The 144,179-nt window shown below is 38.9% G+C and overlaps 2 protein-coding genes and 1 long non-coding RNA gene across 14 annotated transcripts; 1 reads left to right on the forward strand and 2 right to left on the reverse strand.

The window, feature by feature from the left end:
* Nucleotides 1–18,476: 18,476 nt before the first annotated feature.
* On the reverse strand, nt 18,477–57,064 carry LOC120762413 (uncharacterized). Of its 7 annotated transcripts, none has more exons than XR_009208511.1 (9): nt 56,116–56,227; nt 54,254–55,450; nt 52,950–53,084; nt 46,482–46,600; nt 44,629–45,160; nt 36,975–40,439; nt 36,247–36,297; nt 19,455–19,552; nt 18,477–19,246 (listed from the first exon to the last, which is right to left on the reverse strand). It is a non-coding gene; the product is annotated as an uncharacterized LOC120762413 (long non-coding RNA). The 7 variants fall into 7 exon arrangements; XR_009208512.1 differs by having other exon boundaries at nt 18,477–19,277; XR_009208510.1 differs by lacking the exons at nt 18,477–19,246; nt 19,455–19,552 and having other exon boundaries at nt 34,884–36,297.
* Nucleotides 56,239–78,921, forward strand: PRPF4B (pre-mRNA processing factor 4B). Of its 5 annotated transcripts, none has more exons than XR_009208509.1 (17): nt 56,239–56,368; nt 60,161–61,354; nt 64,238–64,411; nt 64,695–64,850; nt 65,585–65,666; nt 67,150–67,360; nt 69,792–69,865; nt 71,230–71,320; nt 71,681–71,828; nt 73,071–73,208; nt 74,366–74,519; nt 75,400–75,514; nt 75,991–76,142; nt 76,601–76,687; nt 77,368–77,645; nt 78,020–78,154; nt 78,668–78,713. XR_009208509.1 is itself a non-coding variant. In XM_058423605.1 (16 exons), the coding sequence occupies exons 2-16, from the start codon at nt 57,198–57,200 to the stop codon at nt 77,569–77,571; spliced, it is 3,078 nt and encodes a 1,025-aa protein (XP_058279588.1). In that variant the 5' UTR covers nt 56,297–56,368; nt 57,177–57,197; the 3' UTR covers nt 77,572–78,921. The 5 variants fall into 5 exon arrangements, 2 of the variants coding, with proteins under 2 accessions (XP_058279590.1, XP_058279588.1); XR_009208507.1 differs by adding an exon at nt 57,177–57,295 and having other exon boundaries at nt 56,297–56,368; nt 77,368–78,154; XR_009208508.1 differs by adding an exon at nt 57,177–57,295 and having other exon boundaries at nt 56,350–56,368; nt 78,020–78,921.
* An 8,961-nt stretch (nt 78,922–87,882) lies between these two features.
* ECI2 (enoyl-CoA delta isomerase 2) lies at nt 87,883–113,092 on the reverse strand. 2 transcript variants are annotated; one of them, XM_040080674.1, is made up of 11 exons: nt 112,951–113,084; nt 103,050–103,236; nt 99,124–99,286; nt 97,653–97,751; nt 95,786–95,977; nt 94,938–95,007; nt 93,473–93,575; nt 92,392–92,512; nt 90,191–90,280; nt 89,229–89,372; nt 87,883–88,416 (listed from the first exon to the last, which is right to left on the reverse strand). In XM_040080674.1, the coding sequence occupies exons 3-11, from the start codon at nt 99,229–99,231 to the stop codon at nt 88,261–88,263; spliced, it is 1,083 nt and encodes a 360-aa protein (XP_039936608.1). In that variant the 5' UTR covers nt 99,232–99,286; nt 103,050–103,236; nt 112,951–113,084; the 3' UTR covers nt 87,883–88,260. The 2 variants fall into 2 exon arrangements, with proteins under 2 accessions (XP_039936608.1, XP_039936599.1); XM_040080665.1 differs by lacking the exon at nt 103,050–103,236 and having other exon boundaries at nt 112,951–113,092.
* Nucleotides 113,093–144,179: the final 31,087 nt, after the last annotated feature.

Here is a 144,179-nt window from a genome sequence, read left to right on the forward strand (position 1 = left end):
CTGTGAGCTCCCCAGGACACCACGCTTGCTCAGGAAGTTAGAAAAGTGAGTAGAATGGTCTCAGCTCTGCCAGAGTAGAACAAAATATCAGAACTTACATCTCTGGGCTGGCTATTTCTGCTCTGAACTTTGCAAACAAAGCATCGCTCATGTTAAAGACAGAACTGTGGAGACAGGCTGAGAGTTGGGGTTTTTCAGCCTGGAGAAGAAAAGGCTCTGGGGAAACAACAGAGCAGCCTTCTGGTGTCAAAGGGGGCCTGCAAGAGAGCTGGAGAGAGACTTTTTGCCAGGGCATGGAGTGATAGGACAAGGGGTGATGGCTTTACATTGACAGGGTGGATTTAGACTAGGCATTACGAAGAAATTCTTTACTTTAAGGGCGGTGATACACTGGAACAGGTTGCCCAGAGATGCCACCATTCCTGAAAATGTTCGAAGCCTGGCTGGATGGAGCTTTGAGTAATGTGGCCTGATGGAAGGTGGTCCTCTGTGGGAACTGACAGTGTTCAGAAGTTAAATTGTAGGCTCCAGGCAGTAGATTGAAGCCTGTGGGAAAAGCCAAGTACATAATTCTGGGAAATCATAAGGAAGAACCCAAAACAATCCCTGAAGATATCTTCTTCCTGACACCTGTTGTTTTTCCAAGTTGTTTACTGGTAAAGATGTTTACTGAGAGGCATTGGTCTGAAACCCCAATAATATTCATTGTACTGAAATACTGTATAAAAGACCTTGTCTTTCAATAAACCTTTGCTATAAGCTCCCCAAAGAAACCAGAGTTCTATGTATCATTATTTGAGCTGTCACGAATGGTAATAGTAATCCTCCAGATGATCTCTAAGGTCTCTTTCAACCCAAACCATTCCATGATTTTATGATTCTATGCTTTCCTTCTTCAGAAGACTTCTACAACATTCATACAGCTCTCACTGATGGAGGCAAGGATAGAGACCTTTAATTCTGCTTCCCCACAGAGTACTGCTTCTTTACTATCATTCAGAAAGAAACTCTCTGTCCACAACTTTTGAAAAATCCCTATCCAACATCCAGTGTGAAATCAGTCAGTGTCTAACTGACCTTAAGAATATTGCAGGTTGCTGAATCACCCATATTTTCTGTCTTTGCAGACTGTTTCCCTGCCTTTTAATTTCTGCCAGCAATAAGTAGTATAGCACTACAAAATCTGCCACTTCAAGATTAAAATTAATTTTTTACTTCTTGTCAAACTCATTTTCAGCCAGATCAATTCCTTCAACCACTCCACTACCTAACTGCAGAACCAGCTGCAGTGAGAACAAGCGTCGACTGATAACCAGCTGGATTTGGATTTGCTTCAGCCATGATGAAACAGCCTTCTTCTTCAAGAAGGGAGGCCTCGACTAAGGCATGACACATGCGATGACCTGTAAGCTTTAAAGAAGTTGTAGTGAGTGATAACATTCAAGCCTGAGGTAGAAAAAAATGGTGCATAAAATAAGGTGGTGTACTTCCCGAGTGACTGGTGTCTTGGAGGAGTGTGTAATGTCTCTCCTTTTCATACACACCATTTTTTTTTTTTTTGGTTGAGGATTAAGCTATCTAATTTCTAATAACTGCCTGGTGTGCTGAGTACTTGCTACACACACTTTCTGGATGGTGAAGCTAAGAAGCTCACATCTGTGAAGCTCAAATAGAGAAATATCTTAAGACACTTGGAGGAAGAAAAGCTCCCTGTGAAATCTAAGCCAGCTACAATGCTCATGGAACTGGAGGGGAGAAGATCTGAGTCTGCTTTGAAAGGGTGGGCAGAAAATGTCACTATTTTCATAGAGCGACTATCTTAATGTATTTTCAGTCATTGCAGGAATACCTCTGAAATTGTAAACTGTGAAGTGATTTAAAACTGTTGGGAAAAAAATAATCAAAGAGATGTCCCCTGACGTCTCATGTTCTCTTCCTGAGGCATACATATATATATATCATAGTCATGGCTTTTGATGTTTACTTTCATGCCTTTAATTTATAGGGAAGTTTTCTGTAAGCTATGGCATGTAAGAACAAGCAAAGACAATGTTCTCTGGCCCCTGGGGCATCTGAAATAACTTTTGTCTTAGAAAAAAATAATCATTAGGCTGAAGTGCACAGGCCTACTCAGAGACCTCACTTTACAGGGCAAACTTACCTGAAACAGTGAAAGCAAGAGTTTGAAAAATAGTATCCCACCAATTTAACTTTTTTTTTTTTCAATAAATTCAGAAGTAATTACAACCCCAATGCAGTCACTGCACAAAACTTCTTTTTTCTTCCGGCAGTTGAAGAGGAACATCTATTGCATCATCAGCCTGGAGATCAGGGGCAGTAGATGAATGTGAGGCTTAGTCGCCAGTGAAACATTAAGCATCTCTCTCTTCCTCAGGCACTGACAGAGGCTTCATATCCCTCCCTCAAGACCAGCCATTGCTCAAAGATTATATTCAATATACAACATCTTTCGAGCAGACTAATCTTCCCCATTGTCTCGACTGCACAGTACAGCCTTCAGACGAGAAGCGCAAATGGGGACACTTGTACGTTCTCTCCTCATCCCTCTTACGTGAACAGCCAAGAGACCAACAGGGAACTGAGTCTTAGGTCTTGGATTTAGTTTGTACACTGCAATAAAACTGCAGTCCAAATTAATAATATGACAGGAGAAAGATTCCATGGGTATATTCACAGACTCCACAGGCATTTCCTCAGAGATACTCTTTGACACCCAGGGCAAAGAGCTTCCTCACCAGACAGAGGCTTTTCTCACTTTTCTAGATGACTTGTTGTAGAGGCCTTTCCTTGGCTTGCCAGTTGGACTCCAGTTTTCACATTCAATTTCTTTCTTTGAGAAACCCTCAGAAAACGTTTGGTGCTGCTGGTGTTTCCCACCGTGGGAAAACCTGTCAGTGCCAGGCAAGAGGAGGCAATGTTTACAGTGCGCAACAATTGGGTGGCTCTCAGCCAACATGAAGTGAGGTTCAAGGGTCATGTATGCCATGCTCTGCTGACTTCAGTATTCTGACTGAATACTAAAGATTCCCAAAAGACAGTCATTGCTACATATTTGTGTTGCAGGTTCTTTGCTGGTGTTTCAAGGACTTTATTTTAAAATTATTTTTCTGGCCACAGTTTCCATCTTTTTTCCTAGAGTAATTAATGGCCAATTAACTAGAGTTTGGAGAAATCAGCAGTTTTTTGTTTGCAATCATTCATGCAGATCTTTCTCTGCCTTCAGTCTGGGCTGATTTGCAAAGACAAACAACTAAAATAAACATAGCTCTAATGCTGCCTGGTTCAGAGTCAACTGAACATTCAGCCTGGAAGCATTGCATGATTTTTAGGTAAAGCATAAATGCATCCAAATTTTTTTCATGTTTGAAAGAGATCCACCATCAGATGAGCCTGCCTTGGAGCCGAGGGCTGATGGAGTTAGACAGTGCTCACACTTCCTTCCTGGGAGCAGCAGCAGCAATTTCAGTGGAAATACTCACAGAGTAAACGTTGAACCCTGAGCCTCATAATTTAGTTTTTTGGCTTAACTCCATTTCCTTGGCTTCTGCATTCACTGGTTGGGAGAAAACACCCTGAAAATAGTTCCCCTGTCTGCCCTGCTCCTCACCTCATGCTGTTTGTCTTCAGCTCTGCCAATTACCTCCCTTTGCATGGACAAACTGTAAAATAATTTCAGGGAGGAGTTCAGCTTAAAAAAGGAGCATGGAAATTTGGGGAGGAGGAAGAAAATAAGAAGTATTGGCTTATGGGCTCCCCAAGCCCATTTAGGGTGGGATTCCACCAATCACTGTGTTAGCACTACCGAGTGGGGAGCCTGGAAAGGAGAAGGGGAAAGCGGGCAGAGATGGAGCAAGTCTGGCTGCTGAGCACAACAGCACATAGAACCCTGACCTGGCCCAACAAGGACTGAGCTCCATAAGCCAGCTCTGATGCTACTGAAATACACATCTGATCCTGTCACATCAGAGGACAGCCTGAGAAGCAGATTTAAATCCCTGTGGGCCTTGAAAAGACAAAAAGTCCATAGCTTTGTGGGCGTAAAAGCAGAGACAACAAATCAAGACAACAAATCAAATATTTTAAAGACTTCATCAATTCTTCCGCTGACTACAAAGCACTAAAAAGATGACTGGGAAAAGATAGAAAGAGGCAAAAGAAACACAGAAACAGCTGTACAACATTGAAACAGAATGTTACTGTGAGATGTAGTTTATAATAATTAGTTGATCAACATGCTAGGCAAGGGATTTTTCTTTCTGTTTTGAACCAGTAGATGCACAGATGGGGTCTATAATAGAACTGGCATGTGTGTGGATTTTTTTTTTAAGGCTGCATAATTTTACAGCCACTACTAATGTTTGTGTGTGTTGATATAACGGAAAGAGTACTCAAACTTCTGAGAATTAACATTGTCAAACTGGCTTCCTGCCCATGAGGTGACATTGAAATTGCAATAGCCTTTGTCTGGAGCAGCAGTAGTGGCTACAGTCAGACTGTGCAGGCCCACAAGCTGCTCCAATCATAGTAATAGCAGTAGCATCAATATGATAATAAGTAATTTAAGAAAGATTTTCAGGCAAAGGTACAGGGAAACTACCTTGATTAGGATCAAGCAATAGATCTGCTTTTGAGGCAGACTTAGAATTCAGCTTTTCCGACTTCTCTTGCCCTGCATGATGTGGTTGCCATGTAGAAGAGAGCATCAGCATGCACTAACCAATTAGGCCTCATTGACCAACCATGTCCAAAAGCATTTCCACATAATGCTCTCCTCACCACTGAACTGCCTGAACATCCTCCTTGTCACAAATTTACCAATTTCAGCTGCACTCTGCCTAAACCATCACCAGACAGGATCCTGCAGTTAGAATGATCCAATGGACCCTTCCCAAGAGGGGAAGAGGGTTTGCCTGTGACAAGCCGGTTCTGGAGGTGAGCTGTCCTGCACAGGTGGCCACCTGCTTGGGTAGTTTATGTCCACAGCCATAGAGGCCACTCCACAAATGTGCCTTCTGATTGTCAGTTCATGGGTTTATTAAGTGCCCAGATATTCTAAGGCAACTTTGAGGAGGGGTCATTACTCTTTTCTCACTCACCTGTATCAATGAGCAATGAAGAAAATTAACAGAATGACATAATCAGTAATAAAGAAAGAGAAAAAGAAAGGTACTTCAAGAAATGTGCATTCTGCTTTTCTCCAGGGATAATGTAGGGAGTAGATTTTGTTCTGAGGTTTTCACAAGGAAGCAATTAACTCTTGGAAAAAAATAACCTGAGTCAAGATTTTAAAACCTGTATGTGTTAGAAAAGATCAGCACTAGGGAAACTCACACAAACATGCTTTCAAAATTCTTCTAATGCTGTCAGTTCAGCTGAATGCCACCAGTTCACATGAAGTGCAGTAGGTCCCCGAAGCAACTCAGCACCTTCAAAATGTTTATTTAGAAGCACAGCCAGTGCAGGAAAAGCCTAGCTTTAAGCTATGTATCTGTCAGAGACTCATACATAAACCATTACACTAAAAAAAGCCATTCCAGCATTTGATCACCCCTAAGAATGGTCCAAACTATGCTGCAAAAATATTGGAGAATGTGTCCTGATCTCTGGGATACAACCCAGTTGTGATATATGCCACTGCAGTCATACCTGCCAGGGTTTTAAAAGAAAGGTCCATATGATGCTAATCTGATCAAACTGCAAACTCAGCGCTTCAGCAATAAAACTGGAGTTTTATTGGACCTTATTACTTCCCAAGTCTTAAAATCTCTGACATCTAATATGACATCTAAAATACTGCTTTTAAAAAGGAGCTGTCATAGACAAGGAACTAATGGAGTAAAAACATAGCAATAATTGAAGCAACCATAATCCAACTAACCAGTAATCAAAAGCCTCTCTGAAGGGCTTCCTATTTCAGATGGCTTCTGCTGATCCCTTTTATTTGTTTGATTTTATCAGCAACACCAGTGAACCGACAGCCCTAAGAGCTGGTGCCATCACACGCAGGCACTGACTGGCACTGCACCAACGTGAACCTTACTACTCCAAAAGTAGTTGCAAATTCTGGCACATCAGGTGAACAAAGCCCACTACCACTGAAAAATAACACTACAAAATTCAGTCTCTCAAACGTGCAGCACAAAGAAAGCAATTCTGTGCTAGTAGAGACACAGATTTTTTGCAGTATGTTTGTCATTCAGATTATTGCCTCCTCAATTGCTGGTAGCTGAATTCCCATCTCATAAAAGCTTTTTGGAGGAAAATCCCTCAGAGGGAGCTGACTTTCCCATTTTTTTTCTTAATTTCTTTAGCTCTGTGGAAGGCATACCCACAGTTTTGGCTGCCTATTTCAGCTCTCTATTCTGCTTAAGTTCTTTTCTTGCTCAGTTATTTGCAGCTGTCAATTAGAGCAAAATGTCTACAAGGCTTTTATTAATTAAAAAAAAAAAAAAAAAAACAAAACCAAACAACCCTTTAAAAAACCCAGAAAATAAAGAAAAATCTTGATTTAAATTCTAACCCCAAATTTGGAAAGCTACAAACACTTAAAAACACATCTTATTTTTTTGTTTGGTTGTCTTTTTGTTCTCTGTCTTAACTCTTATCTCCCTCCAAAATCATTAGCTAGAATGGATAAACACAAGAAATACATATTCACCTATAGCAGCAATTGTCATTTTTAGGTTTGTGAACAACCATACATCATGATGTTTGTCCTCAAGAGATGGCAGAGTGGTACTCAGAGGGAAAGGGTTGCAGACATGCTGAAGTTATTACAACATAAACCAAAAAGGCTGCAGGACCACCTTTTTGGCATTATAAAATACTTTTTTACAGAGTGGGAGTTTTCACCTGAGTAACAAAGTGCTGTGATAACTCATGAAACCACCTCCGTATCTCCATGAAAGGATATAACCAGAAATATCATCTGTCATCTAAGCTAACTTCTTCAGGTTCTGCTTGAAACTTAGACTCTGTAAGCCTTTAACTGGCTTTTGTAAAACATGTTTTCTGCCTCCAATCCCCTCTCTGGGTAGTGACACATGCATTAATTGATGTCTCATTATAATACTGTTACTTCAGCTCTTATGGCACAGTTCTCTTTCAGCCCTGAAAAACACTGTTTCCACTGAACTGCCATTTTATCTCACTTTATGCAATTATAAAATAGCATATACATCTGTTAAATATTATTATTAGTGAAGTAAAAAATTCCCTGTAGCACAAACAATAAATTTTTTATAGAGAACATATTTATCTTTTGACACATTATTATATTGACTCATGAAAAATAGAAGTAATGTCCTCATTATTTATCCAGTCTAACTTGAAGGACGCCCTCGTCAGTTCCTTCCAGGAAGAAAGGATGTTGAATATTTGATATATGTGATTAGTGGAGTCTGCAGTGACCTCTTCCAGTATTCTGTATTGTTAATAATCATTGAACCTTACAGAGGAAAAGGAATAGGGGCTTTAAGAGTTGTCATGCATTTGGTAATTTCACAAAGCCATTAAGTTTCTTAAAAGTCAACAGGTACCTTAAACTAAAAAGGAAGTTTAACCAACACACGATTAAAAATCACCATCCAAAACAAAAGGTCATGAGAAACCACTTGGGGGGGTTAGATTCTGTGCCCAAGTAGGATTCCCTGAATACTATTTAATGCTTGTTAGATGACAAGAGGAAGATCTCTGGATTTACCTCCCATTCTCAGCATTAAAATTTCAAATTACTACTATAATCTAGGTTCTTCTATAGCTCAGCCCCTCAGCAATTATGCTGGCTGCTAAAACCAGTGTAGAAACAGAGCCAAACCACAATGAGCTCCAGAGGCATCACTTCCACAATGTCTGAGACACAGGCTCTCTCCATCCAGACCCTAGGAGACTGAGTGCACAGTGCTTGCAAGTGGGATTTTAGCCTGGGCTCTCCTCCAGCCCAAAAGGGTCAGTCAGTCAGTCAGTCAGTCAGTCAAAAAAAAAAAAAAAAAAAAAAAAAAAAAAAAAAAAAAAAAAAAAAAAAAAAAAAAATCAGGGCTCACATGAACACAAGTGAAAAAGCTGAGATCCCAGCTCCGCTGCTGCTGCAGCAGATGTCAAAATTCAGCCTCAGAGCAACCTCGGGGACGGTACTGCACCCAGGACTTGCCTCTGCAAGGAACCGTGCCGGCTCTAGAGAGCTTTGCAGCTTGGCTTCAAGGCACAGAGAGGGAGGCAGCAGTGTGCAGAAGGGAAAATTCCAGCTGTGGTTGTTTCCCCTTCCCTCCCTTCCTGCCTCACAACAGCTTCACTGTCAGAAACAACAACAAACTGCGGGACTGCATTCATGCTGATCCCCAAGTGCAATTCCTGCCCATTTCAACCCCTCAATGGAGGCATTGTTTTCTTAAGCACATTTAACTAGCTCCAAGCCCTTTTGCCTGTCTAAAAAAGCAGTATCAATTATTAATAAATGATAGTACATAATTAATAGCAGTATTTAGAAGCAGTTCTGCCTTGCAGGGCTCTGGCTACTAGCCAATTGAGCTTTACACCAAGCACACCAGGAAAATGTTAGTATTATCCTATATTTAAAGAATATTTCACCATATCATTCTTGAATAACCATTTGGCCACTCTCCCTTTCTTTTCACAGCGCTTTCCAAAGGCGTGTCATGATAGCTGGGAGCACTGTCCCTGTTCTTCAGAGGAGGACAAGGCATGGACAGGTAGAGCAGCTGACCAGCAGCTCACTGGAGGAGCCAAGAACAGCAGCCAGGTGCATGAAGCTTTGTGTTTTGTCAAGTCAGCCACAAGCAAGGGAGCACCTTGCTAAAATAAGGGGAATCTCTACCCTGGTAGAGTTTCATACAGAAGTATGTCAGGAAGAGATTTTGGGTCCTGGTTCTGTTTGCTCTCAACTTCTCTAAAGCACGGAGCTCTTTTCAGAAGAATTCACTGAGAAGATTTGAAATTAATTATCAGCCTTCACAGCTTTCAGCATTAACTACTGCAGTTCTCAAAACCAAAAAATAAATTGAATGCAGATGAGCAAGACCAGAGCCACAGGTAATGAGAGAGCCCAGCAGAAGAAAAATGGAGAATGAAATAGAAAAATATATTAAAAGACATTCAAATCATGTCACTGCCCACTAAAGAATGTCAGCAGTGGTCTTTGTGGAATAGGAGCTGTGCTTGGCATGACATCAAGAAAGAGAAGCTTTATTTATGAACTTGATTTTGCTTGGAGAGTTTTAGCTTGACTTTTAAAGTAGGGAAATCCAGGGCACAGGGGAGAACATAATATTATTTTCTGGAAGAAAGTCCCTTTTCAAGGGTTATAGGTATCAAAGCAGCACATTATTACTACAGTTTGTTTCATATACATCTATTCCCCAATACCTAAGGGCAAGTAAGGCTCTGTTTCTACACATAGCAGAAAAAGGCAGCAAATGAGAGCAGAAAGGGAGGTGAGAGCACTATGCTGTAGGGAGCAGCAGTACTCCAGGACTTGGCTGATAGGCTGGCATGGATTTTAGCTCTCTTTTGCCCTTTTATGAAAGGGCAGAAGAGGGAACAATTTTGTCATCCCTGCATGGCCTGTCTGTATTGTTCCGCTTGCGTTCACTACTAGATTTTCCTTGGAAAGAAAGAAATTTTTAGAGCATCTCAGCAAATTCATCTGGGGCTTTTTACAGAGCATGTGGCAGACAAATTCTGACTTCTGCATAGCAATGGATGTACAAGATGTTTTGAAGTCAACTCTTGGATTTTTCAAAGCATAAAATGCATTTCCCCTTCCTGCAGGGAGAAAGGCTACATACTGCTTATCACTGCGACTCCTCACGGTGATCACTTCCAGAGGCAATAAAATAAGCTGCACTTCAGCATTTGTTGACAGTAAGGCTTTAACAGTCTCAGCTATAAGCAAGCAACACATTTTCTTTTCTGTCACAGGAGTGTGAATTTAAGTGGTAATATCTTAATAAACACTTAATCATGTGCCTTTTTCTGTTACATTTCTCAACTGTTTTGAGCAGAAGACTTACTTCTGTCCTCCTACCGCTGATCCAACTGGCTTTGAAGCTCAAAACACACTTGGCACCTTTGAAGCTTCATTTAACTACCCAGGCTCTTCCTATATGTCAAACAGATTTGAGCCCTGAGACAGACACTATAAACTTTTGTAGATAACTTCCAGTACAGCCAGATATAGCAAAACCCACTGTGTACTAGGACCAAGCTTAGGAAGCTTCTTTCACATCAGCCTGAGCAGCTTGCAAGGGCTCAGAGACATCGAAACAGTGCTGGGTTTTAGATTTCAGGCTCTAATGCAAAAGATGCTTCAGAAGCCCCAGATGCACTGCCCAGTCCCTGGAGTATATCTGGGATTGGAGACTCTCTGGGGTTACAGTGGGTGCAATGTCACATTTTCTCCCTTTGCCATGTTGTAGAGTCTTTGTCTACTCTGAAATGTATGGTACTCGCAACTGCTTTTGCCAGAGGTTAAATACTTTTTATTCAGAGTACACAAAGGCTTCTCTGTTCAACAGTGCCAGAAATGTCAAGGAATTCTGCTTGGCTTCATTTATATCTCTGTGAATGTTGTGTGTGCTATATTTTCATATATTGAGGATTTCTACAGAATTTATCAATAGCCATAATGTTTTCCAGGAGAATCCCTGGCTTGTCTTTAAGAGTAAACAGCTCCATCCTTAGCTTACCACTTCTGTCAGGCTAGGATCAAATTCAGACACTCTTTCCATTTCTCTTTTAGTGGATCATCCACACTTAATCTTTGCCTACGACAAACAGGATTAAGAAAACCCTCTGTTTTTGTTTAAGGTCCCAAACCCATGTATAAACCTTGTAATTTACTACATAATGGCAGCTCATTCAAGGCATAAATATAAGTAGCAATAACAATCGTGACTTTTTGGAGAAGTTCTTCTTTCTGGAGGTAAAAAATGCAGCTGAGGTGGGGTGTGTGTGACCTTCACATGCCTGAACTCCACAATGCACTGAAAATATTGCTGCAGAACAGGGGATAAACAGTCCCATCTCAACTGGAAAACTGAATGACATTAAACAAAACAGCAACCATTTCTCATCTGATCCCTTCTGCAAATAAGATTTTCTAAATTGCCTTGGAGATTTCAGAGGGCAAATTCACCCGCTGAGCTGCAGGAGTTACAGCGGGGTTCAAACTGGTTTCGGTACAGTGAATGGCTCTTGAGCACTGCTGAGGTTACTGTGTGCAGAGGTAATGAGATGAAATCACAGATCAGGGAAGGATTCATTTGCTAAGACACTTTAACAACAATAGAATATTCCTAAGAGTCTACTGCATTTTATTAGTTTAGCTGTTGAAAATAAACCCAACCAAAAAAATCCCAAATTATTTCCATGGAGATTTTAAACAAGTCAAGAATGGGGTTTCTGAAGTAAAATAACTTGTTTTTTTAATTTAAGAAACAAAAAGATTTTCTGCTGTAAGGACTTTTAAATAAATTACTTTCTTTTTTATTGAAAAAATCCTTTTTGGTGAAAACAAAAAAACCCTCCAACTGAGAAAGGGAGGAAAAAGGGTTTTGAAAAACTTCTTCAAATAACCTGGGGAAGCTTTGCCTTCTGGCACAGCCATAGCAGACTTTAAGACAGTATACACTGAATGTTTTTGAAAACATACCTTTAAATTTCCCTCTTCTGACTCCCTTTACTGCTGAGCTTGCAGAAACAACAGACTGAGGGGAGGAAAATGCGTGCAAAGTGTGTCTGTGCTCCTCATGGGCTGGCTTGGTCCTCATCTTAGTCCCTGACACAGACTGAGCAATCCCAGAAAGATTCTCAGGCACAGCGCTGTGGTGTTCTTTCCCCCTTGATGAAGTAATGACAACTTGAATAAATATTTTTTTCTCTATTCCCCTGCTGTTCCAGCAAAGAGCTGCAAACAGAACCTATTTATCTGAGCACTGTGTTGGAAGGGTAAACACGGACCTAAAGACAAAGGGGCAGGGAAAAGGGCAATATTCTTTTGTTAGTTTGAAAGTTTGGGTGAACTCTGACATTTAGAAAGTGTTTGTTACAATGATTTCTTTAGCAGATGAGGTTTTAACCTAAGAAACTTTAAACAGATGAAGAGCCTTCTACAGAATAAGTCCCCTCTGAATAATATTCCAGCAGGGAATATTTCAATGAGTCTCACAGAAATGAGTATAGTAAGAGTTAAATTGCTCCTGCTCCAACAGCAGATTCTTCTTAAAATAAATGCAAGGAAAACACCATCCCCTGAGTATAATTTTGTACTCTAGAGCCAAAATCCTCTTATTTACACATAAATCTAGGGCTTTATTCACGGAGTACCAGTTGCTTTGACTCTTTTCCCAAGGCATGCTCTCTCCACCACTCCAGGTACAACACGACATCTGCAGTCAGGCTGTGGCTCTCAATGGACATATTCCAGAGATATATCAGGATAACCACATTCAGAGCTAAATTCTCATGCTTATGGCTAATGAAAGCCTGATGTTTATGTACCAGCAGAGGCCAGCAATATCTGAACACGGGTAGCTTAAATTACCACATTCTGTAGTGTTCAGACTTCTTTTACAGCAATAGGGAGGGAAAAAAGCATCATTTGAATCTGACTCAAGAAAGGCAAGGTTATAACTCATATTGCAAAGAGATAGAGTGTGTGTGATGAACTGAAAATATTATTAGAGAAGAACAGATTCCTGTTATGATAGGCCAAGTAAGTGCTGGTTTCACTGGTACACTGTTAATTATACATTCACTCTTTCACATAATGAAAAAAAGTCTTGTGTAGTGTTTGTGAAAGGGGCTTGCATATTTACATATAATGAAACCTGCAACGACAAATGTCAGCGGTACCATACACCGATGCCATGAATAATTCATAGCACAGAATAGTTGAGCTAACAGCAGAGAAATAATCAAACCCGTTGATCTCCCCCCACCCGCTCCCAGCTCCCTAAAGGAAGATAAAACCTTATTTTCTGAGCACTTCAAACCCAAATAGTTTCAAGAATTCCATTTCAGATAGAGGAAACTGCTGTATGGTCATGGCAACTTTGACTTTTAGAGCATCAGTTCTGGTCTGGTCAGTCAAGCACTACCTGTCAGCTCATTTATCTCTCCATGCCATGCCTGGGACTCTATTTGGCAGAGGCCAGGATTCACCTGGTCACTTCCCTCCAAGAGCAGTGTCTTCATAACAAACAATGGAGCCCCTGAGAGGAATTGTGGAGAGTCACCACTTCCCACTGTATTTACTTTGGGCTCTAAGATTTTTCCATGTCAGCTGGAAACCTCCTGAAAGCCTGCTTTAGAGTAATAACTGAGAATGGAGAAGTAACCATCACGTTCTGCTTGTATTTATCCATGACATATTCTCAAACAATTCCAGCTGGGTTACTGAGCTGTACTTTTTGACAGCCTGGCAGGGCAGATGGTACCCAAAACCTGCCAGATCAGAAGTTAATGTTTCCCCACTGGCTATAAGAAGAACTGTAATTGCCTGAGATGAGGGTTTGCTTTGATAATCATTTGATTAAATAAGCAGATGCCTACTGACTTCAGAAAGTATCACCACATGATCTTGCAGAGGAGTCAGCATGACCAGCTTCCCCAGGAGAAAAACAGAAATACCCCACAGCAAAGTGAGATACTGAGCAAAGTTGGGGGAGAGTAGCATTGCTGGTCTGCAAGGACGTCTAGGAGAAACTTCAGGTTGAACAGTTCAATAAAATGTTTTTCTCTATTGTTACAGGCATTTAAACTAGAATTCAAAAAAAGTATGACTTGAAGAAGGCAGTACTGATCTAATTTTCCACTGATAATACCTCACTCTGTGACACAAACAAGGAAGGTCACCATTGCTCCGCAGCTGTCTCTAAACTAGAACAGGAGGGATGCATCATTTAGCTCACAGCCAAAGCACATTCATAGAAAGTTGTACGCTTTTTATTTGGCTTTATCTTACCCTGCTGGCTATCTCCATCTCCATCTACACCACACAGGTTTTTAATATATGTACAAGCATGTATATATTGTGTAGCTTTTAATGACTGGTTCACATTCCTAAATACCACTGGTGTCTTTTCCTACACAAAAATTCACATTAGGAGTCCCAGCAGGGTTTTTAATCATGTTTCTTCCACACTGTACACTCCAACAGACTTCATAATGATTTGATCATGCGCTGTTTAATACACAAGGACCTGGCCTTGTTGCCTCTGCAGAAAAGATGTCTGTAAATGCAGTAATATTTTAAAATAATGTAATTCTTTGTTTGGGTGTCGCACTGATACCTATCTGCAAACCCCACTTGCTGCACAGATCTGTGTAATTTTGTCCCACCTGAGCACTTTTTTCGATAGAATTAAAATGATGAAAGTGAAAAAGACTGAACCATAATACACATCACAAGGATAGAAAAATTAACTAATTTTGAACAATCTTGGCAGATGATTTTCAGGATAGAAATCCCACCATGAGAAACACGAGTTTTAGATCAGGGAAGTCAAACCCCTTTGCCCAATGCAGACAAACGGTGAGACAGGGCTGTTGGCAGCAGGGGATGGGATGAGCCAGGAAGCCTTGCTTGCTTACACAAACATCATCACAGACCACATAACAGCAGCCTTTCTATATTAAAAAGCACCATTCTTATGCGTGCATGTGCAAACACAATGGAGCACTGAGAGACTGTCTGCTCAATGGGCATTGCCATACTCTTTATATACGCATGCATGGGCAAAGCTAATGAAATGCAGAGAGGACTTGGCTTATTGTATGACCAGTAACAGTATATGCAAAAGAAACAGATTTTTAAGAGACTGTTAATTCAGTCCTCTGAGGACTTGTTCCTTCCCGGCACCAAAAAAATAACCAGTTCAGTAAAAAATTGAAGCTTATGCTTAATTTTGTGCTAATGCTAATGTGCTGCCAGTCCAGTTACAACCAGAACCAAATTTTCAGATGATACTTCAAGTTTTTCTTAATGAGGATCTTTGTTTCTGTCATATATGTTCCCATTGTCTCTTGCTGAGGCCAAATATCTCTGTAAAAATGCTACAGAAGATTGTTGGGGGATATTTTTTTTTTCTTTTTTTTTTTCTTTTTTTTTCCCTAGAGAAGAAAATCAAACACTTTTATTCTTGAAAAACTGCTGAACTTCCAGAGAGAAAGAGAAAAGATGTTGATGAACTAAGAATAAGTGTTAGAAGTATGATTCAAAGAAGAAAATGCTGGATTAGACTATCTGAAGACCATGAAATAATGCTTAGCAAGCGGCTGAGAACTTGCATCCTTCCAGATGTCAAAACAAACTGGCCCAGAACAGAAAATTCATTTCCCACATTTCAGCAAATAACACTTTTACCATTCCTGATTTTTAAACTCTACATTCCCTTTTAAAAGCTTTTAAAAAAGAAGTAACAGCGAAGAGCAAAAATATTACAAAAAATTGCTGTAAACTAAGAAAAAATATAATTGAATACACACTGTAACACGAAGGATATTGAATAATTGCATCTTTTAGCATAGTTCTACCATTCTGGTAAGCAGCAATTAACATTGGCCATATGTCTGCAAGGCAGAAAGAGCTCTGGAGAGTACTGATATAGTTTGAGGATAACTTCATTGCTTCAGGGCTTGGGATTTAATACTGTGAGCTTCAGTTCTGACCACTGCAATTTGCAAATCAAGTTTTTTTACAGAAAATGCTTTACTTGCAATGGGGCTCCCGAAATATGTTATGTGTAGTACCAAAGGGAGACATGCCCCTTCCAAGTGGCAAAGTCTGACAGTGGAGGCACCACCACCATTCTGCTGCCACCGATAATGTATTTACACACGTAGCTCTCTCGAAAGCTGCTTGCCTTTTACTCTGGAGTTGTTTCTTATCCAGACATGTTGTAACAAGTTCAGCACAAGAAAGAAAAAAGGGTTGACTGGAGGTAGAACCCAAAATGCTCAAAACCACCATGTTGCACCTCCTTGCAACTCAACAAATCAACATGGACAGGAAACTAATTTGAGAGAGAACAGGAATAGAGCTGCATCAGCTTTTAATCTCATTGGGTTTTGCTGTCTGTAAAAGCAGACGTGTATCACTCCAAGAGCTTTGGATCAGAAAGCCTGAGCTTGAAACTCAATTACTCTAAATCCCACTATTGCAGGGTTATAATTCATAATGCATTTCATGTCAGGAAGTAAGTTGCTGCATAGAAATTTTAAGATCAGAAGAAGATGCAGTGAAGGGTTATTCATACAACTGTTTACTTCAACAAATGTGAGGGCTGGGAAAAGCAGGGGCAGTTAAGACCGGGTTGGTGTTGCCTTATGCTGCAGAATCTTTTCTTACCCTGTTTTACCTTGGTAGAACATTACCTGCTCACACGAGGACAGATGCAGGTCAGCAATGTCTCTACCCTGGCTTTTTGTACATCCCCATTCTCACCCAGTGCAGCAGCACCAAAACGAATGCCTCACAAATATGTAGTGTGAAAATTAGTCTACTCTGCTGCAGCCTATCCTGCTGCCATGACCTGGTGGGGTTGAAGCTTGTCATCCCACCTCACTGACGTTCAGGGTAGGATTTGGAAGCAGGGCTGCTAGAGTGACTGTGAACAACTAGATGGTTTTGCCAATGTAAACTTAAAAAAGCTAACAAGAATCCCCAAGACAGGTCTTCCATTCAGCCTCTAGAGCCACTGTGAATGCTCTCAAAATACTGCAGCTGGTTGAGTTAGGATGCACCAGGAATAGCCCCCAAAGGAGAAACCCAGAACATTTTTAACAGGCTTACTGAACATTGTGAATGAACCATCACGGTCTTTCAGAGAGGTGGATGTATCATGTCTGCCTCTGGCCTGCATTATCTACTTTTCAAACATATGAGAACAACAGAGCTCCTCCAGGCAGAGTAATTCAGGACAACACTATACCTTTTAAGAAAATGCACATTCCCAAATGCTGCAAAAAATAGCTCAAACATCTGGACAGATCTTGTACCTTCAAAGTCAGTAAACTGCAGTGGCCTCCTGAACTTTATTTAAGGATGCTTTCCACTTGCAGGTGAACTGGTCAGGTTTTTTCATCATATTAGATCATCAGCACAAGCTTTGGTATTTATTTTTAAAAATCTTTTCCTGCTACTAGTCTTAAATCCTGTATTTTGTTTTGCTTGGTGCAGTAAAATGTCTCATCTTCTCATTCTCACATAAAACTCCACTGATACCAAAAAGTTTAATTCAATTTCTACTGTAATTATGAGCTTTTAGTAGAAAGACACTGTAACTGTGAACTTTTAGCAGAGAAGACACTGTGCCTGCAGACCTTTAGCACAGAAGCAAGGCATGCAGAAATTGCTTTCCAATAAGGGTTTTAGAGGAAAAAGAGAAGACATCTGGCTCAGGAATGCAGCTACAGCCAAGGACCAAGTTTAGGAACTTGGGGACCATGGGGAGGGTTTTTATGGTAATGAATAAATTATAATATGCATGTAATGACTGTACATTAGCAACACAATTGTAGAAATCGGGTGGCATGTTAGGAGGAGTGATTCCCCATGCCTTCCAGGCATCTAAATAAATGATGCCCTCTTTAATACAGAAAAATTTGTGTAAAGAGGTCTTATTCTGTTTTTTGGAGATTTGGCAACAGTGACAGGTAGCTGGTTACTAAGCTATGCTCTGTACTTTACATTTTCAGAGTGAACCTGTTTTGAAGTCTCTCCATCAATAACAAGGCAGGAAGTAAGTCTGGTAATAAGAGGACTTTCTAGGCTGACAGTAAATCGGATTTTAGAGACTTATTTTATTTCATAAAACTCACTTGGATATCAAAATGCCTCTCTCAGTTGGAGGCCTGAATTCCCAAGGTCTCTGCCACAAATCATAAAATGATTTGGGTTAGAAGAGACTTTATCTAGTTCCAACTTTCTTGACACAGGCAGGGGTGCCACTCACCAGGAACAGGTAGCTCAGGATCCTTTCAACCTGGCCTGGAGCACTTCCAGCAATGGGGCACCCACAACTTGTGCAGGCAACCTGTTCTAGTGTCTCACCACACTCTGAGTAAAGAGCATCTTCCTAATCATGGTATCTGGGAGCAAGGGGCTGACTGGTTGGTTTTTCATGCCAGGAAAGAAGCAAATTCAACCATGCACATTTAGGCATTTTTGGTTTTTTATGAGTAAGTTCTGAATTAAAAGCATATTTGTGATGCAGGCAGAATCACATAATAGCTGTCAAAACGAAATTATTTTCTGTACAGATTTCTTAATGTAGCATGACAGCATGGACCACTGGGTAAGATTCAGGCAAAAGTCTCAAGTTTTCAAATAAAAAAGCCCTTTTCTTAATAATTGTGCAGAGTTCTAACATTCTATACAAAGCCCATCCTGACATAATGAGAGCTTGTCTTTTTCAAATTTAAAGATCTCCCCTGCCCTTTGGCTGTTTATTTGTCTCCTGTGATAGGCATGCAAAACCCTTCAGCAGCGCTAATCTGATCAGAAACACATGAGATTTACACCCAAACCACAGTGGATGGTCCACATTAATAATTTCAAAATCACTTTCTGTTGGCTCTCACAAGAGACATTGTAACAACAAAAAGAAAACTTGAAGGCCAAAATCAGAATTTATGCCCACAAAAGGCTACTTCCTTCAGAGATGCATGGTAGGAATTCTAGAGAAGACGTATGTTTTTAAAACATAGCAGAGATTATTGTTTTGAATCAGTGAGAGGAGCTTATCATCTTGCTACTGCTTACCCTATATATCATTATATATAGCTGGTGTGCTTGCTTATGAAATATTTGGACATACAGTGGATGATCTGTGGGAGTCCACCCGGAAGAAGGTCACTGTTCTTGTCTGGATGATTTTGGAGAAGGCTCATCACATCGCTGGTTTGGACCCTTGGATAATTTAATGTGTTACACTAAAACAAACTGCTGAGCCTTATTTTCCATCATTTCGCATTCATGTAATTAAAAATGTGTTTAAGTGTTCCAGATGTGTTGCAGAGCAACAGAGCTTCAAGGACCAGATGTTCCATCACAGCTCTTCCCAGCAGTGTTGACGGCAGCAGTTTTCCTGGTGGTACCTCACTTGCTCTCAGCCTCATTTCAGATCACGCACACAGCAACTTCTTTCTCTTGCTCTTTGGCTGTAGAAATTTTTTCCTTCTCTTCCAATATTTTTCTCTGCAGTTTCTTAATTGGGCAACATAGTAAGGAAGATGTCCTAAGTCAGTGTGAAGGGGCAAAACTAATTAAATTAACTTATGCAATAAGAGATATTAAAAATTCAAAGGCTGCTTTATTGCTTGTTTCAGTAGAAGTTAGTTCCAAATTCTACTAGCAAAAGGCTAGAGCTATCAAATACATGCCCGGCTGAGCAGTAAGAATAATTATGACCTACCTAATAAGGATTTATGCTGCACTGACTGGAATGTAACAAATCCCAAACACATGGAGGCCATATACTTGGAGTGGAGACGTGAATCCTTCCAGGAGTGTCTAAGCCAGAGATGAATGCAAGTATTAGTGTACACATACGAACAAATTTGTCCCACTTTCCCCATTATGCCATTGGCAACAACACCTAGATTATCCCAAACCACAACAAATTACAAAGCAGAAGAACCATGACTCTCTAAGAACCTCTGTGCTGGAAGCATTACTGCAAGTCATGTTGCTAAAATAAAGAAAATAGCTAGAAAAGGTTAGATTTTCTTTCTTTATTTTTTTCATTAAGAGAGCAGCTTGCTTATTTAATATTATTATTAACCCCATTTATTTTTAACTAGGTAAAAGATCACCAGATCAGGAGAAAGACTCCATAAATAAGAAGAATGGGAGAGAAAAGAGCCCTTTTAGATGTGAAGCATCTGCTGTTCCCAGGGAGGTATGTGGGTTTGGGATCGGTTTCATGGATGGGCTCCAAAAGCCCTGGGAGTTAGGTTGCAGGATAAACATATATATATCCAAATCAGATGCAGTCTTGCTTCTCCCTCATCACTCAAACCCAAACATTGGGTTATGATTTAAAGTCCCTGCAAAACATTTCTACTTCCCTTGGTATTATACCAAGGGAATACCATGTCTTCTGGTACCTCTTCACAAAAATCACCACAAACAACAACAACAAAACAAACCCAAATAAAATAACAACAACAAAACCCAAACCCAAAACAACAAATCAAATAGCTTATGAATAAACCACAATTTTTTCTTACATGTTGTGCTTCAAGGGGGGGCTGTAATTACAGCTTCCCATGTGTCCTGTAATACAGGCTGGTTTGAGCAGCTTTAACCCCTCTTCCAGTTTGCCTAAAAACTCAGATCCCATATTTGCCTAAAGCTTCCTAATTATTAACTGCTAAAGAAGGGAGGTTTTAAGTGTATATGATCTATATTAACAGGACATTTTGCTGGAGTAACCATTCCAGCCAGAGCATCTGGCAGAGCATCCCTTGCGTGGATGTAATTCAGAAGCAACAGAACCACTGCATCAGGCAACCCTTCTGAAAGTCACCCTCAAACTGTGTATTAGTTACGTTGGCGTAATTGCATTTGTATTAGGAGATTTTCCTGGCCTGGCTCCACTAGCCAGAGATGACACCTTTTCATATCCCTGGCTCATACTGCAGTGCCAACAGAAGCCTGTAACATAGATCCCTTCCTAGGAAGGGAATTGTGATTCTCTAGGAGAAGCCCAGACACCACAGTGCAGACTATTCTCTTCCCCTACACCAGTGCAGAAACAGTGCAAGGCCACTAATGTCTTTGGATGTGATCCAAATTTACACCTGTGCAGAAGCAGAAGACACTTAGCTCTAAATCCAATGTTGCTGTAGTGTTTGGTGTTTGTGATAAAGAATTCTGAACTACTTTCCACTATGACTGAGTGGTTTGCAGCTGGATCTGTTACATCTTCATCTGAAGATGTTGTGGTTTTTCTGCCTAATTTATCACAGTGTTTAGGATTTTTGCTTTGGGCTAATGAAGACAAATTGTTTTGCAGTTGCCATATTATTTACAAAAAAAAAAAGGAGAATTAATTGCATCAACATTTGTTTTCACTGTCATGATTTACACCAGCTGCAGACCTGACCTTCAAAACCGACACTGTGCAAGTCAAACTGCACAACATATTTCCCACAGTCCTAAACCCCCTCCTAACAGCACTGTGTTTCTCTTACTGCCTTGGGAGACTCATCAGTGACAAAGCCTGGGGTAGATATTAGTTTCTTCTGGTTCTGTGGACTTCCTACTTCCTCTGCCTCATACACACAATGCTAGCAGGAAAAGTGGGCCCTTATATCCATTGGCAGCACTGATAAAACCACTCAGCCATATTACCCTCACACTTTGCAGACTTGCATTGTAGTTCCCAATTTTTTCAGTTGCCACTGCATGGAGAGGTGTTTAAATTGTTCTTTCCTTTCCTGGATGGCAGCCACCATAATACATCATTTCAGGCAGGGTCAATTTCAGGCAGAAACAATGCTCTTCTTAAGAGCATGAAAGGAAAATAAACTGAAGGAAACGCCTTATTGCTAGTGGCTCAATCCTTTCTGCTTTTTAGCAAATTACATCAATGGCTAAATCCAGGAGTTAGAAGTCAGAAAGCAAAGCCAAAGCAAACCTGTGAGATTTGCCTTGTGACAGGCACACACACTTCATTCCACTACCCAGTATGCAGAGCGCTGCGCCAGAACCAACAGCAACATGGCTTGAGAAGAGAAGAGAAGAGAAAGATCCAGAGGATGAAGGAGAGGGTGTAAGGATAGGGAGGTGAGAGTGCGTGTAGAGGATGTAGAGATACACTTCCCACAGCCTGAGCACTTTGCTTTAGCGTATGACTGCATTGCCATTGACTTACCCGTGCCCCTGCTCTGATTTAGTTAGAGCATTGCATAAAAGATAATGAGATTTTTCAGAAATCTCCTATGGAGATCGACTGATTCAGGTATGTACAGTCACTCAATTAAGGCCATGCAAATTACAAAGCTGGGAAAAAGCCTTTAGAAGTAGATTTTCTGGAAGGCTGGGGGCTTACTTCCCCTACTTGAGGATGATTTGGCTCACTCACCACTTGCATGCTGGAAAAATTATTGTTTCTACTATGCAGCTCTAAGTCACCAACAGCTAGGCCTTCAACCAGCATTTTTTACTCAAAACACACTTGTCAGCTCAAACTCTTCTCCCAAACACAAAACAATTGGGTATTTTTCTCAAAAATCTATGCTGTTAATGGCCTCACAAAGTCTAGAATTTGTGGTGAGAATTAGAAAAATAAGGTAGGAGAGTATCAGAGCTCTGGAACAATAGGGCAGGAAAATGACACACTCTCAAAATTGAATTTGATAAATTATTCAGAATCCATTTAATTATTGGGAGAAGAGGGGTAAGACAAAATCACCCAAGAGATCCTTTGCAGTCCTGTATTTCAGAATTTATAGTTTTGTGGTGATTTTAGCTGATTATTTCAGAACTTAGCTGCATATATAGTTGAAATATGTTAATGATGTCCACTTCTTTATTTATGTTTTCCTAGTACATCTTGCTCTAGCATGAGACAGGCAAGGATACTGGCTTCACTCCTGGATGACTTTTAAGGGATAGAGGAAGGGAACATCTCTTCTATGTAGGACTCCTGCCAGCAGTTCTGAAAGCTGGAGCTGTTGTCCTTATGCCTAGCAATACACGTATGCAACACCATTTCACTGTAAGGACCATATGGTCTGTCTAGCATGAGCTTGAACCACTGCCATTTCATTCTAGCCTGGCTGTTCTGTAACAACAGAAGAATCTGATTTTCAATCCATCCATTTTGTCAGCAGTGTTGTCTTAAACCTATACAATTCATTACCCAGCTAGAGGCACAGTTGCAGCCAGCAAAGTTTAACTTTGCTCTGCAGCAGCACAGAAAAAAAAAATGACCTGCCAACACTAATCACTGAATGCTGTAGGTTCAAATGTTTCCTTAAAAAGGATACTAGTATACCCTGCATAATTAATGTTTAGCCATGAGGTGAAATGGCTCATTTGACTCTTCTGATCACCCTCAGAGAGTGAGGATTAAGCCTTTTACTGTGTCTGCATGAAATTAGCTGTGAGCAAGGAGTTTTCAGCAATCAGTGGGATGATGCTCTCATGTGTCAGATAGAGGCAAGCAAACAAAACTGGTGCAAGTGTTTACCCAAGAAAATCATGAGAGGACCAAACTGAGACAGGCTGTAAACTTAAAACACATTTGTTTATTATTGTAATTAATAAATAAAAAAATTACTTCTTCAGAAGGGATTTATAAAAGAGCAAAATCTGTTCACAGAAACACTCTTTCTGCTTACGGTTTTAAGTCTTTTGTGATACTAGCTTGCCAGGCAATTTAATGCAACAGAGCAGCCTTGATGCTATCCCTGTGCAGGACAAGGAGTTGAATCAATCAGGATCACGAATCACATGAGGAAAAAAACACAGCACAACACCCTAGAAAGAAACAGCTGGCAATAATAAATTTAAATTGTTCTTCATAGAGAGGAAAATGGAAACCTAGTGATAGACCAATATCTTCCTGAATGCACAGTGCTTGGCTTTGAGCAGCACATTTGAGGATCTCAAAGGAACAGCATGGTTTGACAAATGCTTGCTAATGAATGCAAGAGTTGTAAAAGGAAAACTAAATATAAATGTAAAAACACAACTTCAAATTAGCTGGTTCTACAGCTTGTACTGAAGTAGCATCTTCCTAGCCACACTGGGGGGGAAAAAAAAAAAAAGGAAAAATCCCCCAACAAATTAGTTTATGCTGCCATCCTTACTTTATCATGCAAAGCAGATAGGAAAGTGGATATTGCTCTCTTTCTGCAGGATATGTGCCAGCTAGAAAGCATCCTATAGCCAGAATCTGAGATTTAATTTAGAAATTGTTTTTGACCACACTGATTGCAATTACAGAGTGAGGAGCCAGAATATGATGGCTAGAGAAAATGCCCTATCATAGGAGCACAAAAAATTAAATGTGCTTCATTTATCAAAAAATGAAATAATGAATGATCCAATTACAGTACACACCCCCCTCACTGCAAAAAGTGGCTGGTCTTAGAGGGTTGTCTAAGTTAAAGCAAAAAGTATCACCAATTGAAAAATAAAATAAGTGACTTTTAACTGTGACCCATTGCTAAGACTGATTATGACCTGAAGTAGTTTTTTTTAAGTTTAAATGATACACTATTTTCATTAAAAAAAAGGCACCTCTTGTCTAGCAGGAATTCTGTGGAATGGACTACAGAGAACAGGCCAGGTGGATCGGACACAGGCACCTTTCTGTGCTTTTTGGGGCCAACCACACTACGAAACCAGTCATTTCTCAATACTCTTACCACATCACCACACCCCTCACTCTAAATTTATTGCCAAGTCCCCTATGAAGAAAAAACTTGGCTTTGTGCTCTACATAGACATGGGTCTGTCCAGTAATTCTGGAACCCAGTAATTCTGGAACCCAGTGGCAAAGTTTAATGAAATTCAACAAAAAGGTAGGGGGTTGCAAAACATGAAATGCTTAAATAATTTTTGAAAAGAGACAAAAAGGAGAGGATCACAGAATCACACAGAGAATCAATCAGGTTGGAAAAGGCCTCTGAGATCATTGAGTCCAACCTATGAGTGAACACCGCCGTGTCAAAGAGACCATGGCACAAAGTCCCACATCCAGTCTTTCCTTAAATACCTCCAGGCACGGTGACTCCACCACCTTCCTGTGCATGGGAATGACAGTCCATTCTGGCATCTATTCACCCTTCTTTTTTTGTGAAGAATTTGTGAAGAAATTCTTCCTAATGTCCAACCTAAACCTCCCCTGGCATGGCTTAAGTCTATGTTAAGGTCGCCTCTGAGTCTCTTTTTCTCCAGGCTAAACAACCCCATCTCTCTCAGCCACTCCTCACCAGACTTGTGATTCAGCCCCTCCACCAGCCTTGTTGTCCACCGGACTTGCTTCAGCACTTCAATGTCTTTTTAGTAGTGAGTATTTCTAAACTGGACAGAGTACTCAAAGTGTGGCCTCCCCAGTGCCAGATGTTGCTCCACGTGGGATTGTTGTGGCCGAAGTGTTTGACCTGGGACTTGCCTTTGTTGAACCTTATACTGCTGGTCTCAGCCCTTGATCCAGCCTGTCCAGGTTCCTCTGCAGGGCATTCCTACCATCCAGCAGATCAACACTCTTGCCCAGCTTGGTGTTGTCTGTGCATTTACTACAGGTAGACTCAGTTCCCTCATCCAGATCATCAGTAAAGATAGTAAACAGCCCAGCCAGTCCTTAATACGGAAGATGTCCTCTTAACCCACGGATCTCTTATTCCCCACAGAGGAACAGACCACAAAATTAAACATCAGAGAACCCACATGGAAGGACATGAAACATGCATATACACACTTTGGGAACAAAGCTTCAGTAGCTTTGCTGTTCATGAAATTGCTTTAGTGCTGGAAATTACAAAAGCATTTTTGTGCTGTGGCTACAGATAACATATAGTCCATGTCTATTTCAGAAGATAAGTTATGTGGGAGATGTTGCTGTTATGATCTCTTTTTGCCTATACCACTGTGTTACCTTTTCTTCAAATCTGACATTAGTAGGACTCCTTCACCAATCTTAGAGTCGCTCTCTAAAACACAGTAGAGAAAAACATGATGGACAATACTGCTTTTACTTTCCCAAATTCCACATTAAGCACAAGACTGCAGGGACTGGTCTTTTTAAAATACCATTACAATTTTCAGATGACTGTAAAAGTGAATTTTAAGAAGCAATTTGACTATTAACAATTTTTCTGAAAATAGAACCGAAAAGGATCCCATAGCAGATTCTCTTGAAAGGCTGGGTTTGCAGAGAGCAGGGATGTTAGATCACTTGTTAGTACATTTCCTGCTGTGGCTACACCTAGGAAGCAAACAACTTGCTACCTCACCACCCCAGTGAGAATGAGATTGATTACTTCCAGGAAACAGATACTGTCTATATTACCACCAGAAAGTCTCCAAGTGACCAATTTTAGATGGAACACATTACTTCTTAGGCCACTAAAGTTTACAAGGCTCAGTCACACATCTGGCTCCAGGAAAGTTCAAAATTAGTAGAAGACCAGGTTGGGAAGAATCAGCTGCAGCCAGCATGACCCCTTGTAGCAGTGTGCAGAGTAAAGCCACTGCTTGCAGAAATGGTACCAGCGTTTAACCGTATCTGTCATCTACAGGAAAGAAAGTACAATACAAGGAAGGCCATGCTAAGTCCATCCTTAGGAAGCACGTTTTTGGTTGGGTTTTTTTTTGCTTGAAGAGATTTCCTCAAACCTTTAACAGGACATGTTTGCTTCAGTTTAATTAGAGACAGTTTATATCAAATTATCTGTTTCTGGCTGTTTCGCCAGCAGTGACTAAGGCAGGTTTAATTGCATGCTAGGAAAGGTGTGCTGCATTGCTCACTTTCTGTTAAGGAAACAGAAATCAAAGCTGCCACATGAAAATGGAACTGAGGCACGTCCTTGCAGCAGCTGGCAAGTGAAGAAAGGGCATTCCAATCACCAAGACATCATTTCCGAAATTCAGACGACAATCAAACGCCTTGAGCCAGTTGCACTGACTACTGCGGAGGAAGCAAAGCTTTCTTAGTATTAGGTTATAACACTATATTAGGTTGTTGTTTCCTTGTACTTGCGCACCAAGAAAGAACAACCACAATGAAACAGTAACGCAGCTATTTCCCAGTGCACGGCCTTTTCTAACACTGGACACACCCACTCCTATAAACGAGGAGCCAGAGAGAGACATTGTTTCACAGCAAGTGCGTCAGGAGCGAAAATCTGGAACAACTCCCTAAGCAATCTCGTTCTGGACAAGGGCCGCTAGCACGCGTAACCTCAGTGGCGGGGCCACTGGAGAGACAGAGAGGACAGGGAGCCACGCTTTCTTGCCAACCCGTACTGGCAAGAATACTAAAATTCTGGCCAAAATGGTCTTCATGACACAAAAGAGGAGTGCCACACATCCCTTTCCTCGGGGATAAGAATTACTAATAAGCACAGCAGCACACTCTGTTCTTCAGCAAGGCTTGAATTGACACCTATAAAGAAGAAAATTCTTCTGCTCCCGTGAACAGCTATTGCTCAGTGCAATTCAGACCAGAATAAATTAACACCAATTAGATGCAATGAACACTTTCAGCAACAGCTTATGGGCATACCTTCGCATATGCCTGTCTGGGAACAAAAAACAAGCTTCCTTCTCCCGGGGCTATGGTGGCTTGTCACTGCTGAATGACCATATTACTCAGAGGGTGTGGAGTTATCAGGGCAATGACCCAAAAGAATGCTGAATACATGTTTACAGCCTTGGACTTTCACCTACCCTACCTCTGTTGGTTCATCTTCACATGCCATCTCTTAGCACAGGTTTTCTGCCTCTAAGAGTCCACAGGGAGCTGCTTATTTTGAAAAGACAGTGTATATGAGGAAACATAATACATAAATGTTTTCAAGATATTTTCTGCCAACACTGCTGCTCTGTTTGTATCCAATTTATTTCTGTTGGCCTTTTAGATTTCCCATTATATGTAGAATTACCTTGGAACAGGAATGTGAAGTTAAAAGCACTGATTTAAGTGCACTGCAATCCAAGAGTGTATATCATGTATACCACTAAATCCTGTATATTTAAGACCCAGAAAAGAATAATGTACTTATACAATGCACTGCCTTGCAGAATTCAGTTAACTGCATATAATAGCATTAACTATCGGTTCTTCAAAAAAATCAGAATTGAGCAGTTCTAGCTGGTTCTCCTTCATACATTTCAAGTTTTTGTAGATATCCTAAATTTGTTTTCAAGTAGAATCTTCTAGGGAAAGAAGGGAAGGAAGTTATCTTTCTTCTCTATTTCTAGTACTGCCCTAAGGAGGACAGGTATATTTGAAAAGACTCGTGGATGAGACACGACTGTTTTTCCTTGCCTGACTTGTGCCCTAAACTTACTTTGAAGTCTCAGTGTAAAAATTTAAAAACCCTCTTCTGCCTTATGTTACCTCCACCACCCCTAAAGAAAAGGCTCTGATCATGAAGCTAGAAGAATGTCTGAAACTACTGCTAACAGACTAATTCAGTCACTATCAGCTATTAGAAAAATAAGAGAAAACTTATACAACATAACATTTGAGATATGTTACCCAGAATGATGTGACCTTAATCCTGTTCCATTTTATACAGAATAGTTGAATATTCTCTGAAACAGAAATTGGTCTCCTCATGCATAAATAACATTTCACAGGAGTACTTGATAAACCTCATTTCCAAAAGGTTTTAATCCTGCTGCACTCTCTAGGGAAACCCAGAATACAAAACACTCTCTTACTGAGCAAAGAAGTCTTCTGAACCATGACACAGTACGTTCGCAAAGACAAATGAATTAAAGTAGGGGCACCTGGACTTTCCCAGGTTGTATCTTGTCAAAGGAAACTCCAGCCATCAAACAAGAGGTAAGAGTTCATGAGTTAATCATGACCAGCTGGAGGTACTTCAGTCTGAAGACTGGGGGTAAAAAGCCAATCCTATGTTCAACCTTGCCTCTTAACTTGAAGGCTCCCTACTCTCTCCCTGTCAGCATCTTCTGGACAGCATTCTGAGGCACCTGGCTCACCTGTAACTCACACATGTACACACCCGTGCTGAAACACTGGGTTCCTAAAGGCACTCAGAGGTTGGGGTTGGGTGTTCCTACAGCTTTCTCTGAAATCAGCCTTTGAGCACTTCTGGAGCAATTCCACATCACTCAGGACTTCTATACCTAAATTGTATTGTATTCCTAAATTCTATATCTTAGATGCATTCTAGGTGTAAGTTGCTCAGGCTTGCCCACAAACAACAGGAGATTAGGGGGCAAAGAGGACAGCAATAAAATTGCATTGGCTGCCCTAATCTGTTTCTCTTTTTTCTACAATTCTGCAAGCTGCGTGGCAGGGTCTCATTTACTATTTTAATATCTATAAATTACTAACATAATTTGAAAAATTAATCTTGACACTGTTAAATGAGTTTTTAAAAAGACTGACAAATGCATGCAAAGAGAAAGGATCCAAATTTATGCAAAAATCAACTTAGCCCAAAGCAAACTACTAGCCCTCATACAGATTTGTATTCACACACCTTGACACCACTTTGGTAACTGTCAGACACCCTTAGGGAAGTCAGTAGGATATTATGTTCAGAAGAGGCCTCAAGGTGTGGTTTTAAATCAATTTAATTAAAATGGTACCAAAAGCTGTGCCAATCTTATTGGATGGGATTAGAGTTCCAGATTCCTGAATTAGCCAGGTATCACAGTGGCCTAGCCACTGTGGCTGTACATGGAGGCCTAAGCCTGTGGTTAACATGAGGTACAGTGTGACCAGACCCAGGAAAGTCTGGCAAGAAATGAATGTTTGTTATCTTCTTTTAAAGTAATTTCCTACTAATAATCAAATCTAACACATACGGTATGCCCTCCAATTAATATTGACCAAGGGAACAGGAAACTAGAATTCTCAACATCAGTGGGTAGCCTGTCTTTTTTCCTGCAACTTTTATAATATACAGTGATAGAAATTCACAGATGATTCCAAGATATGACATTTGTCTTAATTTAGAGGAAGGACCTCACTTTTTCAGGTAGTGCTGATGAAGAAAACCAATCAGAAATTTGGGGAATGTGTTGCACGTTCAGCACGTAAGCAGATGACGCCCCTAGAGATTATACTGAAATCAATGAGCCTTTAGAGACGGATATTTCCATTTGAAGTTTCCAATTAAAACATGCATTATTTATAGCAGTAGAACCTTTGCCTGAATATAACACAAGAGTCTTTTGTCAACTCTGTTGCAGCCCTTAACCTATGCTGAGCTTGCACTTTGTAGAGCTACTGCTCTATGCAAGGTCTTACATGGCAGCAAAGTAGGAAGGACAGGGAATGCAAGGATCAGTTTGTTCAAGAGGAAGTACAGTTAACACCTTAAGACCTAGTTCAGATTCCCCTCAGACTCAAAGAAATCAACATTCAGAAAACCACATACATCCCTTTTTCCTGGATTACACAGAGAGAAAATAAAGCATACTAATTCAGACATTCCTTGAAAAATTTGGCTTGTAATCAGAGGTAGACTTGGAAGATTTTTACTATACCTGGCAGTTGGACTAGAAAATAATTGCTTACTGGTCTAAATACATTTAAAATATTTTATATTATTCAATGATAGTTACACACGGAAGCCACATTAGACTTCCACTACTAGGTGTTCCCGAAATACCACAATGTGTTAACTTCTGAGAAAAGGCTGCTGTTCCAAGATGTCTTACAAAGCAAACCAGAAATATGTCAAGTTTATTAATTTCTGCACCTAAATTTTCTTCCTTTTCTAGAGTGCAAAGAAATAATTCTGTTAGAACCTGTCACATTCATATTGAAATATCAGTTACAAGGTCATACCAAAATCCTTCACTTCAGAATAACTATGCTGCCTGGGGCTGGGATAAAGAGCAGATTAGAATTTGGTTCAATAAATTATACCTTGTACATACAAAAACTGTTATCAGCAGTCACTCTTTTCAGTAAACTAATTAATGATGAATATTTCTGCCTACTTACAATAGGGTAATAAACACACACACACACACACACACACAAAACCAAAAACCAACCAACCAACCAACCAAAACAAAACAAAACAAAACAAAAAAAGCCAACAAAAAAACCCCCCAAAACAACAACAACAAAAAACAAACCCAGAAATAGAGCACTTATTTTGTATTCAAGGTCCCCTTTCTAATTAACTTATCAAGCTTACTATACAGCCTGCTTGAACAACAGCAGGGAAAAAATGGGAAAAAACCCCCAGCATATTAAAAATTCTAGTGGGCATGCAACTGCAGCATGTTACACCTGCAGCTCTGCTACTCCAAGCTACTCTTGCCTGTTCTCAAATGCTAAGATTGAGCTTGGTGTTCATGTGAAAGATGTAAAAACAGGGCAGAATGCTGCCTCTAGTAATTACTAGTAATTTAGTAAGTGGTACAGCCCATCCTTCACAACATTACTGAATAAATTCCCTAGAAAAGCAGATTGCTTGCAACACAATTGTCAAGGTGACACCAGAATGAAAGCTCAGTTCACTTACCAGCTATTACAAGTCTCCTTGTGCTTTTTGCAAGATTGAGACTGTTGATCTGAGTTTTGGCTGAATTCCAACTTGTTAATTAGATTCCACATACCTACATCTCCCTTGCATCCCTTTGCTACTGCTAAATGCTATTAAACAACCAACATGTTACATGAGTGTCCTCTGGGCCCAACATCAGCAAGGATCAAAACATTTCCCCAAAGCAGTCAGTGAAAAGCTGCTGAAATCCTTCAGAATAAAGTACAGCTGTTGTCATAAATGACTACCATCACACTGTTGTGAAAACAAGTTAGTACAATTCCCATGGCAGCATTTTAAAGAAAGAAAATATTTCCCATTAGCAATACTGTATTGTACTCAGTTGCAAATGTCCAACTATTATTCTTCAAATGAAGAGGGACCAAGATTTTATGCTTGGTACGCATCTCCAACCTTTTCTGTGCTAAATGTACAACATGAAGGTGAGACTGGGGATGCTTATCAGTTTCTAACCCTCTAAGAATTTTCTTCTCTTCTTTTTTTTTTTTTTTTTTTTTCTTTTTTTTTTTTTTTTTTTTTTTTCTCTTTAATTCTTTCATAGAGATTCTACTTACAAATTGCCAGTAACTTCTCTCCACATAACTCTCTAACTAGCATTTTCCGGTAAATCAAGAAATCTACAATTTACCCAAAGGGAAACTTTTATCCTGTTATAGTAGTATATTCTTGACAATTGTGTTTCAGAGAACAGTGCTTCTGTCTAGTAGAAAGTTGTGGTACTAGCTTTTTTATCCCCATAGTTTTTTTAAACCATAGTCAAATAATAAATATGGAGTCTTAGAGTAAAACCATTTTAAAGAGCAATTTCTATTTGGCTAAATAAGATTCAGGTATACTTAGCCACTGATTTTTTATGTCAAGTTTATTTGATATCATATTTTAATAGTTTATATTTTTATTTCAACATTGGATAAGCTTATGATAATATACTTGTTTTGTTATAAAAAGTAACCATGAAGAAATTTAATGAATTTTCTTTACTCCACTGAACACTACAGCATATTTTCTTGAATCATTTATTGTTTTATATAGAGACTGTATTAAAAATTAAAGATGAAAAGAAGAAACCACTTGTAAGGTTTTCTGTCAGCTTTGACACATTTCACTGATCCCGCCTTGAAATGTCAAACTCTTCATTTGTAAGTAAGCAGAATGTATCAGCAAGAGGTAACCAGAACAGAAATGAACACATTCACCCTTTGGACAGGACAAATATCCAGAATCCTCTCAGCACATTGGAGTTACCACCTGTACCACACCCCATGCAAAGCACTTTGGAAAGACCACTCTTAAGTGCTTTTAATTGCCACATAAGAGCCATTTTTTCTCTTCTTACATATAATCACTGGTTTTCAGCACAAAAGCCTGACAACACCAACAACTTCTTTCTTTGCTGGAATGTTTAGGTGGAAATTTAAGAACCTAGTGTTCCACAGGGAGTGGTTTGAGGGCAAAGATGGCCTGGGAACTGGTTACTGAGATACCTGAATTCAGGTGATATTTCTTAATGTATTTTCAGATAAGTTGTTTGTCAGGGGAAGAAGAGAAGCAAAAACTACAGCTAAACACCTCATCAGCAGTGTGATGTCAGCCTATATGAAGGTCCAAGCTCTTCTATATGTTGTGATAAAACAGAAATGTCTCAGTCATGACTACCATCAGCAGCAGTGAGTGAGTACTGCACAAATGCAGGCTGTCAGTCTGGAGCAGCAGTGCTCACAAACCCAAAATAGCCAAACAGTGGGTCAGAGGATGAGACATTCCTAGACAGATCTCCTGGCTCTGCCCAGCAGCAGAGCTAGCCCACAGCAGCTCTCCCGAGCAATTTCACTGACACCTCAGCTATATTCCCAAGTAAGGGATTCTAGATCTAAAGTGTCTCTCCTTTTACACAAGCAAGATGATGCCTTTCACCATTTTTTCCCTACTACTGGAGTAAATTAGTGGAGTTTGCACCATGCTTTCAGCAGTATCTCTATTTCAGTTGTGTGGCTGTAGATGTATCTATTCTTTTAAAATAGATTCCTCCACAGAGACAATAAAAAAATCTACACTCCTACAAGCAGAAGTGTCCCAATTTACTTTTTCTGTCTTAATAGGATCTATATGCATTTAGATCCTTCAGATACAATTGCTCCAGCATACAACCACCTACACCAGAGCTGCACACACTTGTGCGTGCAAATAATTCCAGCTCAATGTAGTGAAAGCTGCAAACTGCCCTGAGCTTGCATCTGTCATTTATTCTACCCATTTTGCATTACAACAGAAGGACATACCTCAGAATAAAGAACTTAACCGTAACACAAATACTGTCAAGGATTCATTCTATATTAAAATGTGAGATTTGCCACACATTTACTATGTGTGTCAAAATTATCATCTGATATTAAACAAAACCTCAGTTCTTTCAGATTCAGGAAATATCAAATCTAGAACCTAAGCCTTTGAGTTCTGGCACTTTCCTTATGCAAGACCAGCCAAGAATATAGCTGTACACAGGCTACAAGAGAATCTAGTCGGTGACTTGTGGGTTAGTCTCAGCACTTGTGACCTAACATCAAACAATGAGACTCCAAAACTTACCAATTTGTAACATAAGCTTCTCTGAATTTAAGGTTTCCATTCAACAAACATTGAGGATCCATTTACTTTGGCAGCACTCTGCAAACCTACAAGGTAAGATACTGAAGCAATCACATCCAGGAGGACTCATCCCACATACTGTTGGCAAACAAGTGGATTATCTCCTAGATTTCCCCCGTAAAGTTAACTGTAGGCAGCCAGTAAAAAATCCTAACAGGTGAATTAGCCCACACATTTAAGTGATGTCTTTTAGGAATGCCCATCATTCTCAAAGATAATAGAAGGGGACCCACAGAGAGGCCAGACTAAATAATTAAGTTGGCTAAACCTAATTTTTTAGACTGATGTATACACCATACTAGTTTAAAAACCTCAGGGCTGGTGATGCCAATATTTACAGGTTTTCTCTGTTTGGGGTAGTGGTACTTGGGTGGTGGTGCTATTACATGAATACAAATGGCAAAAAAAACCCCTAGACATCCTTACAAGCATGCTTAATAGGAGAGCATATCTTACCCCTTCTTTTCCCTCACACTTAACAAAAAATTTAATTGGTTGATCTAGCAAAGAAAAAAAAAAATCATTTTAAAGCTAAGATTTATACAAAAGATGAAACATTTTCCCATATATTATTATTAAAGCAGCACAGAACCCTTGCCACCTCTACTATCATCAGGAACACACAATTTTCAGGAAATCTTGCAGTCTTTGACAGCAAAGCTACAAAAAATGTGAACCTGTCGGATTCTGTGCCATCAGAAGCTGTCATCTGCCTCTTCCAAGTCACTAGGGCAAAAATCTCAAGCAAATTTATGTCCCATCTTCTACACAGCACTAAGCTCTTGATAAGACAAAAGTCTTAAAGTAAAAGACTCTTGTGAACAGCCCAGTTACATATTCACACATACATCCAAGTATCAACACACATAGAAATTCACTCTTTTCTGAGTATCAATAAGCAATTTATGTTTATTCATTAACTACATGAGAATAATGTTTAGAGATTACACTTTTCAGCATATTTCATCACTGCAGTTATGCCATCCACATGCAGTTATGCCATCCATAGTCTTGTTTACACTCAGATCTGGGTGTTATTTCTGCTCTTTACACCTCACTTTTGAACACAGCCCACTGAAACAGTCAATAGGTTCTGTGTGGGAGCAAAGTGTATGTTTGGGGACTGGGTTGGGTTTGTCTAGATTTTTCTCTCTCTCTTTTTTTTTTTTCCTTTCTTTTTTTTTTTTTTTTTCTTTAGTATTCTTAAATTTCATTGTATTTTTGATACAATTTCAGAAGTAGAGGGCGTAACATTCTGTTTTGCTTAAACATCTTAACACCAACACAGACCTGAAAAAATCTACTTAAGAAAAAAATAAACAACCCAACACAACAAAACCCCAGCCTTAACTGTATTTACTCAACTCAGGCAAACTCTTTCACAAGTGGCAATTTCAAACATCCTAACTATTTAGGTCAGGAACATTATGCAGATAGTTACCAAATATTTTTTAAGTACAGATTTCACATACAACAAAAGACTACTTTCAGACAATGTTATTGTTTACCCTAATGAACACTAGTTAAATTATTCATTTCCTGATCTCATAGATTGTCATTATAAGTTTTTGACTTATTAAAGAAAAATTCTATTAATTCCCAATGGAACAAGTTTTACAGCAAAAGTGGAGCATACAAGTGTTTATGTTATCACAATTTAATATGCATCTAACAGGGCAAAGCAGGCTGGTGGAAGGAGGCACATTGATAATTTGCAAGCAGCAAAATAGTTGGTCCCTGTAAGACTGATTTATTACACGTAATTAAAAAAGTATATGCTTCTAAAGTAATAGTGCAAAAAGAGACAAAATATCATGACAGATATTACAGAATGATTTACTTTTAATAGGATTCTTAGTAGCACAGGACTTAAAGAATAAGGCTCCCTGTCATTAAGTTGTATCCAATTACTAAGGAAATTGTTGTAACAAGGTCAGTAAGTCATCATTCCATTACACAAATTTCCTTCATTTTTTGTTAAAAAATTTGGATAATGTTTACAATTCTGCATTTTTGCATGCCTGCCACAAAAGCTAGGGAAAAGTGTTTTAGTCTGTTATTCCATTACCAGATATTGAAAAGCTCTCGGTGAAGAAGGAACTTACTTTAAGCTCAAGGTTATTTTATCACTTTTGAAAAATGCATTTCCAGATTTAAGTTCAGGCATCAAAAGACTCTTCAAACAGAGCATTAGTTTTGTCATCAGAACTACCATTATTATGACAGCTAAAGAACCAGAATAGATTAATCTTTTTATTTTCGTTACGTAAGTAACAAATCCAAGTTAATCAAACCTCTCCACCAACTCCTGCATACCTCAAGAAGTGAACTCGTGGACATTCACTTATCTTAGTTTAAATCTTTCAGCTTTAGGAAGAAAAAAACAGAAGCAAAGAGTACTTTAGTTAGTGTAAAGAGTTTAAACACACATGAATTTAACATTTAAACATCTGCTAAGGCTGCTAAGTACATACTTGGAACATGTATTTCGGCTTTATTAAGACCAACAAATGCTTCCACTCATCACATGACACGCCCTGCCAACACTGCAAAATGAGATGTGTTTAGCACTATCAAGAATGCGATCATTTCCTCAACCCGTGAGGGGGGGGTGGGGCAGTGGAACCAAAACACAACAAGCAAAGCTGCGGACAAATCAGTGAAAAAGCTGCATGGTGAACCTAAACCACCAAATTAAGACATAGAATTAGTGAATGAACACGTTTTTGTTTTTTTACATAAGTTACTACCACTTGTCCCAATACCCCTTCACACACACATGCTCTGATACTGTCACCTACTGGATATTTATTTATCCCATTAGTGTTCCATACATGTTCCAGCAGGGTCTATGTGGTAGTTAAGTATAGAGAAAGCTGTCAATAATAGCCAGAAAGCAACTCCCTCAAGCAAAAAAGCCTTCACAGAGCCAATATATGCTTGACTTAGGTAGGAGTGCACCCACCTCAAAGTGTGGGATTCTGTTGTTTTCTAAAAGCCATCAGATTTACAGAATTTGTCTGACAGAGATTATTTATGCTTACCAACTCTTTGAGCAGAGCCAACATTTGTAGGGCCTCTCATCTGCATGCGTTTGCAAGTGCCAGCAGAGTGGCACAAGAGCAGAGCTCACATTTGAAAAACTTCTCGCCTATCAAGAAATGAAAAGCAAATAAGAAGGATATTGTAACTTCCAGGCAAACATCAAGTGTGTGTGGGAAATTCAGAAGAGTATCTGGGGATCAGCATTTTCAGCACATCCTCCAAGCTACAGCTCATCTTTCATGTGAACCTGTTGCTAACGAAACACGATCTTAGACACTGTTCTGGGCAATCAAGGGTTGCAGTCTGTTTTACCAGTAGCAGATCTACAGCTATTGGTATCTAGATTTGGCTTCAACCATAAGTCTAACTAAGACAGACTGGCCAGAATAATTTCCAAATTTAGTTTTGATCTTTTTTTCTGAATCAAAGTTCAGAGGGACAAACTCAAGTGTATTCTATGTCACCTATTTAAACCAAGCAAATTCCAGAAAGTGGAAATGTAGCAGAACAGGAAATTTTCAAAAAGCAATAGGAAATCACATTAAGGTAAAACCATTTTCACTTTATGAAGAAAGCACCCAAAGAATTTTCTGTAAAGACATCAAGGAGAACATTTAGGTCACAAATACAAAGGAAAAGAATGACTTTCAAAAACAAAAACATTGAGAGGTATGTTCTTAAAGGACAGGCCACCCCTTTACATTTACATTCCCACTAACAAAATCTAATTTACAATGTTTAATTTCATACTTGCACGAAAATTCTAAAATATTAGTCTTACAATGGAGAACCTGAAACGAACCTAATCAGGAAGAAGGAACAGATTGAAAAAATGAAACAGAATCACAGAATGGTCAGGGCTGAAGAAAGGACAAGCCCCACATAAACAAACTTATTTTCATTTCTGCTTACATCCAAAAATAAAAACATACCAATGAAAACATTTGAGTTTATAAAAAATAATGAAAAGTGAGCATATTTTAAGGATCTAAGCCTAACACCAACCCTGGTATAGTAACAATTCTCCTCAAGACAGCGTTTCACTCTAGCACTATTACAAGTATCTCTCCTGTACCAGTTCTACTACTGTTATCTTTCAAGGATGAATGCATTGCATGACCACTGCATAGCCAGCATTCTTTAGGTTTACCTCTAGCTGTCAATGGGGAAATGAACAGGAAGAGGCTGACATCACATTCACGAGCAGCTGTCAAGGTAGTAATTTGTATTTTGATGGGTAATAAGTTGTTTCCTAAAACTAGTTACACATGTTTGCTGTGGGTCACCTAGCAGCTCAAAAAGAAATAGGAAACAGTTCTAGATTTGCAATCGTTCTCCTAGACAGTGACTGTCTTAATGTTTTTCCCAAGAGTTGAATATATTTTGCAGGGGTTTGGACACTTGTTTACCTAGGCACCTAAACACCATTAATAGTGCCTGGCCACACTGCCCATTCAGCCTCCCAGCAGAAGTTGTTTTGCCCGTCACTCTCCTTCTCCTGTAACTTTTGAAGTCCCGTCAGTTAGCTTCCACATAAGCTAAGAATATTAAATAGAGCAAAAGTCTGTCTCTGAAGACATGGCACACTTGCTACCACAGAGACTGAGAGCCATCTGTCCCAGTAGCAAGAGATGTCTATCAGCTCCCTTCACACCTGGGTTTCCTGCCAGACATATGCCTACTCTCCTGTGCCACTGTGTGTGATGCCACGGTTCCAACGCTGCGGGATGCAGCACCACCCACAGCACTCAAGAGTCGGAGCGCTGCGCTCCTGCCAAGTGACTGCAAGAGTATTTCGGTTCTTCAGCTCAGTGGAAAGTTAATTTTACACTGTGGACAAAAGTGGATATTCCCTATCCACTATGCTCCTAGGTCCTATCAGGACAAGTTCTCCACAAACCATTTTATTTAAGTGTTATCACAAGAATTGAATTGGCTTCCACTGTCCTGTCCACCCACTCACTGCACACACCAAGCAGGTTTCAGGAAGGCTTTAAGACAACATAGCCTGTTTCCATCCTGTGCATTCACTTAACCTTATTTTCTAATCCTGTAAAATGCTCAATTCAGAAGAAAGAAGGAAGGCTTCACTCTGTAAATACCAACAAGATGGAGTGGATCCAACAGTTCCAAGCAGAGAGTGCTACAAAGTGCTTCCTTCTGTTTAATTCAGAATTTGTAATGAATGATGGGTTTACTATAACCATGGCAATGCAAAGTCTATTTAAACAAATCACTTGGGTGAGTCAGAAAGAACACCAGAGCCTGGGCCTTTGACAGAGGTTCAATGAAGTTCAAAAGAATAAGTTGAAGCAGGGAGCTTTCCAGAAAATGGACGGGAATGTAGTCAAAGGGGAAACCCAACTTTATGATGTTGAAAATCGTGCAATATGCCTATATGTACGTGTTGATTTTAGAAGTTTTGAGAAGACATTCCTGTTTTTAATCAGGCCGTGGAGTACCAGAAGAGAAAAAAAAGACGTGGTTAAAGTCCACCTCCCGCTGAACTAGCAGACACCCTTTTCAGTTAACAAGCCAGGAATATAAGCAGTCCTTCTCTCTGCAGTATTTATATCTTTACATAGGTGTCTTCTGAACACAAATTCTATACCAGAATCTAACATATCCTTAAAGATCAATATCCCTAATTGCTATAAAAAAATCCACCAGTTAAAAATTCACCCAGTTTATTAAATCAGGATCACAGTGTTTGGTTTTTGCATATTCAACATGAGAGAAAAATACCAGCAGGGAAAAAATACCCCTTTTCTTTAGAAATCCTTTTCATGCCACAAAATAATCACTCCTACACGGCACTCAATACTCAACTGCAGAGTACTTTGTTTTTCCTCCCTGAGTAATTTACATAAGTGGCAACATGAAGAGGACATCCACGCAATCCACCTGCATGTGTTTGCATCTGCTGGCTCAGAGAGACCTTGTTCCCCACTCCCAGTGCTGGCAATGAAGGGCTTTGATGCCAGCATGCGTTCCCATGTGCTCCTGCAGAGCTAACTATAAGAATGTTTCCTGTCAGAAAGGAAATGAACCTTGTCACAGCTGGAAAATCATCATCTATTCTTCCTGTGTAAGTGGTCTGAAGGGATTACCTTTCTCAGTTACAGTGTTAATTTAGGCTTTTAATGCCTTTTATCATGAGTATTTAAGGCTATTAGGAAAGACTGATACCACTATGGGAAAGATAAGAGCACAAAGATTTCTATCAGACCTGTTTACAATGAAATACTTCAGTTACTAGTTTATTATCTTTCAATTATTTATTTATATTCCCAAAATGGCATAGTTTTTTGTGTTGAATTAATTTCCTAGCAGCCAATACTGTATAATGCAACATGATCATACTGGGCTGTTCTATTTTGCTGTTTGAATGGTCCACCAAAGCCTTCTGGAAGTTTTTTGTCTCTGCTGCATGACCTGCTACTCCTTCAGGCCTCAAGTGGAATCTATTTAAAAAGGGAAAAAAACTCCATATGAAAATTATGCACGTGCTAATATACAAAGAGAAGATTCCTAGGAAGGGAAATGGTAAAACATTTGAAAAAGGCTGATGCAGATTACAGATCTGTTATCCCAAACTCCTTGATTTTCTGGATTATCCCACTCACCATCCTCAGTAAGACCTCAGGAACAAGAAAGGAAGCACTGGCTGTTCACAAATTCAAATACAAGTCTTTTATGCTGCACAGTCATACCTTTAACACACAATAACTTCAAAGAGAGAAATACAAGCATAGAAGTTTTAAATCCTTGCCATGTGAAAGCCATCTATAGCAGGTTTAAAAAGTGTTTACACATTTATCCAGATTGTTCACCAGCACTCAGCAAAAGGAAACAATGTCCTTTCAAAACACACTGTAAATAATTAATAACTGAGTAAATACTATTCCCAAATACAGGTAGTACATTCATATTTAAAATGTAATAAACAGGATTACTCATTCTTTGAACATTCTACAAGGAAAACAGAACTATTTTCATGACATATTTGTGAAGACAATTCAAGTCTAGCTATTTTGTAAACAAAGTACTTTAGAATACTCTGGAATTAGTTTACACTATACTCAAGACTTCTACTGGTAAAAGTATTCCTGATAATTACTGCACAAAGCAAGAGTGAAGCAAGAGTGAATCACACAGTTGTTGTTTTATGCAACAGTATTCAAAACAAGAAAAAAGCAAAAAGAAATTTATCTCTCAGTTAATTGAGTGGATCTTTCCTGCACCAGAAAAAATAAGGTCACATTTCTCAAAGAATAAAAGCCCTGAACCTGCATGAGGGAATTTAAATACTCAGGGGAGTTGTTGAAGGGTTTGAAGCATAGAAGGTGCAAAATCAGTAATCTCAGTAGAAAAACGGGGCCTATATGGAAAAATCTGTGACTTATACAATGGGATTTAAGATGAAAGCCAACTCTGAAAGGCAAGCTGTGCTATTCTGAATACATATTTGACTTTTCTAAATTCTGAATGAATCTTTGAATATTTCCTCCCCTTCTCTTAAACTTTTGTAATCTTTAAAGAGGAAAATCTCCACAAAAGAAAAAAAATCACATTACTTGATAAAGGCTCCATAAAGGTCCTACATACATTACAACACAATTTTAATGAGAATCATCACAGCAAGTTTATCAGTGAATCAGTTCTAGTAGGAATTAGTTTCAATCGTCCCAATTAGCTTCTGAGCACTGATTATGGCAGCTGATACTCACAGAAGCCACTATAGTTTTTGTTTCTTTACATAAATAACTGTATAAAAGTCAGCAGCTAAAAGAGCTGGACTGCCCTCTCTCTGTGGCTTTTTGTTAACTACTTGATCTGTAACTGAAACAGAATTATAACCACACACTTTCAAGGAACTCACAATGGCAGGCAATAATCACTGCTTTCCCTACAGTTTTAAGAAAGACCCAACTATATTCCCAAGTAATATGGTACACCTCCATAAAGCTTTAGATGATAAAACTGCACTTTGTGGCTGAAATAAGGCAATGCAATTTGGTTTTATTGTTTAGCACCAGCAGCACTGCCTGTGAACTGAGGCCTTTAACTCCCATGCTGTCAGAAGAATGCACAAGCCATCCTTCTACATGAACACATTAATTACACATGAGCAAAAAACATCACTAGATTTAGTGTATTCTCAGTCTTATTTTCTGATGGGAGAAAAATGGCTATGAGAACACTATTTTGATTTGTAACATGCAACTTGAAACATAGAAAATAAATATAAATATTATATTTATATAATATTTAAGTATGCAAATAATATTTAAGTATATAAATATTATATTTATATAATATTAAGTGTGTGAAAGATGTTCAGCAAGTCTTAGATGACATTAACTAATAAGCTCATGGGGTTGGGTTGCTTGGTTATTTTATCCTTTAAAATATATACACACCTAATGCCATAGTCATAAAAATCTTAAGTCTCAATATAGAACTGCCCTTTTTACAAACTTGAAATAGATTTTACTAAATAAATTCTACTGCTTAATACTGAACAGAATGAAGACTTCCGATTCATACAGTCCAGCTAACCTTGTAGCAAACAGGCAGGAATCATAATTTTAAACTCTCCCACGGGTATGGAGCCCCGGCTGGGATTCACAGGCAGAGGGACACTGGAAAAGCGTTTGAAAAGTAAAAACCAGCCCCTGATGTTGTTCATCTGCTGCCCCCTCCTGGAGGCAAACAAACAAAGCGTCACGGGACGGCCAGGAAAACAGCTGGATTTCCAGGTCCTGCTTCCAACACTTTGCCGCTAACCTCCTGACAGCAGATCTTTCTCAGTTTAAAGGAACTCCTTTAAGTTTTTCAGTATCCACAGACTCTAAAATATACTTCCCATGTGCATCTGTAATCTGGGCATAACGACAGACAATTTTGGGACTAAGAGAAAATGAGGCAGCTCGCTCTGGCACTCTGGAGCTCTGTGCAGGGCACAGCCCGTGCTCTCAGAGCCAGTCAGCACAGCAGGGTTATCCTTACCCCCTTCTGTCACCAGCTATTCCATCTGTGCCGCAGGACACACCACTGAGCTGGCCGTGATTCCCAACAGATCCTGTTCTGCTCTGGGGACAGGGCCTTTAGTGGAAAGAATTATGAGACAGCTGCAGGCTGGGACTACGGGTAACACCAGTTTTATGAGTTTGCACATCGGGGGAGTGTAGGAAAGGAACGGTGTTGACATGAAGGTTTTTTTGCTGTACAAAAGTCAAGCAAAGCTTGAGTCAGAAGCAGGTATGAAAAGTTCAAGTAAATTCTTAATCTTCACAGTTCCAAGGAGAGCTCCAGAGACCCAGTCCATAAAAGCTCCTTTTTCTTTCAAAACAGACCTGAGTGCGTACATCAGCTGTCACATTTCAAAAGTAACCTCAGATAAATTTTGGATTGCCATACTCCAGTGTTTCACAGGTAACTGTGGTAATGGTGTAACGATGTAAAGTGCTTGACACGATACTTCTGCCATTTCAGAGACAAGCTTTGTTAACTGACAGCTTGCTTTTACAAAAGCCCAGAAGACAGATGCCTATGTGCAAGGTACATCATCAGCAAGCACATTGGTCTGCTCTCTCCTTACTAACAAAAATGCTCTAGCTCACTTCAAGCAATGAGGCCTTTGACTAACCGAACCCAAGTTCCATTTTTGCTTTCTTTTTATTATACCAATTTCAGAGAGCTACTAAAACATGCATTTATTTCTTTCCACGTGAGCAATAATAACTTCAAATTAAGAAAGCCAGATTCGGTATAGACAATTATTTAAGTCCTAGAAAACAGTGGAATAAAAAAGCCCTTGGGGAAAAAAAACTTTGACGATTAGAATTAATTTATGATAAACAACTGTGAAAGAAAGTTATTTCTCTAGTTAAACGATTGTAAAAATGTTTTCTGACAATGTAACAGACATCTATGGCCATAAACAACAACAAAAAGAGAAAACACCCCAAGCCAAATGCACATACTTAGAAGAAACCTAGAGAAAGAGATGTACTCAAGCTTCTCTACCTAAATATTAGAAAAGCTATTAGAATATTTTATAATGTCAACTCATGGACTGCAAGAGATTATTATCTTCTTTATCAAAGAAAAAGAGATCTTTTCTAAATAACAGGAAAGCTTTCTCAAAATCTCTTTGGAAGAAAGGATGCACTTGAGGTCAGGAAAAATCTTGTTATTAACAATTACAAGTGCAGATAAGTGGAATTTTACACTAACTGATAAAATTAGTGCTTCAGTTAATATTCCTCTTAAAAATGCAGCCATGACCCAAAGGAAGCTGGTTTTTTCACCTAGTTAACTTGCAGAATTCCAAGAAGCCTCACAGCATTTCTCTTGGCTCCTGAAAGAGCCTATTTCAGTGGCTGCACTTTGTTGTTGCCCGTAACAAACTATAGCAGAAAACCTTAGCGACACCATTTGATCAGCACATGCTTAATTTATTCCAAAGACTGGTACTACCACAAACCAAGTAGGAGGCAGCTATCTTTATTTTTGTTCAGGCTATCTAAGAGCAACTTTCTTATAAAATTATATAAGTAAATCAGCAAATAAAAAAATGTGCCAGATTACCAAATATTCTGCAATTAAGAAACAAAATAGCAAATCTTGCTATAATACAGATCATACCTACTGTAAGTACTGCATTTAAATTAGCTTGAATCCTTCTTTCAAGTAGCTTTTGTGTTGAAACACACAAGATTATCTTCAGGCTTCTTTCTTCTCTTCCTCTCTTTCATTTGTGGGTTTGTTGTTTCTTCATGATGGATTTGTTTGTGTTGTCTTCTCAACTGATGTCTGGTTTTGAATACTTGATCCCATAAAGAAGACAAAAGTGCAGCAGCAGTTCTGTAATTTTCCATTTGCTCCTTCAACTCTTCTCTGCATTGCCATTTAAAAAATACATTAAGTAAACTAATTCAAAAAGAAACCCCAAGTACACTATACCAATATTTTATAATACCATCAGTGATGAAACAACTTAAAAATCTGAGATATAAAACTTTCAGGTGATGAAAGACAAAGTTGTTGAGAAAATAAACCTTGCTCCTCATCTGTGCTGTGTTTGTGAAACACACACAAAACAGAGCTTCTCATGAAGTCATTTGTTTGAGTTGGCTTCTGTTTGTTCGTTTGCTGTGTTGTTTGGGGGTTTTTTAACCTGTGGAGCAAAATTAGATGGAAGTTAAAGATAAGTAATTTTGAGGAAAGAACTGCTCAGCTTTATTTTTGTGTATACTGCAAATACAACAAATAGGTAAGTGATTTACAGGAATGTTTAACCGCCATTCACACACATCTTGGAAGTACAGATTATCACTATTGGATGCACTCTTACATTATAAAATTGCTAAAATGCTGCTCAGCACAATGAAAGATAAAAACAAAATTAGGTAAACACAAATTATAATCATAAAAATGACAGCATTTGAGAAGGTACTACTATGTTTGACACACCTGCCACGACAATAAATATCCCTTTCTTTTTAAGTGACAATACAGGAAGGAGAAACATGATTTTCAGGTTTCTCACTTGACCTGAATCCCTTTGTTTTACCTGAATACAATGTATTTATCACACAAAAGCTTCATCCTACAATGCACATTTCTAACATTCCTGTCTTTTCTAAGTTTCCTCATGTAAACTTCCAGTGATCATAGTACACGTAGATGAAGAACAACCAAACTTTTTATACAGTACTAAACTGCAAGGAACTGACTTACTTTCATTGTTATGAATATTCAAAAATGTTAAAATATCATAAAATGCTATTATGTTGTTAACACTAATACAAAGATCAGTGAAATATCAAATCAAGATATATAACCTTAAGAAACAGTGCTGCATGCACTTTTAAATATATACCATACTTTGTAAAATTACAGAAAAAAAAAACATTACATGATTGAAAAGATACCCAGTGTTTGTTTCAGAGTAAATTAAATACTTTCAACCATGCAAATATAATTTAGCACAGAATAACTTAATTTGACTCCATTTTTTTGGTCCTGACATAGTTTGTACATTACTGCTTTTGTACTAGCAACAAACTACCAAAAACACAAAAAAATTGTCCTTTCACCACTCTCCCAAAAGATTACAAACAAGATATAAAATCTGATGTTGTTACATAAATAAATCAATCTCAAAACAGTTGTACAAACTCTGAAGATAAGTTGTAAAAAGTAGAAGTTGATAATGTGAGACATTTCAGCAGACTGCTGTTTACAGAAAGAAAAAATTAAAGATTTTTTTTCCTCATCCAGTGTTACCAAGTCTTATTTATTAAATTACCCATTCCTTTTAATGTGATGACACAGCAAGCATCAGATTACAAATACTGCTGGATTCTGGAGTCTCTAGTGACTAAGAGAAAAGGGAGGATAAAATGCCAGTTTTGTGACCACATACAGATTAAAAAATATTTAGGAATCTTACTGCTTTTTTCATTTGCTGTATTCAAGCATAAATAAACACTTACCCGACTCCCCAGTTCAGTGTGCACCAGCATGGTTCAGTCAAGACACCACCAACACACGTAAGGATGTTGTGAGACAGAGCTGGAGCCAGTAACTCTAAGGAGTCTGTATGTCACAGGCCCTAAGGAAGAAATATGTGAACTCTTACACAACCGTGTACTGTATGGGACACACATGGTATATTGCAATGCAGAACCTAGCAACTCAGAACATACAGCAGTACATACTGCTAAAGAAGACAGCATTTTTGGTCATTTATTTTAGTATATTAAGGTAAATTCCCAACATACTTCCCACAACATAAAATAAAAGCTATGTTAAAAAACTCAAACAAAGCCTCAACTCATTAAGGCTGCTAAGACAAGAAATAAAAATTAGGTATTGCCAAAATCAAAGTTGCCTTAGTAACTTGGTCTCATTGTTTTTTGTCTATCTACTTTGCTCTCTAAAGAATAAAGTGAGGCTAATGAAGCACTACCTAGTCTACACACTGAATTTCAAAAGGATCACTGGGAGCAGAAATTTGTATACAGGCAAATCAGGTAATTGAAGATTTTGCAAGTGTACCCACCCACACAGACAAGTGCTTGGCTTCTTGACCTGTACTGGGAGTTCTCTTAAGCTTTGTTTTTTTGTTGTTGTTTGTTTGGGGGTTTTGCTTTGGTGGTTTTGCTTTTTTTTCAAAATGCAACAAGTTTTAGGTTTCATTTTTGGAATCAAAATACCTAAGAAACTAAAAAAAATTATGCCAGGTTTCACAATGGGGAATTTATATATATATACACAGACATGCATATGCACACCAAAACCCTCTGATGTTTGAATTAATTGTCATTTGAATAATGGCAGCAATAGTAAATAGAAGTGATTGTGTACTCTTTAATTTTAATGCTGGTTCACATGTCTGAGACTAAATCTTTCTGTCCACTTCAGACCAAACTGTGGCCCAAGTTATTCTCATTTTCTAAGACTCCCCATTATTTCACGATTGGCTCACTTTACCATGACCCATCATCACTTTTCCTAACATGCCAAATTCTGCTTAAATTACTCTCATCTCATCTTTATCTCTGGCAACAGCTCACAGGTTTTCCAGCCCCACTGGTGTTCAGCATCCAACATCTTTTATATGCTCTCTACAAAAGAATTAAAAACCTTTGCAAGCCAGGTGCCAAAGGAAACTGGAAAGTTTTCCAGTTTCTCTCCGTGCCTCCCTAAAACAGTTGGTCACAGTCAGCTTCCTGCAGTAAGGTATTGTCACTGCTCACTGCATTTTTCAGAGACACTGAAAAGGCCAAATCTCAACAGATTTTTCCATCAGTGTGGCCTTTCAGCTGCTCTAACAGAAGACACCACCTGAAAAATGCTTATATATTTCCTTCAAGCTATGGACTATTAGGGCTTTTAAAATAAAAAGTATCAACACTCTTGCAGGTTCTACTTGAAAACATCATGAACAGAAAGTTTTCTCCATATGCATTCTAGAAAATTGGCTGAATCATTTTGGTTGACTTGCATGTCTGACATCATTAAATGTCCAAAAAGAAATCAGAAAGAGACTAAACCTTTGGTTCAAAATAGATCTAAATTGAATATTGAACCTGGATGGTCATCATGAAGAGTATTACAATTCTGGTGTTACTCCACTCACATCTACACAAAGTTAAAGCCAGAAAAGCTTCAGACATGAAGCACCCTTCAGCTTTCAGATTCTCAGCAGTATAGTATCCCCACCCCAGTTTAGTAACACAACAAAGAACAAAATTGTAAGGGAATAAGAGTCTTCCTTGTATGAAGCAAGGATCTCCACCTCTTGCAGATGGAAATAAAGCCTCACTGAGATGGAGCAACACTTGACAAAGGAAGATAGACTTGCTGCTAACTTAACAAGGCAAAATTTCCTTTTAAACTAACAGCTAGTTATCCAACCAAGCAATTATCAGTTGCCAAAATGAGCCCATCAGAAACTCAAATCAACTGAAGAAGTATTCAAAACCCAAGCATCTCATCATGTCTTACCATCCAGATTTCCTGCACTGATGCTGCCTTCCTTTCTCCTCTACCTAAGCAAGAGGTGCTCAGCTGCAAGCTCAATGCAGCTGCCACATCTCAGCCCACCTATTGCCTTGGAAAGAGGGGGATCCTTGTTTAGTGCCTTCAAGCAAACTCTAAGAAGTCCCCAAACCTTCCTCCCTGCCCTTCAAACCACCATTTTATTCTACCTTAATGAGTTCTAAAGCCTTCTTCTATCAATTAAAACAAATTTACTTGTACGTACACTTGTATTAAACGAATATTTAGCATTGGAGGGAGAAAAAAAAAAGTAACTGCAAAAAAATCTCACATCTTGCATTCAGTATAGTTAGAGACAGTACCTGCTCTTGCACAGATGTTTGCAGACCTTGATACATTTCTTAGCTGCATTGAAAGCCACCGTTTGTTACGATAGCTTAAAACCAGAGCAAATACATTAATTTAAAATAGAAGAAAGACATTTATCCACATGAAAGTTATTAAAATAAACGTTCAAACCTAACTCCTATGTAGTTTTAAAGTATTTTGTGGTTATTTAAGCAATATGAGGCCAAATTTGGCTGAGATGTACAGCATTTAAGAAGAAAGAGCAATTATTGATTACGAAGAAATAATTTGACATGGGGACTCTGGAAGCAAACCTAGGGTTAGCTCAGCTCTAAGAATTCTTAGTGCACTCACAAGGTCAAAACAGAATAAACTAAACAAACCAAAACATGATAACAAGGAGCTCTCAAAGATTTCAAATCACAATTAAAACTGAGTTAGCAAAACATGCACTTGCAGTGGAGTTCCTTTGTTGTGAATTGCAGAGCATACGACAAATATTGAAGGAACAGATACTTTAGAATACCCAAGCTTCAAAGGATTATTTTTAGTGGCAGACACAATACAATTTATGTGTCCATTTTCTTCTAAGCACATCTGCTGACAATCTAAATTTGGTCTGGAGAAAGTATTAATAGGGAGGTTGTAGGTTTTGCACAGAGGATTTCTGCTTAAAGGGAAATGCAATCAAGACCACTAACCCTTTCTTGTAAAGGTTTTAATATAAAATCACTCAACTTTGCAGCAACTTCTGAACTTTTTTAATAAGATTTAAGATTCAATTTGTTCACTGTTTTCCACTAACCAGTTAGGCTTTCATGTAGTTATAAGCTACAACAAGCATATTGTACCAAATAACGTTAGCAATTACACTGAGAACTTGACACTAAGTGAAACACAAGCTTAGTACTAAGAAGCTGTGTTTAAAACTATTTCAAAAACCATCCCCATAGCCAGCAGGAATGCTCTCATTGTATCAGCTCCACAAGCACAATAAATCAGCAGAAAACAGTTCCTCATAATTTTACAGTAAAGCTTCCTTTAAAGGAATGAAACATCTGAAAAACATTAGCAAGCTGAGGATTTCTTAGTTTATTGTTTCTTCTGCACCGCAAAAATATATAGAAATCAGCATGGTGTTAAATAAATATTTAGAAAGGTCTCCTTTGCTTACATTTATCAAAAAATGTCAGCAATATTCAGAAAAAAATAAAAATATTTACAATTTCACAATACTACCGAGAGCTTAAAAATTTGCTAAGTATTTAACCTATTAAATTTTTCACTAGGAAGCTAAAATTAGGCAAACTTTCTGCAGGTTAATATAACAATGAATAGTAAGTAATAATCTTCAAAAATCATCGCCCCCAGATATAATGGAAATTGTCAAAAGAGCATCTCAGAAAACCCAGTTCCAGGTTTTCTCACTACACTTTTAAGGAAGATGGATTTTTCATCCCCACGCCTCCCACCCAAAAGGAATGAAATTACTCATTCAAGAGACATTAATTTATAATTTGTTAATAAAAAGCACTTCTCCTTTCACTTTAAAAAAATAGTTTGTATAAGCACTCATTTTTTTTCACCGCCGTAGTCATCTCTGTTTTGAAATACTGTGAATTTCAATTGTCTTTCCATGTGCTTTCCTTCCTACCCCCTTAGAGAAAAAGTTTTACTGGACTGTAGCCTTGTTCTTGGCTTACAATCACAATTAAGGAGACACCGTAAGTCATTGTGAAGCAAATAAAAAAAAACCTGTTTTGCTTTTAGTTCTAAAAATTCCTATTTTCTCAATTACTTTTCCTCCAGATATTCTGCTATAATATCATGGGTTGGAACAGTTTTGTTCTCTGGTTATAGAGAAATATGAAATGTTTTTCCCTGCCAGGACCGTGGAGTGGTTTTGAGGGTGGGGGTGGACAGGGACCTATCAGAGAGCTAGCCAAGATATTGGCAGCTAGTTTGACCAATGAGGATGTCAATGCGACTTTGGAAAGGACATTTAAAACTCCAATCTGCAGCAGAATCCTCTCTTGCTTCGGAATCAGCCGTGAGGTAACATCGTAGGTGGCAGGCGGGCCAGGGTCGGGCCAGGGTCGGGCCAGGGTCGGGCCAGGGTCGGGCCCTGCTGCCCCTCTGGGCGGCCGGGCCTCCGAGAGCTCCGTGTGGGAGCGGCCTGGGCTGAGCCCTTTTACAGCGTCGTGGTAGCTCTGAGCCGGACCACCCTGGATGAGACCGAGGGGTGGAAAAAAGGGCATCTACCAGCTTCCTCCATCAGCACAGCTTTGCATGTTCTTCAGCCCCATGCTGCCCAGCGCGTGCACGTGGCCCTCGCAGGCCCGGATAGATTTAGCCCTCTCCTAGCAACATAGAGCTTTTAAAGCACAACTCTTCCTTGAGAGAAAGAAGAAAGAAAACAGAGGGTACGTAGAGACAGACACCAAATGAAGTCAGTGGATTAGAAGTGAAAGAACTAATAATATTGGAATAGGATTGAAGAAGTGGACATTTTTAACTGGACTTTTCTAAGGTAAATTATGGAGAAATGAACTGTTCTTTGCAGCATCTTAGTATCGTTGGGTAGAATGCTATTCTAATCAAAATTAAGGACTGATGTAACTGAGATTTATTTGAGAATTTTAAAGTCCCTGCTCCTGGGTTAAAAGGAGGTCTCAGCCTTTGAGTCAAAGATGATTTTAGACTAGAAGTATTTGTAAATAGTACCCCAGATACACTGAGCTCTGTGGATAGAACATCACAGTCTGCGAAAACTCTGGGCGGCAGCAGATGTGTGACATTGGGAGCACTGGACTATTTTGTCTTGTGGCAAACATGAAAAATTTTGTTCATTTTTAAGCTTAAGCCTGCTTTGTTTCTCTCCTAATCTCTCCCTCCCACAGAAAAAGAATAAATATTAAACCCCTACATCAATTGGTGTTTCTACCCAGTTATATTAAATTAAGACCATTACATATAAACTTTTAAAAAATTCTATGTCCTGCCCTGTCAAAAACTAAAAGCCTCAGAACAAGCCCATGTATCTCAAAGACGACAAAGGCATCAAAACTAGACTTTGAGTCCAGGGCATTCCTTTGGTTGCCCTGGAGGGTCAGGGACCTGGGCAGGGGGGTCTGGGACCCCAGCCCAGAGCCCAGAGAGACACTGGATTTGATTTCAGTCCATGGGAGAGGCTTCTTGCACTGCAGGAGGCATTGCAGGCCACAGGAGTGTGTAAAATAGTAGTTTAGTATATCACAGTGTGAAAAAACAGTGGCTTTGGGATTTTTGGCATTGAAGTGAATGGGGCAAGATGGAGATTTTGGGGCGTTGTCTCCTTCTTCTTCCTTCTTGTTCCCTCACTCCATTTCTGCAGTGACGTTGGCACAAAGTAGTTAGTGAGGATTGGGTCAGAGTAAAGATGACCTTTTTAGTAATAGTGATAGACATTGGTAAGAAATAGTAAATAAAGAATGCGTAGCAATTAGTATAAAAGATAAGGACAGCCCAGAGACAGGAGGAGTCACCAGATGTCTGAGCCGCGGCAAACGTCTTTTGGACACTGAGAAAATTGTAAGATAAGAACTAATAAACGAAGCATGTAACCTTGAAGACTCCGTCTTTTCCTGCATTTGGCACAGAGCTTTGCAGAGGGCCAGAACTCTAAAACCACCTGAATGCCGGGGAAGTTAAACTCCTGAAAAGGAGCCCCTGACACTAGACAGTATAACATGTAATCCAATCGAAACCTTCCAATCAAAACCCTTCATAATCTAATCTGAACCCTACATCACAACACAGATGCCTGGCTACAACCACAGAATGCCATGTCATTCCACACTCCTTCGTGTTCCCAACCTTGTCTGTTTCCTTACCTGACTGCTGCCACAAACTCCAGAGCACACCCATGAGCCATCACCTTGTTCCACAGTCAACTTTCTTTCACTTGGCCATACTGAGCAGTCAGAACCAAAGCAGTAGTGAGATGAATAAGCCTGGCTAGAGCAACTGTGGTTGTTAGAGCATGTTGTTGGTTCAGTGTCCCTTGTTAAATGTTCATCCCCTTGTTAATTAGCATTCTAGTTGTGCTATACTTCCTAGTTATCACTCACCCCCTGTTCTGTTCCCTCTTTGTTGGGTTGTCATCGAGCCCCGCTGCTTCTCCACATGGCGGCCAGGATCCAGAGGAGGAGGAACATGGCGGACATGCAAATAAAGGAGTCCATGTGTCAGCTGGGGAAAAGCTCCTGGATCAACCAGAAAAAAGATTGCTTTGTAGCAGAGGAACTCTATTGAATTGAAACACCCAAGAGATATAGACAGACTGTGCAAAAGTGAGACTACCCCCTCCCCAAGTTGGGTAGTTTCGACAACGTCCGAGATGAGACCACTGGACCTCCAAGCCAAACGAGGCCTTGTGGTGCTCCCATGAGGACAGAAGTCCCGGCTCTGCCCGCGCGTCAGCAGACACAGCTGCGTACCTCCTCCTCCGTGTCACTCCTGGGAGCAGCAGCGGCAGCGTGCCTGTGACCCGTCAGGCCCTCACCCAAATCTGATCCTAATAAAGGCATTCAAAAGGAGCAGATCTCCTTGCCCTGTTTATTTCAGCAGTTCAACCCAGGAACAAAGAATTTGGTTTATATCCCAGCAGCAGCCAGGGAAACCTTGCTAAAATCAATTAATCTCTGCAACCACCTGCAATACTGAATGGTTAAACAGAAAAATGCCCAGACTACCTTTGTAGACAATCATTGAAGATTTTTACCTAGAGACATGAAGGAGAGCACTAACTGCACAGTTTTATGGAGGGCAAAGCACTTGAAATTACTATCAGAAGCATTATTTAAGCAATGAGAAACCAAAAGTATAATTGGTACAAAAGTGACATTTGTAGTTAATGCAAAGGGGAACAGAACTACTGGAACAACATCCTTTTGCTATTTAGGAGACAGATTATAATAATCAAGGTCTTTTATTTATAAATGGAAATAATATTTAAGTATTAGAAATGTCACAAAATGTAGAGATAAAACACATTTACCTTGATAGAAGTACCTTCACAGTGATGTTAAGAGTCATTAAAAAGGCACTAATATTGAAATTGTTGGAATATGATGGTCGACTACTCCTAGAAATTAGGATCCAGAATCCAAAATATTAAATGAGACAGGATTTTGCGAATGAACATCATCAAAATGTGAACATTTACAACAAATTTTTAGAATTTTTACAGTTCTTACATTTTCATTGCTCAAACCGTCATGAAGATATTTTACAGCAGCTTCTGATGATAGCATTTACAGTTCATACTGAAATGCTCCAATAAATTTTGCATTGACCAAACAAAGTTATTTGCAGCAATAAGTTTAAGCTGAGGAGGCAACTGGATGAGAGTGAAAAATAAAACCTGACTTACTGGTAAAATCACTGTGTGGGCACACAACCATATCCTGATAATGCCAAGCAAGCTACATGAAGATTGCTTATCTGCTCAGTTTCGGATGATGCGCACTGAGATGAGGTTTCCTCTGACGGCTGTTTCTGTGAGCTTTCCAGGCACTTTATCAAGTGGTACAAAAGCACTTTCACAGATGAAGCACTGGTAGGTTTCTTTTATCCACATGCATGATTTTCAATGATTTTCCATCAAGATCTACTCAGTCATGTGACAATAAACACATTTAAAGCCATGATCCACATCATGACCGTTTAAATGGATTTTCTCAGCATCTTTCAGCTCTAGTGCTACGTTCCACACATTCAGAAGTGCTGCTTTCTCTCAGATCCCAGCTTTAAGGCACAAGGTGAGTTGAGCCTTTAGATCCAGCTTTCAACTGATTTCCTTATGATATTTACACCTTGGTTGAGCCTTAGATGCTTTTAATTTCCCCAGCAAATGTCTGGGTTCTAACACCAGAAACTTGACAGACACTAAGAGGCACAGACTGGGTTTATCTATCCTTTCTCTTGGAATATGGAAGAGAAGTCAGCATTGCAGGGTTCCTCAAGTTGAAAATAAGCTGCTACTTCTCCAAACAAGGTGTTTATTTCACAGGATGAAATGAGGATGAGGCATGAGGATTATGCTTGGGCTCATGTAACAACCGCAAGGACTCTTATTTTACGGCATCTCATACACAGGAAACACGACAGTAATTATTTGCAAGATTTTCTTTGTTTTCATTCTTTTCATCTCCAATGCTATATAACTCATTTTTACCTTGGTCCATTTTAGGGCAGCCTGAAATCGGACACGCCATATCAGTTCCACACATTTGAGCCAGGTGCATCCTGATCTTTCGATCCTACTTGTGAAATGGCAGAGCTTGCACCAATGTATCTCCACCAGAACAGGCAATTTGGGCTTCAAAATCCTCAGGCAGAGCAGCATAGAGCTGGGATGTAGTGATGCCCTCACAGTGATGTGCAGGTTCATTGACAGAACACATGGGTATTTGTAGTTACATTTCTTAATCTGCTGTAGTTGCAGTTGGTTGGAACGTGGTGCTGGTAACACCAAGGTGGTGGGTGCAATCCCCGTACGGGACATTTACTTAGGAGCTCAACTTGAGGATCCTTCTGGACTCCTTCCAGCTCAGAACAGTCTGTGAATCTGTGAAAAGACAATGAACAAAAGAGTTAAAATCCACTTAATGATTTCAACTGTCTTATCCAAAGTCTGGGGAGCAATGACATCCAGATTCAGATTCCAGCCCTACGGATGTCTGCAGATTTTACGACTATCTGAAAGAAGTGAGCATAAGAAAAATTATCCATATGTAACCTCTCAAATCACCAGTTGAAATTAAAAATGGTATACAGGTTAGCAACGTTACCGCGTTTCTGTGCGAAGTTTATAACAGCTCCTGTTAGGAGACAGGCAGCAGTCACGCTAGGTCTGACACTCATTCTGAAAGGCGAGGACGCCGGCGAGACAGCTGCACCCTCCGCTCCCGGAGCCACCAGAGCGCACCCAGACACAGCCCCGCGCCCCGGCCCCGAACCCGCAGCCCACAGCCTGGAAAGGCAAATTAAGCGGAGCAAGGCCTTTCAACAGGATCATGGAATTACAGAACGGCTTGGGTTGGAAGGGACCTTAAAAGTCACCCAGTTCCAACGCCCTGCCATGCGCAGGGATACCCTTCCACTGCACCGGGCTGCTCAGAGCTCCGGCCAAACCAGACCCGAACGCTCCCAAGGATGGGGCATCCACAGCTTCTCTGGGAAACGTGTTCCGGTGTCTCAAGGCCCCCACGGCGAAGAGCTCCCTCGCAGTACCTCATCCAACCCCGCTGACTCCCGACCGCCTCCATTCCCGCCGGATCCGGACCCGTTCCCCCCGCCGCCCCCAGAGCTGGGGGGTGGGGGGGCTGGAGGGGGCGGAGCCTCCGTCGCGCTCCCGGCCCCGCGCGCGGGGTTCACTTCCGGCCCCGCGTCTCCCCCCCGCCCCTCCCAGCGGCGGCGGCAGCAGCGAAGGAGTTCGGAAGTTCAAAATGGCCGCCGCGGCCGAGCCCGAGCAGCGACCGCCCCAGTAAGGACCGGCCGGAGGGGGGGAGGCTCCTCGCTCTGGAGCTTTGGGGAGGAGGAAGAGGGAGGTGGAGGGAGAAGCGCGGGCGAAGGGATGGGAAGGGGTGAGGGGGGACACACACACGGGACGGGGACGACGAGAAGCGGCCCGGGTGGAAGTGGCGAGGGAGGAGGAGGAAGAAGGGTGTATGGAGAGGAGGATGGGGGAAGGCGGCCGCTCCGGGGGAGAGGGGTTGCTATAGGCGCCGCTGGCCCCGCGGCAGGCAGCCCGGCGGGGCCTGGGGCGCTGGATTCACCCGTGGATTCGAGAGGGCCGCGCGGGGGGAGGGGGGAAGGGAAGAGAAGGGAAGCGGCGGCGGGCGCGTGTCCCCGGCAGTCCCGCGTGCGCCTTCCCGCCCTGGCGGTGCTCCGGCCGCGGGGAACCGGGATTGCCGCCGGCCAACCGGGCTTGCCCCCGGCGCGGGGGACCTGATACAGAAGGACGCGGGGGAGGGATGCGCATCCTCCGCGTGGCCGTGAGGCCGCTGCCCGCCCGGGCGCGCAGGGCTCGGGCATCTCTGAGGCCGATCCGGGCCGGCGCTGCCCGGGATCCCCCCGCCAGTCAATCGTACACACAGCCCCACACACCCTGGCTGAGCGGCGCCGGGGGGCTCCGGGCCAGCGGCTGCCGCGGGGTTGCCCTGGGGCCGCCGAGCCGCTGCCCGCCCTGCGGCGAACCCTCCTCCCTCCCTCCTTCCCCCGGGCCCCGGCCGCTCTCGCGGTATAGAAAGTGGCCGTGCTGGTGGAAGCAGAAAGTGATTTGTTGCCGCCAGCCCCTCCTTCCAGCCCTCGAAATGACTGGCAAGTCCCGGCTCCCGTTGGGAAGCGAAGATCGAGCTGCCGCCTCCCCGCCGGAACGGGGCTCCCGGGCGTGCGTTTCCCAGGCGCCCCGGTTAGTGCCGTGGGGTTTGGGTTCGGGTTCGTCCGCGCTCAAGAGCTCGTGAACACAATCTTCTGGAAATTCTGCTGGGAGTTAACTGTCTAATGCTTGCTCTATCGCTCCTCTTAACTACGTTAACATTTTAGTCATATAAACTACTTTCTGTGGGGGTTTTTTGTTTGTTTTCTCTTAAAGAGTTGATTTGAGGCTTGATTTTATTGTTTATCCTGGGAGTAGAAAACAGGTGAGGAAAAGCAGTGGGAGTGTATGTGAGCCATGTAAAACACATGCACATGAAGAATAGTGCTCAGTATTGTAAAGAGAAAGTTAAGTAATAAGGTAGAAGATGCTGATAGCCCTGTATGAAAGAAGAGATAGGTGAAATCACTGCACATCCTTATGAACTTCCTGTAATTCTTCTTGAATTTAAAAATAGGAAAAAGTATAGCTATAAGAAGTTTATGTCACAGTTCCTCTCTGTTTAAAGCCATTAACACCTAAACATGTAGACATGCCTCATCACCTTCTAAAATATTCTTTAAAGGCTTTTTCATCCATATCATTATACCTCTGAAGCATTTAACTGAAGTAAAAGTTTATCCAGAGTTTATTGAAATTACTTGAAATAAATGTATCCCTGTACATGAAGAAAACTTGAGCTATTTTTTTGCATATTAATGAACCTAATTTTATTATTGCATTACAAAGAGAGCTGGCGGTTGTATTGGCAGCCTGTAGTGGCCTGAGATACTGCTGGGGTGATGTGTCTCATCTGGCACCTTAGCTACCAGCTGGCTTTTCCAGAATTTAAGATGAGGTTATTACATAACTCCAGAACACATACAATAACAAAATAACTTCGTTAAGGATTTGGGTGTCACTTTCTGTTGTTAAGAAAAGAAAGACTTACGTGGAACAGTGTGAACGGAGTGATTTGTATTGTCTTTAATATTTTTATAATGTCTTGAAGTACCTTTAATGTGTTAACTGGGGACTTACATAGGATCCTGGATTCATCTAAAAGAAATTCTGAAAGCCACACAAATCCCTTAAAATTCTCCTCATTGCATTTTCCCACTTATGTCACAGATAGACTAGCTCAGGATGGCAGATCCAAGTTGAAGAAGTTTTGTATTTAATACTTTAATTTTTTTTAATGCCAGCTGCAAGATAAAATAAGCTCTTTTAAAGTCAGTTTTTCCACTTTTGTTTTGATATCCTCTTATCATAGTGGCGTAGAGTGTCAGGAGGTAGCAATTAAGAAAAACGCCTTTCTGTATGCTTTGAGTAAGCAGAAATAGTAATAGAAAACATAAAAGACAAACAGCATTCTGAGTTAAGTCTTTGAATATTTTATATTTTTAACTCAAACAGTTTGTTCCTTTTGGAAGTTCATAATTTCATAGCAGTAAAGTTTTGATGGTTTTAGCAAATAATTTAAGTGTCCTTTGCAGAAAAGTCAGCTTTATTTGCTAGTACAAGAATTTGCCTTAACTCACGCAGGAGAGAGTGAATGTGCACTGCTTGAAGATCCTGTCTTTAATTAGGAAGACACAAATTTGTAGTGAGGTGCTGTCCTTTAGGTCTGCCTTAGAATACCTCTGATACATTCATTGGATCAGATTATTGATCATACTCTTCAGAAACAACTGTTGTATGAAACCATAGAGTTCAGAAGATAATTTCCACATTTCTGTGTACGTTCACCCACTGCTCCTGACTATCATGTTTGGGGATTTCTTTTCACCTAATGAGGCTTAGTATACAGCAAAGAGCTATGTTAAAGTTATTAAAGTGGTAACTAGAAAATTTCAAAACGGTAGTTTAGATGGGGTGAGTTTGTAGAAAGGTGAGCTCTGGCACCTGTAGTATTATTTCAAAAGATAAATGTCTGTATTACCACAGACGGTAACTTAGTTGATGTTCTGAAGAAGATCAAGAGGTATTTGCTAAACACTAATAAACCCTATTGCTATGCCAGTTTCAGTGGCAATGGAAGATAATACAAAGGAATGTGTAACATCAGGGATGAATTTTATATTTTTTGAAGTTACTATTTGGAGAAATTGTAGTTAATTGAAAATACTCTCTTTAGAAGAAACACTATTATTATTTTAATAACCTCCTGTAGACTTATTTTCAGCTGTTTTGGTCAATGGCATTTTACAGGTGTCAAGATTACCACATTTTTTGAAGCTGCTAATCTGCTGCATGCTATCAGAAAGCTGCTCTGAAATTAGACTTCCTTAATTTATCCTGTCCCTCAATAGTGTTCCCTGTATTGCATAAGTAAAATAAATGTGTAAGAATATTTCTTGATTTTCTGACAGGTGTGTACACTTGTGGAAAAAAATTGCAGCTAAGAGAGATAGTCAGCTCTGTATGAGATTTTGCGGGAAGGTTTTGTAAGGCAGTTGGCATCATACCTTGAAATAAATTTTAATCTTTGGAGCACAACTATTTTCTGCCGCTTGAAAATACTTGTAAAAGGCATATCTTGGGTCAGGCAGTGGAGTGGAGCAGAAAGTGACGTAGATAATGGTGGACTGACAAATACTCAACACTGTTGTGTGCTATTAACAGATAGGTCAGGATTGAATGTAAAGGCCTAAGCATTGATTCCATCCCCACATTTGGTTTTGTCAGTGCGTTTGCTGTCTGTTCCTTCCCTACTATTTCTCTTTGCAGCTGTAGCTGTCTGTTACTGTGGAATTGTATGTGCTGTTATAACTTACTTAAATTAGTGGTACATTTTTAATTCTCCCAAAGGTATCTCTAACAAATGCTAGTTAGTATCTAACATTAAAGGCTGTCTACTTAACATGGGATGAAGGACTGCAGTGAGTTTATAGTACTGATCTCTTTATTTTTTTGCAGGGTTGAGGATGCTGAGGCATCCGAGAAAAGTGTGAATGAGGAAAATGGGGAAGTGTCAGAGGCAGACCAACCTCAGAACAAGCACAGCCGACACAAAAAAAAGAAACACAAACACCGAAGTAAACACAAGAAACATAAACATTCTTCAGAAGATGATAAGGACAAAAAACATAAACACAGACACAAACATAAGAAACATAAATGGAAAGAGGTGGCTGATGCCTCTGACAAAGAAGATGGACCAGCTAAAAGAACTAAAATTGATTTTTTGGCTCCTCTGGAAGACTTAGAGAAACAAAGAGCATTGCTGAAAGCTGAACTTGAAAACGAATTAATGGAAGGAAAAGTCCAGTCTGGGATGGGATTAATATTACAAGGTTATGAGTCAGGATCTGAAGAAGAGGGGGAGATTAATGAAAAAGCACGAAATGGAACAAGACCTACAACAAAGTCAAATACTAAGGGGAAATTAGAACCTGTGGACAATAAAACTAGTTCCAAGAAAGCGAGTAAGAGTGAATCAAAAGAAAGGACTAGGCACAGATCTGACAAAAAGAAAGCCAAGGCAGGAGTTGATGGAGTCAAAGAGAAGACTACTAGGAGCAAGTCAAAAGAAAGGAGGAAATCCAAAAGTCCTTATAAGAGAAGTAAGTCTCAAGATCAGACAAGGAAATCTCGGTCTCCAATACTTAAGAGGAGATCTCAGGAGAAAAACAGAAAGTCTAAGTCTCCTCCAGAGGATAGAAGTAAGGCTGATGATAAAAGTAAATCAAGAGACCGCAGAAAGTCTCCAGTTGTAAATGAAAGCAAAAGCAGAGATCGTGGTAGAAAATCTAAATCTCCAGCAGAACTAAGAAGCAAATCCAAAGATAGAAGATCACGGTCCAAAGATAGAAAACCTAGGAGATCAGAGACTGACAAAGAAAAAAAGCCAATTAAATCTCCTTCTAAAGATGCTTCTTCAGGGAAAGAAAACAGGTCCCCTAGACGACCTGGCCGTAGCCCGAAAGGGAGAAGCTTATCTCCCAAACAGCGTGAAAAGTCAAGAAGAAGCAGATCCCCTCTTTTTAACGATCGTAGGTCTAAGCAGAGTAGATCCCCCTCTCGAACCCGGTCTCCGGTTAGAAGAGTGAGGAGTAGATCTGCAGAAAGAAAAAGAAGAGAATCAGAAAGGAGGCGTCTGTCTTCTCCCAGGTAACTCAAAGGTGTCGTAAGCCATCACAAAAATGTATTATGGGATGAACCATCTTCTAGTTTGGTGTTTTTTCTCCTTGCTTTTTTCAGAAAATAGGTATTAAAAATGGTAATCGGATTGTACCTTATATCATGATCTTACTTTGTATGTACTCATTTTTTTTTAAAAAAACTATTCCTCCCAGCTGTCAGATAATGCAAATTCATCTTGTGGTTGTTAAAGTGCTAAGTTATTTGCTGCTCACACCTTTACTGGGAACAGGTTTTTTAACTGTGTTCTTTTCATTGCTGGTTGGATTCAGAATTTGGCTTGTATTTTGTTTCTTTGTGAGTAGTTCTGTAGACTTCTGAAACTTCTGTGGAGTGAGAATCCTCTCTGGTGTTGCATATTAGTGTTGGCTAAAAGTGAGTGATTATCTTCTCTTTCCCCTCAAAAAAAGTCCTAATGATAGAGTCAGTATGTCAGTGAATGTAAGCAAATTTTTTTATCAAGGTGTCATTCTCAGAGTCTTTTTTTTTTTTTCCCCTTTAAAATATTGTGGGTTTTCATTTGCTAGTGGGGTTTCTTTGGACTGCCGTATGTGGTTACCATATTTTGTATACAGTTAAAGGATAAGGGTGGAAATCTATTTAGTGTATTGGTATCATCTTGGCATTTTTTAAAAAAGATTAATTTAGCCTATGAAAGCAGTTACCTTGAAATTTGAAAGCTAATAATGCCTGGGTGGAGAGTTTCCAAGAAAAGAACATATTTCTGGAAGTTAATCCATTGGCTGTAAGAAGTTTAAGAGTCCGAAGAGTTCAGCATTCAATAATAAATAATTTAAAACTTTGTATAGGGGGTTTAGCTTCATCCAGTCTGAGAGGCAAGAACAAAGAAGTATGAATTTAAAATGAATTGGAACCACAAAGCTTAGTGAATAGACACCTAAAAATGTGAACGTTTCAGCTTGCATCACTGAAGGTTACTCAGGTATGGGATATCTTTGGGTATTTTGGAGAATGGCCCCAGTGATGCTAACCTGGTCAAGCAAGTATTGTAAAGCTGGCAGTTTATCTGGCGGCTTTCTGGTGAATCAGGATTGTGTCGGCCCAACTGCCGAGTTTTTCTGGCATAGTAGTTGACTTTTCCTCTGCAACATTTTGCATCTTTCAGTTTTCATTTTTCTTGACAGCTTGCATTGCAGCCAGTTTGAATTGGTTGTCTAGACACTTATTCCAAGTGATGCATGTGTCTAGAATTTTGCTGTCAAATTTGTACTTCTGTAACTGCGTGGTGAGCAGCATGTGAGTGGGGGACTACTAAAATATTTTCTGCTGGAGGTGTTTGCAGGATCAGCAGGAATAATCTTCCTTGTAAGACATCTGAATTAATTCCACCTATGTTCAGGTTTTAACTACTTGTAATTAACTCAGCCAGTGAATTTCAGGAGCTTTAATGAACAGTAAACAGTTTTAACAAAAAAAAAATCCCAGTAGTTTAGTTTTTCAAGTTTGCTTCCAGTGTTCTAATCTTGTAAGACACTCCTCAGGTCCTTGGAGTTACTCATTATATGATGTTACCGTGAATTCTTAATCATCTTCTACTTTATCTCATTCCCGTGATCTCTGAACTAATTTACCTTTTGTAACAGATATTTTGATTGGGTTTTGGCAGGACAACCACTCTGTTTGTCAGGAAGCCTGGAACTCTTCATGCTGTGCCTTTTTATGTAATATTGTTCGCAAGAACATAATATAAATTAATTGGGCTAAAGGTGTTGGCCTACTGCAGCATTTGAGTACAGTAATTCCTTGTATTAACTGCCAGTACTCTGCACATGTATTAATTTTCCTTTTGCCTCACTGTTTACTATTTTGCCTCAGTTCTGTATGTCTGATCATTGTTTGTAGTTAAGGTAATCGAAACTGATGTAGCCGTCTCAAAGCAAACGAAAAAAAAGGCAGAATGGATGGAATTAGTCTTTCAGACCCAAGATATTTATTCATTGATGAGATATAACATTTGTAATGAGTTGTTCCAGCCTGATTAAAAAAAAAAAAAATCAAAAATAAGGAGCAGGAAAAAACAGAGTAGCAACATTTCCTTTGGAATAATGTGAAACTATTTTCTAATTTCTAATGCAGCCTCATTAGGGTAGTTGTTAAATTTTTCATTTATATTCTTTCCAGTTTTTGACTGAACTCTTGCTGTCATGCAGTTAAGCTTTTCGAGGTAGTAATCCCATCACGGATTTTTTTTCTTGAATAATTGTGAATATCTATAGGAAAGAATAAACAAATTTTGAGTAGTGTGTATAGTATCAGACTTGAATTATTTTTTTAATTTGAGAGAGGATAGTTTAGATTTTGGTTAAGAATTCTAGTCTTCATCTGGTGCTTTAGAATGTGTGAAATGTTGAAGCCATGCAGTCGTAGTGCCCAAATTGAAACAGACGTTATTGTCACTACTCTGAAGTAGCATGGTCCTAAGCCTAAATTTCAATAATATGATGGGAGGTTGGTGAAGTAATTCTCAAGAATAAGATTTTGGGGTTTATGTATTGTTTCAGTACTCTTTCTGGTAAACATGAAAACAGGGCACTATTTATGTAAGACCTAAACACGAGCTTTGTTTTAAAACCTCTCTTAGCTTCGTGGTAGCAATTAACGAGCTGTTTCCAGACTTATCCTGAACTAGATCTTTGTATGGGCACACACTTCCCAGGGTGGGGAGAGACACGCAGGAAGGGCAGCTAGCTCTGCAGCCCACTTCCCTCCCTCAGAAGCCCATCTGGTGGTCCCTCACCTGCAGTAAGATTTTTCAAATGAGTTTTTAGAAGGAACGGACTTTTTTTTTTCAGCTTGCTCCTGATTTTTACTACCACTCTCTTCTGTTTTAAGAACACGGACCAGGGATGACATTTTGTCTAGGCGTGAAAGATCCAAGGATGTCAGCCCACCCAGCAGATGGTCCCCATCCAGAAGAAGGTCTCGGTCCCCCATTAGGAGGAGATCTCGAACACCCCTTCGACGTAGCCGATCTCCCAGAAGGCGGAGTAGATCTCCTCGAAGGAGGTAAAGACACCCTGTGTTTTTAAGTGTATTCTATAAGAAATTACAGGATGAATAAGGTTTGCTGTCTTATGTGTGAAAAGACCGTGCTAATTTTTTTGTCCATGTTAATATGTGCTAGCACAGTTAAATTCATTTTGTCTTCCATAAAAAAATGGTTTTATTACTTGGAATCATTGGGTGTCTTTGTGTTTTCTGAAAAGATTTTCCTTTCTTTCTTAAAAAAAACCAGAACAGCCCCCCCACCCCTGCCAAAATCCAAATCTCTTGCTCTCCTCAAACACAGGGATAGAGGCCGGAGAAGTAGATCTCGCCTTCGAAGGAGGTCCAGGTCACGTGGCGGCCATAGACGTAGGAGCAGAAGCAAAGTTAAGGAAGACAAATTTAAAGGTAGTCTTTCTGAGGGCATGAAAGCTGAACAGGAGTCTTCATCAGATGAAAAGTAAGACTATGTTTCTAACTTACACTGAGTATTTATAACCTGCAGTTCCACTGATACCAAGAATGAACTAATGTTTATCCTCATGGTGTAGTATTGAGTTGTCACCTAAAACCATAATCATGTCTTTGTACTTGCAATCTTGTCAAATTAGTGTTGTGAGAATCTGAAAAACTTTGGAATATGTAAAAAATACCAAGACCTGTTGGCTAGTATCCTCTCTGAGGGGAGGATATGCCATTGGGTTTTTTAATTCAATGTGATCAGTGTCTTGTGAAAACTTTTGGTCTGATTACTAAAGCTTACTGCTTGAGGAAAATCTTTAATAGCCGAAAAGACTAACTGTTGTCTGCAGCCTATGTTTTTATTTCCTAAACATCTGCCTATTCAATTGTGCAAGAGTATGCATTCTTAATCAAGTCATTAAGGAAAAACAATGCTACGGTGAAAAGGAACAAGGTTTTTTTTGTTTTTTGTTATCTTTTAGAAGAGGGCTGTTAATTATTTGCAATTAAAAATGGAATGCAGAAAGTCCCGATGCGATACCAAAATATAAGTTTTCTTTGTAAGGGAATGTAAATATATGCAGTGGGATTTAATACACCATTGCTTTCTGAGTCACTTGAACAGCTATTGTTTAAAATACTCTGTGCTTTATGTGCCAAGCAACTGCACTTGGTAAAATTCAATAGATAATTACATGTTTATAAAGTTATATAAAACCCATATTTTTGTAGTCTTGAAGACTTTGATTTGGAAGAAGAGGATGAAGAAGCAGAGATAAGACAAAGGAGATTACAGCGGCAAGCAATTGTTCAGGTACATGGTTACAGGAACTAATTCTGTGGTTTTAGTGTAAAATGTCAGGGTAAGGAAGGCTCTTTGCCTCTTGCTGCATTACAATGGTAATTCCTATTGCTGTATTTTTCCAGTTGGTTAATTTTAAATGTTAGTCTCCCTTAAACTACACTTCTATTGTCACAGCATTGCTTTTAAAACTGAAGTGACTCTTCTGTGAGTAATATTTTGCTACATTAAACATTCTCTTTTCTTAAGACATGTTAAAAATGTTCTTCAGTTATCTTCATCTGTAGGTTTTCTCTGTAGCTGTATCATTGATATATTATAACTTCAATGTAACAGTAAGTTACAGAGCCATTAACCTAACTGGTCAGTTTGTTTCAAGAAGTTGTCCTTGTCAATTTCCAAAATTTTGTGAAGCCATGGGTTCCTCCCTAAAAGCGCATGTGAGTTGCATGAACTTCTTACTCCAGGTACCAAGGTAGCAGTAATCACACACAGATTCAGTGTGATCTGAAGGAAGCTGTGGCCAGAGGAGGTGTCACTGTACAGTAAGAGTCAGCTGTCTCTGTTCGGCATGCTATTAGAACATAGCCAGCAAAGTGTTGTAGCCTATTTATTTAGTATCAGGTACAAAATCACTGGCTTTAATGTACTTCTTATTTTAAGTAGCGCTAAAAATACTGTTCATGGTTTGAGTTTTATGCAAAACTCATTGGAAAATCCTTCACAACTGTGACTGAGCCAAGCCATATAAATTCTTTTTAAAGACTGGTTACACCTGATGTTGGTCCAGGCTGGAAGCAAATTGCAGAGCTGAATGCCCTAAATGGAAAAACTTCTGCTTGTGTTATTGAATGGTTCAACCTTGATAACTGAGTGGTAGCAGCATTTCTTCATCTTGATTTTTATCTTTTGGGAGATCTATATAATTTCATAGCACTTAGGGGTAACAAAAATTGTAAAGATGATGTTTGAAGTTTTTTAATGCTTCTGAAATTTTTCGAAACAGACGGATAAATAGGATTTCCAGTTCAAATAAAAAAGCCTGAATCTAAAAGCTATTTTCTGTACCATAAGACTAATATAACAGGGAAATAGTCTAGAATGTAGGATATAAACTATTTAATTTTTCCTCAAAGACTGTATTTCAGTGTTTGTGTGCCAGGACAGTTTAGTAATAAATTTGTTGCTGCTGACATTTTGTTGTGCATAACCAAATAGTTAATATTCAGTAATAATCTGTTTTTACAGAAATGTAAAGACCTAAAGAACACACATGAATGTTTCAGTCTTATGGTCTGGTGCATTGTGACAAATTGAATTTCCAGAAGTTGTATCCCATTCTGAAAATAATCTGTTGTCTTTATAGACAGAGGTGATGATGAAAGCAAAGATTAATATTTCAGCTGAAAGCCCAAACCATTGAAAGGGTGGATATGAAAATGTTGAAACTGTGATAAGGTATAACAGTGAGATTAAAAATTAATTTTTTTTTTAGAAATACAAAGGCCAGACAGAAGACAGTAACATATCTGTACCATCTGAACCAAGCAGCCCTCAAAGTAGTACACGGAGTCGCTCAAATTCTCCCGACGACATCCTAGAAAGAGTTGCTGCTGATGTGAAGGAGTATGAAAGGGAAAATGTGGACACATTTGAGGCATCAGTGAAAGCCAAGCACAACCTCATGACAGTTGAACAGAACAATGGTAAGATCCTGAAATCTCTCAGTGAATATTATGCGTTATGAAGGCTCAGATACTTGGCTTAGTTTACTTACATGCTTCCATCCTAGGAAGTAGGTTGGCTTTTTGGATGAATTAGTGAACATTTTCACAAATATTATGATACTTGATGTTGGAACTCTGGAAGATAAACCCCCACAAATTAAAACAGCATTAAAATAACAGCTTTCTCATTAGGAAGGATGATATGAGTGGAACATGTTCTCTGTATTTCTAATAACTCTTAACACAATTTGTGCTTTACATTTGGAAGAGCAAATAATGATGTCTGTCTATACAGTTAAGAATTACCCTTCCAAAATTTTATTTTCACTTAGGCGAGTTGTTTTCTTAGAAGCTTAGTATAGTCTTTATATAGACTTTATTTTATGAAGGTTGGAAATGCTCCTTTTATACCTTTTATTGGTCAAAGCCACTGGTGATAGAAGAATATAGGTGCACCTGTAGTAATTTAAAATGATAAAGGCTGCTGAGGGCCACTGCTAGCAAGTCCATTTTAGCAGCATAGCTAATTGCTGAAGTGGGTATTTTCTTTCTCTTCCCCCCTTCATGTACTCTATTGTACAGCAATGTTGAAATTAAATAATAAAATTTGATATAAAACCTGCCTTGTGCCAGCTGCAGCAAAAGGAACATAGAGCATCTCCCAGCTCACCCTGTAGTATTGAAAGTCTCTGCTGCTTTTTTGGTCTTTTGAAAGTGGATTAGTGTACATCTTCCAAGTAGTCAGAGGTGTATGCAGTTGCTGTGTGGTCGTACTGGAGCTAGTTTAGGCTGCTTTGGTTTCTCTCTACAGTTTAATTGGAACAGCAATGTTTAACGAGGGCTGTGGAGCCTGCCCAACCCCTCCAAGGGAGGGCTGCAGTTAGCTTGTATTTCATGTCCTGTGCCACACGTATCTTTGGGGGCTAAATACGCTGTCTCTAGTGGATGCTTCTCTTCAAAGTAATAAAGCTGGATCTCTTTGGGACTGCTGTACTGCTCTGTAGTTTGTCCTGGCGTTCCCTTGAGCCGTGTGTTTTCAGGTTGTTCTTCTGCAGCACTGGTGAAAACAACTGTTTTAGCGCTTTCTTTGTGTACCACAAGTTTAGGCTTATAATTTCTAACAGACAGTGTGCTTTTCATATTTTGCCAAAGCATGTATTGCTCACTAATTTGTCTGTTAAAGCACATGAAAATTGAAGTCTTAACTATGTAAGCATTTTCCACATAGACATGTAAAAAAAGGTTTTTAAAGGTTTTTTAAAAAAAGGTTTTTAAAGTTACATTCACATCTTGGTCGTAGGATTCTGGGTTGGAGGTGGCTGTAACGACAGTTGAAACCAGTGGGTTATCTTCCTCTGCAAGAGCAAATTTTTATTTCTATCCCAACCTCAGTTGCTAAAAAACTTGTCAATAACTAAAAAGGAAATTTGAGGAAGTTTCTAGAAGGGTCTGTAGCTCAGAACAGTGGTACAAACTGCCTCCCCACAAGTGGCAGGTGACGGGTCTATACCTTGAAACACTGTTATCAGCATGCTGGATGATTTTTCATGCTGTCAGATTTCAGTCTGGTTAGTTGGCATGGAAGGGGTTTGTGCATCACGAGATCTGAAGCCTCTGAGCTGAATTAACTGTTTATTTTTCTCCATTGCCTAGTAAAGGGAGTCTCCAGTTTGCCATGTTCATGGAGGGCTGCCATAATGTGTGCATGAATTAAATAGTTTGAAGTTTGCTTGCTTTTACTAATGTGTACTTAATTTATATTTCTTTGCTTTTATCTTATCAACCAAGTAAAATGTCTTTGGGACATAAAGATGATTAAAAGGTGAGAAAGGGATAATCCTGCCCGTAATGAAAATGTTTCTCTTTAACACAATAGTAAACATTGTGTTTGACAAAAAGCTGTACACTGTGTCCTTTTTGGCAGGATGGAAAAAAAACATTTTCCAGAAAGAATTTCTGGGCTTTACACCTTTGGGTTGTAGTAAAATATCTTGTGATTAACAGAAGAGCCTGAACTTTTGTATTGAAAACATGACTGTATTTTTTTAATATAGACATGTAGTAATTTTATACTTCTTTTTATACATATATATGTGTACTTATAGTCATTATTTGTAGGGATCATGTAAGTATGTAGTTTTTTCTTTATGCTATCTTTACTTGAAAGCTATTACATGTAGTTTTTCAAGGAGATACAAATTTTTGAGTTGTTTGAAGAACTTAACTAGTCTTAGTTTTATATTCTAGAATGTGAAATGGCATTTGCTAGAAACATTAGTAGAGCTACCTGTTTGCCACTATACTGATCTAGACTATGTTGTGAAGGTACCAAGTGCCAGATTATACTGCCAACAGAGTTATTATCATTTGACATCTTTTTCATGTTGAGTAATCTGAATTTCATTTTAAGGTTCATCTCAGAAGAAGCTGCTAGCTCCCGATATGTTCACAGAATCAGATGATATGTTCGCTGCATACTTTGATGTAGGTAATTCTTGGAGATTAAATGTATGGGGCTTTTTGTGCTTGATTTTTGTTAGAGCCACTGTTACTTGAGGGTTGTGAGATCTTTGATTTGTAAAAGCATGTGCTGCTAAGTGACTTGTATGTTCTTAATCTTTTGGTCAGCCAAGGCAGGCAGAATGGTTCTTAATTAGTATTTCAGTGAAATAAAACCTGCTGAAATTAGTGGCAATTGTACCAGAGTAAGCAATCAGGGAATTCACCTGCTGTTTGAATACAATGGCACATGGTAAAAACATGAATCTGTTTATAAGTTCAGCTTTTTATTATTGTTACCATGTTGCAATATTCTAAATATGAGCTTTTTCCAGAAATTCATGTACGGTTAATTAAAAAATGTGTATGATACTGTATTTGGCTAATGATGCTATTTTGGAGTAATATGGTGGTTTGTATTGAGATTTTTGGGGATGAAGAGATACATTTCCTGGTTTAACACTATTTATCAGCTTTTCTCTAAATATGCTGCTCAGATATTGGTGATCCAGTGACTATTGAGATTTTATGTACCATTCTTTATAAATCCTCTGCATTGCTGCTGATGCACAACACTGAGAAATAAGTAAAGACAAGAACTTTCTTCTTAACTTAAACCAAAATTAACTGGAGAATTTTATGGCAGATATAGCATAGGCTGTGGTTTTACTCTAGTAAGACTGGTGTTCCTCTGACATGGAAAAAGATTAATACTTGAAGGGTAGTGTGTGTGTGAGGGTGCATTTTCAAAAGTTCAGAAGTTACAAGTGGGGATTTTATATGGCTTGTAAGTGAACAGCTCCCCCCTTCCAGAAACTGTTGTTCAATTGAAGATAGACTTTACTACTCATAGTTTTGAGTCTGTGATTAAAGTATTGCCTGGTCTGTTAAGGGATGTCAACAGCAGTTGTAGAGGTGTTATGGTAGTGTGTATAACAGTATGAAACAAGTGGCATCTAATGAACAGAAATTCAAGGCTTAAACAGTTCTGTTTTCCTTGCAAATTGCTGAACTTTTTTGCTATAAACTTACTGTAAGAAAGAAGTCTTACTTAGATGGTCCAAAATAGGCATTCTAACATGATTTATATAAATTCCTTGTGAGTATTAATTGAAACTTTGCCCATTTACGTTTAATAATAATTCTGTTTGTTGATCTTATCTTCTTTCCTTGCATCAGTCTTTAGTGGTATGTAAATAACATTAAGTTGTTTCTCTCTCCTGAAAGATAAGTGTGTTTGTATTGTGGAGAGAACAGTTTTTCAGTAGGGAGAAAGGGCTTTGGTAAGTAAACATCAAAGAAAATTACAGAGCACACAAGCAAAGCTGTTACTTTTCTTTTTATTTCAGAGTGCTCGTCTAAGGGCTGCTGGCTTTGGAAAAGACTTTAAAGAAAACCCCAATCTCAGGGATAACTGGACAGATGCAGAAGGCTATTACCGTAAGTTGTGTTTGCTTATTGGCAAGGACAGGTAGAGTGAGGATGCTGCGTGGAGAAGATCCTCATGCCTTTATGCGTTGAAATATTGTTCTAATGTAGATGTATCACAGCGCCCTCTCTGGGTGAAACAAGCTTGCAAGTTTTAACCTCAGTTTTGAAAGGACTCCAGACTTTAAGAATCACCCTTAGTTCCCCCTAATTTCCACAAAGCTAGGTGATACAAAACATTGTACACTATAAAATTAAAGGACTTGCTATTTATCCTTATACTTTGTAATGATAGAGAATGGTTTATTTTTCTTGAAAAGTTCTGTTAGGTTTATCCCTCATAACTTGAACTTGCTTGGTTTTATCCCTCAGGTGTTAATATAGGTGAAGTTCTAGATAAACGTTACAATGTCTATGGTTACACTGGTCAGGGCGTCTTCAGCAATGTAGTGCGAGCCAGGGACATGGCCAGAGCAAACCAAGAAGTAGCCGTGAAAATCATCAGGAACAATGAACTTATGTAAGTAATGGGGGTTTTTACAGTAATAAATAATGTGGAACAGTTGGAACCTTTTCATGATGTGATGTGAATCTCCCTTTGTTTCAAGTGAAGTAACAGATCAGAGCTGTGATTCCCGCCTTTTCTGCTAATATGAGTCAGATAATGGGAAGCGCTTGAGAACTATGTATCCACACTTCTTTACAGCTATCACAGGGAGAAGGGTACTTGCATTTTCATCACGCACTTTCTCATTTGCAAAACTGTAGGGAACAGTGATAGCAAGAAACAAGGTTACAGCTGATTATGAGCCCTACATTTCTTGAGATAGGAGTGTTGGACTGTAAAAATTTTGTTTCGGTGGACCAAATCTACTTGGCAGGCTGTGGGTTGGATTCCAGTCAACCGTCTGCAACTTACAAAAAGATCTCCATGCATTTAATTATTTTTGCGAATTTTCTAAATATTTGCTTTTATATAAGATACATAAAAAGAGATGGGACTCTCACTGTTGAAATACAGAAAAATAAGAGGTCTTCAGAATGAGTGAACATTAATGAACATTAACAAGATCTCTTAAACTATGTCATTTGAGTGCTTGACTTTCTACAATACTCGTTTTCACCAACTGCTGCAGTATTTATAGTCATTTCTTGACTCCTCTTCTGTTAATGACAACTTAAATGGAAATCTTTTCCATGTATTTTACCTTGGAAGTTTTAAAAGTTGTCTTACTGCGCGTATAACTGGATTTGCTTTAGTTATGTGAATAAGTATCTAGAAGAGTTTTAAAGGGAAAAGGGAGGGTGAAAAACTGTTTTAGTTCAGTGTGTTGTACAGGTAATAAGCTTGGATGCATAATTGAATCTATAGTCAGTTCAGTTTAAACCTTTTAATACCCTTTTATGTGATGAAGCACTTTTTTAAACAAGTAATTTTCTCAAGTGAGTGCTGTTTGAAATTTGTCACATTATAGGACAAAATCCAGTTTCAGCCTTACATGCAACTGAGAGTGAGGAGGAAAGGATAAGTAGGTTGCAGAGGTACAGTAAATATCCAGGAATTGAATAAACTTACCCAGTGTGTGTAGTCACTGACAGCAAACCATAGTTGTGATTTTGGTTTTTTAGCTGTGATACATTAAGTAATGACAAGACACTTCTCATTCCTGGATAATTATAGCCACACAAGTGAATGTTTAGATGCAAAAAAAGATTAGAATTGAACTAATTTCATTTCATAATCACATTTCTCTGTTTTCAGGCAAAAAACTGGCCTAAAAGAACTGGAATTTTTAAAGAAGCTCAACGATGCTGATCCTGATGACAAGTTTCATTGTCTGCGGTTGTTCAGGCATTTCTACCACAAACAACATCTCTGTCTGGTATTTGAGCCGCTCAGGTAAGATGACAGATGTTTGAGATTCCCTGTAAAAGGTAAAGTGTGTTCTTTACCTTTCTGGATTTGGCTGTTGTTTTGATACCTTGTTCTAGTGCCAAGATTCAAGAATGCAAGGAACTTTGAAACAACAACAAAAATTTGTCTGCAAGTACAAATTCACAGATTACTGAACTATTTCTGATTTATTTTTAGCATTGTTGTGAGTTTTCTGCCTGAAAAATATTTGAAACCAGATAATGTATTAAAGATGGTTCATCTCCCTAGTACTGCTCTTAATGATTTTTTGCATATGTCAGAATTTTTATTAGCTTTCATAATTCTTCATTTTGAGGATTTGTATTAAGAAGCATTCCCAGAGAGATTCAGGAAATGCTGTATATTCTGTAAAGAGTACGTGTATGGTAACAGCCTTAGGGAGAAAATTGTTACCGCGGTTCTTTGTATGCTCACGTTTTGTTTAAGTAATTAAGCTCTTGTGACAGGTTGATTGTTTTATGGTAGATCAGGTATATTAATTGCCTTAGTTCCCGTTCCTACTTAGAGACATCAGTTGTTCAAATCCTAAGTTTTCTGTGTATGTCATATTTTAAGTTTTGCAATGTTTGGGGTGAAGGTAAGTAATATATTGAAACAATGCAAATTTTGTGAGATTACTACCATGTTTAATTAAAAAGCTGTAGAACAAATTATTGTCTTGTGCTGTAGTATCTCATGGTAACACACTTGTACCTTATTTATGTCCAGTTATGGTTTTGTCCTGGAATGATGGTCTTTTTATCTGCTGCTTAAGTCACTAAAAAAATCTCAACTTTTTATCTTTTGCGTGCGTCTTTTTTCATTTATTTTTGAAGAAAAGGAGTACAAAGGGTTTACGGTTGTTGAGAAAGCACTGTTCATGTGCAAATAAATCCTCTCATATCGATATTGATTAAAAATATGCTGTGAACTAAGTCCAGTGTAGTAAGCACACAGCATAAGACAGATCTGATTGACCTTTTTATTTCAATTCTGTAGCTCACACAGTGTTGAACGCTGCATTTCTCAAAAATATTTAAAGCCAAGTGGTTTGTTCAAGTTTGTCTTAGAATTTAGGAGACCACTATCAGTTTTTCTGTTAAGCTCTTTCCAATTCTTTCTTTCCCCCTTCCCCTTAACAGCATGAATTTACGAGAGGTGTTGAAGAAGTATGGGAAAGACGTTGGACTCCACATTAAAGCTGTGCGTTCCTATAGCCAGCAATTGTTCCTGGCTTTAAAACTTCTTAAAAGATGCAATATCCTACATGCAGATATTAAACCAGATAATATTTTGGTAAGTAACAAATAATTAGAACTTTCTTTTTTCATGGTCCATAGCATAAAATAAAGTATTTGAAATTCATATAATTCTGAAAATTTAAGGGTTCACACTTTGATATAAAATGGTATTGTGGTATAAATAGTAAGAAAGAAATACAACACAGCAACTAAATAGAATCTTTTTCGAAGAAACATACATCCCCTTCTATCTTTATAGAAAGCAGACTTTCCAAAGTAAGACCGTGTCTTACAGGAGAAATATTTGAAATTTTCCCAGCAATAGTTGAGAGATGTTCTTGCTTTCTGCAAAATGGAATTAGGTTGTTTGAGTCTGAATGGAGCTTTTATGTGAATGAGATGATGGAGAAAGCTCCTTAATGCCTCTTTTCCAGTAGGACAATAGGACAAGAGAGCTACATCAGAGGAATCCAGTGGTTTCCTTTTGGTTTTTTGGACCTCATCTCTGTGGCACACTCAGATTTTTAACTTACCTAAATTATTCTTCTGTTACTATCTCAGGAGTAAAATCTATGTAAGCATGAGATGGGAATAATATCTGTTTTATAAGTGGTACTCTGGATACTGGAGTTGCAAGTCTAAAGCTGTAAAATTTCAGTATCTGGAACGAAATCTGGGTCCACCAAGGATATTTTGTTATGGGAAAAGTGCATGAAACTGACTTTTTTTTGTATTTTGTAGGATCTGAAGACATTAACTCTCACTTTCAGTTTGAGCAAGTTGTATAAATTTCTTAGAATAGAGAAAGGAAGCAACTTCCAATTTAAAGGCGGAATGTTTTTCCTTCTCTAACTTAAATGTGTTGTCACTTTTACAGTTCTGTTATCAATTCTGTCTACAAATAGTGCTAATGGATGTTTATGTTTAACTTTCAGGTGAACGAGTCTAAAACCATTCTAAAGCTTTGTGATTTTGGCTCAGCTTCACATGTCGCAGATAACGACATCACACCTTATCTAGTCAGCAGATTTTATCGAGCTCCAGAAATCAGTAAGTACATTTTGGATTACCTACATCTATGATACCAGCAAGTGCCAGTGTTAGGAGTTGAAAATTTGACTTGAATTTATTCTCTAATCTTAGCAAAACATGACTCTGGAAATATGATGGCTGTCAAAAATTCAGACTTTGGAGGCATGTTCATGTGACTCTTCATGTATGTTGGTGATCAGCTCAGTGAGAAGTCATTCTGATGGGTTATAGTTATGTTTCAATTTAGAGGTATTGTTGTGACTTCCTGGTTTTTGCGAATTTAAAGCTGATCAATTTAGGTGTTAGGTAAAAGCCTCCCTTTCTAAAATAGGGGTACTTTAAAAGCTAAAAGTTTACGTCCTTCTTTTATGGTAGCTTTTTATTCCTAAGAAGGAAGCACCAATATAGTTAACAAATCAGAATTTTTTCATCTGTCTGCTCTTGTTATGCCCAAGTCTGCCTTTATGGAATTAACTGAAATTGCTCTGTTTCAGTTATAGGAAAAATCTATGACTATGGTATAGATATGTGGTCTGTAGGCTGCACATTATATGAGCTTTATACAGGAAAAATACTGTTTCCTGGCAAAACCAATAATCATATGTTGAAACTTGCCATGGATCTCAAAGGAAAGATGCCAAACAAGGTAAGAAAAATAAGTACTTAATATATGAAACTGCTCTAATAAACAGTAGAACATACGGTCTTCGTTCTGCTGGAATTCTGTTTCTTATCATATACATCTTTTCTTAACAGTAAGTACTAGACTTTGCTCTGACTGTGTAATTTTACTGATTTAAAATCTTGTGAAGTGAAAGTATACAGCTTCTTTTTCATAGACTAAGTATAAAGTGAAAGCAGAAACCTTCTAAGCACTGACCTGAAAAAAAAATGCGTAAGTCAATGAAAGATACTGTGTCCTTTTTCAAAGAGTTTGAACTGTATCTTTGTATTCAATCTCCACGTCTCTTCCTGTCTTTTTGAAATTTTTTTATTAGTATTAAATTACTCATGTTGCAGTAAATTAATACTCATTGATGTTAATTGTGAAATGTGTAAGACACAGAACTTGCCTGAAACTCTCGCCTCTTCCTTATTTTCCAGATGATTCGAAAAGGTGTGTTCAAAGATCAGCACTTTGATCAAAATCTCAACTTTATGTATATAGAAGTAGATAAAGTGACGGAAAGGGTAAGTCCTCCATATGTTGAGTAACCCACTGTTTTTTCCAAGCTTTCCTACTCTGTGGTCTTTCAAATGTATCTTGGCTTCCTAATAAAAACCAAGATTTTATAAGCTATTACAAAGTCTCTTTGCAGCAGTATGGACAGATAACATAGTTACAAAATGGAAAAAGATTTTTTTTTTTTTTTTTACTAGAATGTAGCAACACAATTAAGAAAAATCTAAATTTAATCTGGTAGATACACAGGGTATCTCCATATAATCTATCCTTAAATTACTAATAAAAGAAATTGTGCCTTCATTTTGTAGAAGGATGTTCAGTATGATATGGCTATTTTGTATGAGGTCACTGTTAATTTTGGTATCATTTTGACATGCTATGTTTAAGGAGAATTTCAAGATAGTGGTCAGATATGGGAACTTTCCATGTGGACTTCCATATTCTGAGTTAACTGGGATGTTAGGTTCATGTGTGAACCTGTGTTGGTGGCCTCTCTCCTGACAGCGTTCTTTCCACTCTTCTCTCTGCACATGACGATTTTATGCGGCCATACGGGAGCAGGGTGTTGCTGCTCAGATACGAGACAAGCCTGCAGAAAAGCTGCTGCTGAAGCTTTGTAAAAGGGGTGGATAGGGGGTTTGTGCATTACTGCTGTTCTACAAGGCTGCCATTTCTGTGTTTGTAGGAGAAAGTTACTGTTATGAGCACCATTAATCCAACCAAGGACCTATTAGCAGACTTGATTGGGTGCCAACGACTCCCTGAAGACCAGCGTAAAAAAGTGCACCAGCTTAAGGACTTGTTGGACCAGATTCTAATGCTAGACCCAGCTAAACGGATTAGCATCAACCAGGCTCTGCAGCACCCCTTCATCCAGGAGAAAATTTAAACCAGATGAAGAAGTTCAAAGGGTTTGATTAATTAAGATACAAAGACTGAAGAAATTTCACAGCAGTTATTAATGTATATAAACATAAATATTTCCCCTGCAAAGTTGAGGAAGAAATGATACATTTGAATTAACATCAAGGCTGATATTTCTTTTAGAAATGTTAGAGTAATTCTGTTTTGTGTCTTATGTGAAAATTTTCACTGTAGAACTGTTTTAATTGCCAAGACTGCACAAAAGTACAATGCTAATGTATATGGTTGCAGTTCGTATATATTATAAAAAGAAAAAAGCATCTGTTAAAAAAAAAAAAAAAAAAAAAAAAAGAAAGAAAAAAAAAAAGAGAGAAGTAATACTGGGTGGTTGATTTGTTTTTAGCAGACTTGGCTTCATTTTTCTCTTTACAAAATGGCCAGCATAAATGCTGTTTATATTCACATTTTCCTAGGTGTGTGTGTGCAGGCCACAGCAGCATGCCCTTGGTGTAGTCAGTGCCGAAGGGGGTCTGTTCCTTCTTGAGCCTGCCCGCAGGGATGGTCTCCTCTTTTAAAGCAGGTTGTGTACAACTTTCAGTACACTGAAGGTAAGCTAACCCATCAACATCACCGGTGTTTAAGCTGTTATTTTACTGGAACAACTGACAAATGAGAGACAATAGCATTGTGGCAGAATTCCCTGCATGTTTGAGAAATGATCTTGTTTTATTTTCTGGCATTGCAACCGTGGCATAGTTACAACTTCTGTTCTGTTCATCACATTTAAAACTGGGAGAGAGCGCACTTGATGGATAGAGCGCCTTCAGTGTACTGTTTCTTATTACTTTAGTTTTTTTAATCAACTTGCTATAGACTTTGTATACATTTTGTTAAATACAGTTCACTATGACATAGAACCAATACTTACAGAAGAGTTTTCATTTAGTAATTACATATGTTGGGATCTCATTCGAAAGACCTTATATCTAAAGGATAGATAGACAACATAATGAAATTTTTAACTATTTGTATGTCATTTTGAAAGTGTACTGCTTTATGCTAAAATTGTTTCATTTGTTCATTGTTTTCATTATTTGTGATCATGTTGTCTTTCAATACAGGCATAAACCTTCCACTCTTGAACAAAGCAGCTGCTTTTTAAAAGCGGTAATTGCTTCTTTACCTTTTATTTCTTTTGTAAATGAAGCTTTTCTTTAAGAAATGTGACTTTAAAGTGTTGTCTCTTGCATAAAACAGTTGACACTTACTTATTGTAAAGTGAAGATTGTTCTGCTGCATGTAAAGTGGACCATGCAGATTTCTGTATGTTTTCAGTATGCATCATTAGATAATAAAGTCTTTTGTGAACAAGGCATTTGTAGCCATTTTTAAAAGAATCTGTCTTCAGTGATGGTAAATCAGGTAATTTGTAAGACCCGCCCCTGCATTTTCTATTAATCATTTAATTAAAGGGATTATTAAATGTTATGATCCTTGGGAGACCTATGGGCTATATTAATTGGATATATAATTATCACTGCTTAAAAACAAAGCAAAAACCCCTACAGATACTGTCTGTCTGCTTTCATTGTAATGAAATTATTCCTGTAGGACATGGGATTAAATTCAGGCTTTAACTAATGTTTGTGCTGTTTTTCTCACTTTTCCTTTTGATGGTGCTGAAAGAGAAAAAAGGAAAGCGAGTCACAGGCCACTCAACGCCTACTCCATGGGTCTGATTTGCTGAGACACCAACTTCACCTTCCTAACAAGGTTATTTCTGACAGCATGTGTAGATAAACATTTAGCAACAAGTTAAAAGAGCTTGAGACAATTGAGTTGGTTATACAGGGTGAGGAAAACAGAAACTACTTTTTCAGGTCCATACTGCTGTTTTAATGTTCTCTTTGATGATGTTCATCTTCTCATTTTTTATTAATATATTCTGACAGGCTGTGAAAACCCCACTGGTTTCACATACTTTATAATACTTTGAACTAAGAAGGATTTTTGTATCCATCTAGGTACATAATGGCAACAAGTCATGCACTCTTAGTGCACTCAAGAATGAGGAAAAATGCCACAAAGCAGGTCATTCTGCTGGTGGGGAATACCCCACCGAGGAGGTGTAATGAGCTAACTACGAAAACAAGCAGGAGATGGGTGTTTTTGTATACCTATTTGGAACCTTCAACCTGTCTCTTCTCAATTTATATTGTAAAATTCCTAATAAAAACCAATCTCTTCCTCTTTCCACATATTGAGGTATCTTTTTCATACAGGAACTGAAAGAAGTTAGCTTTCATGTTTAGTGAAACACTAGTTGCTTGCAAGTTAAATACAGCAAGTATATTGCACTTCTACAGCATAGGCAGCGCTTCTGAGGGCACTTTTACACAGATGTAGTAATAGCTTATTCTTTTTGTACTTTATTAATATAGGAATATGAAACAATGAAATGAGTTGGTGATACAGAAACAATGCAGTAGAAAAGATGCCCCTTAATGCCTACAGAATTGTTTTAAGCTGTTCTGGAGAAGCATAAAGTTGCTCGTTTACTTGTTCTTTGTGTTGTAGGTGCAGCTCAAAAGAAGATGAAGGCTACCAGAAGACATGAACAAAGGTTTCTGTCCTATAAAAGATATGAAAAATACTCGTCATCTAGTTCTGTCTTAATCTTTTAGTTTCCAGCATTTCAATTTAGTATTAACACTGCTGCATTACTGATAATTCCTGAAACATACTTGCTGTATTAAAATTTGTTACATAGTTTGTTTTGTTTCTGGCTGAAGAGATTTTTTTTTTAATATTGTAATTAAATATAGGTAAACTAGCATTATTCTTTAATTGTAGTTTTCTTAAAATGATTGAATAAGCAGTACAAAATCTATTACATTTAGGAAAAAAGTGGGCCGTTATATTTTGTTAAAATAAACATGTTAACCAGTAAACATTTAAGCAGGTGATGCACTTATTTCTTTAACTTCAGTAGGTTCATTATTTCTTTCAACTCTGTCAAACTTAATTATCCATACAGAGAATAGCTGGCAGGAGTTATTTGAAAAAAGTGGATTTCAGTCCTCCATCCAGCTGATACTTCTTGTTGACAGCAGTAGAAAATCCTTTAGTTCTGGCTTCAAAAAAACCATTGGACTAGAGGATTTTTTGACACCATTAAGGCCCCTCTCTAGTTTTGGGCAATGCCTGTCCCTGTAGCCTGAGGTCTCTGAGGAGAGTAGCTGTGGCTGCCACTACAGTCAGCTGAAGTCCCATAGTTGTGGCTGGGTGCTAACAGAACAGCTGTTCAGCAGAGTGAACAATTTCTCAGCTCATCTCATAGGGAGGATAACTTATCTTTTCCTGCGGAGAACAATTTTTTAATTTATGTCTTTTCTAGAGGTCCTACATTCAGAAGGTTTGGCTAAATCTACTGTGCTGATTTCTGTTTCCTTCTCCCTCATGGTGCCAAGGAGCTTCACATTTAACATACTCAGTTTTCCAAGCCTTCAGAAAAAACAAGATTGCAGCCCTGTGGAATTAGAATGTGTTTTTATTACGTTGGTGTATACTACTTAGTTTAAAAATCAATTACTGTTCAAGAGTTTTTAATAGAAGATAATGATTCCTTTAAAACCTTTTTAATAATACTTTATCTCCATACATAGGGTAAGTGGCATTAAACTTCTGAAGAACCTTTATGTGTATATTGACCCCCACACAGAAGGCAGACCAGACTGTGACACTGCTGGAGATAGAGGGATCTTCTACAGCATGTGTAAAGTTGTAATGTGGGTGGAGAATGTTGAGAAGTGGCAATTGCTTGAAATTAATAAACTGTGCTTAAAACTTGCCTTCATCCTGTCTTCTGTTGTGCCTACATATCCTACTGCAAAGCTGCGAAATGCATGAACAGTTTTTAAATGCACTAGAAATTAAGTGTAGTTCTTTGAATGGGGTTGTCTCCTTAGATATCAGACGCATTATAGAATCTCTGGGAAAAGTCTTCCTGAACATGTAAGATGGAGCTTTTGTTAAGTTGTCTCTCCCATAGTTTTGGAAGCCCCCTCAGCAGCGAAGATTTAATGTGAATTCACTTTTATTCTCACTGTTGCTTTTTTGTCTTTTATAGCAAGGTATTGACCTGTTTTGAGTCAGGGGATGAAAGAATTGCCTTGTGTTGCAGTGAAGGGAAGCCATATAGACTTAGAAATTAATCTTTATAAGGGGAAAAAAAACAGATGGGAAGCCGCAGCATGGTGAAGTGGGAGAGAATGTGTGTTTTCATTTAAGTATATTTGTGTGAGGGTACAGAAGTGAGATTACCATGTGTGTTCTACACTTCTGTTGTCTTAGTTTTGTTGATCTAAGTACGTAGATAATTAAAACTTAATTTTAATTGCGACAATACTTACTCTAAATGTAAAACCTTGGCCTTCCCTCTGTCATACATCTAATGAATTCTTCACTGTCTTAATAAATTCCTCATAAACATTGATTTTGATCATTGTGGCCCAGATATTTCTATAAAGTAGGGATGAGCTATTTATTTATAAAATAATGAAAACACGTGAACATTTATAAAGATTCAGCGTTTGACTTAAGGTACTGAGAAAAAGCTTCTTATGGGCAGGTATGAATAAGTAGGCTATATCTGATAGAGTAACTGTTGATGGTTCTGTCTCAGAAGTGACTTTTTAAGTCAGTGCAACAGAAGAAACTATGAGGGGGTCCCTGAGGACACCTCAAGTATTCACTCAATCTGAAGAATGGGACTGATACTAGCTACCAAGACTAATAAGGAAAGAAAGTGTATAGCTTTAAAAAGAAAGGAGTTGATAACAAAGGTTACTGGGCACAAGAAGGCAGAGAAGAAAGCGCTCTTGATTGCCAGTAACGTGTTAAAACCCTAATTCTGCAGTGTTAGAGGAAATGGACCTTTTCAGACTCTTAGTAAAACTCTGACATGTTCAAGTCTTTGAGAGCCAATTTAAACCTACAGACCTTTCCCTTTGGAGAGGCAGATCTGTCGCAGAATCTGACACAGGATCAGGCACAAGGATAGTTTTTTAGAGGATGCAGTTGAATTCACTGATGAAAAGACAGGTAGCCACTTTAATTTGTCTTAGCAAGAAAAGGGTATTTAATAGTCTGGGTTTGACATTCTGCATACTCACTTTTCAAACAACTCTTAACTACTGATTGCAAAACTCCTTGTCTAAAGGGGACAGCTCAGATATTCTACAAATCTTTCTCCTATGTTAAAACAAAGTTCATCCTAAAAATGTTACCCAGATGAGATAATCCATGTAAAACAACCTGACATTTGGGCTGCAGCTTTTCCATGGGAAGAAACAAGGTTTTGCTCAACTAAAGCCAAGCTGACCTCCATACCATGGTTACTTATGTATCTACTAGACAACTAGGAAGACAACACACAGAATTCTGTAAGTAATTTCATAAAATTTAGTCTGGATTTAATATCCAGACAGATCAGGCCAAAACTGGTAAAGGTGTGTTCCTTTCAGCCTTTTGAATGAAGACGCAGCGTTATGGCTGAATGTGAGGACTGCCTGCAACCAGTGTTCCTTTGGGTGATCTTCACACAGGATAATGACAATTTGGTCACTGTGAGTTTTTAAAATTAAATCTGAAATGCACAGAATGCCTATCCTTTTTCTCTGCCTAGGAGACGTAAATAAATCTGGCAGAACAAATTTAGGCATAGAGGTTCCCTCCTCTTTTTCAGAAAACATCCAGCACTCTGATAGGGTAGGAAATGGGTGGTTTCACAAATTGACCCAAATTGCTCTGTAGCTCATTAAAGCTAATATGCCACAATCATTCTTCTTTGCAAGTAATTTGCAATCTGTTTATAAAGCCTTAATAAAAAACCTGAGATGTGCTTACATGAAAATCCCATATAATGCCTAGATCAAAACCCTTTTTTTTTTTTTTTTTTTTTTTTCCTTGCAGGTTTTCTTTTAAAATAACCTAGAAATCCTCATTTCCTGTAGTAAATTACAGAGTAGTTGAAGACATGAAATTAAGAGCAATTTAGGACATCTCAGAGATGATCTGCTCCAAAGACTGCAACTAATCCTACGTAACTCACTTCCAGATTTGTTCCAGACTCCCAGAAAGTGCACACCCACTTTACCTTCTCATGCTGCTGGGGCCAGGGGGAGGCTGAGGCCTTTCTTTACTCTTCCTACTGGATTCACAACATGTTTTTGATTCTGATCATAGAACAAATACATAAACCAAGACATTAAAACATAAGTAACATCTAGGCAACACCTAGGCTTCCCTCCTGTTTTCCAGCTAGCTGTCAGTGACAGAAATTTGACTGTGGCAAAGCAGAGCCTTGTTCAGAGTATGTGCTGCAATGTTACGAATTAAAAGCTATCCGGATGTCCACAACATAGCTAGATGCCAGGCAAAATAAATAAACAAACTAAAAATCACAAACCACAGTCTGATTTTGGGCTAGCTCCAATCTCATTTTTCCCATAACCATAAGCAGTCCAGGTGCCCTGTGATAATACACTGGCCAGAAGAAAATAAAGTGTTATCAGAATCTTTATCTGCAATAGGAAAAAAAGGAAATGAAGCTTGAAAGGCACAAGGGAAACTGTGGTTTGGTTTAAGCCGATTTTGAATGCAAGGGGCAGGAGTTTAAAAATTTTTAGTGGTCTCTTGGTTTAGTGTCCATCACAGAGGTTAAATATTACCTGCCTTTGCTGAACAGTCCTTAAGCCACTGGACTTCCACAGGGTTTTATGGAGTAGGGAAGGAGAGCCCCATCATGGTTGTCCCAGTTTCTAGTTGACTGAGCAGAGGCAATCACACACAGACCCACTGCTTTCCTGATTTACTATAGAAGGAGAAGGCACACCTGTTAGAAGATTGTCCTGTAACAGGAAGTGTAATAACACAGACATTCCTCATAAATCTTTTGAAATACAGAGTTTGCAAAAAACATGCAAAAGTATATTAAAAAGAAAAAGACCTTCCAAAACCTGGCCATGTGCTCTTTACTAGCTACAGCCCATAGTAGCAAAACCAGGGACATTTACTCTCCCCACCCCATTAATATCACCTTTCTCTGTTTTCCAGCAAGAGCAAAGGGAGAGCACATCCTCAGAGATGAACTATGAGGTAAGGGCAGGGTTTGGGAAAAGGAAATGTGTAGTAGAAGAGGTTTTTGGGTTCTTCACATTGCCGAATTTGTTTGTCCTTGATGGGTAGATTAGCAAGAACTAAATTTGAAACAAACCTGTTTAATGTTTGCTAAAAAGTTAATCAATATTGAAATTGTTCTGAAGTAACAATTTTAGAGCAGTTATGTCCATTCTTGTGGTATCTAATTGCAGCATTGCTAGACAATAATTGAATTGTTAGAATCATCAAAAGCAAATACAACAGTAGTGGTAAGAGTGGAAAGGTGCTTCTCTTCACTGAAATTTGATTATGAACAATCCAGCTCATGATTGTTAAAACTTAGTGTTAGCCATGTATTTTATAAAATAATGTTTTCTGTTTTCTTCTGACATCCAACCCATTTACAAACAATCAGCAAAACTAGCAGCAGCAAATTCTTTCTGTGTCTTTTTCCAGGAAAAACTACATGTGGAGATACATATCATTACCACACTTGGATTTTTTAGCAGAACCTGTTATGATATGCAGGGGGCAATGGTTTTAAACTGAAGGGGAGAGCAGGTTTAGATTGGATATTAAGAACCAAATCTTTTACAATCCAGGTAGTGGAACACTGGAACAGGCTGCCCAGAGATGTGGGGGTTGCCCTATGTCTGGAAAATTCAAGGCAATGTTAGATGGGGTTCTGGGCAACCAGATCTAGTCAAAGGCATCCCTCTCACTGCAGGGAGGTTGGAACTAGATGATCTTCAAAGGCCCCTTCCAGCTCAAACCGTCCTGTAATTCCTGCAGATCCCAGTCTATGCCCTCTCACTTTGATAACCTGGTGACTGCTGTTGAGTGTTTCAGCCAGTTCTACAACCCTACAACTGTGATTTAATTTAGATCCCATTTCCCAGAACTGTTTTTTGCAGTTGCATAGCAGAACAGCACAAAATCCTTACTAAACTTAAATGACATTCACTTAAACACCAAGCAGGTCACACTAATGAAGGAAATTAAACTAATTTGATGCTGTTTGTCCTTGACAAAATGTTTTGTTCTATTACTGTGGATTCTACCACTACTTGGAGATTTCCAAGAAATTCTTTCCACTAATTTTGTGTACTTACCTGTAGCTTCTTTTACTTCTCTTACAATGACAGACCTTGATTAAAAAAAAAAGGCATTCTGTACTTGTATCACAAGAGAAATGTAAACTCACACATTTTCAAAAGATCAGGACTAATGGAACAATATGGGTCAGAAGTTGGCTTTTGTTTCTCAGATGCTTAAAAAAAAAAAAGTTTTAAAATGTTCCACAGTTGTCACTTTAAATGTCAAAATGAAACAGAACAACATTCAGCAGTGCTGTGAAACAGCAAAAATATTCCTTCAATGTAAATTGAAGCAACTGAGAAATTGTTTTGTTATCTTCTTTTAGGTATACTGTTACAAACTCCATGGAATTTCTGTAAGTATTTTAAATTCCATTTTTTTTAAGCTATGCAAATCTTTTACAGATTTTTAAATTAACATCCATGTCAATAAATAAAGAATTCCCTATTTCATATCTGTAAATTAGTTACACTACTTTTAACTAAAAGACAAGGTGAAAAATACATTTGCAATAGATATTTTGCTGGCTGAAAAACATGAAACTCTGCACATCACTAAATGTGAATTAAGGTGAACACATTTAATATCTCTCATTATCATGAGGGATACAAATTGGAGATATCTTTATTTGTGTATACATTCAGGGAAAAGAAGATTATTCAAAGTTCAGATCGGAGTTCTCAATCTGCATAAGTATTTCCTGTGAATTAGAATACATGGTGCACAAGAAATGTTGTTTGAAATCAGAAGTACTGACGTGGTTCTTGCAGTTCTGGGATCTTAACTAAATTGGAAGAGAAAGCCCAGTACCAACAGGAGATGAACAGCCAAGCAAAAACTCCCTTCCTGCTGTACCTTACTTCATCAATAACTAAAACCAACAATCAGAGAATAAAGATTATCTACTGAAGACATTATACTAATAATGGTGTTAATGAATTGTATATTTAGATGTCCACAAGCACCTTCAGAGTGCAACAGACTAACATGCTTGAGAGAAGATTCAAGGCTTTTACTGGAACATACTGGTTTTTACCTCCCAAATGCCCTTCCTTAATGTTAATGACAAAAAAATTAACATCAATTAATAAAAACATGTTGAGTGTTCCAGTTAGAAAGTACATAAACATAATTACATGTTGATATTTAATTCCAGAGTGCTAACATGTCTTTAACATGCATTTCTCTACCCTGTTTGGCCAGGGGGGGTGCCTATGACATGAACCACTTAATTTAACTTTATATAATTATTAAAACATTAGCTTACCTGCTCAGAACAATTCTACCTTTGTTTGTCTTCTTCCAGGCATAAAACATTCATTCTTTTTGATATCTTGAGTTAGCTAAAGTAAGGAAAATTTTGTTCAAATATCAGAAATTTGTTTCTCAATAAGCATAAGAAATATGAAATAAAACAGGATACTTAATTTATTTGGCCAACAAAATTCACCTCTGTTATGCTACAGTGATGTTCAGATAACCTCAAATTTAGCAAAAGGTCCACAAAAGTCCTGCAAAAAAAGAAAACCAATTTGAGAGATAAGTGCATGTGAAAACACTTCCCAGAAGTCATTCATGGCCTTTTTCCTTTGATCTTTTTCTAGAAAATTTTAACCTGCTACAAGTGTGTAACTTAGTTTCTGTGAGCTGGACTTGGCTTTTAACATACCTCAAGTGTTGGGTCTGCATAAACAAGATGGAGATTTTAGGAAAGGACGAAGGTTTTGTGCTTGCTTTTTCCTCCCCAGGTTTAACGTGTTGCATTCTAAACCTACTCTACTTATGGCTAAAATGTATTGATACCAATTGATATTGACATTACATATATGTTATAGGCAATAGAGAGTGCATTTTAATTTTTGCTTGCTTGCTTGCAAATCTAAGAACAATAATCTTCAAAGAAAATCTTGCAAATGGAAACATTTTTCTTGATTTCTACAAGATTATATAATGGGCATAACATCTATAAGTACCCAGTTATTACAATAATAGGGATTATTACAATAATAGGGCTCCCAGGAACTACTTGCCCCCTCACTCAGGATGTTTCACAGAAAGAATAAAAATCACCACAACAGTAATTAAATATTTCTATTTATTTTTTTCATTAATACAGTATTTCTTTCCTCACAGACACATAAAAAGGTATTTATTGAAGATCTATCAAAATAGAGTGCTATAGAATCTCTTGCTTCTTTTGGAAGACAATCTGCTTTAGTATTATTCAGAAACTGATGCCTACAGAATAAAAAACCTTTTTCCCCAACCTAAATATCCATAATGGATCCAAGGCACAAAGCAGTGTAATAATTTTGGGAATCAGGTTTAATCTAGTACCCAGAACAGAGATTGACCACATGAAAAGATATAAGAATTACTATTTGAAGAGAAAGTTTATTAATGATGAGAGCAGATTAGGCTACTGCCAGATGGTGCATTACTCTGCTGGTGAAGATCAGAGTCTTGGTTTCCTCTGGAAGAAGCTGACAATAGCATTTACACATTCATCAGACAACCACCTCTCGGTCAGCACTTCACACTCTCGGCTGTTGACCGCATGGAGCTTCTCCTTTTCCAAACTTCTTAACAGCTGCTTAGACACTGCCAAGGACTGGAGGAGAAAGAGAGGAGCATTAGGAAGGTAATTTTTCTATAATCTAATGCTTCAGTAGATAATACAAAACCCACACTGGAATCCTAACATCAGATTATCATCATTAACATCAAATCTCTTAGCTTTCAGTCAACCTTTTCACTGGAAGTATTTATTGCATTTAATTCCTGGGCTGGTAGTAAGGTGGAGAAGGCTCATGGGAAGCAACGAAGCAGTCCTCTAAGTGCTCATAATCAGAGTAGATGGGCAAAAGAAACAAAACTCATTCAGCTGTCTGCAGTGTCAAGTGCCACCTCATTATCAGCAGCTGGCACAGCTGTCTACTCCTGTCTAAGACCACAAGACCACCACAACTTCAGTAGTCTTGCAAATCCTGAACCAGAGAGCAGGATTTTGCTGAGTTCAGCAGAAATTAAAGCCACCCAGGATCATCTTGAGTACCAAGAGTGCACACACTGTAATATTGCAGAACCAGTGGTAAGATTCTTAAATATAAACTATTGCCAAAATAAAAACCCAAGATAAGCCACCCAAGGCACTCACAGAGACACTGTACAGGTGGACTAATCAGTTAATTTATAAGGCTTTTCAGCCACTGCATCTCTGTGGACAGTGCACTGTTTTAGATGCAAGCAGAGTAGAAGGATCTGTTTCCCAGCAGCAGAGGGACAGATCTGTTCCTGAAGGAAAATATACTGAGACTTACTATTTACATTTAGGATGAAGTGAAACCAAGTGACAGGATAGGTATGGCAGAAGATTAGGAATGCTACAGGCTTACAAGGTGTGGAGAAATTAAAAACACCTACATTTTTGGGGAGGCTTGCGTAAGCTTGTAATCTTGCCCAAACTTCCTTCTGAAAACTGTTGTCAGGGAAGACTTCAGTGACAAGCCCCTGGGCACAGGCTTCTGCTGCAGTCAGCTTTTTATTGAACAGCAACATCTCACTTGCCTGTATAAAAAAAATAAAGCGTGACTCAACAAGACACAAGACTTGGGTTATGTGACAGGGAAGCCGCATGCCTCCACATCACATTCATTTTACTCTTGCTTGTTAATATCCACCCTCTGAAAAGAACACAGAATAGATGATGATGATTATTATTATTGTTATTAAGGAACCTCCAGATATTGTCCACTTCAAAGGCCCTGCTTGAGCAGGTACTCAGTCCCATCATCCAGGCCACAATGAAGAAGTTAAGCAAGTTTCACACCCAGAATCAACCCCTGGGCTTCATCACTAGGGACTGGCCTACAGTTCCTGCTGCTCACTATGACTGTACATGTCTTTCTGAGCAGAGCTCCAAGGTTGCAATCTGAAATTACCTCATCATAAATGTGTTTGTTCACTTTTGCAGTGACTCCAGGATTTTTAGAACATGTACTGGCAGGCTGTGTCTCACTGAACAGACTACTCTTGGTACATGGATGTCTATGAAGCGCTTGCTCTGCTCTTTATAGATTTAAACCCTGCTCAAAAAAATATATTATATTAATGCATGAAATATCAGAAAAATATTTAAAACTACCCAGATTTTTTTTCTGTGTGCTATCAAAAGAAGCAAAACTGGTTTATGCTGTTCTGAGAAAAAAAAAAAATCTGCTATCTCTCTTTTTTTTTTTTTTTTTTTTTTTTACAATTTAGTTTCCTTATTTCTGGAATAGACAGAGAAATAAGAGTATGGACAGAAGACCACACTTGCTCCCATGGTCTTAAGATACCAACACACAAAGGTCAGATGATCCCACAGGCAGTGCAGACATTCTTACCTTGGCTAAGCCCATAATTTTTGGAAACAGGTAAGAGGAACATCCTTCCGGGCTCTGCCCAAGTTTACTAAAAGGGCAGTGAAATGTAGCCTGGAGAAAAAAAAGAACAAAATAAAGGAAACCCTACATCAGAGCATGGAATTGAATGCTAGGATTTAATTTTCACTTTAAATCTTCTACTGAGACAGAGTTCACCAAACACAGCTGAACTATTACAATAATAGGCTTCAAATACCATCCAGTACCATTGCTTCATCCTCTCAATGCACCCCAGAGCCAATTTTGTATAATACCATTTCCACATCCAACAACCCTATTGATAAAGTAATATTATTTGAATACAGCACTTAGAGAAACTAATGTGTACCTGCAAAATCTTTACAGAAAGGATGTTCATGCACATTTCCCTTAAAAGTTATTAAATACATATTCCAAATAACTTAGGAGGCAAAAAGCATTTTTGCCTTTCTGAAGGCACACCAAATTTATTCTTCTCCTGAAAAACTCAAGTCCCTGAATCTTCTTTCACCAAATTTTAGGCAAATCAAAAAAGAGCCTGTGCCAGAAATGCAGCAAGGAGTCTTACGAAATAATAGCATAATTGCAAGTTAGAACTGAACAGTGAACAATCTGTTAGAACAAGAGAACAAGCAACTTTGAGAAGGCTTCAGTAAACTTGAAGTTAATAGATTATCCTTCATGACAATTTTCCTAAGTGAAAGGCTAGGTTAGATCCTAAAGAAATCTTCCAAGAACTGTTACCAAGGGTTCAAGCAAAAGCTGTCCCAGTGCAGGTAGAAAAGTACTAGCAGACTCTAAATAATGAGCTTGCCATGGAATTTAAACACAAATATACAGAAAGTGAAAACTATGTCAGACCATAAGTATGCAACTAATATAAGCACACAGAGATTAAAAAAAAAAAACCACAAGGCAAAATTAAGATGCATTTATCAATGATGATATACACAACCAGTAAAAAGAAGTTCAAGTATGAATTTCAAGCCATTCAAGAAAGAAGGGTCATGTTAACAGGATCAAACATTTCATGCATATTTGGATTAAACTTCAGCTAAATCTATACTAACTCATGGCTGTAAGAAGATGATATGCTGAGAGCCAGTGAATAGACTTCCAAACAGTCTTAATCAAATTGAGAGGTATGAGCAAGAAGATACTACTTAGTAACAGACAGTCAAAGTTTGTCAGGAACAACTTTGTATGTAGCATGTGATCCACAAAAGGGAGAACTGTTTTACTGGCAACTTTGTAGTAAGGGATCCAGGTGTTAGATCAGATCACAAGTATGTAAATCAATCAACACAGTGGGATGTCAAATCAGAAATACAGCCTGCAGAATGTGGAGAAGTTCTGCTCCATTTCACATCAGTGGACATGAGCTGGAGTGATGCGTCCAGCTTGTACCACTATGCTTAAAGAGACACAGAGCAAATGGAAGGAGTCCTGAGGAATGTGACTGCAGGCCGGCATGAGGAAAAGCTGAACAAATGACAGCTGTTCAGCTCAAAAAAAGGGAAAAGACTGAGAAGAGAAGGTAAACCTGAGATGTATATAATAGGCTAGGAACAGTGATGGCTAAGGTCATTCTAAGGGAGGATGAATATAGACTGTACTTTAAACTGAGGAACAAGGAAAAATAGGTTCACCCTGTAGCAAAAAAAGATCAGATGAGAGGGGTGAAAGAGAGAGAAGCCAACATTTTTCTAGTTAAAAAAAAAAATTTGGGCTATGGGCCATAATTGACTGAATAAATCACGCACATTATACAAGCATATGTCAGGAGTGACACAGTCAGCAGTGATCTGTAATGAATTACTTCAGCCAGTTTCTGAACTTCCATTCCATAATGAACTTTTGGCTCCCCCTTTCACACCTAAAAGGGGCCTAACAAACATCATTTCACACCTGCTTAGAAGAGGGGCTCTTAGAAAAGAGCCTCTAGGCTGGAGTCAGTAACTTCATAAGTACAACTACAGCATGGGAAATTCCATGCATGTTAACCACTGGCTGATGCATCCCTGTGCTGGTTATTAATATAGGCAGGTGTTCCTTGATGTGATATACAAAGCCTTTAGACTTTTCCAAAATATTCTTTTGTTCAGATTACCCAAAATCAAATAATATTTAATACAGAATGAGGCTTTAAGACTGTCTTGGGATAGGCCATGGAAAGCACTTACCCTGTCAGAAGCATAGACAAGGTCACACAAACCAAGGACAGTTACACTGATTCCAATAGCTGGGCCATTTACCACTGCAATCAGTGGTTTAGGAAAATCAATAAAATGACCCACAAACTCTCTAGAGAGAAGGGAAAACAGAAAATGCAAGATGTTAAAGACACATCTCAAGTGTTTTTCATCCAATATAAACAAATTGCAAAACACGTAATTAGACACTGTGTAACAAAACCCATGAGCTAGATAGAAACTATGTAATGTATGGGTTTTGAGCCTTTCAAAAATGAATTCTGACAAAATAAGAACTATTTGAAACAGCTGCATTTCCTTAGCAACTAAGAATCAAACATGTACACATCAGCAGAGCTTTCCTGGTTCCTGTGATCAAGTTATGGGGGTGTTTTCAGCTACAGTTGCTGAATACAGCTCACTGATAAGAGCCCTCTGCCTATACATCCATCCCAACTTCACCCATGGGATAGCAAGTCCCTTCACAGACTCTGTTCTGCAGTCTCCACCAATGGCAAGTGCCTAATGGAACCATCCAATTTGCAAGCATATCTCAGATGTAATTATCACATACAGAAGTAAAAGAGAAGACAAAATCTGCTTAAGTAAGGGAAAAAAAGAAACAGACCCTTATGTGAGATGATATCCCTGATCCCGGCCCTAGAAAATAAATTAATTTAACAGGTAAATGAAAACTTAAAGCCAAACCAAGATCCCAGAATTACTGGACGATTTTGAACAAGCTCATTACACCTGTCTCTATTCAAAGAGTTAAAACAATGTTATCATTATAGCTGTATGTACTTTGGGGAGTAAACAAGGAAATCCAGTCTTTAGCATCACTGTACTTAAAAAGATTCCTAATACGAACCTATTTATTTCATACAATTAATACCACTTCTTCCCACACGATCTTCGTGTTTATGCACATGGTGAGCCCTTAGACACAGTTACCTAAATAGATGAATTGTAGCATAACTGGGTCTCTGCTGTTGTGTTTTCTAACAATGCCTGCAAATTACATTTTTCCCATTACAGTAACTTATTCATATATGAAACCAAGATGTTCTACTTGAGTAATACTGCTCCATCTTTTGCCATCTTCTCCATTTCACCAGGCTGGACATTAGTGAAATTATTCAGATCATTTCCACTACAATAGTAGTCTCCATTTCCTGCAGAGAACACACAGGAGTAAATGTGCCAATGGTTCATGAGTAGGAAAGGGAAGAGAAGCTTTCATTTATTACATTTACAAAATAATTTCATCCCGAGTGTCTAATAATATTAAGTAATTAGAGGGATTTTCTCAAAGTATACACAATATCTTAAGGGACATCTAGGGTTTAAAAGTAAGTTTTGACTGTCAATTTGTTGAAAAAAAAAAAAAAAATCAGTAAAAAGCCAAAGAATGCTAGCTGCGAAATATTTGATGGGGAAAATTGATTTTCTTTTTTTTTTTCTACAGCTGTCAAAAGAATTTTGCATTTCTTTCCCTGCATAGTCCTTCAGGGTTTCTTTTCTGTCACTTGCAACCATTCAAACAATTAGATACGAGAAGCTTTTTTTTTAAACAGGACAATGGAAATGTAAGTTGATGCATCTCCCTTCACCCACCTTCAAAAACAGAAGAAGAAATCAAAAGTAGAGAGAATAACCTATTTAATATGTGGTAGAGTTTCACATTTTTACCATCTATTTAGAAAAAGGCACAGCAGTCTAAGGACAAGACTGACAGCACTGCACTGACATCACTGTACCGGGAGATGGATTCTTCAGTAAGACACAGGCTAGTGTTCAATGTACAAGTCAGTTTGAGGCACCACAAAAGCAAGTAGCATTTAAAAGCTGACTGCATGACTTAATTGGTTAAATCACCCTATGATCCATGAGGACATTCACAGGATGGGGCCTGCTTTACACTGCAGTGCTCTTATTCACTGTGTGAAAAGGAACAGAAAGGTTTTGCAGAGGTGTTTGCTGCTGATTCACAGCTATGTAATGTGTTAGACTTTCCATCTTCAGTGGTGTGAATCGCCTTTCTGATCTTGTAAGGGCTGTGGTGCAGAGTCATTGCTACGGAAAGGAAATTCAGCATCCTAGGAATGGGAACGAGGTGTTGGTAAAGCAGACAGCGGAGAAGAACTTGCAAGCAATTACCTCAGAGTAAACAGGTTCAAGCCAGAATTCACTTTGAATTCACCCTACTTAGCTGTCAGTCAAAACTCAAGTTTTGGCTAGTTTCCTCAAAAGACACTCTACTATGATGAGGATGGGCCAGATAGGCAGCTACTCAAAAGTAATAAAGCCCTTAGGAGTATTCTGTGCCCATCTTCTTAGCTGAGAAAGATGTTTTGATTTAAAAGCAAGCTTGCTTAAGAATTTAAAACACCAGCTTGAAGAAAATCTGCCAAAACACTTTGGAAAATCTTTGGTCTATAATAGAGGAAAGAATTTCCTCACTTAATTTTACCTTAGTCTAAACACAGGTAAGTATTTCATGTCAGTACCAGACCATGGTATAATATAAAACATACCAGTTATAACTGCTATGGTAGAATCATTTTTTCCAGCCTCTTCAAGCGCTTTGATAATTTCTCTGTACATCTGTATAAAAGGAAAATCAACGAAGTACAATTGTGATGCAGCAAAAGAACATAAAAATGAGACTGACACTGACAACAAAGAACTCGAGATAGATTAGCTATGATCCTTTTAAGTACAGAAAAATAAGTGACGCACAGAAAGTTTGGTATCACACATGAAGTACTTCTGACCATAAAGATACAGGCTTGCAATACTCAAAACTTGCAGTGCAAACCTAAAGGCCAAAATAAGGTCCTTTAGAAAAACAAGCACTGATGTGGAACAGCAAATTTCAATACAGCAGTTTAAGTGGACAAAATAACATACTAAGGAATTAGCAGCAGTGGGGTGAAGACCCTGCCTATGGTATCTCTACAGTTGTGGACAGGATAACTGTGATGCTTCCAACAGGACAGACTTACTCGTGAAGATAACTGGGAAACAGAAGATCACTTACACATACAAGCAGCAGTGCTGAGCCAAAGGCTGCACAAATGCTTTGTTATACTCAACATAGCAGTCAAATCTTGCACCCAAACACAGGCCAGCTTTCCTGCAGTTTGCCATTTTAATTTAGCATAGAAGAAATCAAGAGACACAGCAAAGCCTAAAACTGTAGCTGAATGATTTCACTTTGTACTGGATATTTACTCCTTAGGTTGTTGTTGAATCCCTCAAAAAGTTCAGACCACCATGCTTCAGCCAGTTCTGTTGAACGCGTAGTAAGGACTCTTTAAAGATTCAAGTAGCTTGCCCAGAAAGAAAAAAATCCTTAATCCTCACAAGTGCATTTCGTTACCTGATGGTTGATGGCATTTTTCCTATCAGGTCGGTTAAACATTATCTTTGTGATATTGTTTTTGGTAGTAACTATTAATGTTTCATAGCCATCATGTCTGCCTTCTTCTGGGGTAGCCTCCTTCTTCTGGCTAGCAGATTCTGCTGAGACCAAACTTGAGACAAGGTCAGCATATTTCTGTCTGGCATCATCCTGCAACAAAAGAAAAGAAATTAAAAAATAGAGATGAAAAATACTTTTAAAAAAGTAAAAAGAAAATAACACACAAGATTATGAAAAGCTAAAATTGAAATCAGTTACAGTATTAATAAAATGGGTACCTGGGGGAGGGGGAGGGGAAGGCGACTGCTTCAGGACAAAAGAAAATTAAAATCTCCATTATAATATATTCCAGTTAGGGAAGAGAGAAGGCGAACATGTTGCATTTGAGCACTGCAGAACATGCTTCAAGCCACCTTAAAGGCAGCAGCAATAAATTCACAAAATAAAAGTACCTAGATGCTGGGATGATGAAATTTATTTTGCTGGAAGAGTGCCCCCACCCATGATTAGAATTACCAGAGACACCTTTGTCATGTTCCCAGCATTTATACATTTCTATGGATCCTTTGTTTCTGCTTTTCAGTCAGATATTTCTCCAACAGAAGACTTTATTTTAGAATATGTGTTGCTGAAAATAAGAGCACTGAAATGGATCTTATGGCGTTTTAAAATTGCTTGAAGACATTAGTTTTCATTTAGCACTAACATGACACACAGAAGCCTAAAGAATCCTGTCTCCCTAGCAGCGACTGAAAAGGATTTTAAATACTTGGTTGTTACAATTGATTGGCTTGAAAGGATGATACACTTTGAACAATTCCATAATCCACAATGAGTAGCACATGAAACTGTAGCACATCCATTCTCCACTCTAACCTGAAGAGCTGATTCTCTTCTTTAAGTATTTTTTGACTACTCCTAAAAGCTGCAGGGCCATCTCAAAAATAATCTTAAAACCCCAAACTAAACAAAAGATCAAAATACACCCCCCAAAAACCTAAAGCAGAACAATATCTCACATTCATAAAATTATGCAACTGTATTTTCTTAAAAAAAAAAAAAAAAAAAAGGAAAAGAAAAATATAAAACCCCTCCTTTATATTAAAGTATCTTTTTGACTGAGCTCAGCAGCTAACGGGGAGCAGTGAGCCTAATGCAGCACTGACAAAGCTGATTTGAAAAGCTTGTTTCCCCCATCTAATAGCAGCTGAGGAAACCACGGCAGCTCTATGCAGTCAAACTTACTAAAGTCTGCGTGAAAAAGAAATGCTTATGTATCTCTGCACCTTTATTCTCCCTGCTTGCTTCACGTGACTTCTCTAAAGGTTATGAAAGATACTAAAAATATCAAGATATATTGAGAAAGGAGGAATGAAGAGAGGCTCTCAATACACCATTTTTTCCAGTCTTTTAGTCAACAGCATAAGAGACTGACTTTTCAAAATGGCAAAGTTATGAATATCCTGTATTTTGTTGTAAGAACTGAGAAGATCAAGCCATCTTTCTTTAAGAGCAGAATGGACCATAATGCAAAAACCCACTATTTTCATTGGAAGTCACCACATAAGATCTCTTACACAGATACAAGCTGGAAGTAATAATGCAGAACTAGGCTTACATACAAAAAAAAATATTAAAAAAAAAATCTCAAAACACTGAAGCAGTGAAGTGATTGAGGAATACAGCAGGAAACATTTTGATGGCTGAAGCAGAGATGTTCAACTAGCATGTAATATTTTTAGTCTTCAGCCACTCATTTAAAGACCAGGCACTTCAAGGCAGAGCAATCTTCAAAGTATCTGAGTGAAATAATGGGTTTTGTCACCTGAGACAAATTGCCAAGAGAGTTCCATGCATCCCACTTGGCTTTCTTGACGAAGTCCAGCATACCTGGTTTTGGAGCATTGCAGGGACCTTCAGTAGCCTGAAAAGAGAGAGAAACAGACTTATTTAATTTGATTTGACCTTTGATTAAAGTTCAGATGATTTGGTAGAAAAGATGATGACTGTTCGGAGTACTTATCTGATCAGGATACAGAATTCAGCTCTGAGAGAGAAGGAATACTGGTTGGACAATATTCTGACAGTTCACATACCACGAGATATTCAGTGTCTGCTATGTCTAATACTGCACTGGGCTTTCAGAAGCACCAAACCAATATGAGAGACTGGTTTCCAAAACACTCATGCATGTTAAGTTCTCCTGCCTCAAAAACTGTGGAAATTTTATACTTATAAAGAATGTTAAAGGCGTGTTAGCTGTGTGAAGAGACTACTGAATAGGCTCTACTAATCTGGATCTTCAAAGTTGGCTCTGTTATGAGCAAGAGCATTGGACCAGCTGAACTACAAGAGTCAGGCATCCTCAAGTATTCTATGATCCATTTTCCTGAAGAAAAATAACTTATTGGAGAGAAATATTTCAAGTGGAAGGCAGGAAAGAAAGAAAGAAAGAATACATTTATGAGCTCGCTATTATTAATCAATAAAGGTACTAGGAACCATCAGCTGTCTTTAAGGTTTTTTTAAACAAGTTACTGATTGGCTTCCTCAACATAACAAGTCACAGCCTGTACTGACATTGCAGTCTATCCTGATCCACAAATACTTCCCAAAATACCAACACAAGCCCTGCTATGAACATAAACCTATTTCTACAAAGGTCTCCTTTCCTGCTGCGGTAAAGAATAACCTTCACTTGAACTGTGGAGGAACAGGTCCTTGAATTCAAAATAAAGAAACAAAAAAACGCCAAACAAAACCTACAGTGACTATACAAAAAAAAAAAAAAAAAAAAAAAAAAAAAAAAAAAAAACACCACCAAAACCCACCCCCCCTGCAAAAAACAAAACAACCCAAAAAAACAACCACAAACGCCAGAAATCAACTTTCAAATGTCAACACCATTATAATTATATTATAGGCCAAGATGACTGTAAATGCAAAAAATTTAAGAGGAAGCATTCAGCCTAGTCTTTTTTTCCTAGGCATAAGCCATTTCACAAAGCTAAATCAATAGTATGATATGGAAGGCATTACACAACGGATATTATTTTGCTCTATTCCTTTGAATAAAGGTTTCTACTCAAAGCATGAAAAAACAGGTTTGGCTTCCCTCAGAATTTAGGCCTTTTAAGGGGCTGACATTTAGGAACACAATTGAGCCTCTTCATAAAATGAAGAGCCTATAATACACAATACATTTAAACAGACTCTATTTTAAATAAATTTAACAGCCCCATTTCCTCAGGTTATAAATGTTCCTTACCAAACAAAGTAAGTTAAGTCAAGCCTACCTGTTTAAACAGGGCATAGAGTTTCAACTTAGTTTCATTCCCAGGATCCTTTTTCAAAAGCTTCAGTTGTTCCTGGGCCTTTTGGAAGTCCTTCTGGCTGACCTGCATGGTGGCTGCAGTCACGTGGAGGTAAATCGCTGGAATACAAACAGCTTGTGGTGGCCTGGGAATAAATGGAGAAGAAAAATCCCATTATCTGATTTTTGTGAAAGACTAGAGGAGAAATAAATACACTGCTTGTTAAGACATTTAAAGTAAATGTGAAACATTACATACAACACTAATCAAAACAACAAGAAGAAAGGTATTAGAAGTCACGAGGAAGTTGCTTTAGAAGTTTGCTTTTGCTGTCATATAATTAACCCTTGGAAATTATTAATTTTTATTACTTATTTAAATCTCATCCCCTTATACTCAGCACCTTGAATAATGCATTCAGTTCTGGGCCCCTCACTACAGCACAGATACTTTGGTGCTGGAATGTGTCCAAAGCAGGGAACAAAGCGGGCAAAGGGTCTGGAGCACAAATCGAGCAGCTGAGACAGCTGTGTTTTTTTTAACCTGGAGAAAAGGATACTCAGAGGAACCTTGTCACTCTCTACAACTGCCTGAAAGGAGGCTGTAGCCAGGTGGGTCTCTTCTGACAAGTAACAACTGACAGGATGAGAGGGAACAGCTTCAAGTTGCACCAGCAGAAGTTTAGATTGACAAAGAAGATCTTCCTAATATCCAGATGGTGGTCAGGCATTGGAAGACGCTGACCAGGGAAGTGGTAGAGTCACCACGCCAGGAGGTATTTAGAAGATGTGTCTGTGTGGCATCTGGGGATGTGGTTGAGTGGCGGACTTAGCAGCACTGGGTTAATGGTTTCACTCAATCTCAATGGCCCTTTCCAACCTAAATGGTTCTATGATTAGCAGCTTTATATGTCCATGAATTAATAAGAGTATGCAGCCTGACTGCTCATTGTGATCTTTTCAAGTGTGTGTGCTTCTAGCTAGAAACATTTAAATTTGAAAGTCTGGTTCTCCTTTCAGGGTAGCACAAGTGAAGACTAATTTCAAAATGTACTTTGGAAAAGGACTGTCAGCAAACCAGCTTGTAGACACTTGAGGGGGGGAAAAAAAAAAAGGCAGTTAAAATATTCTGGGAGAACAACTTCCCACCAGAAAAAGGCAGTTCCATCAAAACCCCTCCCAAAAGTAGCAAACCTAACCCAATTCGAAAATACTTCATAAAGGTTTACTTCAGTAAGGTTTCAAATCAAAAGCCAAGAAGTCCTACAATTTTGATTTATTTCAAGAGGGCAAAAGCAGGTTGTTACAGCTTTTTTTTGTTGTTGTTGTTAAATTGCAATACACTTTAAGTATTTTTTCTATTTTTAAAATGTTTGCAGTTTATGTATGAACCTTCCTTCTCTATTCTACTAAAAAGAAAAAAGGCCCAACTTTCCCTATTCTAACTTACAGGCTCACCTGTCATGTTAGAACATCATATATGATAGATTTTACAATCAGTCTCATTTGAGAAATTAATGAGTATCTCAAATGAGACTGACAGAGTGCTTAATCAATGTAATGTTAATATTTGAGTTACAGGACAATAATTTAAAATACATGGAAATTCTGCCTTTTTATTTATGCCTAGTGAGAATTTAAAAGATGTTCTACTGCCAACCTCAAAAACGTCCTCATTGCTCTTATTTCCTGAAAAAAAAATATTTTCTGCTGAAAGCCTTAAAGTTGCAGAGAAAAAGTGTGAAGAATCTGAACTGTTCCCCATTAATTTTATTTCTCTTTCATTTTATGTAGACAGATGATGTCTTGTATAAATATTTGTAAGACTTACTGGTTTTATGTCCTATTACAGCCCTTCTTTGTTAATAAAATCTAAGTTCTGTTATTTTGGAGATACCAAGTTTGAATGACAGACATGGAAAGAATATTTTTTGTCATACACAGAATTTCTTTCAAAGTGAAAGGATTTTAAAATTTGCTTCAAAATCTTGCCAGTAGCAAGAAACCTATCTGAACAACACAAAATTGAATAGATTATCAGAAAACATTGCAGGAACAGGAAGTCCTTTTACTTAAGCTGATCAGCTTATTCAGGTAGCAGCACACCCAGACAAACACAAGGTAAACAACTCTCACTGCAACCAACATTCAATCTGGTGTGTTCAGAAGACTGTCAGAGTTTAGCAAGTGCATTCCTTAAATAGCTGGGAGGTTATTTAGCCAACTTGTGAACTCCATCTCCAGCATCAAAAAAAAAAAAACCATTCAACAAGAAAAAGTGCATCTAAACAGATATGGATACAAGCTTTTTAACACTGCATCTCTTTCATTAGTCTCTTCCTGGAGTCTCAGAACATGACACTTCCAGTTCCTATTCCCAAATGTGTTTTTGAAGTCATGTTTACTGGAAGAAGAAATGAGAGTGCAGGAAGAATAGCTGTTTCTTTTGGTTTGGCTTTTTTTCCCTTCAATTTTGCTAGCCTCTTTGGAATTACTGGAATGCTACTGTCCCCAAGATAATCTGTGTATCTGCTAGAAATTTTCCTGTCAGTCTAGGCAGTGACTGAGGTAGATCCCATGTTTAAAAATGGAGATTTGGGTTTATACCATGTTTGACAATCTGGATTTCATTCCAACCTGGCTGTGGCCATTAACATAAAAAGGCTTTAAGAATCTTTTATATACAATTTGATAATGACAATTAACAAAAGTTGAGGACAAGCAGCTAGGGAGAGGAGGATGCCATAGCAGCTGGTCTGAAGGTACGTACACACAAATATTTAAGGTTGGTTTGGTCTGAGTTTCTTTGCATTTAGCAGGTCACAGTTCTCTTCCTTATTAAGGATGCAAAGTAGACAAGTTAGAAGAGAAAGAGAAAACAACTAGGTGAATCAAAGAAGTTTGGCTGGGGAAAAGTGGAATGATCTTTCAGTAAGTCCAGGCTCAGAGGAACTTTGCTGTTTGGTTATATTCACTTTTTGCTTCTTAGTTAAATGTTTGGATAAAATTGTTATCTATACCGTTCAAATATTCACCTTTTATTCTTCTTTTCCTCCTTTCCTACTGATTTGTAATAGGAAATTGTGCAACCTAGGTGTTCATTAAAGTCTGTGTATAAGAAAAGGCCTTTTATCTTTCATTCTTCCTTGCTGCTTGTAGCTCAATTCTCTGCAGGACATTGATGATTCACCCCATTCCTTCTGCCTTCTGATCTCTACAGACATTTCCTATACATCAGAGATGCTCATCAATTCTTGACATGCTAAGGCTAAGCTGATTATTATGATTTCTCTATTAAAATAACAACAAAGGATGAAGACACAAAGGAAAAAATAAATTATTTCACAATTAATTCATCTTGGGCAGGACTTCATTCTTTAGAGGCACACACAATCAGCAGTAAGAAAGCTCCTTGATCCCAGGTAGATCACACAGAGTGAGGAGATGACTCCACACCTCTTGGCACACACAGCAGCACTACCACCTCTGGCCCTGCACAGTGGTGCCATGCCACAGTCCAAGGACAGAGGAACAGGAGAGGCTGCTGCAGTACAAGGACAGAGGAACACGAGAGGCTGCTGCACAGTGTGCAACAACATGCTCCCTCCATCTGCTGCTCCCTTGCTGTGACACTGAGTCCTTCTCAGTCACTCACCATGCCCCACTTTAGCGGCCACAGAAGACTTTGCGGAAACCACGCAAGGCAGGCAGAGAGCCTGGAACCTGAAATACCAGCTTTTAACCCAAGCAGAAAAAGAAGCCTAGGAAAGGCAATCAAAAACCCCTCTGTATTTCTCTTTTTCATCTACTTACTGAACAAAGCAAAGTAATTTCCTTCACAAAGCTTCCTGTTTATTGCCTTGCACCCTGTGGCCGACTAGCTGCCACTGCCCCACTGCTACAAATTACCTTCGCTGTAGTGGCACCCACAGAAGAGTGGTGAGGGCTGGGCAACCTCCCCCAGCTGGGTAAAAAGACTCCCACCAGAGAGACAGAAGCAAGAGCAGTCACAACTTGGCAGTGCAGTCAGAGTCCATGACAAATGCCTGCGCTCTCCTGCAAGACCAGGCACTGGGGACTTCGCGAGTTGTACACTCTGAAAAAAGAAATAAATCCTGGGCATCACTATCTGAACCTGAAACATCCAGGCTGACAATCATTTGGTATTTATTCCCTTGGTTCAGACACCTCTTTGTTGCCATTCAGTCATTCAGGATATCTTGGAGCCTCATCATTCATCCTAATCACTACATCTGTTCACTTAAACGCCTCTTATCCCGATAAACATTCAAATGTCTCTTAAATTTCAGATTGCAATTACACTGAAAGTAATTTCTCGCTGTTTATGTTATTCATAAAATTACTGCAAAGCCTGTTAAAGGCAGGCCTCTCACTTCTGTGTAGTTCGATCACTTGCATAAGGACTTGAAAAGAGTTAAAAATGCCAACATTTTGCCAAATACTGACTTGCACACTTTCTAACTTTTAAAGAAACATAGCAGTTTCCTCATAAAGACTGAACAGAAGTCAAAAGATCTCTTTGCACAGGAACATCAGACACACTCAGCAAAAGAAAGGGATGGATATACCTGAAATCCATCTTCCATTTATTTAATACAAGTTTTCTTCTAAACATTAGTAGATCCCGGGAAAATAAAGCACATAGAAAAGCAGTTAAAAATCCTATTAGGATTAAAAGCAGTGGGTGGTGCTAGACACACACGGGTTTAAAACTCCCGACAGAAATGGAAAACATTCATTTTACATTATTTTAAGTAGCTTCAGGGAGGCAAGCAACAAAAAGAACAGGAAGTGTTGTTAGACAGAAGCAAGAAGCACATTACACTGTCACTTGGATGAATCCTGCAACAACTTTTGTCCATTCTGTGCAATACTTAGCTCATGTGTACAACATCCCCTCTTTGCCATGACCACTGTCTCAGGGTGCTGTTGTTTTCCCCATTGCTCTTTCCATACGTTCCTCATGCAGAACAGCAAAGGGCACAGTAACCACCTCTTGCCATTTCCCACGTACAAAGTTTTACAGCATCATAAAGTGCCACTGTTTCTGCTCATGTTCTTTCCATCTTCAGAGAAAATTAAATGAAACGTTTAAATAGTTGTATGGGTAGGTTTTTGGTGGGTTTTTTTTGGTGTTTGTTTTTTTTTTAGTTATGACACAAAGCAATCAATTCCCACAAACATCAAGGTGCTCAGTGTTTGGTTATAACCTAAAACAAGCTTCTGATTGCATGCTTCTCCTGAATCTCTGCAAAGAAGAGAAGACAGCACACATTTCCTAGGCCAGCCCACACCTGATTTGCAGGTATCAGCCAGACCTCCAATTTTTCTACAAGGTTCAGGAGCCTAAAACCTATTCTAAGAGCTTCACCTGCCCCAGCATCAGCAAATGCTGCTCTTAGAGGCTGCTGTGAAGTCACACAGGAGGAGAGCAACCAGATGAGACCTCCTTGCTCCCTGTCCTCCTGCTGTGGGGACACATCCATCCACAGCGAGGAACCACGTGTGCTCCCTTGCCAGGGTCACTGGTCCTTGCCTGCTGGTGCCTGGACAGTATCACTCCAACCGGTTTCAGGATTCATCCCCCTTCTTTCAGCAGCATTTCTCTGACTTTGATCCTCTCTTAAAATTATCCTGATTTTTCTCCCTGGAGTAGAAAAGGGATCTGGAGAAGGAATAGCAATTTTGGATTATTAGTTCAGCTACATCAAGGGGCACAGGAGCAGAGCTGGAGGGAAAGCTTGTCACCACTGGCAATTGTAGCAACTGTTAGGAAACAAGAAGTGTGAAAGGAATAGAAACCTGCATTTAAACTGTAACCATGAAAAATGAGTGAAACAGCCGAAAAAGAAAATTTAACATGACACACCAGCTTCTCTCATTCCACTCCCCCAAGCCTTCATATCAGAAGCTCTAACAAGATTAAAAAAAAGAAAGTTTAATTACCAAATAATGACAATGAGCAAAGCATTAGCAGTGCCACGCTCCCTTGGTAACCAGGAAAATAATATTTATCATTTTCCATATTCACTTGCAGTATTTTCTGCACACAGTAAATTTAAAATTGTACTTCACTTTATCTTGCTGACAAGAGGAAGCTACTGTCTATGATGTTAACATAAAAATTATTAGAAAATTTTAATCTGCAGGTTCCCCAAGCTATCATTCATCATGCCATTGGTTATATTCTAGAGAAAACAAACAAATAACAATGTAACATTGAGGACTCATAAATTTCTTACATAGCCTGAGCACTTATACAGCAACACAAGAGCTTTCCCCATGACACTTAAAGTGGAGAGGGCTCATTTCTGTATCTCTCCAGTTATTCTCCCCACATAGGCTATCTAGACCTGAGCTGGGAAAAAGGATAGGCACCTGAAAATGCGAAAGCAAACTGAGCATCCTGTGGTATGTTTGGAACACTCATTGCTTCTTTGCTGTTGGAAAAAAAAAAGGACAGCTATGGAGAAGGTAGACAGTAAATTTTCAGATAAATTCTGGGTAGTTTCTTCTGGCTGCAGAAGAAAAGCAAACCTTTCTTTCTTTATGTCATCTTATTACAGGCTGTTTCCAAGGAAATTCAGATCATTTAACCATACACTCTTCTCACCATATACTCTTTTCAGATTTTTTCTTTCTTTTCTTGCTACTGAATTACTTTGTCATGTGTGCCTATCAAATCAAGGATGCCTGCTGCACTGTTAGACTTTTAGCTGCAAAGCATTCTTCCTTTAAGTTGTATAGACAGATTTTTTTACAAATTGGAGCTGTGTAGTAGGCAGTGATGTTATAATATTAAAAGAAACCTCAGCTTGACATTTTTTACACCAATAAAGGCAAATTGCTTCAGGTATCTATTTCTAGGTCTGTCCTTTCAAGTTTCTTCTCTTATACTGGAAAATGTGGAGTAACCACTAGGAGAAGGGAGGTGGTGAGCAAGTGGCTGTACAGTAGTTCAGTTGGGGTTAAAACACAACAGTCCTTTTAGATGCCTAATGTGGGGCACAAAGGGTTGAGACAACAACAGATCTGACCAGAGCATGTTAGAACAAATTTGTTAAAAGCATTTAATGAATTAGTGTAATAGTTGCTATTCTGTTTGCTCAGAGTTCTGCTCACAGTCTCTGTTCCAGCCATGGGGTCTTATCAGCATCAAAGTTATTGTCTGGAAATCAATGCATTTGGTTGACTTGGGGAAATATCAAATTTTATTAACCATGGCAACACCATGAAGGAGCTGATGACTCAGTAGACAGAACTCCAGCCTTCCTAAAAAAATCCCCAAGATGTAAGGAAACAACTATCCCTTCCTGTTCTGCCAGCACAGTCCCTGGCAGTACCCCACTATACTGCAGTATGAAGTAACTAAAATTTATTGCTATTAGGAAATAAGAATGTTTCTAGTGTTCTCGTATTTCCAATGTATCTAACTAGTAGAAAACATTCAAATACTCTATGAACAATTTACCGCTACTTTAACAAACAGAAAGAAATGAAAGTCAAATTATTTTCCCCTTTATATTAGAATGTTTCAAGAGCTGTTCTAAATACAAGTTTGGTGTATAAACTCTTATCAGCTTTTACTATGTTATACTCCTACTGTGTTTTGACATATAAAAAATAGAGGATAATTATGTGTCTATTGGTAAATTGAAGTGCTGAATCACCACGGTTTAGTGCAAGTGGCCCAGCTGTGCTTGACAGTTTCTTTTCCAATATTAAAGAATAGCTAAGAATGAAGGCTCTGGATTACCATTCACTGAGATATGAAATGGTCTGGTCTTTGTGCTCCGTACACGCACAGCTTTATTTTATTTATGCTCTCATCACAGCTGTTGGGAGGGACACTAGGATCATCTGAAATCTCCACAAGAACTCTCTCTTTCCAGCAGACTTAAGTTGACTGGACATGGTGAATACTTAAATAATGAGAGAACCTCTTGGTTATGCTCAGTCCGTGTAAGAAATCTCTAAAACAGGAAGATTTACAGACAGAGATCTTCTGAAATGCATTTCAAAGTTAAAAATAAGAACGCTAGCAGAAAAAATATAAAGCTGCAATACTCATACATGTGACATTTGCTGAGAATCATTGAGAGTTTATTGCAGCATTTGGAGAGCAGCAAGCTCAAACACATTCCTTACACATCCTTATCCAAGGTGACTTAGAGTTATCAAAATCATTTTGCTGCTAATGCAGAAAGGAAAAAGCCATTTTCACTTGACTTGCAGGGACAAATCTTGTTGGCTATAGGGAGAGTAAGAAAACATATACTTTAATATATAATGGCCAACATAGGTTGGTTTCTTGACAGGGATACTACCAGCTCCTGCAGCTTCGACCCACAACAGAACACCCACTGACACTCCTCACAGTGCAGCTAAATCAGTGAAAGGAAACAAAAATTTTGTCTGAGGCTTACTTTCTCTCCTGAATCTATGCTAGATACAATAGGGGTGGACAAAAAGAATACTGAACAAAACAGTAACAAAGCAGTATTTGCCAATGGCTTATCCTGCCCAAATCTAGATCTCTTTCAGACAGCTTAGAACTAAACAGTTTAGGTCTAAACACAAAGTAGCACACTGCTCTTGGTTTTGTCAGTATTTCCAGCACCCACAATCCAACAGACCAACAGGCTGTTTTCAAAAACCTGGGGCAATTTACTCAACAAAAATCTGATAATCTGAAATGGAAACTACACACATACCAAGGGACTTCACATCATGTGAAGACTTTTTACACTAAGACAGTGTAAAAAGCTTAAATTTTAGCATTTAAGGCTGCACCTAAAGCAGCAGCCCCCAAGACAGAGGTCAGAGGATTCTGTTGAATTGTGCCAGTTTTAACTGGGGCTGCAACCCAGGCAGAGTCAAACTGGCTTCTACTATCATTGTAGAGATTATGAAGAACTGATCTGGGAAAGAGGCAGACAACCCATATAACTTTGAAGCTCTTCCTCTGAATAAAAGGGTGTTTCATCTGGCATCGTACTTTCTGAGAGACTCTGAAAGTTACCTGACAGATGCCAGGGGAAGCTGATTTTATCAGTATTTTGAAAAAACTTACTGCAAAAATCAAATGGCAGAAGGTTTCAAGAAAGCAAAGAAGGTGGTTTCTTTAATATATAAAACAAACAAAAAATATTACTTAATAAAAGGTAAAGGAAAGTATGATGAGTTCTCAACTTCCTATTGACTTGCACTAAGAAGAAAGACTAAGCACAGGGAAAAAACAGGTTTTAAAATTACGACAGATATGTGCTCTGCTAGCTTTTCTGGTCCCAGGCAAGGATCTGTGACCCACATAACTTAGATCACTTAAAACTATAGATCTGACCTTCCAAAGGGAAGTTTGCAGAGAAGCATGGTTATCTTGAGCAGGAGGAGCAGAGCAAAGTACTTGAGCACTACAGAATCCAGCACAAGCCAAGGAGAGCAGATACATGGAAATCTGTCACAGATAAAGATGTTGGTTGACAGGGAATAGCAAAGAGATGAGCAAGGCACATTAATGCAGCCCGAAATACAGCATCAAGAGGCACAACTTTCAGAGAGTCACAAACCAAAATGCAAGAGCCTGTGTAAGACAGCATCAGGGAACAAAAAACATACTTCACAGGGCTTCCCTGGTGTAGGATCAGGGTCTGTGTTTTGTACTGTGGATAAGACACAGCCCTTGTATGTGGACATATTTCCCATGTCAGTGAGCCAGGATGCATTCCCATTGAACTGCTAGAGAGGGTTGAAGTTGGCAGGCAGATGTTCAGGAGGCTCTAGGACATCTGCTGCCTAAACCTCTCTGAGATCAGGAGGGAAACAAGACCAAACTTGCCTACATCTGGGGAAAAGTTTCAGGCATGAAAGCAAGTTCTACTGCCAGCACCAGAGATTTGGGAGACTCAGGAGTATTTGCAAACAGGGTTTTTAGAATATAGTCTGACCTATTACTTGAGAGCAACACTGCAAAAATCCAGTCTTCCTCCTTGTAAAGGGAATTGGATTAGGGATGACAGCAGACAGTAGGAAAGAAAAGGAAAGCTGCTGCAATACAGAAACAGGACCTGGTTGGGGGAAAGTGGGTGAAGAGGCAATGGTGTCCTTTTTGCTCAGCCAGCATGAGAACATCAGAACAAAGCTCCTAAAATTTGTATGTCCATACCCATCCACAACTATCTGAACAGGATTGACAGAAAGGACTAGACATTTCCCACCACAGGGATACAAGGCAGATTCTCTCTGAGGCAAATTAGATCCTCATGGCCAAACCCAGAAAAAAGAAACAGAAGGGAAAAGGGGACACCACCAGATATACTGGTCACCTCCAGGATGGCAGTAGCCTCAAATTTTCCACAAGGCAAGGTTTATATGTTCTCTAGGCATGCTGGCATCCACAGCTCTCCTCAAATACAGGATACTTTATTGCATGTCTGTAGCAGTGGACACATGTATTTACATATTAAAAAGAGGCAAGCAATAACCTGTGATGTAGGTGATACATCATTAACAGCAATCAAGAAATCTTTTCAGGGAATGACCTGGAATACTGAACTGCTTCTAATCGAAGGAGACCCCTGAGCACACTCTTTTGATGAAGAGAAAATCTCTCAGCTGCAAGAGATCAGTTCTTCTTCTGCCCTCAGTGGAGCAACTTCCTCATAAAAGCAGTTTCATGGCAAAACAAAGCCTCTGGGCCCTAAAGACCCAGGACTTTACAACTGACTGATTTGGTGGGAGGCAAAACAGAAAAGAGCCATAGCTCTTGTCTGTGGGTCTACAGGTCTGCAGTCAGAGAGAGGTAAAGGAAAAAATGGAAGGGTTATAATGTCCTGCTTTGCCATAAATCTATTAAAGCTAGATAAATAGATAGATATTAAAGAAAGATAGATTGCCTGATATAATGACCAACAAATGCAACTGCACTACCAAGTAAAGAGTAAGCAATTCAGGGAACAGGATCAATTAACTCCCAGGCAGAAGTACAAAAAGACTGCAGAGACTCAATAAGGACTGTTGTGTATTGTGCTGGAATACCTGAGCTCCTGCCATGTGGGTGGGCTGTAAACATCCAGATGTTTTGTGTCATGAGATGATGAGGGGATGCCAAGAAGAGATTTGGAATGCTGCTCAAGAGACAGATGGAAGTGAACTTGAACTCTTAAGACTGCTGCCTCCCAAGCTGTAAAACCAGATACTGTAGTAGAGATCTACTGTGAGCAGGAAGTATTCCAAGCACAGGGAGAGACCAACAAGGCTACAGAAGGAAGGAGAAGCTGACAGTGCAAGAGAAAATTAGCTCTCAATTCACTTGGCTTAAAGACCAGCATTTAACAGTGCTCCCATCAAAAAGGCTGTCCTGAGAAATAAAAAAGTAGCTCATGGGAAATTGGTCTTTGACAAGATCTGACCTCCTTTAAAGTTGCTGAAATACCTGTACCAAGGAACAAACTAGGAAGTTTGGATGTGACTGTGTTACTGTCTCGGTTTGACCAGGAGAGTGCTCTAGGAGAAAGTCTCTGAACTGCTGCCAGCTCCACTCCCCCGGGTTGTGCGGGGCTCATACAAGTCAGATCCCTTCTAGACTACATAAAACTGGGAGATGTCCTCCAGCCACTGACAGGCATTCAGCACTGGAACTGCACTACAAGTAGCCCAAAGGAAACCCCCAAAACAAGGACAGCAGATGGAGGTTTCCCAGCAGCAAGCATTCGGTGCCCAGAGGTCCCAGCTACCCTAAGTGCAGCTATGTCTTCACAGCAGTGGTGTTGTGCAGGGGTGTTGTGGGGCCTCCAACATGAAAGATCTGAATGCAAAGACTGTCAATGCATACAGCCCCAGTAAGACTCTTCTGAATGTGCATTTGTGTCAGCATTCCCCCCCTCCTCATATGAATTTAAACGTGAAATACTGCAACAGGGCAGGACAAGAAGAGCCTGTGGAACTCACAATTCCGTGTCTGAAAGAATTATGAATGTCTTCCTCAGAAAAGCAAACAAACCAAAACAAAGCAAGAGCAATTCTTGCATTTTGCCTTTATATTTGTACAAGTCTTTCTCCTTCAGTGCTCCAAGGATATGACTCTTTTTTCTAAGTTTAGACTGCAAAAAAACTTCCTAAATTCGTAATGCTGCCAGTGTCTTTGATAAAATTCTGCATGCACACCGCTAACATGGAAAATAAAGGTGACCTTTCTGGTGCTCCAGCATTAGAAAAATTGCACTATTTTTTCTTTATTATATCTGATTAAGTTCTAAAAATATGAACCCATTATTAATACTGATTTATGAACTGCTGTCTCATACAGAATCTTGCCATTTCAAATACATCTGACTCCATCAACCTAAGGACAATCAGCAGGCCAGTCTTTTACATGTTTTCCCAATTTAGAACTGCTTTCTCTCACTCTCATTGTAACAACTTAGGTGCATTAATATTTCTTAGCTGAGAAAGCTTGCCTAGAGAGTTCTTTTTTTGAAATGAGGGCAGAAGTCACACAATTCTCTTTGTTTCTCCCTCTGTCTTATGATGTTCATGTACTTACATCAAATAATTTCTTACAAAACTTTGGGTGAAAAATATTACAATTCAATGCACACATGTCTTACAGTGTTCCAGTCAAGATGTATTCATGCCTAACAGAAATTCTTGGATACTTGAGTAAAAGCATTTCACTTAAGAAAGTGTGCATTATAACAGTCAAATCTGAATGTTGTTAGAGTATCAGAGTATCACGCATCTTTAAATCTATTAGTATGGCAATGTCTGCTTCACTATTCTATCCAGGAACTTTTTTACCAAGTATACTTAACACACCTGGCTTTTTCTTGAGTATTAAGCTATTTTTGATTGGAAGAGGAAATTCTATGACTTGGCATACTTTGTGATTCTTATCCACATACAAGCAACTCATACAAGCAACTTTATATATATATAGTGTAATTTCCCATTAGCCATTTTCAATAAAAATGCATATCACACAATTCCAAGTGTAATTGCAACTCAAGCCATCCCTTCTGCTTTCCATTGCCCAGCTAACCCTGAAGGTGCACAGCTGCTGCAGTGTACACTCCTGCACATGACATTTTATTTGGAAACAGCTTAAAGGCAATATGTAATAAATAGAGGTGTAAAAGATAGTGCGCAATTATCTGGAAAGCCAGAACAGTCTCAGCAGGAAGCCCTAATTAGCTCGACACACAGCTAAACTTGGTTTTGTCAAGGCCAGGCCGGATGGGGTTCTGAGTAACCTGGTCCAGTGGAAGATAACACAACTCCCGTCAGGAGGGTTGGAATTAGGTGAACTTCAATCTCCCTTCAAACCCAAACCATTTATGACTATATGATCTATGGGACTGATAAAATACAACACAGCAAACAAGAAAAGGCCCAGACGCACACACATTTTTACACATGTCAGTACAGTTTTGGATACCTCACCCCCACAGCCTAACCAACAATTTTTCTGGTGGCGAAATACTCGCCTCAGGAAGGCATCAAACACAGGTTTCCCACGCCACGTTCAAACACTTAAAGGTGGTTGGTACGGCCAGAGGGGTCCCCAACTTTACTAGAAAGCGACCTTCCCCGTTCCTGGGATGAGAGCGGCGCCCGGCCGAACGCCGCGGCCATCCAGCGAAGGCCAGCCCGGCCCCTCCAGCGGCACGGGCCGGGCAGCGCCCGCCCTGAACGCCGAGCCCCGGCGGGAGGCAGCGGGGGCTGCCCGGCCCCCGGCACGGACGCCCCGTGAGGGGCCCCGGCGGGCAGCGCCGCAGCGAGCGGCACTCACCTTGTCCCGCAGGGCGACCGCCAGCACAGCCTCCGGACGAAGGTCAGGGCCGGGAACGCCATAACCAGGGGAAAAGAAGGCGGGAGGAGGGGAGGAGACGGCAAAGCCCGCCCCGCGGGGGCCGCCGCGGCCTCGGCTGGGCGGTGACAGCCGCCGGCCCCCGCCCCGGGGATGGATCACCGCCGCCATGGCCGCCGTGAGGGCGGGGCCGCGGCAGAGCTCTGCCCCGTGGGTAAAAGCCGGCGGGCGCTGCCGTGTGTGGCGGCGTTTCGGAGTTGGCTCCGGCAATCACGGAATCGTTTAGGTCGGAAAAAACCCTGAGATCACCATGGCATCAGGTGAACTAGCTGAACTTCGTGCAGTTGTTTCTTAAATGCCTCCGTGGATGGTGACGCTGCCACCTCCCTGGACAGCCCATTCGAATGTCTTCACTTTTTCCTTGAAGAAAATCTTCGTAATGTCCAACCTGAAGCTTTCCTGGTGTAGGATAAGGCTATGTCCTCTCATTCTCTCCCTGGTTGCCTGGGAGAAGAGGCCAATCCCACCTGGCTTCAACCTCTATTGAACCAACAGAGCTGTAGAGTGATCAGGTCACCCTTGAGTCTCCTCCTCTCCAGGCTAAAAACCTCTGGCTCCCAAAATACTGATAATAAATGATGGAAAGCAGCTTAGTGAGTCAGCTCCCTCAGTATCCTTGGATAAATCCCATCCAGTCCCTTAAACTTGTGAGTGCCTACGGGTGTTTTAGAACTGCTCAGGCCTCTAAACTCACTCACAGCAAGGGTTACAAGACCAGGCAGTTCCACACGCTGCAGGTTCTGTGGGTCAAAAATTGAACCAGCTGTGGCGCAAACCTGCTGGTCAGCCAAGGTCACCAGAGCAGACAACGGAAAATTAATTGACATGAAACTGGAACACTTTCATGGGCAAAAGTCATAAACTTGTCTCAGTCTCCCAAAAAGCAGCTTGTAGTGGGCATTGCATCATTAATTACCATCACTTATTGTACTAACTTTCTATTTAGGAAGCTTCTAAAATGTTTGCTTTGTTGCTTGTACACACAAATCACCTGGCAGAGTGCTGGTTGGCTTGGTGTTTGCACCTCAGTGGCACTGGCACTGTGTAAGGGCAGAATAAACACTATTCCCTGCCCCATCTAACTCAAAAAATATCCCTATTTATTGCTCAGCTTTTGCTCTTTCATCTTCAGGTCCTTGAGGTATATTTAATTTTCCCTTGCCAGTGTTATCTGCTCTGTGAAAGGTGTTTCTGTGTTTGTTTGGGTGCTCTGAAGAGCCTCACAATTCAGGCACTCAGCTCTGTTAGTTCCCTTTCAAAAGACATCTAATAAAATCACCTTGTAGTCTTGGGGCTTTCCCCTTCTCCTCCCCAAAAGTAAATGTGTTTAAGACTCTCCTCAAGCATAAATGTTTTGAAGCTGCTAATGACCTGCAGGGTTCTCCTTCCTTAGGTATTTGACTACAGTTTTCCAAATAGAATGTAAATAGAGACTAACAATTAGGACGGCACATTTTTCCGCTCATAATGTGAAGGTCATGATGTGTGACTTGGGTCAAATCTCATGTAGCTGACTTTTTCTAACATAGCCTTGGGTTTCAAGGTGTTCTTTGAACTTGATACACGGCCTTTACTCATGATTGCAGATCCAAAACCTAGCATTTCTCAATTTCAGAAACAACCTTTACTTGTTTACAGATCTGGCAGACCTATTTAAAGCAGGTATTTATTTGTGTTTTAGCCTCTCAGTAGCAATTTCCATCGCTTCTACACTAGACTGTGATGTGAAATTGTTTCACATTTTCAGAAGACTTTTAAAGCAGTCTCCTGAAGGTGTTGTAGTAAATGCTGCTCTTGATCTATAGCCTTATTTTCCCCGAATCAAGCCAGACTCATGGCTTACAAGTATGTAACTTGTTAGAGACAGTATTTTTAACATATAAAGACAAACTGTGGGCCAAGTTTTGCTCTGAGATATAGGATCAAGGCTTATTCTTTGAACAAGAGGAGAATTCGGCTCTAAAATTCTGCATCTGGCTCTAAAAGTCCAACATTTGTTTTGTCAAGTTATAGGAACACCTTTTTTTAAAACTGAAACCTTATGAACACACCAATTTTGGTCTTGTTATCTGTAAAGGCCAGAAAAATCACCACAGAAATGTAATGTAATAAATATCAATTGAAAGTTTACTGTAGTAGTATTGTTAGCACTAAAGTAATGAATCTAGAGAGGGTTCCCTAGAGGACTCATTTAGTAAGTTGTTTCAGATTTATTGTTTGACAAACAAGTCCCCCATGGCAATGCCCTCTCTAGCATTTTATTAATAATTGTAAGATTAAGGTTTTTGGGTTTTTTTTTCCTGGCTGCATTTTTAACTTTGGGTAAAATTCTCATGTTCTTTTCTTTAGTTCATCTTCACATTTTCTGCTACTGCCTCTAGGCAGTAAACTAAACTTCTAAGTTTAATTTTGCTCAATTTCTTTATGCTGAACTTATGTCAGTTTAATAGGCTAGTCTTTTTAATAAAGTCACACTGGCTCTTCTGAAAATGCATGAACGTTTTTCAGTTTTGCCTGAAGACTGCAAAAAGGCATCTTTGCATTCAAAGATGGAATGGATACTATAGGATTAAATACAGACACCAGCAGTATTCTGTGCTTACCAAGAGGGGCATAGAAAAATCTTAACTAACCTCGCTGACCTCTTTTTCTCATCACCTCTCTAAGATACAGATCACAATCCATGTATTGTGTCTACAAGAGTGCAATTTGCTGCATGTGTCTGCCTCTAGAAACCTATACCTCCAGTTATCCTCCTTCATTTTTTTCTTTTCTCTTTTCCCTTCCCTAGTTTTTCTCTCAACTTCCTAGCATTCATCTCACTGCTCAGGTGAGCTAAAACATAACCACTCCCCCTTTTTAAGAATAGCTCATCACATAAACCTCTTTCTGTCCTGTGGTGTTATCTCTTCCTTACATATGCAATATGGTTTATTTTCTTAGCATGTTTTTAACTGTTTCTTCTTTGCCATGTATTCTTATTCCAGGAATGATCTTAGGGAAGCAAGGTCACAGACCTTACAACTTTCAGTGTGGTTCAATGTTATGCACTTTTGTTCTGTCTCTTTATATATGGGCACATATATAGAGAAAACACTGGGTCCTTCTTGTGAAACACCTAATCATGCACTAAGTTTTCAGACCACCAGATCCTGCTGTTTTGTTTGCAGAATGATTGCCTGTTGTAATCTATACCTAGGTGCTATGTGTTTCTGCATAATTGCAGGTTCTCTGATATGTTGATACAAGCCTGAACAAGAAGTTTTGCGAAACTTTGTGGTGGAAGGGAGCAATGGTGTTGACACAATCAAAGCTGATTTTGGTATACTGAGGTGAGCACTCTATCATTTGTATCACAAGTTTCTTCAGCAAATTTGCATCACCAGTTTCTTCAGTTGTGCAATATTCTACAGTCTGACCAACACAACCATATTTTTTTCTTTTTATGTGATGATAATTCTTGCATCTTTGCAATAATTTCTGTAGTGTTTGTGTTGGGTGTTTGGTTGTTTTTCCAGCAGATTTTCTAAAATAAGCTTTTTGTAATGTTACTGGCCTGAACTCAGTATTATGGAGTTGAATATTTGCAATTCTTTACCAGGACAAGGCAGCTGTTCTCTCTTTGTTGGAAATGTTTATCCAGAAAGCAGATGTGTTGTGTACTTTATTATTCAGAACTTGATTTCCATGATGAATGGTTTTCCCCTTGAAAACCAGTCCAATAAATCCTGCAAGTGAGGATTACTTTGTGAGGATATTAGCATGGTTTTTGCATTGATGATGACAACCTGTTTCAGACATGCGGAAGAAAGGTTTTCAGAGTTTTGCTGCTACAGTGTAGAAAACGACAATATTAGCAAAGGGCATGAATCACTGGTATGCTCAGTTCCTGACACACAAGAAGGAATTAGACTTGGACCTATTTACTTAAGCAGAGTTTTTCACCAACAGAGAAATATAAACACGAGACTTAATCAGAAGCTAACAAATTATACTCCACTTTGCTTGGCTGGATTGCTGGTTCATTCTCATGCAATCATTAGTTCTGGAAGAACAGCCTTTTTGCAGCATTGTGTTTACTTTGGATCTAAAATACCAAGTTCTTGGTCCACAATTCTCAGTAGTCACCTCCACTGACCACCTGGTGCATGCCTTGAGCTGTCTTTGTCTTCTTACACTTTGCCCTAAGGTTCCATTCAAAAACTTCCCTGTTACTCCAAACCATTGCAGTTCTTTTACCCTGGATGTAAATTAATGTATCCCATCTAGCTGCAGGTTATCCTCATCTAATAAAAATATTCTCTCTTCTATCTTGAATTATCAATCTTTCCAAAACTCTCAGCATTCAGTAAGGTTGGACAATACCTCTAATTTTTATCAAGACCCTATGTACTGGATGATAAGTTTAGGCCTACCTCACTGTAACATTTTCACAAAGGTATCTGAGGGGCTAAGCCTCCTGTCTGGAAACAGCTGTAATTAGGTAGGCACTATACCTCTATTGAAGGACTTACCTCAAGTGTACCATAAAGTTAGCTGTCACATTGTATTTTATTGCTTAGTTCTTTTCTCTGTGTGCTGTAATGTCTCTCAATATTTTCTCCCAGAATGACACTGTACAGTCTTTCTGATCCCTTTAGAATACAGTTGCAGGAGGTGCCTGTGTTGTGCAGGGTCTATCTAGTATAATTTTCTGTAGGCAGAATGTGGGCAGATTCCTCTTTACTTTGGTCCTCCACTGTTTGTTTACAGACACTGGAGAAGACTGTTTACCCTGTAGTCAACATCATAATAACTTTTGGGCTTCTTATCACCAGCACTTAGCTACTCTTACAAATCAGTTTCAGGTTTAAACAAACTACTTGGCAATCTTGTTTTGAGGCCTCTCTCTCTAACCACTGTATTGGTGTTCAGAAGTTGCTACACTTTCCTCATCATCTTGCTTGGTTTATTGAAAGAGCATTTAAACTGCATAAGAATATTATTCTAAAGATGTTTAACCACAACAGAAACAAAAATGCAATTGCAAATATTTATTATTATTATTATTATTATTATTATTATTATTATTATTATTATTATTATTATTATTTGGAAATAACACAGAAAGCAATCTCCAAGATATTTTGTGGAGCTTTACATGGTAACCAGCAAATCTATGTAGTTAGCTTTTGAAAGACCCGTATGTTTTCAAATATGTTGAAGATTTGCAACCCTTATTCACAGTTGGTGGAATCTGTACGTTCTCATCCTCTTGTTCTGAAGTGCTACAACTATTTGTGAAAGGCTACATATCATATCTAATTTGCCAGTACTTTGGCAACATATCCATTAAAATTAATCTGCAAATGCAGGAAATGAGAAAATCCTGTTTGAATGCATCTAAAATGATATGTTGGGTTCCACTGGTTTTTCCCACTAAAAGCACCTGGTAAAAAAACATCATTGCCTGTAGTTCAGTCAGGAGATGTAGTTAAAGGAGTCTTGTTTTACATATGAATCAACAAATGGCAGAATTGTTGTTAATTAAAGGATTTTAAGTCTTCTTAAGCTGGAGTCCCTTTTAGTTTCCTGAAGCCTTAAGTGATGCAGGTGTTGGTTGTGGGCTCATCAGACCCTTTTGCCAAAGAACTGATACTCCTATGTTTGTGCTTTCCCTTGAAATAAAAAACAAATCTGTTTTTTGGGCCATCATTTCACAGTTTAAACTTTAAGCCAGAATAAGCAAACACACTACTGAAAGTAGCAGTTTTTCTATTTTCCTCAGTCCCTCCCAGTTCACTCCCATGCCTTGTTTTCTGCTGACACGGCTGTTTTCATGTCTGTGCATTGACCCAGCTCAGGAATTGATCTGGGTTACAATTAACCAGTAAGGCAATACCCAGTACGTAAATGAATAATGGTTAAATGTGACCCAGATCAAACAACTTATCCTTTTCGCCACACACATGAATGCAGGCTCATGCCGGTGCCAAGGAGGGAGATGTGAGGGGGCCTGACAGGCAATGGGATTGCTTCTTTCAGCAGCAGTTACGTCAGCTTATGATATTAAAGCATTAATGCACTGCCTCTGGGGGATTTGTTTCGGTTTCTGTCATAGCCTTGAGGGGTTTGATATGCTTTCTCTCTTGAGCTGTTTGTATTGCTAAAATGTTTTATTTTGCAGGAAGCACTATACCTATAAGTAGGTACAAATGGGGCTGTTACCTGGCTCCTCTGGCGTGGCTAGTCTCTCTCTCGGAGCCCTGGCTCCATTTTTGCCTCAGCTAGCTTCAGAGACAAACCACAGTTGGAAGGATTTTTCCTCAGGGCCCCAAACAACCCAGGAGCAGCTGTGAACCTTTTCCTTTAGAGAGATCAGGTTCCTGTCGATGGCAAAGGAAGGTCTGTGCTTGATCTGGTGGGAATTCAGGGCTTTATTCAGTCTTTCTTCTGTGGCCCTGCCCCCACCTGGGTCAGGATCCCCATCCTTGTCCCCCAGCCAAGAGAGATTTACATGTGCTTTTCTGGCTTATATCCAGGGGAAGGGGCTAAACGCAGGGACAAGTCACTACCCAATCAGGGATAAGGTGGGATTGGAACAGGGTTGGATTATATTCCAGTGTGGGAGAATGGGCGGGGAAAAGGGTCAGGGACAAATCTCAGGATGATACATTTTCCAAGGGAACAGGGTGGTACAGGAGAAACCATTACAAAACCCAATATAAAAATGAAATACAATATAAAACATATAATACACAGCAACACTCTGAGAAGCGTATTATACAGTGACAGTAACCTGCATCAATTAGCATGTTAAAATGAAACTTGCCAGAGAGCTAGGGGAAGGTATTAAATCCCTACACATATTTTTTTTCTTGACAGAAGGAAGTGAAACTATTAATGGTTCCAGTAAGCAAAAGACTGCATCACAGGCTTTGTACGCTACCAAACTATTGTTGTAGTAAACATTTTTCTCATGTGTGAGATTCTCTGGGCCTTGATGTTTTGTAAGTGGCAGCATTCTTTGCTTCTGCTTGTTTGTGATCACCCTTGTGCAGCCCACTGTGCAGTGCTGACACTGGTATTTGTGTGGGTGTTCAGTGAACCTGATCAGAGAACTCATGCAGTTAAAAGTAACCCACACGTTAGCTGGACCAGTTTCCCATTTTGATTTACTCTCTCCACAAAAATAGTGGAGCTGACACAGCTCAGAGCACAGTCACTCTTTGAGATGGCATGATTGCTGAAACATTTACATTTGGACTGCATCACTATGTTTAGTGATACTCAGTTCAGTTCCTTCATTATTTCACCTTTCCACATGGTGACCAGTGTTATAAATAAAATCGACCAAATTCAAAGTATCAAAATTTAGAATTTTATTTTGAGACAAAATATCAGTCTCGGAAAGCCACAATTTAAAAGGACAGCGCCGAGCCCGGGATCGGTGCCGGGTGAACACGGATAACAAGCTCTGTCAGCCTGGTATCCCCCCAAGTTCACAATTTCTGGTCTCCGGCTGTCCCTTTTTATACACAAGATCGCGGAGTGAAGTCCGAAATTCTGACGTTATCCTCTCCGAGGCGTCTTCATTAATTATTCAAGTCCTGGTATCGGAGGTCTGAATAGACCGGTAGGGTGGAACAATGCTGTTGATGGCCGGGCCCGGGTGTGTCGTGTATATGTTAATTTCGGCGGAGACGAGTAGAGATATCCATCTGAAGTGATTATCTTGGTCTCCGGACTTGTATCTTCTTCCGTGGTTCTTTGTTTCTTTTCAGGGATTCCCGGCAGCAATAGTTTCAAGGCCCCCTCCCTGGTAATTCCAATCATACTTTCCTCGTGTCCCTCCTGTGCTTCCCAAGCCAGGAAATTTTCTAATTTTTAGTTTCTACATTTTACCCTTACTTATGTTCATTTGAGCACATTTCTAACATTCATATTTTATACAGTTCAACATTTACCTTTTATAATTTGATAACACGAATTAACTTTAGCACATTTATCACACCAGTGTCAAAGTTTTAGCAGTAAATCACAGTTGGGTTGCAGTTAAGTGCAGCAGGGCACTTTGCTTGTACCCAGTGTAATTTGGAGACTGGGTCCTGCTAATTCATTTCCTCCCACAGGTCAAGGCTTGGATGACTTAGCAGACTCCAGGCCACCATAAATCTGTTGACAAGGGTATGGTGTAGGTCCATCTCAGAGCTTTGTTTGAACTATTTGCACAACTTAGGTGTCAGAGGCTGGTGATTCCTCTTTAAATTTGAGCTAGTGATTTTATAGGGTGTTGATGATGTTCTTGGAAGCTACCCTAATGCATAATATTTTTCCTTTATAATTCTTTTTTGCATTCTTTCTGCTTTTAGGCAAGCTTAGTTTTGAAACTGTGGTCAATTTTAGTCAGTATATATGTCTTGGTTTAATCCCAGCTGGCAACTAGGTAACACACAGCCTCTCACTCAGCACACACATAAGAGAAACTGATGGGATGGCAAGGAGAATTGGAAAAAGGTAAAACCCTCGGGTTGAGGTAAGAACAGCTTAATAATTGAAGCTAATAATAATGATGATGATGATAATGGAGAAAATGAAAAGAGAGGTAAAACCCATGAGCCAGAGCAGAATACATTTTCTCGCCCCCCACTGACCTATACCCAGCCCCAAGGAGTGATTGGCCTCTCCTGGACAATTCCCCCCCAGTTTATATACTCAGCATGATGTCTGTGGTATGGAATATCCCTTTGGCCACCTCAGGTCAGCTGTCCTTGCTATGCTTCCTCCCATCTTCTTGTGCACCTCCTCCCTAGCAGAGCATGGGAAACTGAAAAATCCTTAACTTTGAATAAGTACTACTTAACAACAAACATCAATGTGTTATAAAAATTTGTCTCAACCTCAATCCAAACTTCAACAGGAGGAAGAAAATCAACTCCATCCCAGCTGAAACCAGGACAACATATTTCATGCACTGCTCTTTCCTTTTCCACTGGCCTAACAACTCTTGATGGGGTAGGAACAGTAGGAGCACAGAAAGAATGATACATGCCAATGGCAAAGATGTGCATGAGGATGCCATGATATTGAGCAACTGGATGATAAAAACTCAGATGAATTTGGTCTAGAAAATTTTATATGATATCCATTCTATTTTTAATAGATATGCTAAAGTATTGAGCTATAATAGTTCTGTGATAACATCAGTTTTGTGCTCAATAGCAATTAAAACAGAGCTGACTCTTTGCATCTTTGTCCACGTCTGTATGAATTGGATCAAAGTGCCTCTATATCATATAAACCTTATGAGGTTAAGGAAGTAATCCAGCTACCTAGATGCTTTGATACTAGAAGTATATTACTTTGAAATGATGTGAACTAACCTGACTGATTTATTTAATTTGTTTTAAAGTTGTAATTTTTGCTTTAAATTGGGTTGATAAGCAGGTCATATAAAATAATCTATTAATCATTAGAATAACAAGAGTACTTTCCTAAGGGAAATCAACCCCACACACATCCCCACATACCCCTTAAGGAGTCCTGTAACTTGAGAGTCAATTTAAATGAAAATTTATTTATTATACTTGGTCAAAATTTTGAAATCCTGATACTCAAAATCTAGTGCCCCTTGTTTTTTCTTAAGTAAATTATCTCTCTTCTTCCTGTAAGTTTTTCTTCTCTCCCTCTTGCTTAATTTTTTTCAAATCACCCCTAAGTCTCTATTCTCCTGCCTCTCCCCTGTTCCCCAACAACCAAACCTCAGACTTGCTCCTGTGTTACTCGTTGCTTTAAAAAATTTCATTCAATATTTATCTAAGGCAGGTTAATCCACATAGCTGAGATGCTTCTCTTAGAGGAGAGTGTTTATAGAAATGCTGTTTCCCAATTAGATTTTAGAATGTTTTTGTTTTCATGCAAGTCCCTAGCTATTAAACTCATGGAGAAGGCCTTTAAATTATGTTGCTGTAATAGAGGCTGTGACATTTTCCATTTCAGTTGCATGGAATCTCCACTAAAAAAATTAAGAATCTTATGACTATGAATGAAGTGAGAACTTGGTCTCTGGCTTGATTACAGGATGAGCTGGTATGGTCCTGGGGACCTATACTTCCCATGGAGAGAACCTGAGCATAACCAGTAAATGGCCCTGAATTGTAGTCAAGTTCAATTGAAATGAAAGTCAAGACTGTTTCTGCTCAAAAAAGAAACCCAAGTTGTTTAAAACGGACTTGGCATAGAGAGTAGAAGTTGTTATCATCCTCCAGTCTAACGGCACCCAGTTTGTAGCAATGAGTAAAATTTTTTCTCTAACAACAAGGTAAAGTTTGTTGAAAAACATGATGCCTCCTTCCTACATATATGCACTTAATCTGTGCATCCCAACAGTGCTATAAGACCTGTGAGTCTTATAACACTTAACAAGTGTTGCCTCATGCTTAAAGGGGAAGACTGTGCCTGACAAAGAATTTTGTGTTGCTGTAGTGAGACAATAGAACTTTATTGTCTCTGTTGTGGTGGAAATGCTCGGTCAAGGAGAGGATAATGATCCTCTTCCTCCAGTATGCAATGAATACCCCTTAACTGTCCAGTCACGTGTGGAGTATGCTTTGCAGATATTTCTCTTAACATTAAAATATTAATTACTTGGAAGGTGCAGAGCTGTACTTTGCCTCTCCGAAAATTTGAACTGGTTTATCTTTGAAGACTGTAAATATGTCTGTTGTTGATTTTGTATATGTTTTGGCACTACACAAAGAAAATAGAATGTTACTTTATGGGGATAGTACCTGATGTATGCAGTTATGGCCACGACAGGACCTTTTTTGTATGGCTCCAATTCCTATGATGGCCTAGACACCCTCAGCAGCAACAGTGATTCATTGCTTTCAGTGATGAAAGCTATTAGTAGAACACCTCAATGCTCCAAATTGTCCTGTTTATTATATCACTGAAAGTAATATTGTAAAGTTCTTGCATTTTAAATAAAACTTCATCTTTGACTGAATATGCTGGGATGATATATTTGAACATGTTAAGCTGGGAAATAGGAATTTCTTTTGCAAAGTTAAATGTGATCCTGAAGAGGCATGCAATGAAATTGTACCAAGTTCATTTCTAATTACTAGTGAATAGGTGTCCAGATCATACCAGTCACTGGCACCAGTTGTCATGCTGGTAGACAGCAGCGGGCAACAGAGAAACAAATGGATGAACAGACATGATGAGAGAGATGATTTCTACTGCTCATGTATTGGAAAAAAGAGAATTATAGAAGAAGTGGGGAGAGAAGAGATACCAGAAAATGACTGAAGTATCTCATTCTGTGAAAGAGAAGGCTAAATGATGAAACAAAGAAATAGAATTAAAAGAAGGATATAAGTGGCATTATCTATCTATCTATCTATCTATCTATCTATCTATCTATCTATCTATCTATCTTTGTGTCTATATATATATGTCTGTCTATATATCTATATCTATAGCTATAGCTATAGCTATATCTATCTATTTATTGCCTGTAAACAGGTGAAAAAATTTGGTAATTTTCTCATCCTTTCCTGCTTCATAAAGAAATGTGTCATTAATCTGGGTTAGGAATATAAGTTAAAACATTTCAGAGCATGGTTGGCTTGTAAAATATTTGTCATGACTATTGCTTTGAGGAGCATGTTCTCAGTATGCTGTTGGAGTTTTACATCTCTATAACTAAATAATAAAGCTGCTGTAAAACTGAGTGGGAAATAACATAAAATTCTATAGTCTTCAAATTAAATTCTTTGCTAATTTCTCCCTTGGGATTTATAAATAATGTGTACACTAAATTTTTAGAAGACACTAGAGTGCAATATATGCTAATTCATTTTTTCCTACTTCTTTGGAGAGAGCTCTGATAGACTTTCCTGCTTGAAAAAAAAATCCCACCTCCCATACGAAGGGAAAGGGACCTTTGCATGCACACACATGTGACTATGCCTGAATCCTGGCACTAACAGTTAGTTTCATTCATCCTGCATTTGGGAGAAAGAGTAAAAGCTAGAAAAAATACCCAAGTCTATTAATTAGTGACCTAAATATGTTTGTTTGTTTGTTTGTTTTTTTGTTTGTTTGTTTTAATGGAAATCACACTGGATAATTTCAGAGGACAAGAGTCTAATGCAGCCTTTATCCTGATCATAAGAGCTGTTGTAAGCAGTTGTCCGAAATACTTGAACCAGCAGTGGCCGTGTCTGGAGTAAATGTTTGCTGCCGTTGTGTTCAAAGATAATTTTTCAAGGAGTTTTCTATCTCATTACAAGGCTCCCTACAGCTCCTCCTCGTGGTAAAGCACTGGAAAATGAGGACAAGTAAGACGTCTGGGCAGCATCCTTTGTACTGGACAGCACAGACAATCAAATACAATGTAAAACCCAAGTGAAACAAATCTCATCAAAGGATTCATGCTCTGTCAAATAATTAAGCTGAGTACAGATAAATGAGAGTGTTGTAGATGCTTACCTTCCTATAGAACAGTTTTCAGATTGGAAGGTGAGGTGCAATGCAAATGCAAAGTAAATGAAGTAAGATCAGAAACGTTAGCAATTGGTCACATTTGAGGCATAAATTCTAATGATGCTTAACTCTACATCCAGGGTTTAGTAGTCTTTGGTAACCTGGGCCATAGCAGCAGCGATGTGTATTTGTAATACCTCTCCCCTTATCCCTACTGACAAACACAGGCTGTAATGCTTACGTCACGCTTCTTTAGTAACTAAAGATTCTTAACACAATTTAAGAAATATAACACATACCCTTTGTTTTATAAATAAACACGGTAGCTCTGTTCTTGGAGTAAGGCCATTAGGTGTACTCTAAGTCAATTATAAGGAATTATATGCAAACTTGATACAACGTACTGATTTTCTTTCAACCAGTCAACCTTAAAATTATTTTTAGCACCCTTTACTTCACTGTTTATTTGAACAGTGTAAGTTTATATCTAATACAAGTCTATGTTCTAGGTAATTTACTGCAAACCAGCCAGTTGTCTGAGACTGTTACCATGGGCCAATACTGTAGAAATTACACAAGTCCAGCTTTACTTTTCATAGGGTGCAAGCTGATAGTGATGGCTTTTGCAGAGCAGGAGCTGTCTGGATTGAGCTGGAAAATACTGGAGCAGAAGAATTGCTAAAGGCTTTCATTATATCAGTTGTTGCACTTGTACTTAAGTGGGTTCAGACTGAAAAAGGCTGCATTGAGATTACACATTAGGAAGAAATTTTTTTACTGTGAGGATGTGGGGCACTGGAACAGGTTGCTCAGAGAAGCTGTGGATGCCTCATCCCTGGAAGTATTCAAAACCAGATTGGAGGGGCTCTGAGCAACCTGACCTACGGGGAGGTGTCCCTGCCCATGGTAGGGCAGTTGGAAATGGATGATCTGCAAGGGCCCTCCCAACCTAACTATTCTATGACCCAATAATATATATGCCATGAGAATTCCTGCAAATTCTGAAGCAAAACTGAGGGAACTCCAGATTTGTTTAAGCCCAGAAGAGGTTTGCTGAAAAAACCACATGCTTGCTAAGACTAGAATGTTTTCATTTTTTCCTTGCACTGCTGAAGCAATTTGTAAACAGGAATGCTGCAAAGGCTGGTCACTGCTTTGCAAGTATTTATTACAAGCAAGCACACTTTCTTATTAAACTTTAGTTTAGTTTGTCCCTTGCTCAATCTTTTTCTGGTATTCTATATGGGATTTCATTCCTATACTCCTCTTGATGAAGTGTCTTCAGAAGTGACTGATTTTTTTTATACCTACTGAGAGAAAATTAACAGGCATACATCTCACCTCCACAGATAATTTGAGGAGTTAGGCTTCCTCACAGTGTTCTTTGGCTACCATAAAGCACAGGAACTGCTTTAAGTATCATAGAAGTGTTACAGATACCTTTGTCATGCTTATGCTTGTAATATCTTTTTAGTTGTCCTTTTTGGTCAAGCATTCAAGTAAATGCAGTTTATTGATGAAGATCTGCAAAAAAAAAATCCATCTATCATATTGTGATCTGCAGATGTGTTCTTAAAATAAACACTTTCATAAGTCTCTGTTGTACCTGTCAGCACATTTTGATTTGCCAATGACCTCTCCACAAGCTCTGCAATTTACTATTAACAATATTTGTTCTTTGGCTCAGACTTAGGCCAGCAATAACACCAACCTGGCCAGGGGCTGAGTTTAGCACAACTTGCATTCTTTGCTGCTCCTTTTCCCGAGGCTCCTTCATTCTGGGTCTTCAATCACAGTCTGTACAAATTGAGCCTACTGTGGGAGGAGGAGAGCAGTTCTTGAAACAATAAAAAGGACATTAGAGCAACACTTAACATGGTCCAAACAAACCTGTCTTGTTTCCTGACAATCCTGCCTCCTTTTCTTTCAGATAAAGTCCAAACCCTTGTAAAGTTCTAGTAGGTGTTTTACTACAACATTTTTCTTTTTAGGCAGATCTAGAAGCTGTCTTCTCTTTACTCTGAATAAAAATGGCAGGACTAGCTTCACAGGCTGACAACGGCCTGATAACGGTTTGCTGGATCCATCCAGTTGTTCTTAAGTATTTTGAACAAGATCCCAGCTTCCTCTCAATCTCTTTGAATCCCAAACCTCTGTCATCTGCAAGAGTTCATAATAATTATCCAGTTGTCTTGTGTTTATCCAAATATCTATATACAAGTACTCTGGTGTCAGCAATTCTGGTGATCTTATCCTCTTATAAAACTAAACCCGTTTAAAACCCCTAAAGTCTGAGAAACATTATTTAACACCTGGACTGAGAGTACTTTCAAAAGGGCTTTGAAATGCAGTCTGAACCAAAATCTTTTATTTCAATGCTCACAGGCAGCTGGATGTCTAGCTGACAAAGTTATTGTATGCACCTTGTAGACAAACAGATATCCTGGATAGTTCAGCTTGGCTGGCCCTCTCTGTAATTACACTTGTAGCACCCAGTTCCTTTTATTAGATATCTCTACTTATACGGTCATGATAGGCATTACAGCGAGAAGAAACATCAAAAATATTAGGTTTCCTAGCCACAATCTCATGAGCAAACAAAGAATGCTTCAGTAAACATGGTCTGTGAAAATGAATAATTCTGAAAGGTGGTATTACATTTTTCTTGGTAGATGTCATCATAAGTACTGCTGATTCGCTGAAGTGCCCACTTCAGGAAGACAGTATCAGTGAAGTAATTAATCCTTCATGATTCCTTTGTGCCTTGAAGCTTTTGTTTCTTGTCTGACAAAAAGAAACATTCTGTCTCTGTGTTGTTGTTTCACATGAAATTTGTCACTTCCTAGAAATTTATTCTTAGCTGGATTTGTAGCCACCTTGCTCTTTTGACACAATGATATTTGAACATCTCTTCACTGAGAATAGGGGTGCAGCACTTTATTGAATCTGTTTTACTTAAGTCTAGTTCAGATGTTAAGGCTACATGTGAATTTGCAATGTGATTAAAGCTCTGTGAGCTCTTCAGAGTGTCCCATAAATTAATGCTTTGGAGGAACACTAGGTGGACACCTGGATCTTCTGAAGCTGTGTGAATTTTATGCTACATGTTCTCATTTAGAATGGCATGCACTAGGTCTTTTGTTTCTATTTCCATGCCTTTGGCACTTACCCTACAAACCTGCATTCGGTACTATTGTAAACAGCATCAATTACTCGTTAGTGTAATGGAAATAATTGAAGTACCATTAGGTGCAGGAAAAACACTGACTATACTGATTTTGGTGACCATATCAGAGAAGCTGCTCATATGGAAAAGTCACTCTGTACAGCATAAGCCTCTGATCACCCTTATAAATAGACTTATCACCACTGGTGACTTTTATGATTCTAAGAGACTTGATCTTGGCTATGAAAAGGCAGTATAGTCTTCTGTTTCACATGATGTCCTGGTAAAGCCAGGACTGATGAGGTGAGGTAGAAAATTGTCGGTCCATTAGTCTCTTTCCCCTTGTGAGTCCTCAGCTGAAACGGCTAGAGTACTACAAGGTAGTAGAGATGTGAGGGACAAAAAACCATGAAAAACCAGCCTTGCTAGATGATGCACAAGAATCCTTTCCTGTTTGCAGAATCCTCTAAAAATTAACTCAAATTATCTAGCTATTTCTTTTTCATGCGCGTTAAAAAGAATTCATGTCTTAAAGTGAAGTGTTTTCTATGAGCATCTCAGAAAAACTAGCAGATTTGGGAACAAAATATTAGATTATGAAAATAAATTCTGAGAGGCACACCTTAAATGTTTTGCGTGTGCAAGTTACAAGAGCTTTATAGCTGCTTTTCAGATACAATACTTGTTTCTTAGTTCTTAGATCTTTGATAAAATATCATGGTGCAAGTTGGATGTGGTGAATTTGCTTCAGAAGTTTATTACATACATATTTAATACAGGGCTAAATAGTTTAAATTTTGACAGAGTCATGTGGAATACATCCAGGTTTCAGAGCATTAGAGATTCTTTCAAGAACAAAAAGCACACAAAGTACAAAATATTATGCAAGTCAGACTTCATAAAAGGTCATTTTTCTTATTATTTATTTGCAGATGCTTAAAAGTGTTGGCAAATTTATTCACATAGGTGAAAGGAGAGACTAATTTATTCAAATCTTACACAGAATAGTTACTGCTGGAACAAAAAGATGTTCCATTCAAAGTACCCCACAACAAAATGGGCCTGACATATAGACACAGATGAGAACATTCAGCAGTGTTCTTGCAATCCTGGGCTATTTTGCTTATGCTTGAATAGATTACATATCTGTAGACCATTTTCTTAAGCGCTGAAGCATTTGAGATAAGAGGGACTGTCAGTATTGTTGGAATACCTCTCTGGTGGCCTGAGTAGTCTTATCTCCAGAGGCAAGAATTATTTTTTTACTTCTCTTCTAAAATACCACTAAATGTAGTGGCATTTTAGGTAGCACTTGCTAAGCTATGGAAGGAACTCAACTTACCAAATAATTGTAAAAGAAACAGTTTGTGAAAACGTGTGAAAAGAGGAACAGAGGCCTTCAGAGACAAACTGGTTTCAGTTTCTTCATCATCCATGAAATTGTGTACCTACACTTGTGGAGAGTGTGTAATTTCTTTAAAGGTGAGGTTTGTTCTACATGACTGAGTATCACTGAAGGCATGATGAAACACTGGTGTTCCGGTGTTCCAAGTTTTCAAAAATTAAAAATAACTTTTCTCTGGATCTAAGCACCTACTGTAAAAACTGAAGTGCAAGTATGTCAGTTCTTCAGTGGAAGTTTATGAGAACTGTCTTCCTGTATCATGAAGAACAATATCATGTTCTTTCTTATTTGTTTTTCTGTTATTTTTGAACAAAACCACTCAGTGTAGCAATGACCAGTTTGCTTTCTCTGGCAAAACCAGCCTGTAACATGGTCATCTTTTTGTGCCTTTGTCTTTCTTCAGAAAACTGATTATATCTGTAGATGACATATTGGGAAGTATTTACATTACACATATTTGAGGAAGATTATTTGGATCAATCTTCTGCTTACTCTGGCTGAAACCACTATCTTTGTGAAATGTGAATGGAGCATTATCTGGAGTCAAGCTGAGCTGGGTAAAAAGGGTCTAAAATGTCTCCTGTAAAGATATAAAAATAGAAAAAAAACATGAATACATGTCGCTTAGTATTATGGTAAAGCTTAGGAACCTCATTCCTTGTTGTTCTGGGTGCTGTCCAGAAAAACCCATCACAAAACAATAAACAAAGAGCTTTCCTGCCACAAAGAGCTTACAATTTAAGAGACAACAGGGTGGAGAAAGACAGTGAGGCATAAAGAAGTAAACAGCTGCCAGTGAATTCATAGGAGACTGGTACAGTTGTCATTGCTGGGTATTTAAAGGGAAGTGGATCAGAGCATGGCCTCAAATCCTCCAGTGTCCTATTCTATCAAGACTAAATATATTTATGTGACATGCCAGAATTGATAACTCTATCTTGCAAGAGCTGATATAAATTCCCCTAAATAATGAAATCCATACAAACATATTGTACAGCCTTTGCTATTTCTTCCATTTTTAGGAAGGAAAAGAAAATGAACATATTTTCTGCTCCTCCCTCTGCAAGTGTTCTGAGCCCTGGGATCTCAGCCTTACAGGAGTGATCTTCACTACCAGCGTTGTAGGACTGAGTATCTCAGCCCTTTGAATACTGTGATCTGAGATGATGAAGTTTCTTGACGGGGTCCTTGTCCCCAGTGACCATAGAGCAGCAATGTTCAAGATCCTGAGTGGGCTGAGGTAGGCAGAGAGCAAGGGAGCTACTCAACTTCAGTAGAGAAGACTTTGTCTTATTCATGGGGAGCTGGTGGGTGAGATCCTGTAGAAGGCATTACTGAAGAGCAAAGATGCTCAAGTTATTACTCATACGGAGCAAAGTGTTGTCCATGCCAGGACTCAGGAAAATGAGTATACATATCACGGCTTGACAAAATAGGGAACATATGGCTCAGTTCCAAGGCAAATAGAACATAGGTAAGAGGCAGAAGCAGACTACAAAGAAAGAATATAGAGGCTGCCCATGATGGCATAGGTGGGTGTAGGGAAGCAAAAGTTCAGCTAGAGCTGAAACAGACAATAAACATCAAGGGCATGCTTACTGCTAGTTTAGCAGCAAAAAGAATAAATGATGAAAATGGCCCATGGCTGAAAGTGCTGTGTAAATTAGTGGCAAACTTTTAAAAATGCCTCTGTCATTTATCAGCATTTCCCAAGCCTTGTGCCCAGAGACGAGAATAGGGGAGAGAGAGTGTTGGATGGCCAAGTGAGAGTTCGCTTGAGAAATCTCAGCCTGTAAAAATACATGGGACTCGATGGGGCAACCTTGCTTACATCTTTTGGAAATTACGGCTCAAGTCCCCTTGGAAGCCAGTCTTCACCACATGAAGGAGAAGAAGGTGACTGAGGGCAGACAGTGGATTTGTCAAGAGTGATGTTCTTGACCAAGCCAATTCAAGTTACAATGAAATTGCTAGATCCATGAATGAGGAAGGAGCAATGGATGTTGTCAGCTTTGACTTCAGCAAGATGACAAAGCCTTGTACGGCTCTTTTCTGTCCAGGTCACAGTGTTATAGTCTAGGTGGTAGAAAAACTGAAAATTCTAATGATTTCAGTTAATTCGTCAGTCAATTTTTAGGTGTTTCCAGTAGTACACCTTCTGCAAATGGCCTTTTTACTATCCCATATTCCAGTTATTCCTACCTCTACCATTAACATCAGGATTTTTTTTTTTTCCTCCAAATGTTCCGTTTCAGATGTAATGATATAAAGTAGCCTACTCTGCCATGCCAAACAAGTCATCCCTCCTCACCCCTTGTCTCCCTTTACTATAGATAGTTGTGGGGGGTTTGTAAGTTTTTTTTTACCCCTGTTGCCTTCTTTCTGAGTTAAATGTCATTATTATATACTCCGGTTCTACTCAGTGTTGATTCGTGCGACACATTGGTAGTATGCTCTTCTCAGAACAGCTGTGTTGCCTAAGCAGTAATTAAACTCTTACCCCCTGAGGTTAATTTTTCCCTACACCAGCTTTTCCACTGGTGTCGTAGGGATGTAGACACCTTGATCTTGTTGAATGCAAGTTTGTGTCATCTCTATCGGCAAAAAGAACTATTACAAAAGAAGCTGCAGTTTCTCAAAGCCCTCTCTGCAAAGAAGTACTGACCAAATATTTTGGAGAATGTAACATTCATATCACAAAAAGATGATTCCATGTTCAAGTCAGATTGAAGGGAAGCTTCAAGGGTGTCTTAGAGGCTGGCCATAGGGATCTCCCCAGTTTTTAATGCAGTACTTCAAATACCTATAAGGCCTTAAACTTAGGTTTGTATTTATTAGTGTAATTCCTTGCATTCCTTCAAGATTTGGCGCAATGGTAAATCTTTTTCCTTTTATCTACTTAATAAATGCATCTAAAAAAATTCCTTTAAGTTCACAATGTTCCTTGATCTTAATTCAAATAGAATAAAGGAACAAGGAATTCATGAATATCTTATTAAAGCTGATCATAAATTAACTTACTTAAATTGTAGTGTACTGTGGACCCTTATAATCATTTATGCATTATGTAACAGGATTGTTTTTTGAAGAAAACACCTCTCTTCTGATGGCCCTTCACTGTAAAAAACCACAGTGTTCATATAGTTCAGAAATGCCTCTTCAGATGCTTCACTTTTAAAGGGTTTTCACATTTCATTTTCAGTCTGAACTGTAGCAGCATCCACATTTTAAATGTCAGCATGAATTAATCTCCTAATTTAATTTAATTATCTAAATATCAAAAGTAATTTTATACCTGCAACTCTTACCTAATTTGAAAAAGGCAACATAATTATCCTGGCCATAGCCTTCCAAACAAACAGTGGCTCTTGGTTCCAGCTACAAGTATTATGTACCCTAGAGTCTTAGTTTTCCTTTTCTTGTCTTAGCAGACTTGGTGGCTATAACGTTAATTATGTAATAAATAAGTAATAATGTTACTTTAACATCTCAAAAATGTGTTTAAAAAAATACCCATATCACAACCGCTAAAGGAAAGAATACTTTAGCATCCCAAAGTATGATGTGTATCCCATTTGAAAAAGTGGCCAACAGACAGAACAAAAATTGCACTATTTCTTTTTCTGCTTCCTGCAAGACCAAATGCAGAGATGTATCACATCACTGTCACACTGGATCATTTTAATTGAGGTGCTCAACAGTAATGTGATACTGTTATGATTGCACTATAAAGGCTTTTTCTGATGCCTTCTTTTTTTTAACTTTCAGTGACACTTGAAGGAAATTCTATTTTTTTTTTTTTTTTTCAAATCAAGAATTTTAACAAAATGAAAAGAAGGTCTTCACAATGTTGTATTTGTCTAAAGATTTTGGGGGATGGAGGAAGGAAAGCACAAGAACTGGATTTAATTAGATAAAAGGGTTGCTTAAATAAGAATGAAATATATTCTTCTGCCTTTGTTATCAACAAGCAATCACTGAGTTTTAAATAAGGGAGAGGCAACGCATCTTCCCAGCCTTGCCCAATGAACAAATGAGCATAAATTTGCCATCAATAAAATAACCTTGAGGTTAACAGGAATGCCTCAGCAAGGCACTTGAACACATTAACTTACGATGTTCCATCTGGTCCTGTATTTCTTTGCTAAAGGAGATGAGAGTTTATTATCCTCCTCCCATCTCAAAAAACAGTGCTCCTCCCTCCTAATTTCCTTCCTTCCCTCCCTGCCTTCCTGTGAGCCCTGAAGGCTCTCTGCTGCTCTAGCTGGTGCAGTAAGAACTTGCCTTCCTGTCTCAATCTATCTCAGACATTGCGCAAAGGAGTAAATCTCAGCAGAAACTGACTACCTCTGAACTCATTGTGGGTGGCTCAACATTTTATTTAAATAAATTTTGCAGGACTTTAAAAATCTTACTTCATGTAGGAAGGTCCTTGTGAGCAGACCAAAACCATCTTTTTCCTGAAAGCTGTTTTTAGAATTATGAAAATTAAGAAGATGCAAAAGACTTTATAGGAATCTGAGATGCAGTAAAGTGAGCTCTCCCTCTGTAGTGGGAGGAGATGCTAAAAAGCTGTGGGACATGAGTTGCAAATAGATCAATGTAAGGACAGTCCTATTTTCTCCTGAAGTCTCCCAAAGTTTCCTAGAAAAAGCTGCTGTTGTCAACTGACTACCACTGTGGTAGAAAAATGTGGTTTCAAAAGTCCATCTGTGTCTGTAACTTGCCAATATCACAGATAACAACACAGCAATCTCCAAATTAGTCCCTTGAGCCTGTCTACAGGCTGCATCCAGAGTACAGACGTTAGTTGCACCAGCAGAGGTTCTGCACCAGGTTTTCCCGCTGTCTTGGGTGGGCTTTGGCTCAGGCTTTTACAGACAAAAGTTAAAAATGTTGTTTCCTTATTTACTCACTCTCCTTTGACATTTTTTTAGATACTTGTTGCTCTCATGAGAGTAGTAATTGCTACTTCCTGGAATGACAAGGAGGTCTCCTTAACACACCGATGCAAACTGATGCTATTCTTAAATGTGGGATGCATCCACTTTTACAGCAGGTACAGTTTGATGATGGAGCTGTGTCTGACAGGCACAAAGGAAGCAATGGGGTAAGGGATCCAGTCCAGCTTTCCGAGTGGTGATGAGGCAAAACACCAGGCTCAGATGGTTTGTATTTTATTTTAACCAGTATTTCTCCAGACACTCATGCTCACTTTACCAGTCAGTAAAGCAGAATTACCAAGACTGAAGGTAGTCTGTGTTGTAATAGGGGGTCACAGGCATTTCCCTGTTTCCTTTTTGTTACTGACTACGGTTCTCTGTTGTGCCTGCCTGGAATCCCAGCAGCCTAGCCTCTAATACGCTCTTGTCCGCTTTGCAGGCCGTCTGATTCCTGGGGGCTCTTGTTCTACTCTACAGCTTGTACATGAGAAGGCAGGAGGCAGAAACAAGCAGTCAGTCTGATGTGTAGTAACCCAGTCAGTGCAATTTTGGAAGTAAATTCCACAGAATCACTGAATGGTTAAGGTTGGAAGGGACACCACCCACAGGGAGAATCAGGAGGAGCAAAAGATGTAAGTATGCAGCTCCCTGTCTTGTTTTCTAAGATTTGAAACAGTTTCTGAGGGGTTTTGATGAGTTTAAAGGCTGAAATATTTCCCAGAAAGTAAGCCCCTTGCATTCATACCAGCTTCCTCCTGCTGTAGCTTTGACATGGTATATTGGTGTGTCCTTCATTTGCACATGCCCAAGATAATTTGCTCATTCCTGCAGTACATCAAGGCTAGTTAAGAAATGCATGAAATATGATGCTTGTTATGACACTTAGAGCTGAACTGTCCTTGGCAGCTTCTTCATGTGCTGTGTAATTTTCATGTACCTCTGAAAGGAAAAAAAGTAAAAGAGAGAGAAAGAGAGACTGGTTTTCTGCCAGGATATCTAGGAAGAAAAGTGTAATATGAATCAAGAGGAAAAAAACTTCTGATTGAAATAAAAATATGGAGAGGTTGATACTGGACTCAAAAGTCATGATTGTTGTCTCACCTGCTCATTTTACACTGTCTCCAGCTGAATTACACATCACTGCTGCTGGCAAAAGTATAATCAGGGCCAAGACTGTGAGAGCCAGGAGACTTTATTGTAGAATGCCCCACGGTTGCAATCAAATTGTAATTTAGCTTTCCAGGAGTATTAATATTTTTAATCAATTTAAGGCCGAAATCTTTGGTTTCCCCAGTTCTTTGACTTGCCTTCCAGAAAGATTATATAAATGCAGCTAAATAGAACAGCTTGTACTCAGCTCAGCTACTGAAACCTCTAATAACTGTATTTTATATGAATAGTTCTAGGAACAAATCATAAACCAATTTGTACGCTTGCTTCCTTTTTGAGAAAAAAAGAAATGGAATATTGCAGATGTATTTGTGCCTTCCCTTCAGTCAACTGCAACATGTTTAAGGTATGTTAAACTTCAAATACATGTTATTTTGTCTCCCCAATCAATAGCTGGTAGTGAATGCCCTTAACAAAAGCATTGTGTACTTCAGTCACTAAAAGTAAAAAAATTGATACTCCTTAGTTTTATTGGAAAGTTTTCTCTGCCAGCTGAAGTCTAGGTATTCTTTTTAAGGAACCTCACTTAATAAGTTATGTCATAAGATATTGTCTACATGTATAAAAATGTATAGTTATATTTTGAGGGGAACTCTCAAAACCTGTTATGTTAGTATATGTTGTATATATTGTTTAACCATTTGTATTTCTATTTAATATTTGCTTAGAAAAGAACAAAACAGGAACAAAATATACTTTCTGTTCTTTGGATTAGAAGTTCAGTGCATTGTTTCTGGTCTAGATATAGTCATGCTCTTAAAAGACAATGTAAACTTGCTTAGATGTGCTTCTTCTTCTGATTACACTTCTTCTGAAGTCCATGGATGCCAGTGATATTAGCAACTGCTTTTGACAGTCCTTAGGAGGGATCTGGAAATTCATTGCCCAAGATTGGTAATCTGTAGTTTACAGTATGCGTATTACTCAGTACACCACAAGGGTGGTATAATTGCTTTTTCTGGGCAGTTTACTTTTACTTTGGCTTTTTGCTGTTAGTAAAGTTGTAGATAAGTTGCAGGAGTTTTTTTATTTGCATTAACAATGACCAGACTCAATTCCTTCCTGAAAGAATGAATTCAAATTAAAACAAGATAGGAAAATTTTATGGTTTAAGGGAGCTCCATTCCAGTAGAATCCAGCAGCAGATGCTTTACAGTTTGTGTCCAAGGTTTTTCTCATCAATAAGGGCATTACTGCATACCTGTGATACAAAGTCAGGAAGCAGACCTAAAACTGGATATAAATGCCAAGCTTCTCATCCACAGTGCCCTCCACAGCAGTCTCCCATCAGTCTCAAAAGCTATTTGTTGTAAGTGTTATTGCAGATGATTGTATTAGGCATGAAGAAGGTCTTTAGGATGAGTTGCACACACCTTAAGGCTGTCTGGACGCTTGTAGCATAGAGGAGCTGCTAATCCAATGCTCACAATGCTTTTCTTGAAAGCTTAGGGCAGATACGTAGAGCACAAACAAAACCCGCAGTGTTCCTGCACCACCAAACAGACCTACACAAATTAATGGGCTACAAGCCCTTGTTGGTCTCTACAGTAGTCGGAGGCTGAAGAGATATATGTCAAGAGGGATGCCCAACACCATCTGTCATGCAGGAATGACTTATACAACTTCTATTTAGTCATGACAGACACTAGTAGAAGGCATGAAGTCTTTTTTGGGGTTGTTTGGTTTTTTATAAATGCTTTACTCTTCTGTAAGAGTAATGAAGAGCATTCCCAACCCAATAGTTTTCTAGGTTTTTTTTTTAAAAAATCTTTGCTAAAATGATTTCCTTCCCAAGACTTCCATTAACATTTGATAGGATATCTTAGGTTACTATTTACATATTTAAGGAAATAGAAAAATGGCAATAAATCCTTTATATTTTCATATATTTTTTTATATGTACAGTGTACATTCTTAGTCAAATCACTTGAGAATAGAGAAGTTACAGAAACTAAATATGATGCCTTGACTTGCACAGCACAGTGCCAACTCATATTTAGAAAGTGTTCAGAACACGTATAGTTACTCAAAAGATAGGAACAGAGAAAGAAAGACAAAGAAAAAGTGATGATTTTCATCTAGCTTATTCAGGATTTACTTCTGCAACAGAAACACATCAAAACAGTGCATTAAATCCCTGAAAATTAAATGGCATATTATAAATTTAAGAGATCTGAAACATTTTTGATGCGCCTGCCTAGCCATAAAAAATCCCATCCTGGATTTCTAATCTTAAATCAAGGAGGCCATTTTATGAAAATGAGAAAGGATTCCTCATTTGTGGCTGTAAGTATTTCGACATGCTCCTGATACTTCTGTGAGAACTCAGTCACAACAGACACCCGCTGCTGGTTTTTGAAAAACTAAAAAGTAGATTTGTTCTCTGCTGTGATGTGCCTATGCAGATGAAAAGAAAATAAATTGAGGACAAAATGAAGTTTTACATATTGGATGTGTGCTGTTACGTTTCTTTATGCAATTATCGTATATGCCTTCTAGTGGCACCAGTCAACAGCATCATACTCAGATGGTGTCCATTGCCACGAGGCCTTGAGGCTCTGTGGCCAAGACTGTTCCTACTGCCAGCAGTGCGTTGGTAGTAGACAGTGACTGGTTGTGCCCTGTTTCTTAAGGCAGATATTAAGCAATCCCAGTACCAAGATCAACACTTAGAAGCATTGCTAGTAACTAACTACCCTTTGATTTTGAGCTCTTTGAGGCTGGCAGTCCAACTAGTTTTCCATACACATAAGCCATACCTTTCCATAAAGGATGAAAAGATTCTCTGGGAGACTGTGTCAAGACCCTTACTAAAGGCAAGGTAAATGACATCCACCTTTCATACCCTTATTTACTGAATGAGTAATCTCATCACCTTTGTCTCCTTCATTTGTCCAAAAATGATGTTCCGTAAGATTTGCCTCGTTTTCTTCACAGGAACTGAGACAAGACTGTAGCTTCCCAAATTTTTCTTTATCAAAGGGGGGCGACCATTGCTGAAACAGCCTCCTGCCATGTCTGCCCAGCTTAATGCCCATTGGAAAGGACTGCTGTGTATGTTTTGAGTTTGCCCTGGGAGGTTAGCTATTCTTCTATTCTCTGTCTGGTTAAAAGACATGCGAGATATTATTGAAATCATTAACACTGTTCACCTGTTTAAAAATGGACAGGATATTAAATACATGTTCAGCTGAGGTGCTGAAGCACTTCCATATTAAATGGCAACACAACAGGTATTAGCTAGAAGATATCATATTCAAAAATTTTGTATCTCATTTTCAGAAAACAAATCAGAAAAACAAACTGAAATTTTTGCTATGTTTTGAGGAAAATTATCTTTGGAGCTCGGCTTTATTCCTTAGATCTGTATCTAATCAAAGATGGGAATGCTTCATTTCTGAAAGACATAGGAGAGAGAAAATTTGGTTTAGGCAGTTTCAGACAATCCACCAAGCTTCCCCTAACCGGATTATTTGTATTAGTGGAAGCCAGGCCTTCTTGAAATCATGCAGCCGATATTTCACCACAAAAAATTTCAGTGGGAATAGTATAAAGTTTTATCTAATTCCGGATTTAATGCATTCTTCTTCTAACTGCTGGTGATACCTCCTAAAGTTGCTGAATGCTTAAAGAGCAACTATTTGTAACTTCATGAATCTCCTGAATGTTCTTAAATATATATCAGCAATACTCCTTAGCAAAGAAGAATAAATTTATCTAATTTTATAAAATCTCATCCTTTCAAAACTTCAGAGAATCAAAAGAAAATGGAAATGAAGGAGTTCCAAACTGATAAGGGAAGCAGGTGTACTATTAAGGATGAACACTGAACATTTTGCATGCAGTTTATTTAAAGTATATACAGTTATTGGTCTTTTCCCTGGGAGCTGTCTAATGCATGTGGAATTAAAATGCCATCAGGAATTTTTGTTTGTGTCTGGTTAGCTTTTTCCTTCTGCTTCTTATATTGATCACAGATTTCACACTTGGCTGCCTTTTAGCTTCAAAGGCAACATTCCCTGAACCATATGTATAGTATCACTGTTTTGGAGGCTTGCCATTTGCAAAATTGTTTCCATCTTTCCTGGATTTGGTTAAAAATGGTTTGGCAATGAGCATTTGATTTATGCACTTATCCCATTTATTTCAGCTTAGTAGGTCTTTCTCCTCTTTTTATCACCCTTCTTGGTGTATTGCACAAGTTTCTGTTGCAATCCCCTGCGCTGTGATAGAGGTTGGCCCTGTGCTGCCTGAGAGGTCTTTCAGTCTAACAGCCTGCTGATCCTGTTGTATGAGAAGTCATATTTGGGGACTTAATTTATTGAATTATGCCCATATTTGGGCAAAACAAGATAGCTTTAATGCATAATTTTCAATATATGGGCTGAAGATGCAGAGTTTTATAGGGTCAAACCTGCCAGAAATGATAGGTTTTCATCCAAATCTGTAACTATTTGAAGTTTATCTGATTATCTGGAATGCTGTCACAGATGACAACAAATAGTATCAGCTATATTGAAGTCATTGTTCCACATTGTGGAATAGGATTTTTATTATTTTAAAATTTAAAGTAGGAAAACAATTTTCTACCTAAACGTGCTGGATTTCTTTCTTATTACTATCATTTAGAAAGCACAGTTCCTGATAAGTCTTGCAAAAAGTTGATTCTCTTTGAAAATTTTTATCTAGTTTCCTCAGTATTATTGCTTCGACCCATTAGAGTACAAAAACCTTGCTCCCAAATATATACTTTCAGCTTTTATAATTTTATTTTCATTTCTCTTCAGCTATCTGTAATAGAATAGGAATACTCTCGTGAGGTAGATGATTTCTTCTAAAAAAAAGACAATGTTCTGTGAGAAAATGTTAACAAAAGAAAATGATATTTGAAATTTCTGTCTATTTTTGTCTTGCTGTATTATTCATGCTTTTGCAGTAATATTTTGTGGATCTTTAATATCTAGTTACGTTGTTACCTTTAGCCTGCACATACTCTTTCTTTCAAAGATATTTGGAAGACGGTACCATTTTCCTGCATCACATTACAGAAGATTCAGGTGATTTTTGTCACCAAAAAAACCCTGATTTTTTTTTTTTTTTTTAATTAATGAGAGGTTTTCCAGTGGTGCAGTTGTTTCTCTGCAGAAAATACCAATTCTGTGGCTCCAAACATTTTATTTGGTAGAGACTGGGTTAATCTGCAGTGTTTCTAATGTTGCCCAGGTGTCCTGGGCATGGGAACAAAGCAGAAAGGCTCATGTGGAAGACTACATGAATGGCAGACTGTGTAGAACTCCCAAAGACCAGTGGCACAAACTTTGTGTCCTTCCTACATGCATTTGCAGGAACCTGTGTGGTGATGATCCAGGCAAGAGGCCCCTCCAGCAGCAGATGGAGCTCTACGTTACACTTTCTGTGTGCATGGCTCAAAGCGGGTGTATGTCGACATCAGCAAGTCATTGCAGGCACATGCTGGAGTGATTGGGAGCTTGGTTTTTGACCCACAAACATGCATGTAAATACAGATGACACTTTCACAAATCAGGTAGATATTTGTGGGGCCCTGATGAAGAAGTTGTCTCTAGAAGAACGCTTAGAGGAAATTATGTTGGAAATTTGGTGGAAAGAAGAGACAGAAAGGACTAATGAAATTGGTGAGATGCAACAAATGGAACTGAGAGAAATATTAACATCTATATCTATCTATATCTATATCTAATCCATATCTATATCTATATCTATATCTATATCTATATCTATATCTATATCATCTCAACACAGTTGCCAGTGTTGGTAAGCATAGTTTGGTAAGCAAGGAGCTGCATAATTCTGTGGCACTGGGGGAAGGTTTTAATGTTTCTCCCTCTGCACTGTTTGTTTGTATTCCCTTTTCTTCAGAGGATTTGTATGTTTTCCTTCCCATAAAGGAGTGCCACATTGAGTGCACATCTCTGCCATCCAAACTCACCAGCAGATCAAACAGTTGTCTAGTATTCCTTTATTACTCCAAAGAGTAGCTGCTGTCAAGCACGCACAACCCATCCCAAACACCTCTTTGCTGTTCAGAAATACTTTCCAGAGGTATTTCCCATATTCCATTATTTTCTGGATCATCTGGAAACTTTGTTGTCAGTATCTAAAGTACCTTTCAGTGAAGAAGTTATTTTTTTGTTGTTGTTTTGGTTTTAATTTCAGTTCTCATTCTCCCTCCAAACCTTTCTTCTTCCCAGACACATTTTACAGCAAAGAAAAACCCTGTATGATTGAGCCTCATTGCACATCATAAACTGCGACAATATTATTTTCTTCATGGTTGTATGTATAGAAAACAGGCAAAAAAAAAAAACCAGATAAAGAGGAAAGTTTTGATGTTAAGAATGCAAATCCCATTCTGAGAGGGGTGAATCTGCTCAGGTCCTCAGAAGTTAGTGGAGATTCACTGTCCATTTACTTTAGAATGAAATCTGTTCCCTCTAGCAGTGGTTGTTAGACTGATCTATTTCATTGCCTTTGCTACGTTATCAAGTTGTCTTCTTGATAAATTAATAATGTGGTTTTTAAAGAGCTAATTGATATTACTGTAAAAGACACACAATTTAATTAGGGATAATATAATTGCTTCAAGAAAGATACTAGTTCATGTAATTAAAATATAAACTTAGGAAGTATTGTACTTATAGTATTCAAATTTCAAGGTTATGTATTATTTTAATTACATTTGAACAGTGTTTTGTGTTTGTTTTTTTCTTAAATACACTCCTTCTTTTTTCTGCAAAATCCATAGTCCTATAATTCTTTCTTCTTGCTCCTCCTCTCTTTTCCTTGAAGTATTTTTGGTTTTATACTGAGGCCTCCTCAAGTGGACCATGAGATAAAGGCTGATGTTGTTGCCCTTCCATTCCTTAGTATCTTTAAAAGACAGAATGGTTTTGACATTACAGCCAATCAAAAACCTTACTTTTGATTTTAAAGTCTTGATTGCAAATATGTGTTGACTTACATATCTTAGAAGTTTAGTATGAAAAACTCATGCTTAACATGCATTTAATTGCCCAAAGTGAGCTCTTGGGATCTTTCACCAATGTCTTGTGAGTCCTCCAGATAAAGATCTCTATCTCTGCTTTCTAACTGTGACTTCCACTGTTAACATACAAGGTATTCCCTGATCTAATTGCAGAGCAGATAGCTCTTAAAATAGCTTAGAGTAGTGTGCAGAAGGAATAATTTACTACAGTCACTTACTGTAGTGTGTGTCAAGGGAGAGGGGAAACATCTTTTCTTTAATTTTGCATTGACATCCGCAGTGGCTGCACTGAGGAACCACAGCCCACTGTAGACTCCCCATCCATATCTAACTGCAGTCCTTTTGGGCATAACAATGGATTATAACAGAGCTTCTCAGCAGGCTCGACTGTCTGATTAAAATGTTACTGCTGTTGTCTGTGTTACAACATAAATTGGGGAACTCCCCCCTGGCCAGAGTGCCAGGAGCCTTTGCAAATTGTGCTTGACAACTGGCCCGTTGGAACCGTTCAGCCCGAATAATCAGAAATGCCAACTTCTGTGCAACTTTGGAGCGCTTCCTAACTGACCTATTTTGGTTAGAGAGAATATAGAATCAGCAGCCATGCTCTGCATTTACTGCAATACAGTTTGTTTGTAACAAAAATGCGCAAAGCCTTTTCTCTTTTATTTCTCTCTCTCTCTTCCTTTTTTTTTTTTCTTTCAAGGAGGGACAGGATGAGCTTTGGTTTTCACTTGTTAAGAACAATGTTAACTAGACACAGTCAGAATTTCAATGTACCAGAACAATGCAACTTACACCCAGATCTATTCTCGGCTTCAGCACTTGTGACAAGACCTGGGGACTGAAACTGACTGCCTCAATATCACCGCACGTAAATTAACTTGCTTGAAACGGTACTTTCAATAAGATAGTAGAATTAAAGTAATTAAATATTCATTTCCTTATTGTTGGAATGCTTAATGGATTAGT

Source organism: Hirundo rustica, chromosome 1 (assembly GCF_015227805.2).
Source record: "Hirundo rustica isolate bHirRus1 chromosome 1, bHirRus1.pri.v3, whole genome shotgun sequence".
Taxonomy (NCBI): domain Eukaryota; kingdom Metazoa; phylum Chordata; class Aves; order Passeriformes; family Hirundinidae; genus Hirundo; species Hirundo rustica.

Coding starts and splice junctions, on each gene's coding strand:
- PRPF4B (XM_058423605.1), top strand. CDS start 57,198: ATGACTGGCAAGTCCCGGCTCCCGTTGGGAAGCGAAGATCGAGCTGCC. Junction 65,667..67,149: donor AGCGGCAAGCAATTGTTCAG/GTACATGGTTAC, acceptor TTTTTTTTTTAG/AAATACAAAGGCCAGACAGA. Junction 73,209..74,365: donor CTGGTATTTGAGCCGCTCAG/GTAAGATGACAG, acceptor TCCCCTTAACAG/CATGAATTTACGAGAGGTGT.
- ECI2 (XM_040080665.1), bottom strand. CDS start 113,012: ATGGCGTTCCCGGCCCTGACCTTCGTCCGGAGGCTGTGCTGGCGGTCG. Junction 95,978..97,652: donor CTCTTGGCAATTTGTCTCAG/GTGACAAAACCC, acceptor CTTTTGTTGCAG/GATGATGCCAGACAGAAATA. Junction 90,281..92,391: donor TTGTCTATGCTTCTGACAGG/GTAAGTGCTTTC, acceptor TTTTTTCTCCAG/GCTACATTTCACTGCCCTTT.